The sequence below is a fragment of the Rhinatrema bivittatum genome, chromosome 19 (assembly GCF_901001135.1).
Source record: "Rhinatrema bivittatum chromosome 19, aRhiBiv1.1, whole genome shotgun sequence".
In the NCBI taxonomy this organism is placed as follows: domain Eukaryota; kingdom Metazoa; phylum Chordata; class Amphibia; order Gymnophiona; family Rhinatrematidae; genus Rhinatrema; species Rhinatrema bivittatum.
The window spans coordinates 35,587,122-35,730,879 of NC_042633.1; the positions used below are offsets into that span (position 1 = coordinate 35,587,122).

Below are 143,758 nucleotides of genomic sequence, written 5' to 3' on the forward strand. Positions count from 1 at the left end.
CGATCGAGGACACGATTCACATCTCTAATGTTCATAGCAAAGCTTATGGGGACAGACTTACAGATCTAGCCTAGAGGACACATGACAGAGACATTTAAATACCTCAGAAATATCAGTGCACAGGAGGCAGCCTCTTTGAATAGAAAGGAGGCTCTGGAACGCGGGGGTCGTAGGATTAGGGTGACACAGGAAAAATGCGAGGAAATATTTCTTTATAGAGAGGGTGGTGGAAGCCTAGAAAAGCCTCCCTGGGAGGTGCTGGAGACAAAGACAGCATCAAAGTAATCTTGCAGGGGTTTTTTTTTATCAGAATAGGAAGAAAATTGCCGTGACATTTTGCAGGTAGATTTTGTAAGGAAAACAATGTGAGTACAATCAGTGCATGTTATATTCCTGTCATGACCTTGACACGCCCCTGAGAATGCCTTCCCTCCCCATACAGCCAAAGATCCACGCATCATGGAGGTGCGCACATGGCTTAAGCTGGACTGAGGGAGCCCCCTTCTCATATATTCACTCTTTATCCATATCTGAGGCTTTGAACATTTTCCTCCCCGTGTACCTCGGGGCTTTTGGTGACCTTGTAACCTGTTTCTCCCAGAGATGTAACATCTTGGGGACCTTCAGCGGGTTTTCAGGAGTTTTTTTTATTGTTTTTTTCTGTCTCTTGGAACTTTGCAGACAAGCAGAGCAAGTGATGAGGTCACAAGGGAGCTGTGAGACATGGCGTAACCTCAGGATACAAAGAGCTCGCGGGGTTGAGAGTCGGATTAAGGAGCAGGTGGTGTTGCGCGTCCTGTTCGCACTCAGCCCACGCACGGGCCTGCTCACCTTCCCAATTGCTCGGCAGGTCCCGGGTCGGCCTCTCCCATGGTTGCAGCTAGCTCGAGGCCACGGCGGTCGCCGGGCCTTCCTCAACGCACCAGGCCTCATGCTGGAGCTTGGCATCCTCCGTGGCGTCGGCCCCGCCCCTAGGCACGTGGACCGTCCAGCTCCTTAAAGGGCTAGGGGCAGGATCAGGCTCCGCGGCGCACCCTGATTGAGCACAGTATATCAGGAAGTTCCTGCCTGCACTTCCTTGCCTTGGCAATTGGGTCGACACCATGTGTGTACTAGTTTGCCTCAGGGTCTCATTGCTTGTTCCAGTCTTGTTCCAGCGTCTGTCTGTTCCAGCATTCCCTCAGGTAGTACCTCTTGGACTGACTCTCTGGTACTGACCTCTGCCTGTTCCTTGACCATGCTGATCACTGCCCGGATACTGACCTCTGCCTGTTCCTTGACTACGCTGATCGCTGTCCGGATTCTGACCTTGCCTGCATCCTTGACCTCGCCTGACTTCTGGAACCTGACCCCTGCTTTGGCTGACTACTCTCGGACTGACCTTTGGAACTTGACCCTTGCTATCACTGATCACACCTCATTGGGCCTGTCCCTGCTCCTAGCCTTGTCATCGCAGACACTGTTCTGGCTTTCCTTGATTCCTCTAGCCTCCAGTCTTGAAATCGACCGCGTCCCCTTGATCCTGGAGGGCACACCTCTTCACTTTCTTGCCGGGAGACCCTGCGAAGACCCCCTAAGTCCAAGCGGCCCGGGTCCCCAAGGGCTCCACCCGTGGGGTCTCTGGCTTCCAGTGGTGAAACGCCGCTAGCTTCTGTCTCCTCCTGTGCTCCGCCTCCTGGTGGCAGGTGCTTCCTGGGCCCGACCAGGGAGCCATTCTCCACTGCCTTAGGCCAAGAGGCCACCTCCAGGCGCAACAGCAGGTGGCGAGTTACTGAGCTGTGCGAATTTATTCCCTGACGTTTCTGCCCTGTTATTGGTTTATTTCCTCTTTTATTTTCTTCTTTTTTCTTATAGTTCATTTTTGTTGCTTTCTTTGCTTATTTTGTTCTTTTTTCTTTTATTTTTTGAAAATAATTTATATATATATATTTGTATTATATTTTCTAAATGTTTTGTACATATTGTAAATAAATATATTTATTTTTATTATATTTGTACATAATTTTTTGTATATATTTTATAAATATTTTTTCTTTGTATTATATTTTGTAGATTTTTATATATATAATTGCATATAAATATATATTTTATTTTGTACATATTTTCTATATTTTTTCTTTTTATTTGATTTTTTAATACATATTTTTTCTTTGTTCTTTTATTTTTATATATAGTATTTTATTTTTTTACATACATATTATTTGCGGACAGGTTTCCCTTTCCCACTGCTAGACAGTGGGAAAAGTGGTGGTGTATCACCAATAAAGATCAAGAACCTGCACAGCTCAGCGGTAAGTACATAATCAGGAAAGATGTCATCGAGAGGGGAAGGAAGGAGGGAGAAGAGAGATGAGGAAAGAAAAGGAGGGATGTGTGTGAAAGGAGCAGAAAAAGGATGAGGGCTTGTGCTAGATGAGGGGGGTATCTGTGTGAAAGATGAGAGTGCATAAGAGCGATTAAAGAAGGGGAGAGGGAGAATGGAAGAATATAGCAGTGGGATTCCAAAATGGTATTGGAGGGACAGGACGCTGCTTGCTGAGCTCTCACACCCACACCCGACTGACATTTTCCTCTTCTTATTTCCCTTCACCTTTAGATGGGCAAGAAAAATAAAATAGCCCCGCTCCCTCCAGGAGCCCCTCCTCTACCTCCTTTAGCCCCTCCCTGACTGGCCTGCGTGGAAGGTAAGTCTATTTTTATATCTCCCTGACAATTATTTGGGAAATAAGCGTTGGGTGGAGGCAGAGCCACAGCAGGAAATGTCTCTCTCTTCCTCACTCCCCTCACAAACACTGAATTGTGGGGGAGAGGAGGAGATGCGGCTTCCCCTCACAGACATTTAAGTAATTGTGAAGGGTGGTGGGCGGGAAGCAGCCCTTCCCCACTCCTGCTGTGGACATTGCATGTGGTGGGGGGGGGGGGAGGTTTGGAGAAGGAACAAGAGACCTGGCAGGGAGAGAGCAAGAGTTTACCACCACAAACAGCTGTTTTAGGACTTTTGTTGTAGCCCGGCTAGAACTGAGCTAAGCGTTTTATGTGGCCTGAGGGATGGACGTTCCCGGGCCTTGGCCTAGATCAGGGGTAGGCAGCGTCAGTTCTGGAGAGCCACAACCGGATCTGGTTTTCAGGATATCCACAATAAATATGCATGAGGTATACTTGCATGCACTGCCTCCATTGTATGCAAATATTCCTTATGCTTATTCATTGTGGCACTCCAGGCCCTGAGCTGCCTAACCCTGGCCCAGATACTAAATAATAAAACTGGAGAGAGTATCTGTAATGTCTGGGTAGGTACCCACCTGAGCAGCGGCGAGCAGACAGTACGTTTTGATAGAAAGGCAGAGAGAAGTCACTTAAAGATCAAAGCCCTGGATTTCAACAATACTGACTTTGGTAAATGGGGAAGTACCTTGAAGCAGAGCTGGAAGGCTAGGAGAAGAAGAAGACAGGAGAAGAGGAAGGAGCTATGAGAAAAGCAACAAATCTCTGTGCAAGAAAAGGAAATAAAAGTAAGAGGAAAAGGAAACCGATCTGTTTCTCCAAGGAGGTGGCTGAAACAATAACGGCAAAAGATCAGCATTCAAACAGTAAAAAGAGGAAGTCAGGGAAGAAAATCTGGTGAAGCTGAAAGGGTCGAGGAAAGAAATCAGGATAGCGAAAGCTCGGGTGGAAGAAAAGATCTCCAAAGAGGTAAAGTGAGGTGACAGAACATTGTTCAGATATATTGGAGAGAGGGGGAAGGCCAGAGGTGGTATTGTAATACTGAGAGGAGATAAGGAGCAATGTGTGGAGGAAGATGAAGGAAAAAGCAGAACTTTTAATCAAATACTTGTTTGGTGTTCCCTAAAGAAGATTCTGGAGGAGGAACGTTGATGGATGAGAGGGAGATATTTATTCATTATTTATTTCTTTAAAATCTTTTAGATTCTGTCCATATTGAAACTTCATGCTGAGTAGATAGCTGCCCATTTACAGAAGAGAGTGTTTGGGTGGAAACAGAGGTGCTGGCGGGTCCACTGTTCGCTAGATCCTTAGAGAAGTGAGTGGTGCTGTAAGTTTGGGGAAGGGTGGTCGTGGTCGTGGTCCTGCTTCACAAAAAAGTGGTAGCAGAGAGCAGGCTGGAAACTGCAGGCCGGTTAGCCTTACCTCGATCAGGGGACAATTAATGGAGACTCTGATGAAGGAAAGGATGATGAGCTCTCTACAGTCCAGTGGGTTGCAGGATCCAAGGCAACGTGGTTTTACCACAGGAAGGCTGGTAAAATGAATCTGACTGATATTTTTGATTGGGTGACAGAGAATAATAAGGTCAAGGGCAAGTACTTGATGTGATTTCCTTGGATTTCAGCAAAGCTTTTGATACGGTCCCACATAGGAGGCTCCTGAATCAAATGAGCAGCTTGGGAGTGGGTCCCAAGATGGAGGAATGGGTTAGAAATTGCTTCCCTGACAGACGGCAATAAGTAATGTTGGAGAGAATGGTGACTTATGGAGTACCTCAGGGATCGGTTCTGGGCCTGGTTCTGTTCAGTTTCTTTGTGAGCAACATTGCAGTGGGGTTAGAAAGAAAGGTTTGTCTTTTTGCAGATGATACTCAGAGCTGCAACAGAGTGGACACCCCCTGAAGGAGTAAAGAGAATGAGAATTGATCTAAGAAAGCTTGAGAAGAGAGCAAAGGCCTGGCAGCTGGGATTCAGTGCGAGGAAGCACAGTCATACATTTGGGCTGCGGTAATCCAAAGGAGCTGCACAATTGGGGGTGAAAGATTGGTGTGCACGGACTGGGAGAGAAATCTTGGGGTGCTCATATTTGATCTAAAGGTTGCTAAGACCAGAAGGATACTGGGCTGTATAGAAAGAGGTATAATCAGCAGGAAAAAGGTGGCGATTATGCAGGACATTCGTGAGGCCTCACTTAAAGTCCTGTGTTCAGTTTTGGAGACCATATCTAACGAGGGTATGAATAGATTATTTTGATGTATTTATTTATTGCCATTTGATATATCGCTTTTTACCATGAACGGCCTCAAAGTGGAATAGAATAAATTTACAGTAGGTTACAATAGTTTTAAATCAACAATCTTGGTTGAGGATCTGTAGAAATAGGGATACTTCTATGGTTGCTGGACAGGAAGTCTCAGTTGGGAATGCTTTCTTCCTGAAGGTGAGGTAGCTGCAGGGGCAGATTGGCCTATTGGGGGATCGGGCATCCCCTGGTGGGCCGGTCGCTCTGGTCACGTGGTCTGCCGAGCATGGCCGCGACAGAGCCGCGCTCGACAGACCAAGGGGTATTTCCTGGGCCGGCCTAGCAGAAAATCCCTGGGCCAATCTTTAGCCCGAATCTGCCCCTGGGTAGCTGGGCTGTTTACAACACTACCTGGGCGAAAGTGCACCCCTTGACCTTGATGACCCATGCACATTCTCTTACCCATGTAGAGAGTAAGCAATAATCAAACTGCCAACTTTAGTGGATAAAACAGACTTTTACTCAAGGAAATGGCTTGCAATGTTGGCCTCCCTGTGTATATTTATGATTTGCTTTCTATTTTACACATTTTAGTGTCTGAACCTTGCTTTAACAGGTCAGACCAGAGAAGTTCAGCCAGCAAGGGAGCGGAGAAACACCTCCACCCCACCCCTTTCCCTCCCTCCTCTGCCCCATCCCCCTCCTATATCCCATCCTCCTTCCACCCAACACTTCCACAAAATAACCCATGCCCCTTCTAAAACTCTACCCCCCATTGTCCCTCACCCCCTTTCCAAATCCAAGGTTTTCCCCAATCTCACCCCATTCCCCTAGCTGCCCCTCCCCATTCATTTTTTCCTGCCCACTCACCCAGCCCTGATCCACCCCCAAAACCTTCCTTCCTGTGTCAACCACCCTACCCCCTCCATGAACCCTATCCCCCAGGCTCCAAAAATAGCCCAACCCCTCTCCCCAATAAATCCCATTCTTCCCCTTACCCCTGCAGTTCAAATTGTTTTAAAATGTCCACCCCCTAAGTCCCTATTTCCTCTTCTTCCATCTCCTCCCCCTCCATCTCCTTCCACACTTTTCACCCCATTCATCATTACCTCCCCTGGCCCCCATTATTCTTGTCTCTCCTTGTTCTCCTCCCTTCCCATCACCATCTCCCTCCCTAATGTCATCCTCTACCCCAGTTCCTTCTTCCGGTCCAACCTCCCCTTCAACAGATAATTCCCAATCCTCAAGAAAACTCTCTTCCTCCTGAGCACCTTGTCCCCTCCCTTTCTTACCCCTTTCACCCACCAGCATCCCCTCCAGCATCCACTCCCAAGGTGAGCTGAAAGAGACCTTATCTGTAAATATCTCTATCTGGATTGTGCTAATGTGTGTTATTTACCTAGCACCAATGGCAGAAAGAGAATAATCAGTCTTATTCCATTTATTTTTAGATTTCTCAGAATATTTAGACCCTTGCTGGCTTGCTGGCGGCACCAAAAAAACTAAAGGTAAAGTTTTTTACACTTTATAAGCGAGGCTCATCACTCATCTGCATTGAAGCCCGATTGACGGTGGTGGTGGGGGTTGCATAGTCCCCATGGGCTGGCAGGCAGACGTGCAGGCAGGAATGGTGCGATTGCTGCAAGGAATGGAATTGCTTGCCGGGAGATGCAAGATAGAGAAAGGGGAGGGGGCTTGATAGCCAGCGGGGTGTGATTGCTGCAGGGAAGGGCTATGTGTTCTAAGATCAGGGCTTTGAGAGGAAGAGGGGTATAACCCTAAACCTACCTCCAGCCTCGGGCCTTTGCTCCTGGAAGGGCACCCAGTCAGTCACGTTTCCAGCTCCAGCAATGTCTTCTGCTACTTGTGATGGTTCTGGCATTGCCTCTGGCAGTGGCTGCTTGTTTGCTTTCTGCAGTGCTCAAGACTCTCCTCACGTCCTGGTTTCATAGGCCCAGAATCCTGGTCTTCCTGTGACACAATCCCTGATGATGTCACCACTCTTCCAGTATAAAGGTTTTCTCACTCAGCTGGGCAATACTTGAGCAACATTTTCTGTCTCTGTGTGTCTTGAGTCTTGGATGCATGCTTTTGTTCTTGACCTAGTCTTTTCTTTATCTCACCTTCTCTCCCACCCGCCTAGACCTAATGTTTGTATATCAGTACCTTGGACCGTAAAAGTTAGGGTCCAGCATTGTTAAAGTGATGTTGTATCAAAAGCATCAAGGCTAATTGATTAAGTTTAGTAATGCCCATGCCTTCTGTTAAGAGCCTTGGCTTCTACTCCAATGCACTCTTTTTTTCTTTTCCAACCTCTAGCATTTAGGGATCCACAATGTTTATCCCATGCTTTTTTGAATTTGTTTTCATCCTCACCACCTCTTCTGGGAGGGCATTCCAGGCATCCACCATTCTCTCCATGAAGAAACATTTCCTGATGTTGGTTCTCAGTTGTTCTCCCTTGAGTTTCATTTCATGACCCCCTAGCTCTACCTTTTCCTTTCCAATGTAAAAAATTCAAAGTCTGTGCATCATTAAACCTTTCAGGTATCTGAAGGTCTGTATCCTATCTCCCCTGCATCTCCTATCTTCCAGGGTATACATATTTAGATCCTTCAGCCTCTCCTCATAAGTCTTCTAATACAGACCCACACATTTTGGTTGAAGAGCCTCTAACCTGTCTCTATCCTTTTTGAGATACGGACTCCAGAACTGAACCCATTACTCCAGGTAAGGTGTCACCAAAGTCCTGTACAAAGGGATTATCACCTCCTTTTTCTTACTGATTATTCCTCTCTCTATGCAACTCAACATTCGTCTGGCTTTAGCTAGTGCCTTGTCACATTGCTTCATTTCCCTCAGATCACCAGATACTGTGGAGAGGGGTGAGATGTTAGTGTACTTACAGCTATACAGTACACTGTTATATAAAATGGTTTCAGTTGTACAATATAGCAGCTATAACATAGTGTTGTATAGCACAGTTACAGCTATACAGTACAGGGTTACAGTTGTATCTTTACACTATTATATAGCATGGTTACAGCTGAGTATGCATTGTTATATACAGCTGTATAGTGCAATATTACAAAGTATCATTGTACTGTTAGATATCATAGTTACAACTATACAGTACAATGTTATACTTTATCATTACATTGTTAGTTAGCATGGTTACAGCTGTGCAGTATTACAGTGGATCATTGCACTGATATATACACTATTACACTGTACTGTACAACAATAACTATGCTATATAACTGTGTAATATATACTATTACACTACTGTACAGTGGTAACTGTGCTGTATAACTATGTTATGATACACTGTAACACTGTACTGTACAGCTGTAACCATTTTATATAACAGGGCAATGATCCACTGTAATACTGCCCAGCTGTGTAAGCATGCTATCTAACAATGTAATGATAAAGTACAACACTGGATGTACAGCTGTAACCATACTATATATCAGTGCAATGATCCACTGTAATACTGCACAGCTGTAACCATGCTAACTAACAATGTAATGATAAAGAATAACACTGTACTGTATAGTTTTAACTAAGATATCTAACAGTACAGTGATACTTTGTAATATTGCACTGTACAGCTGTAACATAGTTATACAGCACAGTTACCCCTGTACAATAGTGTAATAGTGTATATTACACAGTTATATAGCACAGTTATTGTTGTACAGTACAGTGTGATAGTGTATCATTACAGTTATATACTAGTTACTGCTGTACAGTAGTGTAGTAGTATATCATTACCCAGTTATATAGCACAGTTACTGCCATACAGTAGCATAATAGTGTATTATTGTACAATTATATAGTATAGAATATATTTATACAGTTATATAGCACAGTTATTGCTGTACAGTAGTGTAACAGTGTATCATTACAGCTATATAGCAGTTACTGCTGTACAGTAGTGTAATAGTGTATCATTGTACAGTGTAATAGTATATCATTACACAGTTATATAAGTTACCACTGTACAGTACAGTGTAATAGTGTATCGTTACATAGTTATATAGCGCAGTTACTGCTGTACAGTAGTGTAATAGTGTATTATTACATAGTTATATACTTCAGTGTAATAGTGCATCATTACACACTGTACAGTAGTATAATAGTGTATCTTTGTACAGTGTAATAGTGCATCATTAGTTATAAAGCACAGTTACTGCAGTATATCATTACAGTTATATAACAATTTCCACTGTACAGTACAGTGTTGCAGCTGTAAGATAGCATGGTTACAGATATGTGTAGCGTGTTACAGCTGTATAATTACACTTTAAAATAAGCACAATCACAGCTGACTTTACAAAGTTATTCAGCTTACTTACAACTGTAGAGTGCAATGTGACATGGTGTGTATACTTTTACCTCCATTGAAAGGGGTACATTTTCAGACAGCCCCATCTAGCCATGTTAAACCATTTTAATGCAACTGGAACCATTTGAAACTCAATGAGACTCCCGGCCAGCATGACCCTGGAGAGCGTAAGGAAGGGATTTTGAGGAGGAGATAATAAAGCAGGAGGAGTGATGATTCTGGGGGTCACACTCTGATGTGGTGGGGGCCATGGGATCTGCTCTTTTATTGGTTATTTTGAGGGGGTGGGGGCTCGCTCTGTACTGGGTCACTCTCTCGCTTCACGTTCTCTGGTCCAAGGAATGAATTTGTATCTGGGTGGTGGACTCCTCTCCTTTCCCTGCTCCCGCACCCTTCTTCCATACTTGGGACTTTCCTGCTTGTGCAAGTGTGAAATTACCTGGTAGGGAGGGAGGATTTTGACATGTGGAAAATAATTGTTTAGCTCTTGACTCTTCTTATAGAGAACACGTTTTTAGTTTATGGATTCCAGGTGACAGGTTGGAATCTGTGCCCAGGCTTGGTTGAGTGGCTCTGCCAATGGCTGCTTCCTCATATCCACACCTATTGCTCTTATTGGATAATTGCCCCTTTGATTCCCCAGTCCAAGTAGCAGGAGTGCTTCTGCCAAACCAGCCTGTGGTTTCGGATAGAGCTGCAGCTAGCACCCGGTGTTGGCACAGGGGTTTCCGTAGTGCCTGCTGCAGCAGGTGTCAGTGATCGGACAAGGGACACCTGCCCCAGGATGCATCTGCTGCCACTGCCGCTGCTTCTGGGCAGCCTATGTGCTCAGGGAGTTTTGTCTGGTGAGTACCAGGGAAAGGAGATTCCTGCTGTAAAATGTCAGTGCCAGCTTTTCTCATGAAAGAACAAGAACAGGCGTGTATAGGAAAAAAGTCCAAGTCAGATTGGAAAAAAATCACTTTAAATCTGTTGGTGAGTAAATTCACAGGACAGGCTTCATATCATTGGATATGAACTGATGAGAGACTGGAGTGGGAGGGGAGGAGGAAGCTGGGTTCAGTGCCCATCTCACTCTATATAAGGTCCAGGGATAAAAAGGTCACAGCTGAAGATGGTATCTGTGTAGTCTCAAAAGCTCACATATGGCATCCTTGCTATATAAATGGGGGAGAGGGTAAAAGACAGGGAAACTGGGGTAAGACAGGTGGGAGCAGGAGGCCTGGGGAGGAGATGGGGAGTAGGGAGATGGGAGATGGGCTGGGAAAATGATGAGTGAGAAGTGGAAAGCCAGTAGGTAGGCATGTGGTGAAAGGAGGGAGATTAAGGACAGAGGGAAGGGCAATAGGGATGAAAGATGGAGAGGTGAGATGGTATGAGGGAGATGGAGATGGAGAGTTAAGACAATAAAAGATGCGGAGTGATGCAAAGTAGGGAGAGGTAAAGAGATGATGGCAGATGGGAGTGTGAAGGGGATGATTGGGAGGAGAGTGAAAGGGGACGGTTGGGGAGGGAGAATCAGTATGGGGATGATTGGAGGTATGAATGGATACAGAGGTGGAGATAAAGAGATAGAGAAGAGAAAAATAGAGCAAAATGAGATGAAAAGGGAAAGATCAATGTCAGAGATAGTGATCGGTAGGAAGTGAATAAGACAAAAGGTGGGAGAAGAAACAGAAAATGGACAGAAGACCTTGGAAATGGAGTTAAGACCAAGAAGAAAACAGAAAAAGAGACTAGGACCAACCCGATTAGAAAAATAAAATGTTGAGACAATAGAGGTAGAAGAAAGTATTTCATTTTCACTTTAACGATTGTAATATGTCATTGCTACCTTTTCATAGGAAGGGCTGTAGCCGTTTTGTGTCCTGGGAGTGAGTTCTGCTTTAGTTTGGCAGGTTTGCTATATAGATGCTTGTGTATATTTCACAGAGCGCCTGGCAGAGGAGGAGGCTTGTGTTGCTGTTATTGAGATGCTTTTTTCATGAGGAGAAACATCCTAGTCCTGGTCTGCACCCATTCTTGGGTGTGTGGAGGGAGTTTCTATGGATGCAGAGTGCTTGTTTATAGTCCTAGAGGTGCAGGGTTTATACTGGAGTTTTGTTCCATGCTGTACTGATCCCAGACTTTACTCCCATTTAGGAGAATTGGTTGAATGATGCTACTGAATAATTTTAATGGTAGTTTTGCAGGGATGTTTGAAACTGGCCAAGGGTTTCTTTATTGCATAGAAGGTCCTTAGGACTTTTTCTTGTAGTGTCTTTATAGTCCATTCAGGGGTAGACAGGTCCTGGAAGCCTGATCACCCAGGTGGCTAACGTTTCATGCCTGGTGCCTGCAAGGACTGCCAGGGGAGGAAATGCTGCTGCAGCCCCAGCCGTGCTGCTGGACGAGAAGGGAGATGCTGGTGCGGCCTGACTCAGGGAGTAGGACGTTCTTCTGTACTGCCAGAGATAGAGATGCCAGCTGGTTAGGTGGAGAAAGAAAATCATATAGATACTCCCCCGGTCCTAAAAATGAGCAAAATAAACCAAAACCCACAAAAATAGTCAAGAAAAATAAAAAGGGATTCTTCTCTTTACAGTCTTCCTGGCTGCTGAAAGGCTTGGCCGGTGTTGCCTAACTTTTGAAATATTTTCCCACCCCTGAGCCTATTTAAAGCTCTCAGATGCATTCTGGGTCAGGTCTAGGGTGTGCTCTAGGTGTAAGTGGAATCCGCTCAGTACGGATGCACCGGTTTAAGCGGAATACGAGTTTTGTAAATAAATAAATACCAGAATTAATTCTGTTGCCTTTCTGTGCCCATCTTATCAATCTAACACATCAGCCCCTTCCTCTCTCCCCTTCCCAGTACCACTGTAATATCATCTACGATTCACTTGAATTGTTCAGCATTTGTCATCTTCTTGCTCTGACCTGTTTGGGCCTAAGGAAAAGAGCATTCACTCCAGAAAGGCAGGCAAGATAATGCAGTAAATTAGTCCAATACAAAGCTATAGATTTAAATTGTTGATCTTTATTACTTTCGCTGGCTGCAACCCCATGCTGCTGGGTTCTGCCCAGCGCCCAGTGATGTCACTGTGGATCTTTATGGCGATTGGCTGAATATTCCAGAAGTGGCAGATCCTGTAAATAAGAGGGGCAGTCCTGTCCATGTGCATTTCTGTCCATTTGCAAAGTCTGAGCATGGGAAGACGTAAACAATGCAGAACAGGTTTTCTATTATCACTTCTCTAAGGACAAGTAGGATGCGGTAACAGTGCGCTGAGGTCATTCTTCTTAGATTTACTAGAGAGGTTTTTCAATCGTTTTCCAGTTTTCTTAGTTTTTATCCTCAACTGCTGTAATGAGTGGCATGAGCCATTTTTTTTGTTTAAAATCAAATCGTTTAATTTTGCCTCATTAATTTTTTGGCTGATGTCCCAAAAAGAGAAGCGGGCCAATGGATTCAATAAGAGCCTTCAGTGCAGTTGCATCAGGTCTATTGCATATCTCCATGATGGAGGTGTGCTCTGCTTGGGGAGACGACCATGTTGTCGCAGAGGCTTCCGTGTGTAGGAAGATGACTCCCAGAGGTCCGAAGATCAGAAAAACGTTTTGGGAAAAGGCCGGCCTGTAGGCATTGGCAAAAGAGGCATCGACATTTTTATTCAGGGGATTCACGAGCTGCATCGACATTGAGGAAACGTGAATCTCACTCGACATCAAGCACACATGGAGGCCAGCAAGACGACAGATCATCATCTCGTTCCCCCATCCAATGAAAGTGAATGATTCCTTGTCATCAGTAGTAGCATCGAGGTCCTGCGACGGGAACTCTTTGTTTTACCTGTACAATTAAACGCTTATTTTTCACCACATACAGGGAAGGCCATTTTCCAACAGGTGACTTACATAGGCAAAATGCTTTTTACCCACGGAAATCCCTTTGAATGTTTCCCTTGCTGTATTCAGTACGCCAAACCTGTCCCTGGTCACAACTAGTTTCACCTCTAATAAAAAAGAAACATACAATGATGAATTCTGAGAGGAGTTCAAGGTTCTGGACAGCAGTTTGAATTTAATGTGGTGGGATTCTGGAAGCCAGTGGACACTTTTAAGCACTGGGGTTCTGTGGTCTCTTATGGCGGTGCCTGTTAGCATTCTAGCAACCTTTAATAATCTGACAAATACCAACAAATCATTGGGGAAGGGAGGCTCGGGACAGAGACAGCGTGTGAGAAAGTACAAGACACGGACAGGTACATAAGTGTAATTTGTCTGCTTAGTTTGGGGGGAGGACAAGGGCTAGGAAGGTTATACTTAGGGGTGGGGGGGGGGGGAGTTCAAGGCCAGCAAGGGTCGGTGGCAGGTGGCAAGCAAGGGTTCTCAATGTCCAGGCAGGGCTCAGATCCAGAAGTCAGTCTGAGGGAAAGACAGGAGCGAGGCAACAGGGACTGACAGGGGCAGAGCAGGCTGGAGAGACAGGGCAAGTGAGGCAAGGACGAGACAACGCTGAGGCAAAATGTACTGCAGGCAGCTACGCATGGCAGGAGACCTGTTGCTGAGGCGCTGGCTGGAAGCGCCACTGAGGTTTAAATGCCCAGCCAGCGCTGATATCTCCCAACGCCTCTCTTGCTTTCCTACTCTGGGGCCTTTATCAGCTGGAGCACTCCATGCGCGTAAGCCTAGGGGGACCAGCAGGAAGGAGACATGGCGGTTGTTAGGGGTGCATATGGCCGCTCATTGGGCTGCCCCATGGTTGGCCAAATGTAACAATAATAATGTGGTGATTAATTATAATATCAATATTATCATGTGATGATGTGTTTGTCTCTCTTCCTATCTTAGGGTCTCACTCTCTACAATATTTCTACTCGGAGGTGACGGAGCCTGGTCCCGGATCTCCAGAGTTCTATGTGGTCGGGTACGTGGATGACAGAGTGATCACTTGGTACGACAGCGTGAGCCAGGACTTCCAACCCCGAGCCCAGTGGATGGCAGAGAATGAGGGTCCGCAGTACTGGGAGGAAGAGACTCTGAAGCAGAAAGGCTGGCAGCAGTCCTTCAAAGTGAACATGAAGAATCTGATGAATCGCTATAACCAGAGCGGGGGTGAGTGACCGTCAGGAGCAACAGCAGCAGCAACGTAGCACGGATAACTGCCCTCTCTCATTTCAGTCTCTGCTCCTATCTCCCACTCTCTCAGGCCAATGCAGCAATCTGGAGTTAAAACACTGTGCGCTGGATTTCAGGGCACGGTTTTAACATTCAGATTCAAATGTTTTTTAACTCCTGCTACAGCAAGCTAAAGATATGCTAACGCATCGGAAGTTTTAAAAAAGCAGATTGCCTGTAAAATATATGTTTGTCACAGGTCGAACACGCATTTTAACTCGGGAAGGGGAGGGGGGCGCGCTCTGCGCTCTGCTCTGTCCCTGACAGGCAGATTGTGTGCCGGGTAAGCTGCTGCTACTTAGCTGGATAAATACTGATTTATCTGGCTATCCGCAAAATGTTTTTTTTATTTTTTATTTTTCTCTTTTTTATAGGTTTTGAGTGCCAGCACAGTAGCGCTGAAAACTGAACGCCATCTCTGACCTCGGAGTTAAGTTTTCAGTGCTAAGAAACTCCTGCTAGGCCAACCATCTCTCTGTATGGGGAGTACTGCTTAATGCCTTCATTTGCAGGGAAGTTCCATGCGAGGGTGCTAAGTATTACTCACAGTTTTTAACACATATTTTCAGCAGGAAAAACTCCTTCCTGCATTGGCAGTAAGATTTACTTGCACATAATGGGGTCGATGCAATAAATCAGTGCGGAAAACGGGCACTCAGTGTTGAGCGCCCGCGTTCCTAACGCACGCCCAGCACCTCTCCTGGGCCCGGGACTGAATATTTAAATGAGAGATCGTGCTGCCAAGCTAGGGAGAAATGTGCGTCCCTAACGCCTCCTTGGCAGCGGGCGCCCAGGAGAGGTGGCTGTTAGGGGGTTAGGAAAACGGATGCTCAATTTTACAACCACGGGTTAGGAAAACGGATGCTCGTAACCTGATGCCAGCGCACTTTTTTTTTTTTTTTTAAACCTTTTGGTTCCTCCGATTTAAAAGTAAGAGGATGTACAGAGAAGCAGTATTTTCTGCTTTTCTGTACCCTTTTTTGGGCTGCTCAGAAATTGTCTGTTCTGAGCAGGTGTTAATTTCTGAGCATAAAAATATGCAGGTCAGGTGCACATTTTTTTTTAAATCTGGGGAGAATAACTAATAGCCTCATCATCATGCGTTTTGCATGTGATGAGCGTTATTAATTTCATGGGGGTCGGCTAATCCCCTTATAGAATAATGCGCATCTAACCACAGGTTAACGGTGTTGCATCGGCCCTAATGTGCGTTGAAGCAAGGGTGAAACTGCTGAAGGGTCAGCGCACTTTATTCATCAGTCTGTCTGTTCCCTGTAAGCGCACAGCTTACAGACCTGCTTCATGCAGTATCCCTCACCCCATGTGCTTGCTTGACACAGTGAGGCATTGTGGGTGCCAGGGGTTTTTGCCTGAAGAGGGGACAGCAGTCAGTCAGTGTTTGCTTCTGCTTTTGTCTCCCCCGTGCTCCGACTACACCGGGAATACCGGTCCATGCCCCTAACCGAGTTCCTCCTCCAGCGGCTGCAGACTTTCCTTATATTCCTGTGCAGTTCACTGATTCGTTGTTTGACCCACACATGGCTCTATAGTGCAGAAGCCCCCGGGCACTTCAACCAGAGGATCAATGAACTACTGGACAGAAGAGGAAGGACTATGAGGCTGATGCACTAACCTTGGGATACAACTCTGCACTGAAACTCAGCACACACTTTCTTAAGGCCCAAGTTAAAAATGTTGTTAACTCCGGATGCAGGAAGCTAATGCTATGTGATGCATTGCCGTGCACACGGGCTAGCGCACTGGTAAACGTGCAATTGGACGCTTAACTCTCAATGCAATAACAGGATTAGTGAGTCCAAAAAAGCCCGTAGCTAATAGTGCTCATGACATGTAAAGGCCATGTAGATGAGGCTATTAGCTATTACCCTCTAATGCAGAAAATCACCATTCAGCTAACGCACCCTTTTTAAAGTGGCAAATTTAATGCCAGTCCTGGCATTTCTAACGTTGGTAGTCGCTTCCTTGCCTCTTCTTCACGCTGTTTGGCTTTCTGAGATTGGGGTCTCCCTTTCCTCAGCATGAGATCAGGCAGCAGCAGCAGCCTCAGAAGTGAGGTCAACCTGCTCTGCTTTTCAGTGGTTGCACTTTGGTTTCCTCCCATCTGACAGACCCCCTGTGATGCTCTCAAGGACTCCAAGGGGTCCACGTTTTAGTGTAAAGTGATTTCATGAGTGAAGGGGAGGCAACACGGTGCCACTGAGATCCTAAGCGAAGAGGAGCGCCCTGCTGGCACAGACTGAGGCGTTGGATGGTTACGTCTCATTCGCCTGCGTATGCGCTCCCCTTCACTCTGTGCCGGAACAGACTTATGCTTTGGCAGCTTCTCTACGGGCACAGGAGATGCATGTTCCATTCCTCCGTGTACATGCTTCCCTTCGCTCTCTGCCAAGACACACACCACATCCAGCCAAGTGCTTTATATAAATATACTAACTAGTAAAAACTGCCCGGCATTGCTCGGGTTGTCTGGTCTATAACAGATCTAAATTTTAAAATGAAAGAAAATTGAAAATGATAAATATTGTTTTATTTTATTAAGCAATTAACAGAAAGCATATAGAAACTTAGGCACCCTCTCTGTAAACAATGTTGCCAATATATTAGATGTCTCTCGTTGCCCAGTTCTAGAAAGCAGTAAATAGTGATTGTTCTAGAAGAAGATTAAAAAGCACTGGTTCCAGTACAGATGCCTGGGGCACTGCACTATTTATCATCCTCCATTGAGAGAACCAACCAGTTAGTCCTACACTCTGTTCTCTATCTTTTACCAGTTCACAATCCACAACATTAGTGTAGCCATAGGTGGGCCGTGGTCCACCCATTTAGGGCTCAGGCTCACACAAAAAGACCCCATCCTATGGTAGCCAAAGAAGGAGAGGACCGTCGGGGGATCCCATTTTGTGGTGGCTGAAGAAGAGGCACTCTGTGTGTGTCTGTGTGCAAATATGAGCCTGTGCATGTGAGTGTAAGTCTCTTGTGTGTATATGTGTGAGAGCATACGTGGATATGTGTGTGTGAGCCCGGCCCGGCTTTACAGACAGAACATATTAGCAAAAGGTATCTGGCACTTTTTCAAAACCAAACAAACGTGGAAAAGATAAATATTAGGAGAAAAGCCTGCATATATGTGTGTATGTGTGTGGATGGAGCCTGAGAGACCTGGCTTTGCAGACAGAACATATTGTCTTTGCAGAGGGCACTTTCCTCTATTAAGGGCACTGATTGTTGGCCACAGACAGACAGGAGATTGTGACCATCTGTGCACACAAGCCTTGTATACAGATCGATAGATAGAAGATATACAGTATATCAGGACAATCAGGTGATACCTTTTTATGAGACTAATATAATGCATTTCTTGGCTAGCTTTCCAGAACTAATACTCTCTTCTTCAGGTCAGAATTCAATTATTTATTTATTTATTTAAAGCTTTTTTTTATACTGAGGTTCAGGTAACAGGGTTACTAATCACTTCGGTTTACATTTCAAACATCAAACAGTTGACATGAGCTATGTCTTACAAAGAACAAGGTAAACAACAACTTGGAAAAACAATATAACAGGGTAGCAACATAAGATGTACATACCAAAGGTATCTTAACTTAGAGTACATAACAAGGTAGAATTAAGTGTAGAGGTTGGTCTAGTGTGGCCTAAAGCCAGCTGGAGTTGGGGAAGGCTAAGGGGATGAGATTATAGCTTTATTAAAATGGTAAAGGGTATTTAGGGGATGCAGTCCATGGGAGCTGATGAAGCTGAGTAATGTTAAGAGAAGGCCTGACAGAATAACCAGGTCTTGAGTCTTTTTTTGAACGAGATTGGGCATTGTTCCGGCCTGAGGTCCGGAGGGAGCGAGTTCCATTGTTTGGGACCAGCTGTGGAGAGAGCTCTTTTTCTTAATGTCGTTTTGATGGGTGGAGCCTGAAGAGTGCCTCTCTGTGCTATTCTCAGTGGACGGGAGGAGACATGAGGTTGTAGAGGAATTCTGAGGTCCAGAGGAGTGACGTTGTGCATGGCTTTGTGGATGATTGATAATGTTTTGTAGAGGATTCTGAATTTGATTGGGAGCCAGTGGAGATTCTTAAGTATGGGAGTAATATGGTCTCTTTTTTTGGATTTTGTTAGAATTCTTGCTGTTGAATTTTGAAGCATCTGAAGAGGTTTTAATGAGTTGTCTGGGAGTCTGAGTAGCAGAGAGTTACAATAATCGATTTTTGAAAAAATGATTGATTGTAAAACCGACCTAAAATCGTGGGAATGGAGGAGGGGTCTTAACCTTTTTAAGACCTGGAGTTTAAAGTAGCATCCTTTTACAGTGTTGTTGATAAAACCTCTGTAGTTCAATTGGTTATCCATGATTACCCCAAGGTTTCTGACCCAGGGGGATAAGGCTGGGAGCGTTGCTAGGAGTGAGTTATTTACCGGGAAGTTACCATCTTGTGAAATTAGTAGGAACTCTGTCTTGTCTGTGTTTAGAATCAGGTTGAGGTTAGAAAGTGGGTTATTGATGGAGTGAAGGCAGGAATTCCAAAAGAGTAGGGTCTTGTGCAGAGAGTCAGTAATCGGTATGAGGATTTGGACGTCATCTGCATATACGTAATGGGTTAGCTTTAGATTTGACAGGAGCAGACATAGTGGTAGCAGGTAGATGTTAAATAAAGTTGGGGATAGAGATGATCCTTGCGGGACTCCTCGGGAAGACATGAAAGGTGTAGATTCTATGCTGTTGATCTTGACTTTATAGTATCTGTTCTGGAGGAAGGATATGAACCAGCTTAAAGCTGTATTTTTTATGCTGATCTCGGTTAATTGCTGTATGAGAATCTCATGGTTCACTGTGTCAAATGCAGCCGTTAAGTCGAGGAGAATAATCAGACTGGGTTGTTTGTTTTCTAAGTTCAAGAGGATGTTATCTGACAGTGATAATAGCAGAGATTCTGTGTTTCGAGATTTACGGAATCCCTGTTGCGCCGGGGAGAGGATGTTGTTGTTGTCCAGGAACTCGGAAAGTTATTTATTAACTATTCTTTCCAGAATTTTGGCGATAATTGATAATTAAGGAAAGTATGACATTACCAGAAGAAAGAGCCAAGGATCTTACTTGCTATCAGGCTGCACTGAATTTTGGTGGGGGGAGGGAAGTGGTATGCTCTCTTATCCAGGTGATGCTGCGGCTGCATTGGAGCTCCCATGCCTCAGCTGTTTCCTCCCCTGGGGCAGTCTGACTTTCCTATGGCTGATCGATCTGGAAGCAGCTGATTGAGAATAAATCGGGTGCTGCCTCCCAATGATCGGATGGGAAGAAAGGGAGTCCCTAAAATCTTCTAATGTGAAATAGGCAGGAAGCAGCAGGTCACTGGGGGATGTTTGTGCATTTGGTATGACCTTTGATTAGGTATGTTCAACGCTTGGTGCCTGGTCTGATTTATGAATGTTTAGTGATTATTTAATGTGGCCTGTTCCAACCACTGGATATTCAATATTGGGAAAAGGGGACATTTTCAGTCTTTAAATAAAGTTTAAAATAAAATCTGTGCAAAGCAGCCCAAAGACTGAACATCTGAGCTCTGGGCCCTGCGTCTGGGAAAGCTGTAACTTGGCAGAGCATTCTTAGTTTGCAGTGTGAGGGTCTCACCTGTCACACAGAGCAGGGTCCTGTGTCACATTGCTGCCATGCTGTCTCTGTCACATGATCCCAAACCTGCCTTCCCCCTATCTGGTTCCAGAGGTTGTACCCAGCTTTCCTGTGCTGGTGCTGAGATGTGTCAGGGAGGGAGGAAGGGCCTCAGGGAAGTCTCAGGAAGTGGAGCAGTAACTCTCTCTTCCTCTCTCCCTCTCCCTCAGGTGTGCACACATGGCAGATGATGTGTGGCTGTGAGCTGGGGTCAGACGGCAGCACTCGGGGTTTTTTTCAGTTCGCGTACGACGGACACGACTTCATCAGGCTGGATAAGGACAGAGTGATCTGGGTAGCGGAGATGCAGGGAGCGGAGATCATGGAGCGGAAGTGGAACGCGGACAGGAGCATCGCTGAGCAGCAGAAGGCTTACCTGGAGCAGATATGCATCGAGTGGTTACAGAAGTACGTCCGGTACGGAGCGCAGGAGCTGGACAGGAAAGGTAACGACCCCCGGCCCTGCCATTACCCTCTACTACCAAGCTTGCCATGCTGACAGCACTGTACTGAACCAGCCCCGGGGCACCCAGAGCCTGAAAACTTGCCCCTCTCCCAGCATCCAGGTGGGAGGATAGAGAGGATCATAAAATGGCAAAATCTGATCTAGAGGAAAGAAAAGTGATTAGGTCAAAGGTCATAGCCTGTGCATCACCACAGTGGTGCCCTCCTCAGGGTCTGCTTCCAGTATTTAGAGATCCTATTCTACAGGTCTGTGACCCTCTCCCCAGGGAACAGGACTGTGTCTGTTGGTGTCAGGAGGGGAAGTGAGACCACCCTCACTCAGAGAGTGGTGACAGGTGAGCTCCTTGTCCTGCTTGCAGACCCGTGACTACTCTTCTTTCTTTCCTGCAGAGCGTCCCCAAGTGAAGCTCTGGGATAAGAAGTCTGAGGGGGGTCTGACCACCCTTCACTGCCTGGTCACCGGGCTATACCCTCGCGAGATTGAGGTGAAATGGGTGAGGAACGGGCAGGTCACCATGCAAGGAACAGTGACCACAGGTATTCTCCCCAACCATGATGGCACCTACCAGATCCAAGTGTCCGTTGACATCGATCCCCAGGAGGAGGCCACGTATGACTGCCACGTGGACCACAGCAGCCTGCTGGAGCCACTCCGTGTCCTCTGGGGTGAGCTGGGATTAAGTCATGTCAAGAGGATAGGGGAGATCAGCTAGTCTGACCCTCGACACAGACTTTGCCTAAAAACTGTCCATGTATAAGCAGCCCTCAAGAATCCAACTCCCTAAGTTCAATTAGGCTTAATAACTTTGGGGAGAGGCTGCCAAAGGAAGAAGCTGCTGTTAATGCCACTCGGAGCAGTCTCTGATGCTGGCACATTGAGAAGGGAAGAGGGGGAGAAATGAGGGGGGAGGGAAGATGTGAGGGGGAAGAAGTTAGAGCTAGGGAGGGCAGCTCCAGTCCTGGAGGGCCACAAACAGCTCTGGTTATCAGGACATCCACAATGAATAATGAAGCAGGGAATGCAAATCTCTCAGGCACATTCATTCTAGACATCCTGAAACCTGACCTATTTGGGGCATTTCAGGACCAGGGTTGTTTACCTCGAGTTAAAGGGAAATGAGTGGGGAGGACAGGGATAATGCATGGATGGGGAGGGGAGGGATAATGCATGGATGGGGAGGGGAGGGATGGTGCATGGATGGGGAGGGGAGGGATAACACATGGATGGGGAGGAGAGGGATAATGCATGGATGCTTGCACCTGCTACAGTTCAATCTCAGTTACTGCAGAGTAACTCTGGAGCACAAAGCTCAGGATGTGGGGTGTTTTTTTTACGTTTGTTAGATTCTGGATCTTGGAGATTTTATTATACCAATTTTATTATACCGCCTTCTTGAATGCAGTATAACAGGTGTAGTTTTTTCCTGGTTTAAGAGCTATCTCACTGACCGGAACCAAGTATTCAGGCTGAATCAACAATCTTCTGCCCCACAACAGTTAAAGCCGACCCTTGTGGGACCCCTGTTTTTATCGGCCACATTATTCAATGTATATCTTGCCCCTATCACAAAATTGTTGGCCATTATCATGGACGGATATAAACTGTACGCCGACGATATACAGTTCTATATCAAGGTGCAGAAGTCTTGGCAAGAAACTGTAGATCTGCTTCAACTATGTATTGATTCGATAAAGCATTGGTTAAAACAAAATAAATTATCCTTGAATACTAAGAAAACCGAAATATTGTTAATTCATTCTCCTCATGTTAAATCTGATCAAGAGTTTCATTGTGATTGACAATATTTCATTCTCTATTACTAAGCCCTTAAAGAGTGTGGGAATTTTGCTTGATGCGTCCTTGTCCTTTAAACCACAGGTTAGAGCTGTCATCAAAACTGGTTTTTTAAAGCTTCGTTTGATCGCTGGTTTAAGGCATCTTTTCTATGATCATGATTTTCTGACTGTAGTTTGTTCTATAATGTTTCCACATCTGGATTATTGTAACAGTCTGTTTATAGGGTTACCCAAGATCACGCTGCAACCTATGCAACTTTTACTAAATGCTGCTGCCCAGTTGGTTTCTCATACGAAAAGGACTGAACATATTTCACCAATCCTTTGTAAATTGAATTGGTTACCTGTGCGTGAATGCATTGAATTTAAAATTGTAATGATCATGTTTTAGCTTCTCAGTCTGGATGGTTCTCATTGGCAAATGCATTGCTGCGTATTTATAAACCAACTAGAGGTTTGAGATCTTCTCAACTAAACTTGCTTGATATTCCTTCTGTGCTGCAAGCTCGTCTTTCCTATAGGAGAGAGTCATTGTTTTCAATTGCTGTTCCATCTTTATGGAATTTCATTCCTTTTGAGCTGCGTTCTTTGGATAATGTAAAGAAATTCAAGAGGCTTTTGAAAGATTTTTTGCTCCATCGGGTCTTTAGCATCTACAATATAAATGGGCTCTGACCGACGGCCCGCAAATGTGCAATAGAGAGCAGCTCTACTGCGCATATGCAGACCAAAGAGCTCTGCGCGACGTGCTGGGTGTCACAGAGGGGAGGAGGAAAGGACAGACGAGCTGCTGCTCTGAGAAACAGCTCAGCCCATTCCTCCGCCGCCGGGGAAGGAGGGAGGGAGTTGGGACGGTGGGAGCAGAGCAAATGCAGTAGAGAGTGGCTGTGAAGAGATCACAAGCAGCTGCAGCCTGCAGCAGCCAAAGGGCAAAGAGCTGAACAGAGAACAGCTTGCCCCTCCTCCCCCGCCCCCTGCAGGGGGGGGGGGGGGGAGCAGTGCTGACAACCCGCCTGTGGGTCTCAGCCACCACGGGAAGATTTTACATGGGCATCGCTCCACCCCCACTCCCAGCAAAGCAGAGGACAAAAGTGAAAGCCAGAGCCGTGCTCCCTCTCAAGCCCCCGATCGGATTTCTTAAAGGCACAGGTCTCCCAGAAAGAGCAAAGCAAGCCAGGCAACATGTCCCAAATCTGTTACAGCTCCTGCCACCGCTGCCTGCAGGGGTGGGGGGGAGGGAGGAGCGGAATGTTTTCGTCACTCTCCCAGACACAACAGGCGTGGGAACTTTGCAAGCTCTTGCGAGAGCAGAGCAAAGACTTAGGTGGGGGGGGGGGGGGGGAACAAAAATCTCCCCCGTTTTACTGTGTGAGAGAGAAGTGTGGTAATGTGCGCTGAAGGCGAGTGTGAGTGCCAGAGATAGAGGGAGACTACATGAGGGATTGGGCATGCATGCGTGAGGGACAGAGGAAGAGTGTATGTGCAAGAGAGAGAGAGGAAGCCTATGTAGGGGCTGTATGAGAGAGAGATTCTTTTCTCCCCCAGCTCTCCACTTAGAGTTTAGAGTGGTAGGGTTTGAGTGTAGAGGGGAACGGGAGAGCTAATGGAGAGCAAAGGAGTTGGGGCCTGTAAGGATAGAGTGAAAAGGGTCTGATCCTGTCCCTCCGCCTCCGGGGAAGGGGGGAGGAAGTTGGGATGGCAGGACCATTACGCCTCGCGAGATCCCCCTCGGCCGCTGCTGCAGCTCCTACCACTGCCGCCGTCTCTGGCCCTTCATGGTGCTGGGGGGGGGGGGAGGAGGAGCAGAGCAAAGACGTAGGAGGAGAGGGGACAAAAATCTCGCCTGTTTTAACGGGCTTAACGGCTTGTTTTCTAGAATCTATGATTGTGACAGATTTTTATACCTTTTTTAGGTATGATTTAGGATTTATCTTTGTCTGAATACAATTGTATTATGTGCTTACATAATATGATTGAGACTGTGATTTCTATGAAACTTGATGTGTTGTGGGTTGGTTTTTTTTTTTTTGTCATGTTGTTGTTTTAATGATATTATTTACGTATTTATTTTTAACTTTTATATACCGATGTTCCTGCATAGGATATATATTGCACCGGTTTACATAGAACTTAACGGTCGCCGAAACGGCGGATACAATGAAACATGTGGTACAATGAACAAGTGGAACAGTGAACAAGGCGCAATGGACAAGCGGAAGCAATAAACATGTGGAACATTAGAAGTCTACTATAAAATTAATGGAAAACATAGGGCAATACTTGATGAAACTTCCAAATAATCTTTAGGATAGCCGGGTGAACTAATTTGACCTGCAGGAAGAGATTCACAAAAAAGTGCATTAAGAAAGATTCACTTAAAAGGATTCATAGAGGGACTAAGTGATTTCTAGCTGTGTGTAGATCCACGGCTAAGTTAAGGCATTAATGTAGTCTTTGTCTCGCGGAGTAGTTAACGATTTGAGGGATATGTGGAGTGCCGGTAAGGAAAAGGGTGCTTGGAATTGCAAATCAGGGGGAGCCTCGATGCAAGGACTTATCAATCCGAAAAGGCAAGAGCCAGGTTTTCAATTTCTTTTTGAAAACCAAAGGGCAGGGTTCTTGGCGAAGGTCCGGTGGGAGCGAGTTCCAAAGGGAAAGGCCCAGCTGTGTGTGTATGTATGTATGTATGTTGTAAATCGCCTAGACCTTTTTGTGTTAGGCGTTTAATAAATTTTAAGAAATGGAAATGGAAATCTTCGCTTTTCTGCTCTCAGGCTCATTTATGAAGCAGGGAGTTGGTGTTTGATCCTGCGTTCATTGCCAAGAGGCAGAATTATGACCACAGACAGGTTGCTTCTAGAGGTTTGTCTACCACATAACCTCTGTCACTTTATTGAAATATCCAAAACTGACATAGAAACACAGTAAGTGACAGCAGAAGAAAACGTAAGTGGTCTGCCCAGCAGTAATAATAATAACTGCCACTCCATACTTGTTACCCCCATTAACATTGGTTTCCATCCTTTGGCCACTAGGGATCCATTTCCCCTTTTGAATTAAAAATGCGTCGCTAAACTACACTGTGTGAACAACGGAGACTTAAAAGAAAATACAAAAGCGTAAAGCGTTGTGATCTTGATATGGAATGACGGTGTACAGAGCATCTAAATAAACAAAATGAATAAATAAACGTGGATGCCTTGCCAGGAGTCCTCTACCTCATTCTTGCCTCCAAACTTTAGATCCCCACCCCACAGCTAATCCATAACAATCTCCATGTGGAAGGTTCCCAGGAATGCTGTGAACATTACTAAACAGGTCTGGCACACACAGGGGTAGATAAGAAGCCCTTTGTCCTGTCACTAAATGCCCGCTGTCCTGGAGTATCATGTGGCTGCTCAGCGACCTCCCCTGTGGGCAGGACTGTCTGAAAGGGAGGGCAGGCTGAGTGCCTGCCTGGGGTACCAGAGCACCATACTTTAATACACCCCCCCCCCCCCAACCCTGGCCAGTCGCAACATGAGAAAAAGATCCTTCCGCCAACCTCCCAGGGCACTGTTTATCCCGGCAATAGTCCTGGTCGTTCCTACCACTAGCAGTAAGACCTCTGGGGTCCCTTTCGACTCTTTTAGGGAGAGTATTTCTCGGGCATGTGATGTATGAGACATTGGGACACATCACATGGACCCCTGCAATGGGCTCCTATTGCAAATGATTACGGAAGGACTTCTCAGACTGCAGAGGGACTCGGAGACCACCCTTGCCTCTTTTGTCCTTCTCTAAAGATTTGTTGGTGCTGGCCCTGAGTCTGGCACTGCTCGGGAACTGGAAATCCATACATTCAAAGAAAAGGTTGTTGGGTGCATCAGACAGAGCAGTTTGGATGTCCTGGAAATGGGCCCCTTCCTCCCAGTGATTAGGTTCAGGGGCTGAGTGCTGGGCACAAACTTCTGCCAGGAATTACAGCAAGGTCTAGGGGAAGGACAGCACGTGCCTGGAATGAGTAAAGTCATCCTGGGCTAGTAGGGGTTTGCTTTGGCCACAGCCATTGGCTGTTCCAGGTCTCTTGTTGTGGGTCTGTTGTTTCTAGATGATGTGAAAATCTGGGGATCTTGTTTGTACTGTCTGGATCCTTTCTCTTATAACATAGTAACACAGCAATGATGGCAGAAAAGGACCAGATGGCCCATCCAGTCTGTTCTTCAAGCTTCTTATGGTAGTAACGTCTGCTCTGTGCAGGATACCCCTACGTTTTTCTCCGGGGTGGTAACTGCCACTCCGTGCATTTACCCCCAAGCCTTATGATAAGGATAGTAATATTTACATTCAATCTAAACCAAGCAAATGTCAAACCCATAAATTACTGCTAGCAACACTTTTACTGGGTAGGTAACCATCTTAATTCAGACAATGTTGCTTGACATTCTTTGTTTTGGGACGTGGTCATAGAAGCAGTCCTGTGCTTATTCCCTTATGTGTGCCTGGCAGTACTCCAGAGCGTAAACGTCAGTGCCAATGTGGGTTGTTGTCTGTATCCAGTTCTCCCCCCTTGCTGTCGAAGCGGGGAGGGTGTGTGTATGTGGGGTAGGGGGAATACCTATCAGAATGATGTGTTGCAATTTATTCATTAAAACGTACTTTTCCATTTGTTTTTATTCCAGTTGCTATTATATTCAATAATCCTTTCATTGAAATAACACAGTTTGTTCAGTCTATCATCACATTCATATTTCTCTTTAAATATTTCAGGCTAGATCAGGTTTCTCAAGAACACTTTCTCCTCATTCGGTAATCTGCCTCGATGATCCTCCTCTCCAATGAACGTTTTCAGATTTAACTTATGATCTTGACTCATCAACGTGACATAGAACTGACCCTATGCAAATGCTACTTCAGGCAAAAATATTCCCCCTTTCCTCCCACATGATCAAAGCAGCAATGATAGGAAACCATCTTCAGCCACATTCGTTTCACTTGGTGCCTGTTCGGTCTGTTGCCAAGTCTCGTTTTCAATTCGGTTTGAAATCGGTGCATGCTCTAATTGACTTTTTTCAAAAGCTTCTTGCTGACCTTCCTTTCTTTGCCACCTTCGTTTTTCATTCTTCATCTCAAAACGTTTTAATATTGATTCTGGGACAGCATACTTGTTCACTAAACTTTCATTTAACTTTCGTCACAGTTGAAAAAAGATCTTGAAATTCTTGTGTAGAAAACTGACACTTTGAAAAATATTTATATCAAAGATGGCTTTTAATTATCGGGGTATCCAAACTAAATACCAAATTAAAAAAAAATCTTGTACATTTGGTGTGGCGGAGAGCCATTCTCTCCTACCTCTTGTACAGTAAGAGGTACTCAGCACGCACCATCAGAGCGTATTATAAAGCATTTAGAAATCTCTCATCAGTAGGTGAAGGTTCCCCAGCACACGGTGGCTTCATACTAGAAGAAACAAGAGGTTCGTCAGGCAGTCCGGCAATCTTATAATTGATGATAAGATTAACTCCTCCACCTTCTTATACTCTTTCTCTGCAATTTCAGAATCCTCATAGAAGTAGGAAAATGCTTCCCGGGAGGGCCCGGTTATAAAAAGCGTCTCTCCCGGGGATTCAGAGATCTCGGGGGAGGTTGGTGCTTTAGGTCTGTAGAATGAGGTGTCAGAGGAAAGGGATCAATGGTTTGGGAGATGGGTGGGTGGGCTCAGTGCTATGGATTTGTGACACGCTCTCTCATTTCTCCTTCTCTATTAAGAGCCAAAAGCTTCGCCACCAGTTGGCATCATCATAGGAGTGATTGTTGCAGTGCTGCTGGTGATGGCTGGGGTGCTTGGAGTTGTCACTTGGAAAAAGAAACAGAAAGGTAAGAGGCTGAGGGGAGCAGCTGGAGAGGGAACTGAGTCTTCTCTTGCCTCCTTTCTCTGGGGGTGTCTGAGGTATCTCTCACCTTGCTGTCTGGAGTGGGCAGGTGTCGCTCATTGCCTCCTCCTCACACACCCAGGGGCTACAGCAGAGATGTCTGCATATCCAAGGTCCCCTATTCACCCTCCCCTGGTGCAGCTTGTGGAAGAAATGCTTCTCCAGGGTTTTCTCAGTAACTCCAGAGGCATTTATAATGTGTTTATTGTGCATTAAAACTTTCACACAGGGTTCAGGTATTTACTAATTAATTTATGGCTTATATTCATTTATCGCCTATCTGAAAACACACATACCTCCCCTCCCCTCCTGACCTATGTCAACAAGCAGTAGGTGAGGAAAAATAGGAGGGGAGGGTCTGAAGCAGATATAGTTCAGTCTGCAGCTGTCTGTAATCCCAGGACTCTGGACTCAGCTGAGGGAAGAGTGGGGCAGGGTGAAGGCCCCACATAAGTCAGACAGCAATGAATGATTTATGGGGAGGGTGAATATCTGGAAAGCTATCAGCACAGATACTTACAGTCTGGGTAATAAAATTCAGAGTTGGAAGCAGATCCATGTTGCCGCTTGTTCTATAGGAGGTATGAGAGGAGGGGGGCTAGGGTAGGGAGAAACAAAGGGATGCAGTGCATAAGATCCATAGGGGAGTGGGGTACATGTGTGCAAATATGGGGCACAAGACCTGGAGTGGGCATGTGAGAGAGAGCTGGAGGGGGAGGGTATATGTGAAAGGGGGGGAGAGGGAGAGAGCTGGCAGACAACACAAAGGCTTTTCCTTTAGAAATCCCCAGCTGTGCTTTCCAGAGCTGACTGTAAACAAGTAATAAAGCAGGCCCACATAGAAGTGCCAGGAACACCGGCTGATACCAAAGTTTCAATGTGCTTGCAGGTCTGTGGATGCAGACAACGTTCTGAGTTTACATATTACCCCCTATAAATTACATTCATGTACTGTGGTTTACAGGAGAAAGGAAATGAGTGTGATTGTTGAGTTGATTATCAAAATCTCAGGGTCAAGGGGCAGAGTGGGGGCGTATGGACACGAGCCCTGAGTCTCTTAAATACCTGGCAATGCCTCTGCCTGCAGCTTTTGAAAACTGTAACATTGTGTTTTCTTTCTTCCAGCATCCGATCGAAAGGACGAATCTTTCAGCTCATCTGGAGACAGTTCCATGTGTGAGTCTGTGCTCAGGGTCTGATCGTAATGGGTGTGAGTCAGGTGCCAAGTCCCTCATATTTCTGGGTGATTCTGCACCTGCTCCATCAGTTTAGAAGCATTTACTCTCAGAAAGGGAGCAAACTTTCCCCTTGCACACACACATCACTGATCCCGTGTAATATATTACCAGGTTAGGTGTGTCATTGCTGCACATACACATCACTGCTCCCGTGTAATATATTACCAGGTTAGGTGTGTCATTGCTGCACATACACATCACTGCTCCCGTGTAATATATTACCAGGTTAGGTGTGTCATTGCTGCACATACACATCACTGCTCCCGTGTAATATATTGCCAGGTTAGGTGTGTCATTGCTGCACATACACATCAGTGCTCCCATGTAATCTATTACCAGGTTAGGTGTGTCATTGCTGCACATACACATCACTGCTCCCGTGTAATATATTACCAGGTAAGGTGTGTCATTGCTGCACATACACATCACTGCTCCCGTGTAATATATTACCAGGTTAGGTGTGTCATTGCTGCACATACACATCACTGCTCCCGTGTAATATATTACCAGGTTAGGTGTGTCATTGCTGCACATACACATCACTGCTCCCGTGTAATATATTACCAGGTTAGGTGTGTCATTGCTGCACATACACATCACTGCTCCCGTGTAATATATTACCAGGTTAGGTGTGTCATTGCTGCACATACACATCACTGCTCCCGTGTAATATATTGCCAGGTTAGGTGTGTCATTGCTGCACATACACATCAGTGCTCCCGTGTAATCTATTACCAGGTTAGGTGTGTCATTGCTGCACATACACATCACTGCTCCCGTGTAATATATTACCAGGTTAGGTGTGTCGCTGCTGCACATACACATCACTGCTCCCATGTAATCTATTACCAGGTTAGGTGTGTCATTGCTGCACATACACATCACTGCTCCTGTGTAATATATTGCCAGGTTAGACATGTCACAGTTGCAAACACACATCACTAGTCCCGTGTGATATGTTGCTAGGCTAGGCATGTTGCTGCTTAGATGTGAGGAGCCCCAGAAATACGCTGCTCCTGGGTGTGGAACATGACCCGGCATCTCTGCGGGTTCTCAGCCACGCTGGAGTTCAATTACATGAGTTGTGACCACAGTTTCGTTTGGTGTCAGAGGAAGGGGGTGAATGCACAGTAAAAGAGGCAATTTACAAAGGGATTCTCCGGGGTAAACAGTACCCGTGGAGAAGGGCCCTTAGAAATGGCCTTTCCCCTTCTGTGAGCTCAGGTACATGCAGGTGATATTATTTTGAAGTCCTCGTGTATTATTCACACCTGCAGGGTAAAGATTTCCAAGGGCAGTCCCCCTTTTATGCCTCACTCCCTCTCCTTCCCTTACTCCTCCAGTGGATGAATTAAATGGGAAGGGGAATAAGAGCACAAGCATGGGTTCAGGACATGGAATAGTGTGTAACTCTTGGCCTCTCTCTCTCTCCTTACAGCGATCTAGGACGCCTCCTGGCCCTGGACGAGCTTACTGCTGCTAACTTCCTCCTTTGTGGTAGAAACGGCTTGGGCTGAGGGATGTTTTCCTGGAGCCCTCTCTGCACCCTCGCTCCATGCCAGGCTTAAAGATTCTTGTAAGAAGCTGTGCTGAGTGGGGGGGGGGAGGGGTATATTACAGTGCTCTACCCTCTGTTATGTTGCTGCTCCATCCTTTATTTCTCTCCCTGCAGCTTGTGAATATCTGACTGTTTAAGTGATAAGCTTGTTTGTTATCAGGAAGTATTTCTTCACAGAGAGGGTGGTGGATTCCTGGAATGCCCTTCCGGAGGAAGTGGAGAAGAGTAAAACTGTGAAGGATTTCAAAGGGGCAGGGGATAAACACTGTGGATCCATAAAGGCTAGAGGATGGGAATGAAGAGAAGAGCCATGGGGGTGGATTACTGGAGTGCAGGCTAGTTCCTGGCGATCACTACCCTTACTCAATAAGCCTTCACACGGTTAATGGAAATCCAACATTGCTCTCTGCTTCAACGGAAAGGGGAAATGTGGAAAAGAGGATTTGTATTCAGACAACTACCAACAAGGACTGAACTACACAGTCTGGGTAAACAAATAAGCGTGGGGCTAGCTTGCTTATTGCGGCGGTTACTACCCGAAACCAATTAAGCCTGATACATCACTTTGAATGCATATACAGTGTTGCTCTCTGCTTCAAGGGCAGGAATAAATGTGGAAAAGAGAATTTGCATTCAGACAACATCCAACAAGGCATTGATCTGTGCAGTCTGGGCAAACAAGCATCGGGGTAACTTGCTGGATGTGGCGGTTACTACCCTTAACCATTAAGCCTTATGATTCACCTTTGATGCAGCTCCAACATTACTCTCTGCATCAATGACAGGGGTGGCAGGAAATTTGAATCAAACAGTTAACAACAAGGGCCCTGAACTTGGTGGTCGGTGAAACAGCTAAGTATGGGAAAACAAGTGTGGGAGCTTGCTGGGCAGACTGGCTGGGCCGATTGGTCTTTTTCTATGTTTCTATCTGATGAAGAATAACAAAAAATAATAAAAAGATTCCAATAAACAGAAATGGCTCTTAACCCTCAGGAGGATGTAACTAAATTCGGTTTGCAGAGTTCATTTCCCTTTCAGGGTAATTTTTCAACTGTGCGCATCCTTTTGAAAATTCAAAATTGTGTACATAAATGCAAACATTTCCCCACCCCCATCCCTAGGACTGCAGATGAAAGTGTGCACAGATGCCCTGTGCACGTCTGTTTGCATGCACATAGGGCCATCCAGTCCGTACTCTGATAGCCCTCTTCTGCTCTCCCAATGGACATTACTCTAGAAATTCCCCTCCCTGTGGACTGATTGTAAAATTAAATACCCGGGGATGTGGGTTTCAAAGAACTTATCCTGCTAACTTAACTCATCCCAGGAATGTCCCCGGAACGCCCTTAAGTTACGTTAAGCACCAGTAAGCAATACAGGTACCCTTGGGAGGTACAGAGTCGCAGCATTTCTCTGGCAAAATGCTCAGGAGAAGCACTGCTCTCTGTCTCAGTTTGTACATTAGTTACCTCTTCTTTTCATAGATGAAAGTAAATAAGTCCCTGAATTGCATGAACCTAAGGGAGTATCATGTGCACAGTTTCTCATGTCGTAAAAGAGGCACATAAAACTTATGTTACCCTGATCCCTTTCCCAAAGTTTCCCAAATTGGGGCCTAAATACCTGGTGGTCACATTAATCTTCCATTAGTCCTTTGTCCTGTCATTTTTTTAAAATTATTTATTTATACATCTTTTACAGATATTTTTAGATAACAATATATTTTGCCAATGAAAAAGGTCAACATTTAAGTACATAATCATCTTATTCAAAAATAAATAAGGAAATCATATTGTCATAAGCATCAATCACCTTATCAAAATTATTATCTTCACCAGAAAAGGAAAATTTGGTGGAATTACATCCTCTAGAACACAAAGAAGTAAATAAAATATAACATTTAGAAAGAAAAAAAAGGAAGATGAACATTTAACTTAATATTTTTTATTCCCTTTAACTACACTGAGCTTAAGCACACAATTTCCTAAGTACTATTTGCGTTCAGAAAGGATTTTAGTTGAATGGGGTCAAAGAAAAGATATCTATTATTTTTAAACCTTACCACGCATTTACAGTTATCGTTGCCCCTATATTTCTCACTTCTTGACTCAGTGAAAGAAACATCTTTCAACGGACCTGAGTTTCTCTTGTGATATCTGGATATATTGTCCTGTCATTTTTCCATTCTCAGAGAGATCTTCATGCTTGCTTATTGTGACCCTCTGACCCTCCATCACAAGTTTTGGACAGCTCCAGCTGCTGTCCAGATGTCTCCTGTAATTTCTCTGGGCCAGGCTCTAGTGCAGAGGATTCTGGGTAAATCACAGTCTCCATGTTGGTCTCAGACTCAGACTCGGTTATCTGGCTATAGTTTAGCTGGATAAGTGCCCAAAATATTAAAAAATCAGCATTTAGCCTTCTGAATATGGACATTATTTTTAACAGAACAAATGAAAATATATAAAATTTCATTTGTTATTCTGTTTCATTTTAAAAACAAATTGGTATGAAATTGGGAGTTTTATTAAAGTTTCTCATTTTATTTCAAATGAATGCACATCACTAATACAGATAGGGAGTGGGATTGGGTTTGGTAAAGAATTGTGAAAGGAAATTTAATTACTGCAAAAAGAAACAAGAAGGTGAATAACAAAATTCATTTTGGATGGTGCTAAACTCCGCCCCCCCCCCCCCCCCGAGGTTATGTAAAGTGGTAGCAGTGAGATCTTGCAGATGTGAGAGGGGGAGGGTACTTTACTTCACCTATGCTGGTCTTGTCCTAAAATTCAAGTTTACTGAAGCAAAGAGCACATTTCAAACACCCGTTGGTGCTAATTTTGAGTAAATCCCAGTTAACGCAGCTCTGAGCTGCTGCAAGAAATGTTGTAGGAGATTGGAACAAAACTGCATAACCATCAATAGAAAGAAAGAAACCTGGTTTAATCTTATCTGGATGACTCTAGCAATGGAGAGAGAGAATTCCCTCAGTTACAGAAAGGCAGGATTTTGCTGCGAAATATTATCCATGTTCTCAAAAACTTGAATGTCTGTTTTCTTTTCCAGTACATTAAGAGGGTTTAAAGGGAAAAGACTGATTTCTTTCTAACAGGGTTAAAAGGGAAGGGTGTGATGCTTTCCTTGCCTGGGCTGGATTCGTTTTCTATCTGTAACTTCTAAATACCTCTTGCTGGGATATAATGCAAGTTTATTTTGTTAAATGTATTGATGTGTATTGACATTTATGTTTGTTACAAATATGGAGGAGCTTGTAAGATTGTTCACAAATAAAACTTTGTACTCTTTTTCTATAAGGACTCTTGCACTGCATAATTATTTTATAATAAATAGAAATAAACAGAAATGTAAAGTGTTTGATCCTGGGGGATGGGGAGGGGAACAAGAATTGCCCTGCTCAATGGGGCTGGGAGTTTCAATTTAATGTAAGAGATAAATATTCCATGTTTTACAAAAAAAACTGGAACAAAGTGGATTACAGCAGCATCAGATAAATTAAAACAATGACAAAAGACAAAAGCGAGTTTCACCCTGAAGGATACAGGATCTGCTCAAGGTGTGAGCGTGAGTAGTGGGGGTTTGAGAAGATGAGGCAGGGGGACCTGGGGGCCTAAGAGAGTAGGCAATGGAGGCTGAGGCTGAGGCTGGGACTTGTAGATGAAAGCACAAATACAAGGCTTTCCATATTCACACTGGGGACCCTCCAACATTATCCAGAAGTTCAAGAGCTGGGGACAAGGATGGATTGCAGCTTTGGATGCCTCTTGTTACCGTCTCCCCTCCCCGGACCTCAGATCCTATTCCTTAGTTTCCATTTCCCCCTCTTGGCAGACCTCCAATTCCATTCTCTTCTACCCCTCTTGTGCCTGCAATTTTATTCTCCCCCTACCCCATGTACTTCCAATCTCAGTCTCTCTCCCCCCTCATTGTATCTAAAATTCCATTTTCCCCTGCCCCAGTACCCCCTCCCATACCAGTCTCTCCCTTCCTGCATACCTCCAGTGCCAGTTTGCTCCCCTTCCCTCCACCTTTCATGTTAGTTTCTCCCTTCTCCTTCTCTCCCTTACCACCACTGACCATTTCCCTGCAGCCCAGGACCGTGGCTGTAATGACCCGACTGAATATGCTGGGAGAGGCGGAAAATAAAGCAAAAACTCCCCGGGGAATTGTGAACAAATGTTAGAAAAGCAAGAAAAGGAAATAAAAGAGGAAAAGGAAACCAATCTGATTCTCCAAGGAGGTGGCTGAAACAATAACGGCAAAAGATCAGCATTCAAACAGTAAAAAGAGGAAGACAGGGGGAAGAATATTTATTTATTTATTTATTTATTTATTTATTTATTTAACATTTTTCTATACCGAACTTCATGACAAGCTTCATATCAGGCTGGTTTACATCAAACTTAGGGGTTAACTTAACAAAACCATATAACAGGAAGGCCGAAGCGCAGATACATGTGTATCTGCGCTTCGGATACAGAATATGTGGCGAAGCTGAAAGAGATGAGGGAAGAGACCAGGATAGAAAAGGATCTCCAAAGAGGTAAAGCGAGGTGATAGAACATTGTTCAGATATATCAGAGAAAGGGGGGAGCCCAGAGATTGGATTGTAATATTGAAAGGAGATAAGGAGCATTGTATGGAGAAAGATGAAGAAAAAACCAAATACTTCAGTTTGATGTTCACTAAAGAAGATTCTGGAGGAGGAGAACATTGCTGGATGGCAAAAATACCGTTGGATGAGAGGGAGATGTTTATTCATTATTTATTTATTTAAAATCTTTTAGATTCTGCCCATATTGAAACTTCATGCTGAGCAGATAGCAGCCCATTTACAGAAGAGAGTGTTTGGGTGGAAACAGAGGTGCTGGCGGGTCCTTAGAGAATGGGAGTGGTGCTGTAAGTTTGGGGAAGGGCGGTCGTGGTCCTGCTTCACAAAAAAGTGGTAGCAGAGAGCAGGCTGGAAACTGCAGGCCGGTTAGCCTTACCTCGATCAGGGGACAATTAATGGAGACACTGCTGAAGGAAAGGATGATGAGCTCTCTACAGTCCAGTGGGTAGCAGGATCCAAGGCAACGTGGTTTTACCGGAGGAAAGCTGTGTCAAATGAACCTGACTGATATTTTTGATTGGGTGACAGAGAATAATAAGGTCAAGGACAAGCACTTGATGTGATTTCCTTGGATTTCAGCAAAGCTTTTGATACCGTCCCACATAGGAGGCTCCTGAATCAAATGAGCAGCTTGGGAGTGGGTCCCAAGATGGAGGAATGGGTTAGAAATTGCTTCCCTGACAGACGGCAATAAGTAATGTTGGAGAGAATGGTGACTTATGGAGTACCTCAGGGATCGGTTCAGGGCCTGGTTCTGTTCAGTTTCGAGCAACATTACAGTTATATAGCAGTTACTGCTTTACAGTAGGGTAATAGTGTATCATTGTACAGTGTAATAGTGTATCATTACACAGTTATATAGCACAGTACAGTGTATCATAACAGTTATATAAGTTACCACTGTACAGTACAGTGTAAGAGTGTATCATTACACAGTTATATAGCACAGTTACTGCTGTACAGTAGTGTAGTGTATCATTACACAGTTATATAGCACAGTTACTGCTTTACAGTAGTGTAATAATGTATCATTGTACAGTGTAATCGTGTATCATTACACAGTTATATAGCACAGTACAGTGTATCATAACAGTTGTATACATTACCACTGTAAAGTACAGTGTGATAGTGTATCGTTACACAGTTATATAGCATAGTTACTGCTGTACAGTAGTGTAATAGTATATTATTACATAGTTATATAGTACAGTGTAATAGTGTATCATTACACAGTTATATAGCACAGTACAGTGTATCATTACACAGTTATATAAGTTACCACTGTACAGTACAGTGTAAGAGTGTATTGTTACACAGTTATATATCACAATTACTGCTGTACAGTAGAGTAATAGTGTATCATTACACAGTTATATAGCACAGTACAGTGTATCATTACACAGTTATATAAGTTACCACAGTACAGTGTAAGAGTGTATCGTTACACAGTTATATAGCACAGTTACTGCTGCACAGTAGTATAATAGTGTATCATTACACAGTTATATAGCACAGTACAGTGTATCATAACAGTTATATACGTTACCACTGTAAAGTACAGTGTGATAGTGTATCATTACACACTTATATAGCAGGTACTGCTGTACAGTAGTGTAGTAGTGTATCAGTAGTTATATAGCACAGTACAGTGTATCATTACACAGTTATATGTTACCACTGTACAGTACTGTGTAAGAGTGTATCGTTACACAGTTATATAGTACAGTTACTGCTGTATAGTAGTGTAATAGTGTATTATTACATAGTTATATAGTACAGTGTAATAGTGTATCATTAAACAGTTATATAGCACAGTACAGTGTATCATTACACAGTTATATAAGTTACCACTGTACAGTACAGTGTAAGAGTGTATCATTACACAGTTATAAGCTCTATTACACTTGATACTCTCCACAGGCCAATTGTTACGCATGTTACAAAGTTTCAATGTAAAATGTTAAAAAATTCAATGTAAAAATGTGTCAAAATTATAAAGTTCAATGTAAAATGTCACAAAGTTTCAATGTAAAATAAGAAGTCTACGTTAATAGACTCCTCTGTTACACTGTAAACCGGTGTGTTATGTCCAATGAACATCGGTATAGAAAAACAAACAAATAAATATATAGCACAGTTACTGCTGAACAGTAGTGTAATAGTGTATTATTATATAGTACAGTGTAATAGTGTATCATTACACAACTATACAGAGGTTACCACTGTACAGTAGTGTAATAGCGTATCATTGTACAGTGTAATAGTGCATCATTACAGTTATATAGCACAGTTACTGCAGTATATCATTACAGTTATATAACAATTACCACTGTACAGTATAGTGTTGCAGCTGTAAGATAGCATGGTTACAGATGTGTGTAGAATGTTACAGCTATATAATTACATTCTAAAATAAGCACAATTACAGCTGTATCTTTACAAAGTTATTCAGCTTGCTTACAACTGTAGAGTGCAATGTGACACGGTGTGTATACTTTTACCTCCACTGAATGGGGTAAATTTTCAGACAGCCCCATCTAGCCATGTTAAACAATTTTAATGCAACTGGAACCATTTGAAAAGTGTTCTTCCTGTAATGGAGACTCAATGAGATTCCCGGCCAGCATGACCCTGGAGAGCACAAGGAAGGGATTTTGAGGAGGAGGTAATAAAGCAGGAGGAGTGATGATTCTGGGGGTCACAATCTGATGTGGTGGGGACCATGGGATCTGTTCTCTTATTAGTTGCTGGTGTTGCAGGTTATTTTGAGGGGGTGGGGGCTCCCTCTGTACTTGGTCACTCTCTTGCTTCACGTTTTCTGGTCCAAGGAATGTATTTGTATCTGGGTGGTGGACTCCTCTCCTTTCTCTGCTCCCCCACCCTTCTTCCATACTTGGGACTTTCCTTCTTGTGCAAGTGTGAAATTACCTGGTAGGGAAGGAGGATTTTGACATGTGGAAAATAATTGTTTATCTCTTGACTCTTCTTATAGAGAACACGTTTTTAGTTTAGGGATTCCAGGTGACAGGTTGGAATCTGTTCCCAGGCTTGGTTGAGTGGCTCTGCCAATGGCTGCTTCCTCATATCCACACCCATTGCTCTTATTGGCTAATTGCCCCTTTGATTCCCCAGTCAAGCAGCAGAAGTGCTTCTGCCAGACCAGCCTGTAGTTTCTGATAGAGCTGCAGCAGATGCCCAGTGCTGGTACAGGGGTTTCTGTAGTGCTTGCTGCATCAAGTGCCAGTAATCGGAGAGGGGACACCTGCCCCAGGATGCATCCACTATCGTTGCCACTCCTTCTGGGCAGCCTCTGTGCTCAGGGAGTTTTGACTGGTGAGTACCCAGGGAGAGGAGATTCTTGCTGTAAAATGTCAGTGCCCTGTGCCAGCTCGTTCTATTCTCATAAAAGGACAAGAACAGGCGTGTATAGTAAAAAAAAAAAAAGGCCAAGTCAGATAGGAAAAAAATCACTTTAAATACCGTATGTTGGTGAGTAAATTCACAGGGCAGGCTTCATACCAGTGGATATGAACTGATGAAAGATTGGGGTGGGAGGGGAGGAAGAGGCTGGGGTCAGTATCCATCTCACTCTTTAACACTGTCCCAACTAAGATTGGAACCCTCCACCCAATCATTCAAAAAACCCCTGAAAACCTGGCTATTCCAAAAAGCCTACCAAAACACAGATTCCACCCGTCTCCCACAGCAGATATAAGTACTCTATCCACCCAGTAACCAACGACACCAACTTACATGTTTTCAATGGGGATAAGAGATGGAACAGTGGAATGGAATGGGGAGATGGAGGAGTAAAACAAAAGATGGGAAGGGGAAGTAAAGAGATTGTGGTAGCAGATGGGGATGATTGGGAGGAAAGTGGATAGAGAAGTGGAGATAAAGAGGCAGAGATGAAACGGGAAAGATTAATGTCAGAGACAAAGGTAGGGTAGGAAGTGAAGTTGACAGAAGGAGGGAGACGAAACAGAAAATGGATAGGAGTCCTTGGAAAAGGAATGAAGATAAACCAGAAGAAAACAGAAAAAGTGACTAGGAAGTAGACAAAATACTTTTCGCTTTAGGTTGTAATATGTCAGCTTTGAGATTGTAATATGTCAGCTTTGAGATTGTGTCACTCTGATATCTTTGTATTTTGCACAGTACAGGAGAACATTTCTCTTTATACTTTATTTATTTATCGTGTTTTGTATATCGTCATTTGGTTTCGCCATCAGAACAGTTTACAGAATCATGGAGCAGTTTGTATAAACATCATCACAGCATCTTATCATGTAGTGTAAGTTGATTATATATAATAGTTATTAATTGTAAGGGTCATATGCAGTAAAGATCTTACATACAGTAAAGATATTACATATATACTGTTGTTACATATAGGCTTGGGTTAATAAGTGAGGGAGAGGGGAAGGTGTATAGGTTGGGTGAGATATACATTTGGATCTGTAACAGCAGGAGGTTTGACAATTCAAAGTGTCTTTCTGATGAAGTAATATATACTATATGAGGTTGGCTGGGTAATCCATTGTTAAGCCTTCTTTGGTAGATCTAGGGATGTAGCATTTTTCTTGTTGTTGGGTTGCGTGTGTACTTGGTGGTCTGGTTGATTGAGTGAATCTGAGTAGGCTCTGGTAAACAGCCAGGTTTTCAGGTCTTTTTTGAACATTTTGATGCTTGATTGAGTTCTTATTCCAATTGGTATTGAGTTCCATAGTGTAGGGCTGGCGATGGATATGGCTCTCTCACGTGTTGTGTTCAGTTGAGTGGTACTTCTCAGCATTGCACTGCTTGCAGTCTGTTCAGTCGCGTGGTACTTCTCAGTGTTGCACTGCTTGCAGTCTGTCTTTATGGGGTTTCCGGTTCAAACTTTGCACGTTTCAAATTTACGGTCCCTTATTCTGGTCATGTTCTCTGTGTGCGATTTAGGTGAGGGATTCTGCTAGTGTGTAGTTTCTGTGTAGGGCTCTGTAAACAATCTGACATACCCGGTTTCCCCTATAGGAGGTGTATTAGTGTTCAAGGGCTTGGTGTAATATTGTCATTGCTACCTTTTCATTGGAAGGGCTGTAGTTGTTTTATGTCCTGGGAGTGAGTTCTGTTAGGGTATGGCAGGTCACAGAATGCCTGGCAGAGGAAGAGGTTTGGGTTGCTGTTATTGAGAACACCAGAATTTGAATACTTTTTTGAATGAGGAGTTCTAAGGGGAAACGTCCTAGTTCTGCGCTGCCCCATTATTGGGTGGGAGTAAAGAGTTTTTATGGATGCAGAAAGTTTGTTCAGACCTGGAGGTGCAGGGTTTATACTGGGGTTTTGTTCCATCCAGTATTGACCTCAGATTGTACTCCCATTTAAGAGAATCGGTTGAATGATGCTATTGAATAATTTTACTGGGTGGTTGAAACTGACCAAGGGTTTCTTTATTGCATAGAAGGTCCTTAGGACTTTTTCTTGTATCGTCTTTATAGCCCATTCCTGGTGGAAAACTCCTGAGAGCCCCATCATCCAGGTGGCTAAAATGTCATGCCTGGTGCTTGGAAGGACTGCCAGGGGAGGAAATGCTGCTGCAGCCCCAGCCGTGCTACTGGAAGAGAGAAGAGATGTCAGTGCGGATTGGGTCCAGAGAGGAGGAAGTTCTTCTATGCTGCCAGATACAGAAATGCCAGCCCGTTAGGTAGAAAGGAAGAAATTGGGAATGGAAAGTAGATAAAGCCGAAAGAAAATCATGCAGATACACCCTCCCCCCCCCCCCATCCTAAAAATGAGCAAAATAAACCAAAAACCACCAAAATAGTCAAGAAAAATAAAAAGGGAGTCTTCTCTTTACAGTCTTCCTGGAGGCTGAAAGGCTTGGCCGGTGTTGCCTAACTTTTTAAATATTTTCCCACCCTTGAGCCTATTTAAAGCTCCCAGATGCATTCTGGGTCAGGTCTAGGGTGTGCTCTAGGTGTAAGTGGAATCCGCTCAGTACGGTTGCACCGGTTTAAGCAGAATATGAGGTTTGTTTGTACATAAATGAATACCAAAAGTAATTCTGTTTCCTCTCTGTGCCCGTCTTATCAGAGTAACACATCAGCCCCTTCCCAGTACCACTGTAATGTAATCTATGATTCGCTTGTATTTTCCAGCAATTGTCAGGCCTGAGGAAACGAGCATTCACCCCAGAAAGCTGGTCAGGATACTACTTTAGTACTTTTGCTAGCTGCAAGCCCTGCTGCTGGGATCTGCCCAGCGCCCGGTGATGTCACTGTGGATCTTTATTGCGATTGGCTGAATATTCCAGCTGCGGCGTTTCCTATATATAAGAGGGGCGGTCCTCTCCGTCTGCATTCTCTCAATGTTGCCAATCTGGTTGATTTACCGCGAGTTTGGACTTGGTTTTTTCAGGAATTGCTTTTTTTTTTTTTTTTTTGGAGCTCAAGGGTAGCCTATTTTTGGGCTTCTTTTTCCTGATGGGTTAGATGGCAAGTTATTACAAGGTTTTAAAGGATTCTTTTGTGGAGGACTTGCGAGCTGTGTTTGAGACCATGGCCAATAATGTTTCCTTGCCCAATTCCATTTGAAATGTGGTGATGCAGTCAGGGACCCAACATTAAATAGTTCATATAGGCCGATATCACTTTTGAATTTGGATATTAAAATCTATGCTTGCTTACTCACAATCTTTCTTCACCAAAATATTGAATATTCTTTTATCTTATTCCCATTTACCTATTGTCTTGGGGGGAGATTTTAATTTGGTGTTTAATAAATGCAACTGATAAGCAACCTCCTAGACCTCCTTCTCGGGCTGATTTCACCCGGGGCCTTCCTTTTTTATGTGATAACCTTAACTTAGTAGATGTCTGGAGAGTCCTTCATCCCTTAGCGGAAGATTACGGCCCACGTATCCCAGGCCTATGGGATTATCTTTTAGTAATTAAGGATTCTTTTTTCTAAGGTGGTTGGCTCTGAGATTGGCCCCCATGGCTATTTCGGATCATGCTCCTGTGTGGTGTGATTTTGATGGGATTTCCCCTATAGTGGCCAATCAGAGGTAGAGCTTGCCTTCACATTTATATTATGAGATCAACTTTCACAACTATTTGAGAGATAAATGGCGGGAGTGTGCTCATTTTAATGAGGAGCACCAGACCCAGCCTATCCTATATTGGGAAGCAGTGAAAGCGGTCTTACGCTGAGAGATTATAGCCTAGTAGACACTCGATATCATTCTTTATAAAGTCTTGGCCATCAAATTTAATACTTGGTCTTTGGATGTTCCTTGGGCTAAATGGCAACAGGAATTGCAGACTCAATTTCCATTATCAGTTTTTATCTCTAGTTTTACTGCAGTTTGATCTATTATGTGCAATGTTCAAATGAGAGAAACCCAATATAAAATTCTATATCGATTGTATTTCTCACAACACCAGACCTGTTTAGCTAAATTTACTGATGGTGCTATATGTTTAAAATGCAATAAGGGTATAGCTCATTTGGGTCACTCTTTGTGGGGACATGATCCTATTCAGCTCTTTTGGAAGAAAGTTTTTCGTTATGTTGGCTCCATACTCGATATTCGCATACCTCATCTCCTTCAGACGGCTTTATTTGGAATATTCCCTACCACATTCCTAGGAACTGCGAAACATAAAACGTGGATAAATGAAGTTTCTATTCTAGCAGTGACTGCTATTCTTCATGCCTGGAGACAATCAGATATTCCTTCCATGGTCCAGTGGCGTAAGAGTATTCATGCTCTGATGACCATGGAACTGCTCTCGTGCAAGTTTTCCCCATCCTTTAGGAATAAAAAGACTACCCTAGATGTTTGGATGCCCTAGATAATATCTTTACCACACAGATCTCGGAGCATAATTTTGAATGATATTGATCATTTAACTTTGGTTGGGTATTTCTTCTTCTTGTCTTCTCAGCAGCAGGGGAGGGGGTGGATATATATTAGGGGGGGGTGGAGTTGGGGGACCGGTGGGATAAGTTTGGCTATTGTTAAATGATGTTACATTAGATCATGATATGATCATGTGGTATGTATCAGATCAAAATATGTACCATGTGTTTTGAGTATAAAGTGTTTTTGTCATTTATACTTAATAAACAGATTTCAACATAAAATCTATGCCTCAGTATTTGATAATTAACTGAAATATATTTTGCATTCCTTAGTTAATAAGGGCCAAGCTGGTTTTGTACATGGCAGGAAATCGAGTTATGAATGTACACATATTATTAATGAATAGTGCCATAAGGGTGCGATTCAGGATCCCCTTTTGGTAGGATTTGATGCTGAAAAAGCTTTTGATAGGCTCTCTTGGTCTTTTTTTAAGCAAACCCTACAAACTATGCGCTTATCTGGTTGTATATGTGACTGTATTTTTACTTTATATTCTAATTTCATTGTACAAATATTGGTAAATGTGGTCTTGTCTGAGCAGTTTAACTTGAAGAGGGGAACAAGACAGGGGAGTCCATTGTATTGATGTTGGAACCTCTGGTTTACCATTTACTCCATCACCCTACAATCACTGGCATAGAAAAGGGTTTGGCTTGTCTAAAACGTCTGCTATTTGCTGATGATATATTGATGTGTCTTCCCAATTCACGTGTCTCTCTGCCAGAAGTGTTAACAATATTTGAAGTTTATGAATCTTTTTCCTGGCTAAAACTTAATTTAGACAAATTAGAGGCATTGGATTTGTTGGGCACCTTGCATGTTGATTGGCCTAATTTACCTCTTAAGTTGAAGCTTCATTATCTCAAATATTTGGGTATTCAGATATACTGAGACCCTTCTCAATGGTTATTATATAAATATCAAACCCATGTTAGAAACCTTGGCTGGTTAAATCTCCCATTCTCCATGCAGGGCTGCATAGTATTAATTTAAATGGTACTATATATTACATAAACGTCTTAATAGAATTTTCTCCCAATTTGTGTGGAAAGGGAAGAAGCCCAGGATATCTTTTGCTAACTTGATGCTTCCCAAGGAAGAGGGGGGATTGAATTTCCCTAATTCCAAATTCTATAACATGGCATCTTTGTTGGGGTCCTTGGGGGATTGGCGCCTGCATACTAATTTATATACAGAAAAGGAATCTGAGGCACATATGCTGACACCTCTTAATTTCTTCTTGTCTTTACACCTCAGGGTGTGCGTTTTCGGGATCTTCCATCTCCCTCATAGTCTCTTCAATGCAGAGAGAGTGGAGGTTTGTGTGAGAGGAACTGCAACGTTCTCCTTGTATGTAGGTGGGTAATATCAATTTCCCCCTGGCTACATGCATGCTAGATATCAAGATTTCCATTTGCAGGGATTGCAAACTATTCCGCATTTTCTCAGTGCAGATGGCCTGTAAATGAAAGATGGCCCTAAGTAATTTGGATCGCTTTCTTTATTTACAAATTCAACATTATGTATCTTCTTTACTGAAAAAGGTTTCAGCTCCTTTACCACCAAAGATTTTCTTTAGTTATATAAGAGGGAGCATTTATCTTTATCTATGGTATATCGGCATCTTTATGCTATTTCTAAGTAATAGCAATTGAAAGTTTTAGCTGGGAGTTGGCGGAATGACCTTGGTTGTGATATTGATTCATACTAAAGATATTAGAGATAGTTTAATAATGATATCCAGATGTTCCATAAATGTCATAATTAGAGAAACTCAATTTCATATTATTCAAAGAATAATTGTAACTCCAATCCAGACTTATAAGGCAGGATATACAGATTCTGCAACCTGTAGGAAATGTTCTCAGGAGCAAGCTACTTTTTTTCATCGTCTGTGGGACTGTCCAACAATTGCCCAGTTTTGGCATTCAGTTATTGGGGCACTGATGAGCATGACGAAGTATCCTGTGCCCCTATCAGGAAAGGCTAAAAAGGCTAAGGCCATCAGCTTGGGGAAGAGATGGCTGAGGGGGGATGTAATAGAGGTGTATAAAACCATGAGTGCAGTGAAAAAGGTAAATGTGAATCGGTTGTTTTCTTTTTGAAAAAATACAAAGACTAGGGGATACTCTATGACGTTACTAAGTAGCACATTTAAAACAAATGGGAGAAGATATTTATTTCATTCAACACATAATTACATTCTCGAATTTATTGTCAGAGGATGTGGTAAAGCAGTTAGAGTAGCTGGGTTTAAAAGGTTTGGACACGTTCTTAGAGGAAAAGTCCATAAACCATTATGAACCAGGTAGACCTGGAGAAAGAGCTTGATGGATCGTCATTCTCACTCAGTATGACACTTCTTTTGTTAGCCTGTAATGAAAGCTGCTGCCAGAACAATAAACAGGAGTAGGATACAGGAATAGGATTACTCCTTTGCTAATAGAATTCCATTGGCTCCCCAATGGAGTATTGACAAGGTCGGTGCAAGGCTATTAGGCGCCCTAGATGAACCTACAGTCTTAAGAACCTCCCCCAAGACGTACCTATTGATGGCAGCTCCAGTTTAATACTCCCTTCTTTGGTGACATTGGCCCTGAGCTTCTCCGCCAGTGGGATGAGCTCTGTCAGCAGTGCTGGGCCTTTCTCTCTTTTTCTGCCAATGGCAGGATGGGCTTGGCCAGTGCTGGTGGGATTTTCCTGGCATGCTAAGCAACCACCTAGTTCGCCCACTGGAAGTACCGGGCCTGAGTATCAAATTAAATTTAAGATCCTTAAGTTAGTGCACAGATCTGTGTACCCTGAGGTTATGGATCTGCTGGAAGCGTATTCCCCATCCAGGCAATTATGTTCAACAACCCAAAATGTAAAGACTATAAGATGCAGGAATCTAGGGATAGATTAATTCTCCTAGTCAGGTCCCTCTATGTGGAGGGCAGTACCAAGCAAGTTGAGGGGAGAAACAAACCATTTGAAATTTAGGAACGAATTGAAAGCAATGCTATGTCAACAGGCCTATGGGAGGGAATAGAAATTTAAAAAAAAAATAAAGATGTATGTATTGTATATGTATTGTAATGTTCATTTTATCAATTATGAATGTAAATGTGATGGATTGCTTTAGTCCATTTGTAACCTCACTCAGGCACATAAAATCACAAGAAGATCTGACATTGTTTTGTACTAGGAGTCAACCTCTCTTTTTTTTTGGGTTAAGCAAATGATGAAGTGGACCTGGGCAAGAGGCAATGGGTAGGTGAGTCATCTTGAACCGGTCAGGAAGCCCTCTTCATGAATCTCCCCTTTCTGAGCCCTATCCCTCTTAGACTCCTATTTTGCTGCTAGCTGACTCCACAAACTCACACCACTCCAAGGTATAATCAAACACTTAACTTTTATTTCCCGGGGTTACCAGCCAGCAACCACGGATATAATTCAGAGGGTAGAACGATAATGCTGAATAAATCCAAGGCCACAGGATACTCAGTCCAGACACAGGATATAAATGAGATTAACAAGCACCCCATGTTTGAAAGTTCCATCTGCCACAACTCCCCCTTGTTCCCCAATACTCACAATGTATTTCATCCATCAATTTCTTAGGGGAATGTGTGGCTCACTTCCCAGAACCAATTACACAGTGCACCACTATCCAACATACCAGTTCACACCTTCTCAAAGGGACATGTGAATCACATCCCTAAATTTCCTCTACCTCCTCCACACAAATTCCTATGTGGCACATGGGGCTCCTATCATTCTTAGGGCCACTCACCCCCCCCCCCCCCAGTTCCATTCCCCCATCTTCTGTTTACAGATCCCCAGGTGCCTCTCCTCACAGGCCCTGGGTCCATCCTTCCAGCAGTGTGCAGGCTTCCCCAGCCTCCTCCACACTCTAGTCTTCCTTGGGGCATTCCTCCTATTGGAAAACCCCCTTCTCTCCAGCTCCTGGCCATTTCCTCTGGGGAAGGGAACCCCACTTCTCCAGTTCTTCAGTCTCGGACCTTTCCCTTTGAGGGGAAGAACCCCCTGCAGGGCCCACTTCATATTGGAGAGGACCCGGGGCCTACCAGGCTCCTGGAGGTCCTAGCACTACAATCAAGAGGGAGCAATACCCACCAAATAGACCCGGGTTTTATACTGTCCTAGGCCCTCCCTCAAAGGATCATTTCAGATCTCTCCTAAAGGGAAACCCACACCAGAACCCCTTGTTAACTTCAGGGTGAAACATTTCAATAAAACACAATAAAACCCACAGCTCAGCACTGTTCTTGATGCCACGCAGAGGCCATTTAAACATTTCTCTTCCTACGAGTCCAGATCAAGCAGACCCCCAGCTTTCCCCCAGCCAAAGCTCCCAAATATTAACTCATGAACGGGGACACAATTGGAGTTCCCATCTCAAATTTGTAGGAGATAAATAAATAAGAGGGGAGTCACTTCTAAGGGCAGATGCACTTTAAATCTTTTCAAATCTTTTCATTTGTGCTGTATCCAGCAGTCAGTCAGTCCCTGAGGTCTTAGGTTAGAGCTTTGTTAATATTCCGCATTTGGGTCAGGTCTGTCAGAATTTGGGTCTGGCATTACATTGAAGGAGACTTTCCTCAGCAAACAGTGGGGCAAAATTCAGCAGCTGTTGCTGCCACTAGGAGGAGGGGGGGGGGGGTGTTTCACGTTTGGGAGGAACAGCGGTGGCCATCAGGGCAGGTGGAGCAGCGACAGCCACCAGATGCTCCGGGGAGAAAGGATGGAGGGGAGAGGGAAAGGGGGCTTCTCCTGGGGGAGGAAATCTGCAGTGAGGGTAGGGACCTACAGAGGGGGTAGGAAGTAGGGGCTTCCCCTGGTGGTAGGGACCTGCAGTGGGGGTCAGAGGAAGGGGTTTAGACTACAGTGTGGGCAGGAAGTAGGACTTTTCTCTTGGGGGCAAGGCAGGGGTGCATTGCAACAATTAGAGACAGACACTGTGTAATGGTTTGCGTGTGCCTGGGGTGGTCATGAGGATGTGCTGGACTTTAGCTTCCTGAGGTGGAGGGAGCTGGATCTGGCACTGCCCTAAGACTGAAAAAGGATTAAATGTAATAAAGAGGTAATTAATGATAAGAAGATGATAATGGGACTGTGTGTCTCTGTCTCAGGGTCTCACTCTATGAGGTATTTTAAAACAAGGACGTCGGAGCCCATAGCTGGTGCCCCGGAGTTTTATATTGTTGGATATGTGGATGAGAGCCCGATCGGCGCCTATGACAACCTGAGCCGGGAGTACCTGCCCCGAGCCCAGTGGATGGCAGAGAACTTCGGTCCGCAGTTCTGGGAGAGAGAGACCCAGATTGCGAAAGGCTGGCAGGAAAACTTCAAAGTGAGCATGAAGATACTGATGGATCGCTACAACCAGAGCAGGGGTGAGTGTGACGCATCCCCTCTCTCAGCTCCTGTCCCCTGCCCACAGTTCACTGCAACCTGCGCATACATATAGCTTCACTTTCCCTGTGCACTTGCTTGACACTGTGGTGTATTGATGAAGGGGGCAGGGTCCAGGGGTCCCCAGATGCTTGCCTGAAGAGGGCAATGATTTGGGGGTCACCATCAATGCCACCAGCCATTTATCTCAGTGCATGCTCCTGCTCTTGCCCCCCACTCTGTGCCCGGACTGCACCAGGAGTGGTGGTCCATGCCCCTATCTAAAACCCTCCTCCAGCTGCTAAAGTCTTTCCTCTTACACAGATGCAGTTCAGTGATTGGTTGTTTGTCCCTCACTACTGTACAGGGCACTCAGCAAACTAGCCTGAGAGTGAGAGGTTATGTATTTGAGCCTGAGAGAATGAGAGGCTGTATGTGTGTGTGTGTGTGTGGGAGCCTGAGAGAGTGAGAGCCTGTGTGTGTGTGTTAGAGGGAGAGCCTGTATGTGTGTGTGTGGGAGCCTGAGAGAGTGAGAGCCTGTGTGTGTGTGTGTGTGTGTGTGGGAGCCTGAGAGAGTGAGAGCCTGTGTGTGTGTGTGTGTGTGTGTGGGAGCCTGAGAGAGTGAGAGCCTGTGTGTGTGTGTGTGGGGGGGGGGGGGGGTGCCTAAGAAAGTGAGAGCCTGAGAAACAGGGCTTTGCAGACAGAACATATTGTCTTTGAGCAGTGCACCTTCCATAGTTCAGAGCACCACTTGGTGATCACAGATAGACACAACAGAAAGACCGGCAGACAGATACAAGCCTTTTCTTCTAAGACTGGTGTCTGGTGTGATGTTGTAGTGGGTATAAAGAATGGCAGTTTTTGCCTTGTAATCTGGTTCCACAAACACCTGGCCAAAATTCATGTGAAAGTAAGAAAAGCTATATTTTCTGCATAATATATGCAAAAAACAGTTCTTATGACATCTGACAAATAAACAAAACACAGGTTATATTCTAAATCCTTATATTCAGTTAAGGTATCAAAGGTTATATGCATAAAAGGCAGTAGCAGCAGCAAAAGATATTTACAGTGACCTTTCCATGACAAGTTCCCAGGTGCAAAACAGAATCACGAACACAGGGAACTCAGTACTGGAGATTGAGTCTCAGGTCTTTGGATGGCAAATGGAGCTCTTCTTACTGAGTCTGATCTTCATCCTGATTCTCTCAGCTTTTATGCTATAATTTGGGTTTCCTGCCTAACTATTTCTTGTGATGCTGCAGTTGCTCTGTTCCTAACCTAATCTTTGTTATGTGGGAGAGTTTTGCTTCTAACCTAATCTTAGTTCTGCAGGGAGCAAACTTGTACCTGGTCTGTGAGTTGAGTTCTGCTCGTTCCAGCTGCTCCCACCTTTCGCATACATTTGTGTCTTCACAGTTGTTGCGAGCGTGGAGGCGCAGTCGCTTGCTCAGAGAGATGTGAGCCCTTGGGCCATGGTGCCGCTCAGGGAGGAGCCCCAGTCACACACCATGTGAGGTGAGAGCGTTCAGGTACGGGCTGGAGCTGGAACAAGACGGGACCAGGATCAAGGCGAGGAACATCAGGAACTGGAACAAGGCAGGCTCAGCCCTCCGCATGCCTGCATGCACCGGGGAGACCCAGCAATGCAATGCTGGTCTCAAGAGTAGCCCTCTGGCCACTCGCTAGCCCTTCCGGACCCGCTGCTTGGGAACGACGAGTGCATGAGGCCAGACAGAGGCTGAAAGCAGGAACAAGACAAGACGAACTCAGGAACTTGGAAGACTCAGACGAGGTTTCGTGGATCAAGGATACTTGGAAGACTCAGGCGCGAATTCAGGGTTCAGGCACTAGTACAAGGTGAGTACTGCACCGCAACACGCCGAAGGCGAAGCAGACTCCAGATGAGAAAGTGAAGATTTGGAACTGGAAACATGTTGAAGATTCAGGAGAGGTCACAGAACATGCTGAAGTGGAACAGGTTCTGGCTTGAGTCTTGGGCATGGACGGAAGCAAGCCAAGGTACTCCGAAAACCAGGAACAGGATTCAAGACTCAGAATTCAAGTCTCAGGATTTAAGACTCAGGATTCAAGACTTCGGAACTAGGATTCAGGAACAGACCTCGGAATTAAAAACAAGGAGCCTTCCGGAGACTTGTGCTGCAGACATGAAGACAGGCCTTCTGCCATGAGGCACCCTACACAGCATCCCATGGGCTGGTCACGGACCACGATGGTGGCACGCCAGGAAAGGTGGACAAGCAGGAAACCTGGAAGCAGGACGCACCGGAGATGAGGACATCAGGACCAGGACTGGAACATCAGGAACTTCTGACATGGAACATCGGAACTTCAGGATAAGGAACATCAGGACACCGAGGAGACAATGAAGGAGCTCCAACGAGGAACAGGACCAGGAACATCAAACAAGAAGCCATCAAGACACGAGAAGGCCACGGAGAACCTAGACCGGAAGAAGAGCACAGGTAACTGTGAAGTCCAAATGAAGGCCCCAAGGAAGTGGAAGAGAGCCCTTTTATAGGGCTGGACTAAGGAGCAGGCTGATGATGTCATCGTTGGGGGCCGTGGAGCTTTTCCCGCCGCTGGCACTTCAAATACTGAAGTGCGGCGCGTGCCCGTGCTTATGCAGGGCCCAGGGAGGCAGGATCAAGCAGCAGCATCCCTGCTGAATAGGTGAAGAAAGAAGACAGCGACTTCCCTGCCACTTAGACAGTGTCGGCAACAGCACCCCCTGCCGCTCAGAGGACCGGACCAGCAACGGGAGCAGTAACAGTGGCACTTCCTAGCTGCGAAGAAGACACAGTTGGCAGCAGCTTCCTGCCGTGAACATGAGACGGTCGGCGGCCCCTCCTGCCGCGTATAGCGGCGTCGGACTGCGAAGCAGTGACAGCGGTGGTCCGGGGTGGCATAGGCCACGTCAACGGGGACCGGCAGCGTTAGAATGATGAGTGAGGGCCTGCTCGTGGGATGGGCTCCGTGAACAGGATTGTAACAATAGTCACTAATTAACTACCTGCAAAATTTCCACAAAGATGTTTTATAAATGCTTAGTGATTATGCAATATTGGCTGTTCCAACTTCTGGATGTTCAATATTGGGAAAATTAGAAATTTTCAGTCTTTAAATAAAGCTTAAAATAAAATCTGTGCATAGCAATCCAAAGACTAAGAGTGGGCTCTGGGCATTGTATCCTGCTTTTGGTGCCCCTGTGGCTTGGAGAGCTATAACCTGGCAGGGGGAATCTCTGTAACCCAACGTTATCTCGTTGTGCAGTGGGAGGGTATTAAGTGCTGTGTTCAGTATTTCATCTTTCAAGCCCAAACCCTTCCTGCTTCCATGCTGGAGATTGTACTCAGTTTCCCTCTGTTGTTACTGAGATGCATCAGGGAGGGAGGAGGAGCTGGGGAGGTCTCAGGAGCTGGAACAGTAATTCCCCCCTTCCTCTCTCTGTCTCTCAGGTTTGCACACGTTTCAGGTGATGTACGGCTGTGAGCTGGGGCCGGACGGCAGCACTCAGGGTTTTATGCAGTTTGGTTATGATGGACACGATTTCATCAGGCTGGATAAGGAGAGGCTGACCTGGGTGGGGGCGATGCGGGGAGCGGAGATCACGGAGCGGACGTGGAACGCAGACAGGAGCATCGCTGAGCACTATAAGGCTTACCTGGAGCAGGACTGTATTGATTTGCTACAGAAGTGCGTTGGGTACGGAGAGAAGGAGCTGGACAAGAAAGGTAACAATTCCCAACTCTATCATTACCCTGTAGTAACAAGCCAGCTAGGGAACCCCCGGCCCTGCTGCCTATACTGAACTGGGCCCGGGGCATCCATAGCCCGGAATCTTGCCCCTTTCCCAGCACCCAAGTAGGGGGATAGAGAGGATCAGAAAACAGGAAAGAGGGGAAAACCCCAATCTGCAGGAAAGAAAAGAGATTCGATCAGAGGTCACAGCCAGCTTATCATGTCCATCTCACAGAGGAATCTCTGGGGTCCTCATAGGTTGGGACTCTGCTGTTCTTCTCAGGGTCTGCTTCCAGTAGAGACCCTCTGCTATAGGACTGGGATCATCCTCAAGATGAGCACCGTATCCTGTCTGCAGACCCTTGTGACTCCTTTTCTCTCCTACCTACAGTCCGACCTGAACTGAAACTCTGGGATAAGTCTGATGGGGTATGGACCACCCTTCACAGCCAGGTGACCGGGTTTTACCCTCATGAGATTGAAGTGAAATGGGTGAAGAACGGGCAGGTCACCATGCAAGGAACAGTGACCACAGGTATTCTCCCCAACCATGATGGTACCTACCAGATCCAAGTGTCCGTTGACATCGACCCCCAGGAGGAGGCCACGTATGACTGCCATGTGGACCACAGCAGCCTGCAGGAGCCACTCCGTGTCCTCTGGGGTGAGTCTGGGATTAAGTCATGTCAAGAGGATAGGGGAGATCAGCTAGTCTGACCCTCGACCCAGACTTTTCCTGAAAACTCCCCATGTATGAGCAGCCCTCAAGAATACCACTCACTAAGTGCAAGTAACCTTAATAGCTTTGGGAAGGGGCTGCCAAAGGAGAAAAGCCACTGCTACTGTTAATGTGACTCAGAGGAGTCCCATGCTGCTGGCCCACTCAGGAACAGGAATCACTGGTGCTGATAGTCTTGGCCGCAAACCACACTGAAATGAAAGTCCTGTCATGAGGAAGGGGAAAGGATGAGGCTGAAGGGAGGGAAATATGCCACAAACAGGCCCTGTTATGAGGACATCCACGATGAATATGCATGAGATAGCTCTGCATACAATGGAGGCAGTGCACTATTTATTTGATCTGATCTATATTCCACTTTTCAAGCTCTTCAAAGCGGATCCCATTCAGGTACAGGAGGGATTTCCCTATCCCCAGAGGGCTCACAATAAGGGAGGGTAACCTTCAAACAAGCACGCACACGTGCCCACATACAGAATGTGGCTATACGGACACACGCACATACACGTGTGTTTCATATCATGTGCGCAAATGTGCACGCACTATATAAAGTACGCTTAAATCTACCCAACACAACCGGATAAGCTGAGCTGCCAGCCGGTTAAGTAGCCGTTCTTGAGACTTATCTGGCTAAGTGGCAGCAAAGCCACCACTTAACCCAGAGAAGTCAAAATGTACTTGGATAAGTGGCGCAAATTTCCTATACGTGAATATTTGTGCTCCTGATTTTAATCATTTATGTGAGAAAATGTAAGAACCTGCCATACTGGGTCAGACCAAGGGTCCATCAAGCCCAGCATCCTGTTTCCAACAGTGGCCAATCCAGGCCATAAGATCCTGGCAAGTACCCGAAACATTAAATAGATCCCATGCCATTAATGCCAGTGCCTATTCCCTAATAGGTACATTTGAAATGCCAAAGCCGGGAGGTACGTGTGTGTCTCGGGCTGGCATGTGCCAGGCGGATCTTAAGAAGTGCCGGAGTACGCGTGTATCACCCGCTACGTGCACAAATCAAAAAGTTAAAAGGGTGGGGGCGTGGGCATTCTGGGAAGGTCACTTGAAATGGGTGCGTAAGTAAGCAGGAGCCAGGGTCCCCTACGGCGTAACTTTACTTCTGCTGTGGATGGTGTGTACGTTTTAAAATTAAAAAACCGGGATTAGTCAGCGGGGTTTGAAGGGTTGGGGCTAATAGGGTAAAAGGGAGGAAGGTTAATTAGAGGGGTCAGGAAGTTGGGAGCCTTTACCTGGGTGAACTGGGAATGGACTGAGGAAACTGGTAATTGCGTTAGTGCTCGTATCTAATAAAATCCCCCCACTTATGAGGTAGAGCTGGCATTTGTGCGCACAAGCACGCGTCCATACAAAATTGCGTGCACATCTATGTGCATACAGACGATTTTATAATCATACACGCATATAAAATGGCTGCGTCCATTGGCACGAGCCAGCATACACATGTACATGTACGCCAACACCGTTGTTTAAAAGTTATTATCTAAGTCAGCTTGATTAATAGCAGTTTGTGGACTTCTCCTCCAGGAACTTAGCCAAACCTTTTTTAAACCCAGCTAAGCTAACTTCCCTAACCACATCCTCCGGCAATGAATTTCAGAGCTAAAGGTTATTCCCCCATTTATTTGTTAACGTAAGAACATAAGAAATTGCCATACTGGGTCAGACCAAGGGTCCATCAAGCCCAGCATCCTGTTTCCAACAGTGGCCAAACCAGGCCACAAGTACAAGTATGCAGTCTCTGCGTGGGAACTGAACCCTGGCTTCTTCTAGTTCAGTGTCCATTGCTCTGACCACTAGGCTACTTTGGGTTAAATATCAAAGAGGCAAGATGGGGGCTTAGGCTGGTGAGCTGATTGTTTATTTGTAGCCCCTGAGGCAGCGGCTAGAAAGCCGCGAAACTCGGCCAGAGTCGGGCAATTTATCTGGAACGTCTCTGCATTAATAAAGTACTTGAAAAAGATTACGGCATCTATTCCTTTTGTGTTCACCTGACGGTATCATAGATCGCCTACCTCTTTGTTTTCTTGGACCATCGTAGATAACTTATACGTTCCCCTTTTGTAAAGTAGTAATAAATTCTGAAACGCTTTGGACATCAGAGGGCCAGAATATTTAACCAGTAAGGATTTAATATAACTGGTAATTTGATGGTAGGCCAGAAATCCTAAATTCTGCTGGCAATGAGAAAGGGCATAGACTTCATTCGTTTGTAGGTTCAGAAAGAATTGGAACGTGCCATTCCCAGCTAACTCCCAAAAACATTTAAATTGTTGGCCCGGTATAGAATCTGGATTACCACATATTGGCATCCAGAGACGTACTCCCCAGGGAAGAGAGAGATTAAACCATAAAAACTGCCATAAGGCGTGCATAGCATGGATCAATATGTGTGATTGGACCATATTAGGGAGTTTCTCAATTGGCATATGTAGAACATACCTGAGATCCAAGGATTGGACTAATAAGCTTTCCATTTGAACATCAGAATACACATTTGATCCACAAAGCCAATCACCCAGTGACCTTAATAGACACCCCATATTATAAAGCTTAAAATCAGGAAACCCCCCAACCTCCCTCTGCTGTAGGAGCCGTCATTTTCATTAATCGCAATCAGTGCCCGTTTCCCTCGCCAAATAAACTGGGAGCACTCTTTAAAAATAAGGGCCAAATAACTTTTCTTAAGTGTAATAGGCACCATTTGTAGAACATATAGAAGCTTCGGTAAAAGCATCATTTTTATCAATGCTATTCTCCCCTGAATATTTATTTATTTATTTATTTATTTGCTTTTCTATACCGACATTCGATTTGGTATATCACATCGGTTTACATAAAACATGATGTCATAGGGCAAGCCGTATTATGACATAGCACATATTTAACAGAAGATGCATCCAATTCTGCAATTTGGATTTAAAAACCTTTATAATGGGGTCAACATTACATCTATACCAAGACTGAATGTCACTATGCATATAGATTCCCAGATATTTGAGTTGCTGACACACCCATTTTAGTGGAAAATCCAGCCAATTAGTTTGTAACTGGCCAGACAAATCAAGCGCCTCAGATTTGTCTTTGTTTATTTTGAAGCCAGAGAAACTTCCATATGAGTCGAAAATCTGCAGCATCCTCGTCAGATGCTTCTTAACGTCCGGTAAGAACTGCAACTAGTAGGGTTTTTTGGCTTTAGCCACTGGCCATTCCAGGCCTCTGGTTATAGATCTGTTGTTTCTAGATGATGTAAAAATCTGGGGATTTTGTCTCTATTGTCTGCTTCCTATCTCTTATATTTTACAAGTGTAAATACCCTCAGGAATGATGTGTTTCAATTTATTAAAATATACTTTTGCATTTTTTTATTCCAATTGTTATTATATTCAATAATCCAATTTCATGGAAATAACACAATTTCTTCACTCTATCATCACATTTATATTTATGGCTGTTTAATCAAGCCTTTCCAGGCCCCAACTGAATCTCAATTTAATGACAAACATAGTCAGACATTCCTAGAACATTGTAAATAATTGCTCTTTCTGTTAAATTCCTTTAGCCTTTCCTTCTTCACCCAGTTTTGAACATCCTTGTTTTATTGTAACTTCATAGTTTCTCTTCACCAGTTACTGTTTTGTTTTCATTTTACACCCCCTGTTAAATGTAAACCAGCATGATGTGATTCCTATCTTGAATGCCGGTATAGAAAAACACTAAATAAATAATATTTCTCTTCATGCTAGACCACCGTTCTCATTCAGAATCTGTCTCGATTCTCCTCCTCACCAACAAATGCTTTCAGATTTATCTTCTGATCTCGTTCTCATCAGTGCAACATAGAAATGACTTTGTGCGAATGCTACTTCAGGCAAAAATACTCCCTCACCCCCACATGATCAAAAGTTGACCTTGAGATTTATTCAGAGCAGCAAAGATAGGAAACCATCTTCAGCCACATTCGTTTCACTTGGTGCCTGTTCGGTCTGTTGCCAAGTCTCGTTTTCAATTCAGTTTGAAATCGGTACATGCTCTAATCATCCTTTTTCAAACATTTCTTGCCAGCCTCTTTCTTTGCCTTCTTCTATGTTTCATTCTCAGTCTCTAAACATTTTAATATTGAATCTGGGACTTAAATTCATAGCATAATGTTCACTAAACTTTCATTTAACTTTTGTCACAGTTGAAATAAGATCTTGAAATCCTTGTGTAGAAAACTGACACTTTGAAAAATGTTTACATCAAAGATACCTTTGAGCATTACAGACAAAAAGACCAAGAGATAGAAACTAGCTTTTAATTATCTGGAATGATATCCAAAACTAGATACAATATAAAAGAAATACATTCTGAATATTTGATGAGAGGAGCAGGTGAAGAGCCTTTCTAACCTCATATATAATAAAACTTACTCAGCACGCACCATCAGAGCGTATTATAAAGCACTTAGAAATCTCCCATCAGTATGTGAAGGTTCTCCAGAACATGGTGGCATCATATTAGAAGAAACAAGAGGCTCATCAGTAAGTTCAGAAATCTGATAATTGATAAGATTAACTCCTCCACCTTCCTCTATTCTATCTTTGTAATTTCAGAATCATCATAGAAGTAGGAAAATGCTTCACAGGAGGTCCAAGTTATAAAAGCATCTCTCCTGGGGGTTCAGAGATCTCAGGAGTGTTGGGGGAGGTTGGTGCTTTAGGTCTATAAGTTGACAGGTCGAAGGAAAGGGGTGATGGGTTGGGTGCAGTCAGAGCTATGGATCTGTGATGAACTTTCTCGTTTCTCCTCCTCTGTTAGAGCCAAAAGCTTCGCCACCAATTGGCATCATCATTGGAGCGATCGTTGCGGTGCTGCTGGTGATGGCAGGGGTGCTTGGAGTTGTCACCTGGAAGAAGAAACGGCAAGGTAAGAGGCTGAGGGGAGCAGCTGGACTCTGGGGCCTCACTTTCTGTGGGGGTATCTGAGATCTCTCTCGCCTTGCTCTCTCTATGGGAGGGATCCAAGGTATCTCTTACCTTGCTGTCTTGGGAGGGGGACAGGGACAGGTGTCCCTCCTTGTTCTGCCATCTCACATTGCCTCCTCCTCACACACATGGGGGCTACAGCAGAAATTTCTAATTCTCCGAGGTCCCCTATTCACCCTCTCCTGGTGCAGCTTGTGGAATAAATGCTTCTCCAAGGTTTTCTCAGTAACTCCAGAGCATTTTATAATGTGTTTATTGTGCATCAAAACCTGCACACACAGCTCATTTATTTATTAATTTATAGCTTACATTTCTTTATTGCGTATCTGAAAGCAATTCCAGGTGATGTATAGATTATACATTCCTGGTACAAATCGATATCCAATAAATAACAAACCAGAAAATAAAAACAACAAATATAAAAACCAAACGTGATCCAACTATTGGATACTACCTCGAATCTCAGGCAGCAGAAAACAGCCTTCTGCTTCCTGTTCCAGCCTCTCCCCTCCCTGGCACTGTAAAGGGAATGGAAAGGGCAGGACTAGAGAAAGGAGCAGAACAATTGTTTTCTGCTCTGCTGTGTCTGCTTCAGCCTCACCCCCTCCCCTCCTGACCCTGTGTCAACAAGCAGCAGGTAAAGAGAAATAGGAGGGGAGGGTCTGCAGCTGTCTGTAATCCCAGGACTGAGGGAAGAGTGGGGCAGAGTGAAGGCCCCACACAAGTCAGAAGCAATGAATGATTTATGGGGAGGGTGAATATCTGGAAAGCTATCAGCACAAATATTTACAGTCTGGGTAATACAATTCAGAGCTGGAAGCAGGTCCATGTTGCCACTCGTTCTATAGGAGGTATGAGAGGAGGGGGGCTAGGGTAGGGAGAAACAAAGGGATGCAGTGCATAAGATCCATAGGGGAGTGGGGTACATGTGTGCAAATATGGGGCACAAGACCTGGGGTGGGCATGTGAGAGAGAGCTGGAGGGGGAGGGTATATGTGAAAGGGGGGGAGAGGGAGAGAGCTGGCAGACAACACAAAGGCTTTTCCTTTAGAAATCCCCAGCTGTGCTTTCCAGAGCTGACTGTAAACAAGTAATAAAGCAGGCCCACATAGAAGTGCCAGGAACACCGGCTGATACCAAAGTTTCAATGTGCTTGCAGGTCTGTGGATGCAGACAACGTTCTGAGTTTACATATTACCCCCTATAAATTACATTCATGTGCTGTGGTTTACAGGAGAAAGGAAATGAGTGTGATTGTTGAGTTGATTATCAAAATCTCAGGGTCAAGGGGCAGAGTGGGGGCGTATGGACACGAGCCCTGAGTCTCTTAAATACCTGGCAATGCCTCTGCCTGCAGCTTTTGAAAACTGTAACATTGTGTTTTCTTTCTTCCAGCATCCGATCGAAAGGACGAATCTTTCAGCTCATCTGGAGACAGTTCCATGTGTGAGTCTGTGCTCAGGGTGTGATCGTAATGGGTGTGAGTCAGGTGTCAGGTCCCTCACATTTCTGGGTGATTCTGCACCTGCTCCACCAGCTTAGAAGCATTTACTCCCAGGGAGGGAGCAAGCTTTCCCCTTGTCACATACACATCACTGATCCCAGGCTAGGCGTGTCGCTGCTGCACATACACATCACTGCTCCCATGTAATATATTACCAGGTTAGGCGTGTCGCTGCTGCACATACACATCACTGCTCCCATGTAATATATTACCAGGTTAGGTGTGTCATTGCTGCACATACACATCACTGCTCCCGTGTAATATATTGCCAGGTTAGATATGTCGCTGCTGCACACACACGTCATTACTCCCATGTAATCTTTTGCCAGGTTAGACATGTCACAGTTGCAAACACACATCACTAGTCCCGTGTGATATGTTGCTAGGCTAGGCATGTTGCTGCTTAGATGTGAGGAGCCCCAGAAATACGCTGCTTCTGGGTGTGGAACATGACCCGGCATCTCTGCAGGTTCTCAGCCACGCTGGAGTTCAATTACATGAGCTGTGACCACAGGGTAGTTTGGTGTCAGAGGAAGAGGGCGAATGCACAGTAAAAGGGGCAATTTACAAAGGGATTCTCCGGAGGTAAACAGTGGGCCCTTAGAAATGGCCTTTCCCCTTCTGTGAGTTCAGGTACATGCAGGTGATATTATTTTGAAGTCCTCGTGTATTATTCACACCTGCAGGGTAAAGATTTCCAAGGGCAATCCCCCTTTTATGCCTCACTCCCTCTCCTTCCCTTACTCCTCCAGTGGATGACTTAAATGGGAAGGGGAATAAGAGCACAAGCATGGGTTCAGGACATGGAATAGTGTGTAACTCTTGGCCTCTCTCTCTCTCTCCTTATAGCAATTTAAGAAGCCTCCTGGCCCTGGACGAGCTTACTGCTGCTAACTTCCTCCTTTGTGGAAGAAATGGCTTGGGCTGAGGGATGTTTTCCTGGAGCCCTCTCTGCACCCTCGCTCCATGCCATGCTTAGAGATTCTTGTGAGAAGCTGTGCTGAATGGGGGGTGGGGGGGGGGGGTATATTACAGTGCTCTACCGTCTGTTATGTTGCTGCTCCATTCTTTATTTCTCTCCCTGCAGCTTGTGAATATCTGACTGTTTAAGTGATAAGCTTGTTTGTTATCTGATGAAGAATAATAAAATGATTTCCAATAAACAGAAATGGCCTTTAACCCTCAGGGGGATGAAGCTAAATTCAGTTTGCAGAGTTTGTTTCCCTTTCGGGGGTAATTTTGCAACTGTGCGCATCCTTTTAAAAATTCAAAATGATGTACATAAATGCAAACATTTCCCCACCCCCATCCCTAGGAATGCCTCTCACTACTGCAGGTGAAAGTGTGCGCAGACGAGCCCTGTGCACGTCTGTTTCCATGCACTTAGGGCCATCCAGTCCGTACTCTGATAGCTCTAGAAATTCCCCTCCCTGCGGACTGATTTTAAAGTTAAATTCCCAGGGATATGGGTTTCAAAGAACTTATCCTGCTAACTTAACTCATCCCAGAAATGTCCCCGGAACGCCCTTAAGTTATGTTAAGCGTCAAATGCGCTTAAGGCGCTTCTCCACGGACACAAGGATACCTACCAAAATTTTGTAGAAACAAATATCCATTTTGTATTGCATATCAGTAAGCAATACAGGTACCCTTGGGAGGTACAGAGTCGCAGCATTTCTCTGGCGAAATGCTCAGGAGAAGCACTGCTCTCTGTCTCAGTTTGTACATTAGTTACCTCTTCTTTTTATAGATGAAAGTAAATAAGTCCCTGAATTGCATGAACCTAAGGGAGTATCACGTGCACAGTTTCTCATGTCGTAAAAGAAGCACATAAGACTTATGTTACCCTGATCCCTTTCCCAAAGTTTCCCAAATTGGGGCCTAATTGCCTAGTGGTCACATTAATCTTCCATTAGTCATTTGTCCTCTTATTTTTTCATTCTCAGAGAGATCTTCATAGTTTAAGCAATTTTTTTCAAGTGCTCCTGGAACTGAAATTTAGCCTGAGGTTTGATCCTTTCCTTCTGCTTACTGTGACCCTCCAACCTTCCATCACAAGTTTTGGACAGCTCCGGCTGCTGTCCAGAAGTCTCCTGTAATTTCTTCAGGACAGGCTCAAGAAGGCGAATAACAAAATTAATTATGGATGGTGCTAAACTCCCCCCCCCCCCCCCCAGAGGTTATGTAAAGTGGTAACAGGGAGATCTTGCAGATGTGAGAGGGGGAGGGTACTTTACTTCACCTACAGTGGTCTTGTCCTAAAATTTGAGTTTACTGAAGTGAAGAGCACATTTCAAACACCCGTTGGTGCTTTTTTTAATAAATCCCAGTTAACGCAGCTCTGAGCTGCTGCAAGAAATGTTGTAGGAGATTGGAACAAAACTGCATAACCATCAATAGAAAGAAACCTGGTTGAATCTTATCTGGATGACTCTAGCAATGGAGAGAGAGAATTCCCTCAGTTACAGAAAGGCAGGATTTTGCTGCTAAATATTATCCATGTTCTCAAAAACTTGAATCTTTTCCAGTACATTAAGAGGGTTTAAAGGGAAAAGACCGATTTCTTTCTAGCAGGGTTAAAAGGGAAGGGTGTAATGCATTCCTTGCCTGGGCTGGATTCGTTTTATATCTGTAACCTCTTGCTGGGATATAAAGCAAGTTTATTTTGTTAAATGTATTGATGTGTATTGACATTTATGTTTGTTACAAATGTGGAGGAACTTGTAAGATTGTTCACAAATAAAACTTTGTACACTTTTTCTATAAGGACTCCTGCACTGCATAATTATTTTATAATAAATAGAAATAAACAGAAATGTAAAGTGTTTGATCCTGGGGGTGGGGAGGGGAACAAGAATTGCCCTGCTCTAGTGCCAGTTTGCTCCCCTTCCCTCCACCTTTCATGTTAGTTTCTCCCTTCTCCTTCTCTCCCTTACCTCCAATGACCATTACTCTGCAGCCCAGGACCGTGGCTTTAATGATCAGATTGAATATGCTGGGAGAGGGGGAAAATAAAGCAAAAAAAAAAATCCCTGGGTAATTGTGAAGAAAGGTTCATGATACCAGATCCCAGCCCTGGATCCAACTGAGCTGGAAGTAAAAAGCAGCAAGAGGAATCTGCCCGGGTGAAAACGTATAAATAATAATAAAAAACAATGACTAAGCTTTCCCCCTCCGTTTCGAAGTTTGCTTTCACCCAGCGTCCCTCTGTGAATCACCTGCACTGCCAATGAGTTTTGTAAAAGGAAAGCCACTTTGTACCCTACCAGCATGCAAGAGCTCATCTCGCCCCCTTTTCATTCTTTATAAGGCACGTGAGGCTCCTGCAGCAATATCATTGTGGCCTCAGGTTTTCTGAATATTTATCCAGCACTTTTCTCCTTCTATTGGAAGTTTTATCCCACGCTCGCCGATAGTCCCTTCCAGAATATTCTGCATGGCCGTTATTTATTGGGTCTGCACCACCGAGGCTCCTACAGTTAGGGGGATGAATGGCAGGAATGAGTCACTGAGAGCTTACACACATGCAGATCCTGGAAGTCCTCCTGATTAGTTATTTCTTTAACAACATTTATATTCCACATCCATGCAAAGGGTTTGGAAGTGAAGCGCAATTGAGAACAGACATAATCTTAAGAAGCAATAAAAGACAAAACAACTGACCCTGCTATACAGTAAAAAAAAGGGCTATCAGCTCGCCTCTTATGCCAAAACTCATTCATGAGAAATGATTCCTGACTGAAGGCTTGTGTAAATAAATATGTCTTTAAAGCGTTCATGCAGGGAACGGACCGGAGGTACTCCAGAAAGGAATTCCAGATTCCTGGGCCTGCCACCAAGAAAGCCTTCTGTCTGGTTAGATCTAGGTGGGCTGTTTTTGCAGGGCGTATAGCTAGCAAATCCTTATTTGATGACTGAAGTGATCTAGATGGCTTAATCCATAAATTAGACTCTTCATTGATGCACCAGGGATGCTATCTTGTATTGGATGCACCAGTGAAGTGAGGTGAGTACAGCAGTTATATGAGCCCGCAGCTTAGTCCCTGTAAGTATCTCTTCATGGTAAAATTCTGTATAATCTGCAGTGCGTGTATTGAATTTTCTGGTAGGCCTAGGTAAAGAGAATTACAATAATCTATGTCATTCATAACTAAGGATTGTAAAACAGAATAGAAATACTGAGAGACAGCGCAGTGGGGGCATGATACAGACCTTCAGATACATGAAAGATATAAATGATTCACAACTAAAAACAAACCTCTTTTACTTGAAGGATATAATGGGCCAGATATTCATACCTATGCACGGGGAGGAGAGGGGGTGGGGTGTGAGCCGGCCAATGGCCGTCCCGCGATCCCGGGCACAGCGGCAAATGGCCTGGAGGCTCCGGCCCCGCCCTACCCCTTCCCTCCCCTTTTTCAAAGCCCCGGGACATAGGCTCGGCGCGCACAGGAGCGGGTTTTCGGGGCTTACCCACCTAAGATAGATTGAAAAGTTTTCAAGGGTACAATTTTTATGAACTTCAGGTGCCATTTACAAGGTAACCCCTGAAGAAGGACGCCTTCCGAAACTTGTACAAGTCGGGTTGATTTATATATCTCAAACGAATATTGGAGAGGAAACATCGATACACACGGCAAAATTTTCAGTTAAGTATTTACACAATGGCAGTGTTTTGAACATTGGGACGTCGTTTATGACACGATATAAGCATGACAAGAAATAAGTGAGAGATTCGATATAGAAAAAGCAAATTTTATTGTTTGTGGCACTATTGCAATTATAACAAAAAGGTGGAGGTGGTGAGTTTATGATTATGGGGTAACCTGGGTGGTCCCTGCTTCAATATTATATGAAACCACCACATTTCACTTTAAAGAATTAAAAAAATTCTTTTCCAACACATCGTTACAATCTCAGCATGCTTCCAGCTGTACAGCAGTTTTATAATGTATCATTACTGCTAGTACAGTGTTACAGCTGTATCATTACACAGTTATATAACAGGTTTACAGCTGTAGAGTACAATTTAACTCCGTGTGTATACTGTTACCCCTTTGCGACAGGTCCATCTCGTAGTGTTAATCAGTTTTAATGCAGGTGGAACCATTTGAAAATGATTCTTTCTGTAATGGGGACTCAGATCCCTGGCCAGCATGGCCCTGGAGATCTTAAGGAAGGGATTACGGGGATGAGGTAATAAAGAAGGAGGGGTGAGGATTCTATGGGTCACATTTGGCACGGCAAGGTCAAAGGGATCTGCTCCCTGATTGGTTGTTGGAGGTGTAGCTTCTTTTGAGGGGGTGGGGGAATGCCTCTGTACTGGGTCACAGTCTTGCTTCATGTTCTCTGGGCGGTGGACTCCTCTCCTGTCCCTGCTCCCCCACCCTCCTTCATACTTGGGACTTTCTTGCTTGTGCAAGTGTGAAATGACCTGGATCAGCTCCACCCACTGGATACGTGGAAAAATAATTATCTTTTGATTCTTTTTATAGAGGACACGTTTGTAGTTTATGGATTCCAGGTGACAGGTTGGAATCTGAGCCCAGGCTTCGGTGAGCGCCTCTGCCAATGGCTGCTTCTACATACCCACACATGCTCTCATTATTGGATAATTGCCGCTTTGATTTCCCAGTCCCAGTAGCAGGAGTGCATCTGCCACACGTCTGTAGTTTGGGATAGAGCTGCTGCTGGGGCCTGGTGCTAGCACAGGGGTTTAGTGCCAGCTGCAGCCGGTGTCAGTGATCGGAGAAGGGACACCTGCCCCAGGATGCATCTGCTGCTATTGCCGCTGCTTCTGGGCAGCCTCTGTGCTCGAGGAGTTTTGTCTGGTGAGTACCAGGGAGATGAGAGTTTCGCTTTAAAATGTCAGTGCCCTGCGCCCACTTGTTCTATTCCTGTGAAAGGACAAGAACAGGCGAGTTTAGGAAAAAAGGAGGTCAGGAAAAAAATCTCTTGGTGAGTAAATTCACAGGGCAGATTTGAATTATCAGGCCCCTTGTATTTCTGCCTTGAAAGGATGCATATGATATTTGATATTATTACAGCCCTGAGTATACGATATTTATATATTTGAAATAATCCAGTCCCTGAGTACATGTTTTATTATAATCCTGAATTAAGACTAGATACTATTTAGCGTTGATTTAGCCATGTCTCTGGCTCTTCCTCCTCCCAGTTAATGTACCCCTGTTTTATTGTAACTTTCGTTCACTTGTTCTCTTTGCCTATTGTTCATGTTGATGTTAATGTTTTTTTTCACCATCCCACCACCATTCCTGCCCCCATGTGCCACCCCTGCTACTACTACTTCACCATGGCACACATCCCCTGCACACCATCCCTTTGCACTACTACCCCATGTGCCACAATACAATCCTTCCACATCTCTGCCTCCAGCCTCTTCCCCTTCTCTGTTTGTGGTCTGGAGGCAGAGGTAGAGGGTATGGGCAGGGCTGTTAAAGTCAGCTCCTGGCACTGCACTGCCACTAAGAGGAGGAGCCATGTCTAGGAGGAAAAGCGATGGCCACCAGGGCCATAGATTAGAGTAGCAATGTCAGGGGCAGGGAGGAATTGGGGGAGAAAGACCGGAGAGGAAAAGAAGAGCTTAAAATGTGAAAAACTAAATCTAAAAATAAGAATTTGTTTAAAAGCTAAAAGAATTTCCCTTCCAGCTCTGAAACAAATCTGGCTGTGCTTGAGTTTTTTTAAATATTTGTACCACTGGATATCGGGACTTTCCTGGGGACAAGGGGCTGGGTGGTAGGGGGTTTATTCTAGGGGGCAGAAGAATGTAGGGGATAGAGACTTCTCCTGGGGATAGGGACTGCAGTGGGGGTAGGAGGTAGGGGATTTATTCTGGGGGCAGGGCAAGGTGTGGATGAAACAATTAGGGACTAACACTGTGTAATGGTTTGTGTGTATCTGGGGAGGTTCCGAGGATCCGGTTCTGTGAGGAACTGTTGGATTTTAGCTTCCTGCAGTGGAGAGGGCTGGAACTGGGACTGGCCTAAGACTGATGAGAAGACGATTAAATATAATAACGAGGTGATTACTAACAAGGCTATAATGTGATGTTGTGTCCCTGTCTCAGGGTCTCACTCTCTGCGCTATTTCTACTCGGAGGTGTCGGCGCCTGGTCCCAGATCTCCAGAGTTCTATGTGATCGGGTACGTGGATGACAGAGTGATCATTTGGTACGACAGCGTGAGCCTGGCGTGCGAGCCCCGAGCCCAGTGGATGGCAGAGAATGAAGGTCCGCAGTACTGGGAGAAAGCTACCCAGACTCTGAGAAGCTCGCAGCAGGGGTTCAAAATGAGTTTGCTGGCACGGATGGATTACTTCAACCAGAGCGGGGGTAAGTGACTGTCAGCAGCAGCAGTGGTGCGCCTCGTCACCTCTCCTTCCTCTTATATATTTAAAAAATCTTATATTCTGTTATCTCCAAAATCTTGTCTGGAGCGGATAACAATAAAATAATATACATAATCAATAGTAAACACAAAGACAAGACAACCATATTATATAAAATACTCAGCAAAATAAAATTCCAAATATGTTAACATGTTAAATCAGTCAAAACAATGAGCAAAAAGCTTCATTAAAATGAAAAACCTTCAGGTCATGCTCAGTCCTAACATCTATTCTACAGGATGTCAGGCCTTCCTTGGACTGTCCTTTCCCTACACATAACAACCTGTTTTTATACTCTGTAAGCAGGCCTGAAAATGGAGAATTGGAAAAGAACCATTTCTATCGCAGGAGATATATAGCTGGATATCATCATCACAAATAAAATACAGCACCCCTAATGACTTTCACAAAGCCCCTAGGCCAGAGCTTTCCAAACTGTGTGTCGGGACACGTTAGTGTGTCGCCTGCAGTGTGCAGGTGTGTCGCGCAAGCCCGGTCAACTCTGATGCGAGTTTGGGCTTTTTTTTTTCTAGAGATTCACTTTTTTTTTTCAGTTTATGGGTTGCTTATTATTGGGTGATTTTTGCTGTCAATCGCGTTTTTTTTGGGGGGCTTGGTGGGTGGAACGAGCCCAGCCATCCTTGCATTGGCTGCTGCTGCCGATGAGGCCTGGCCATGAGGAGTACTGACTGCAAGCAGCAGTGTCTGGTGATCATGGAAGGGAGTGAAGCACTTAACTGGCAACAATCAAAAAGATGAGGTACATGAGTGTGGGGGCCAGACATGTGCTGGGGGGGAGAGAAATGAGTGTGTGGGGGTCAGACATGTGCTTGAGGGGGAGAGATATGAGTGTGTGGGGGCCAGACATGTGCTGGGGGGAGGAGAGAGATGAGTGTGTGGGGGACAGACAATTTGTTTTATTGTTTCTCATAAATTATAACAATAACATGAATCTTGGAATATATATTTTTAATATAAATTTAAGGTTTTCATGAGATAGGTTGTGTCGTGAAACATTTTATTTATGTATATATTTAAGGAAACATACATAAATTGTCGAAATATGTTTCGTTCGTTTAACCTTTAACCTCTGGTTTACTAGTAGACTGAATTACCGTGTCGTGAAATTATGTTTGTCTAAAAAGTGTGTCACCAACATGAAAAGTTTGGAAAGCTCTGCCCTAGGCAGTGCATATAAATGTTAAACAGTACAGAGGACAGAGTGGATCTCTGTGGCACACCCCAAATCAGGCTCACCATGTAAAAGTGAAAATTTCCAGGCAGATGCACTGCCTTCTGATCTGCAAAAAAGAAACAAACCATGCTAAATGCTCCAGAGATGCCAGTACTAGGAAGACCCTTTATCATAATATCATGACTGATGGTATCAAAGGAGGCACAAGAATACCTGACTCCCCAAGTGTCCAATAATGATACGAGCAGAGCCTTCTGCCCCTACCTCCCACCCGCTGTTCTCTGTAACCTGCACACAGTTTACAGACCTGGCCAGGCCTAGATATGGGCGTAGACAACCACCTAGGGCATCAAATATCCAGAACAAAGAGGAGCCTGCTTCCACTTGCTTTGGGGCAGTGGCCTGGCACAGTTTCAAAGGGGTGGCCGCCACAGTACTCAGCCAAAGGACCCCAAAAAGTGGAGTGGAGGAGTAGCCTAGTGGTTAAAGCTGTGAACCTGGGAAGGCAAGGTTCAGATACCGTTGATGCTCCTTGTGACCTTCGGCAAGTCACTTTACCCTCCATTGCCTCAGGTACAGACTTAGACTGTGAGCCCACTGGGCACAGGGAAATACACAGAGTATCTGCATGTGATCTGCTTTGAAATGCCTGAAAAGCAGAATATAAGTAAAATAAACCCAGCCCTGGACTTGCCACATACAGCCTCTCTCTAATGAGGAAAGGTCGATAGCGCCAATCCCTACTCAAGTGACAAGATGGAGGGAATGAACTTCTAGAGCCAGGTAGAAATCCAGATTTAGAAAAACGTTCCTAGAAATTACATTTCCCAAGTTTCCTGGGGCTAGAAAGGAGCTCTGGGAGGCTCCAGGAGCGGGACTGACAAAGAATAGGACTAGCCCCATAAAATCAGCAATAATCGGGGTGGAGGGAGGTTGGTGCCCTGGACAGGCAGCCACAGACTCAGGAGGCATGGAATCCATGGAGGTGGAGGAAATAGAGGACTGGGAGGATTCCTCAGCGTGACAAGGCAGAAGGTAAAAGGACTTTTGTGAAATCCTAGGCACTAATTTGTGCCACGCTTCTGGGAGTTACTGCAGAGCCACTGCAGCTACCAGACAGCTGCTAATTCTTTATCAATTGAAACATTTTTGTCTTTATCCAATAGCACTGGATATTGCTACTATAGTAGGCTAGAAGATATTAATTAGTTGTTTGCCATGAGGAACTCTGTGTCTTATTTTGTATTACTAAAGACTAGCTGCAACTACCAGTTGATTATTAATAAATTGTTTGCCAAGGAAAAGGTTTGTGGGTAGTGCACTAGTGCGTTACTCCAAGTAAGCGGCCTACTTTAGCTGCTGTATATTGTCCAGGGTAGCGTGCAGGGAGAGGCCTTTCAGGAGATGTATTTGTGAGTGTTGGGTAGGAGCAGAAGCATGTTTGTGGAGTATGTGTGGGAGCTCTTCTTATTGCACTCTCCACTTTTATCCCCCTTCCCCTCCCTCTGCTTCCTTGACCATGGTGACCTGCAGTTTTCCCTGAGGCACCAGCTTCAGTTTGGTTTGCAGGCTCTTCATTTCGGGCTGCCCCATAGAGGGTGTTTTTTTTTGTTTTCCAGCTCCTTGTGTAACTCTTGGTGCCTGCTCTCCCCGCCCACCCACTGCAGCAGTCCCTCGTTTCATACAGTTTCTGGGGCTTTACGCATGTTTCTGCTGCTGGGGCCTGCCCTCCCATATTTGGTGCTGGGTCCGTGCATTCAGTGATGCGTGCGCATGTGCTGTCATGCTGAAGTGATCACCCAGAGCCCCTAACGTCTTTATAATATAGAGAAATTATTTGATTTATAGTCTGCCTTTCAAGCACTTTACATTGATTACATTCAAGGACTGTAAGCGTTTCCCTATTCCCAATCTCTAAGCTGCATTAGGCTATTTGATATGAAGTTTAACTACAACTCAAGAGTTGTAACTTAACTTCCCCTGCGAGCACTGGGACACTAATGCATATCCTGATGCTCCAGGAGCTCTCAAGTCATCCTCCTAAAGTAATGAAAAAACCCCAGGGGTCTTCATAGAGCCCCTGTCCCATCTACTCACTCCCCTGCCGCCCTTTGAGGTGGCCGTAATACAAAAAAAATTTTTTAATCATTTGAAAAGTCCATCACAGGCCCTGCCCCCAATCCCCAACCTCATCAATGCAAAACTCTAGTCTCCTGAAGCCAGGACACTCCCCTTATAAACCCCTTCCCCTTATTCATTATTTTGTCCTTTGGTGATCCAGTGGGGGGGGGGGGGGAGGGGGAGACCTGGAGCAATTCCTACATCCCAGGCCCTGTGGCAGCCATTGTTCAAAATGACACCAGCCGCCCCATCACAAGATAGGATTAAGGGACCACTGCTAAAGGGCCCGCAAAGCCTAGGGGGCGGTGGTGGGCCCATGCACCTGGGGCTGCCAGCACACATTCCCTAGGGGCATTCACCGCCAGGTTATTTTTACCCGCTTTCTTTTACTGCTGCTTTGTGACTCCCTCTATGAATACCATGGCGTGGTGAATGACCCTCCCTAACTTTGTACCTGAGGCAATGGAGGGTGAAGTGACTTGCCCAAGGTCACAAAGAGCTGCAGCGGGATTTGAAGCCTGGCTCTCCTCATTCGCAGCCTTCTGCTCTTAACCGCTAGGCTGCTCCTCCACTCTTTAAATAAAGTTCAAAATAAAATCTGTGTGAAGCATCCCAAAGACCTGCAAGAAGGAGCCCCGAGCTCCGTGGCATGATGTCGGTATCTATGTGGCTGGGAGAAAGGCTGCCGCACAGTGCCCTCTAGCTGTGTGGTGTGAGGGGGATTAAGTGCTCTGTTTGGTGTATCTCACCTGTAACGACAGGGCAGGGTGCTGTGTCACGTGCCTGTCACTCGCCACCGCTCCAAGCGCATGCCTCCTCACCCGTGTCCAGCTTTCCTGTGCTGATTCAGAGAGGTCTCAGGAGGTGAAGCAGTAACTCTCTTTCCCTCCCTGTCTCTCAGGTGTGCACACTTTTCAGCTGGTGTGTGGCTGTGAACTGGAGTCGGATGGCAGCACTCAGGATTTTTGGCATTATGGTTACGACGGACACAACTTTGTCAGCCTGGATAAAGAGAGAGTGGCCTGGGTAGCGGACGTACCGGAAGGGGAGAACGCAGCTCAGAAGTGGAACAGGGACCCGAGTTTTGCTGCAAGGCAGAAGCTTTACCTGGAGCAGACGTGCATCGAGTGGTTACAGAAGTACATTGGGTACGGAGAGCAGGAGCTGGACAGGAAAGGTAATGACCCCCAAGCCAGCCCTGAGGCATCTGGAGCCTGGAATCTTTCCCCTTCTCCAGCACCCAAGTGGGGGATAGATTGGATCATAGAAAAGAAGGAAAAACACGAAGTGCAGGAAGGAAAAGAGATTAGGTCAGAGGTCACCGTCTGTGTATCACCAGCCCCCCTCCCAAAGGTCTGGTACTTCCCTCTCACAGGGGCTCTGCTGTCCTTCTCAGGGTCTGCTTCCAGTATTCAGAGACCCTCTGCTCCAGATCTATGACCTCTACCCTGACTGCAGGACTGTGTGTGAGAGGGTGTTAGGAGGGGAGCTGGGATTATGTTTTACAGAGAGAGGGTGACAGGATGGACTCATTATCCTAACTGTAGACCCGTATGATTCCTTTTCTTTCCTTCCTGCAGACCGTCCCCAAGTGAAGCTCTGGGATAAGAAATCTGAGGGGGTGTGGACCACCCTTTACTGCCTGGTCACCGGGTTTTACCCTCGCGAAATTGAGGTGAAATGGGTGAAGAACGGGCAGGTCACCATGCAAGGAACCGTGACCACAGGTATTCTCCCCAACCATGATGGTACCTACCAGATCCAAGTGTCCGTTGACATCGACCCCCAGGAGGAGGCCACGTATGACTGCCACGTGGACCACAGCAGCCTGCAGGAGCCTCTCCGTGTCCTCTGGGGTGAGTCTGGGATTGTCAGGTCAGGGGATGGGAGAGGCCAGCTGTTCTGACGCTCCCCATGTATAAAGAAGCCACAGAGTTCCCAGGGCTATAGTGTGGGATGTCCCTGGTCACCCACTAGATGACCTTAGATCCCTACCTTAGGAATTATACAGCTAGAGAGAGATACCATCCTATCAGCACCTCTCCCCGAGGATGTTTGAGATGGCTGGACCCCTTCTTAGAAGTGGGGGCTAGGAGTAAGTGAGGTATGGCATTTTGGTTCAGCTTTGAGAAGCGAGGAAATCTTTTGGTTTGCCCTTTCCATGTGAGGCCCATTCCCCTCACTGGATGGTTTTCTATAAGAGGAGGTTCCTTCAAAGCACTTTCTGCCTTCGATGGTCTGCCTGTTTTTTAAGTAGAGACTTTGGTTGTTTGACTGATGTGGAAGCTGGGCTCCTCCTGGATCTGGAGGCCTGGGCACTGAAGACCTGCAGGCTCCCTTCTAGATCAGAGAAAGAGCCATAGTGACAGTAATATTCCCAGAAGGACTGCTGGACGTTTTAAGTGAACTTTTTTCTCTTGCGTTCAGTGAGGAGGTTTCTGCCACCCCTCCTCACCTTTGGAGGCTGGATAGTTTGGTCTTAAGTCGGCTATAAACCTTCCCCTCAAGAAAGCCAAATCCGAAGGCCAAGAAAAAGAACTGGACACCCACCACTGGATCTCCCCCTCAGGGACAAGGGCACAGTCTGGGTGCAGGAGAGCAAACCTTGAACTCAGGTAGGATTTTTCTATGTTAAAGGGAATCCTCCTGCTGGTAGGATTTCCCTAGGCATCTGGGACAATTAAGCACTCAGTTCAAGAGAGGTAAGAATACAGCCTAGGGAATCTGAGCTCATGGCCACCTTCATAGAACTAGACAGCCAACAGCTGTAATCTCATCTTATTGATGATTGGACATTGATTTAACCTTTGCAGAAATCGGAACACTTTCATTTGAACACCCAGTACTATGTACTGCCTGTCTGTCCCTGCAGTACAGTATCACTGAACATTAACCAAGTGATGGAAACACCCACACAGCTAAGAAGAAATCACACCATCGCCTGGGCCATGAAGGTCTGCCTTCACGCCCACAGAAAGGACCTACATGTTGAGGACAAGCAGGAGGGGACTGTTGATAGTGAAGTCATTCCCGAGTATAAATGATTTTTCTGTGCCCTTTGGAACCTATCGAATCCATGAAAGAAGTTAACGTACCTCTGATTCTTTCTGTCATCTCACTCACGAGGTAGTAGGGAGAAGGTATGAATTTCTGGCAATCTCAGTGTAGTGGTGGGGATTCAGGAGACAGTCACCCTCAAACACCCTCTCAATCACAGTTCAGTGGATACTCATTTAAGAAGATCTCAGTAAACTGGATACACAAGGAGAAACCCAACCAGCAGTGGTGTTCAACAAAAAGCTGGTTTACTTCAACTTAAAAAACAGGATCCATGCCAGAAAGGACAAAAATCATGAACATAAAAAGAAGAACCACCACAACAAGGGCTGCAGTTTCCTTATCCATGGTGTACTTCCTCTTAGCTTTCCTCCTCTGATCTGAATCAATGTCCAGTATGCCCTCCCTGTGCAGACTGGGAAAATTCTCCTCTTCAGTAAACATAGAAAAAGCCCGCCTTACCTCAAAACTGGGAAACAAAACATCCTCAAATCCAACTGATCGCAGGGGTAAGGTAACTGGAAATCCAGCCCTTCCAGAAAGGGAGAAATGTAACCTGCTGTTTGGAACTGGTCAAGATCATAAAAATCCCAAACTGTCCCTGCTGGAGGAAACTTCTCAACTTGGTGAGCCATGAAACGTACCAGGAACACCTCCTTCAAAACTCCACAACACCTCTGACAAGATGGAACGCCAACTCAAGCTCATGAAGCATGCTCATCCCAACATATAAAGAGGCTGGGCCCATCCCAGAAAGGGGATGGTCAAAAGATGGGCCTGAAAAATAAAATAAAAATCCCTCCCTAAGATGAAAAAAAAGGGGAAAAGTTAACTAAAGGAGCAAAGTCCCCATTCAGACAATGAATGGTTTCGAGAGGAGCTGTCAAAGGAAAGAACCACTGCACCTGTTAATGTAGCTTGGAGCAGGCCCCTGCTTCTGGCTCACCCAAGAACAGGAGCCGCTGGTGCTGATAGTCCCGCACAGAGCAGTCCCTGGCCACCAGCCACCAGGGAGGGAAGGAGATAATGGGGGAGGAGGAAAAGCAAGAAGGAGGGAGGGGGACAGAAAAAGACCAAAAAAAATAGAAAAGATGGGGGAGGGCAGGGATAATGCATGGGTACTTGCACCTACTGCTAGTAAAGCCTGAGCTTTTGCTCGCAGATTTTAGTGGAGATCTTGAGGGATTTGTATAAAAGAAAACCCTTCAGGTGCTGCCAGTGTGTGTGTAGCGGTCTCCATGGTATAGTAAGGGTCTCTGGTGTCCAGGGGCTAATATATTTGTGTTGCTTACTGGACACACCTCTCCCGTCCCATCAGCACCATCATCTTCTAATCTTGTTTTCACCCTGTGCAAATGCTGCTTCTGGCAAAAATATTCCCCACCCCCACCCCACCCCCGCCCTCACACACATGCTCAAAAGTGGGGCCTTGATATTTATTTATTTGAGGCAGCAACGATAGGAAACCATCTTCAGCCACATTTGTTTCACTTGGTGCCTGTTCAATCTGTTGCCAAGTCTTGTTTTCAATTCGGTTTGAAATCGGTGCATGCTCTAATCATCCTTTTTCAAACGTTTCTTGCCATCCTTCCTTTCCTTGCCTTTTTCCATGTCTCTCTGCATCTAATCTTCTAATTACGTTTTCTGTTTGCCGCGCTCCGAACCTTTGTTGTCTCTCTTGATTTTGACGATATTTATTTATTTATTTATTTTTGGTTTTTATATACCGGAAGTTCCTGTATACAATACATATCACTCCGGTTCACAGGTAACAGAGATAACTATCGCCGGGATGGCGGTTTACATGGAACGATATCTTTGCTCTTCTCGCGTTTCATTCTCCATTTTAAAACGTTGTTTTTATATTAACTCCAAGGCTTAGATTCATAGCAGATCTGTTCACTAAACTTAGTTTCACTTTTGTCACAGTTGAAAGAAAAAAAGAAAATCTTGTGTAGAAAACTGACACTTTGAAAAATGTTTATACCAACGATATCGTTGAATGTTTCAGACAAAAAGACAGAGATATAGACACTGATTTTTAAATGGATATCCAAAACTAAATAAAAAATCTTGCACATTTGGTGAGAGGAGCAGGAGGAGAGCCATTCTCTCTGACCTCTTTCACAGTAAGAGGTACTCGGCACACACCATAGGCGCATATTTATAAAGCACTTAGAAATCTCCCATCCGTACACGAGGGGTCCCCAGTGCACGGCAGCACTGTACTAGAGGAAATGAAAGGTGTGTCAGGCTGACACGTCACCTGGAGCGTTACAAATATAATCGATAACATTTCCTCCCCCACCATTTCCTGTACACTTTCTGTGCAATTTCAGAATCCTCATGGAAGCAGGAAAATGCTCCAGGCAGGGCCCGGTTATAAGCGTCTCTCCTGAGGGTTCAGAGATCTCATGAATGTTGGGGGGGGGGGTTGGTGCTTTGGGGTGATGGATCAGATGGGGGTCAGTGCTATGGATCTGTGATGAGCTCCCTCATTTCTCCTCCTCTGTTAGAGCCAAAAGCTTCACCGATTGGCATCATCGTTGGAGCAATTGTTGTCGTGCTACTGGTGATGGCAGGGGTGCTTGGAGTTGTCACCTGGAAGAAGAAACGGCAAGGTAAGAGGCTGAGGGGAGCAGCTGGAGAGGGGACTCTGGGCCTCTCTCACCTCACTTTCTGTGGGGGTCTCTTGGGTCTCTCTTGTCTTATTCTCTGTGGGAGAGATCCAAGGTCTCTCTGGCCTTATTCTCTGTGGGGGTATCTAAGGTCTCTCTCGCCTTGTTTTCTGTGGGAGGGATCCAAGGTTTCTCTTACTTAGCTGTCTGGGGTGAGCAGGTGTCTCTCATTGCCTCCTTCTCACACACATGAGGGCTACAGCAGAGATGTCTACATAATCATCTTTTAAATACCTGGCAATGCTTCTGTCTACAGCTTTTGAAAACTGTAACATTGTGTTTTCTTTCTTCCAGCATCCGATCGAAAGGACGAATCTTTCAGCTCATCTGGAGACAGTTCCATGTGTGAGTCTGTGCTCAGGGTGTGATCGTAATGGGTGTGAGTCAGGTGTCAGGTCCCTCACATTTCTGGGTGATTCTGCACCTGCTCCACCAGCTTAGAAGCATTTACTCTCAGAAAGGGAGCAAGCTTTCCCTTTGTCACACACACATCACTGATCCCAGGTTAGATGTGTTGTGCTGCACACGTCACTGCTCCCATGTAGTATGTTGCCAGGTTAGGCGTGCCACTGCTCCCATATAATAGGTTGCCAGGTTAGGCATGTTATTGATGCACACACATCACTGCTCCCATGTAATATGTTGCCAGGTTAGGCATGTCGCTGCTGCACATACATGTCATTGCTCCCACTTGATATGTTGCCAGGTTAGGCATGTTGTTGATGCACACACGTCGCTGCTCCCATGTAATATGTTGCCAGGTTAGGCATGTCACTGCTGCGCACACACACGTCACTGCTCCCATGTAATATGTTGCCAGGTTAGGCATGTCGCTGCTGCACATACATGTCATTGCTCCCACTTGATATGTTGCCAGGTTAGGCATGTTGTTGATGCCACACGTCGCTGCTCCCATGTAATATGTTGCCAGGTTAGGTGTGTCACTGCTGCACACACACACACGTCACTGCTCCCATGTAATATGTTGCCAGGTTAGGTGTGTCACTGCTGCACACACATGTTACTGCTCCCGTGTAGTTGTTGTCGATGCTGCACCATCACTGCTCCCATGTAATATGTTGCCAGGTTAGGCATGTCGCTGCTGCACATACATGTCATTGCTCCCACTTGATATGTTGCCAGGTTAGGCATGTTGTTGATGCACACACGTCACTGCTCCCATGTAATATGTTGCCAGGTTAGTTGTGTCACTGCTGTACACACACACACACACGTCACTGCTCCCATGTAATATGTTGCCAGGTTAGGTGTGTTGCTGCTGCACACATGTTGCTGCTCCCATGTAATATGTTGCCAGGTTAGGCATGTCACTGCTGCGCATACACACGTCACTGCTCCCATGTAATATGTTGCCAGGTTAGGTGTGTTGCTGCTGCACACAGTCCATTAAACATAAGGAGCCAAAGAGCCCCAGAGAGATGTGGTGGGTTATTTGGTGTCTGAGGGAAGTGGCAATCTCCAAGAGATTTTCCAGAAGTGGTTAGAGCAGCAGGTTACTACCATGGAAAACCAGGGTTCAAATCCCACTGTTGCTCCCTGTGACCTTTACCTTCCATTGTCTCAGGTACAAAATTAGACTGTAAGCCCTGTGGAGATAGGGAAATACCTATTACATTACTGTATGTAATCCACTTTGAAGTGCCAAAAAAGAGAATATAAGTAAAGGAGTTTACCCACAGAAAAGGTCCTTTTTCCCCTCTGTGGGAGAAGAGGTAGAGCTTGCGGTGGGGTCGGGCTGGCCAGCTCAGGTACATGCAGGCAAATTCATTTTGAAGTCCTCATGCATTATTTACACGTACGAGGTTAAGCGTCATAAGGCGCTGCGTGATTTGAAAGGGAAAATTAATGGAGTTTCCCTTTCAAAATCATCTTGCAGGTGCACGGATCTGCAGGCTGAACACAGCCCTCCCTGGAGATCCCCCTTACTGAGACACAAGCAAACACCCCTGGGGCCCCCCAGCTCTCCTTATCTGCTGTGTTAGTCAGGATGGTTGTCCATAGGCATACATTAGATCTCCGGTGGCAGTTCCCCTTTGGTGTGTCACCAAGTCTCACTCCCTCTCTCTGCCTTACTTCACTGGTTTTATTCAGTGGGAAGGGGGATCCCAGCTCAGCCCTGTGGCAGGACATGGAATAGTGTGTAACTCTTGGCCTCTCTCTCCTTTTAGCGATTTAAGAAGCCTCTTGGTCATGGACGAGCTTACTGCTGCTAACTTCCTCCTTTGGAGTGGAAACGGCTTGGGTTGAGGGATGTTTACCTGGAGACCTCTCTGCACCTGTTGCGTCCGTCGGGACTCAGACGGCTTCGTCCTACTTGCCTCACCTCTATCTTAGCCTGCTCCACCAGCCTTGGGAGAATGGCGTCTGTAGTGTCTCCTTGCCGCACCCTCCGGCGTCCCCGGAGCGGCTCTGGTGCAGCGTCCCGCCATGTTCATCCTGAGGGCCTCCAAGGGCGTGCCCGCGTGCACGTCCCCTGGCTATATGCTGACGTTGGCGCGAACCTCGAGGGCATCCCCAAGTGACGTCACTGCTTCCAACTTCATAAGGTTGCCCATTTGCTGAGTTTCGCTGAGTTAGCAACAGATTGGATTCGCTCCAGTCTAAGCTGCTCTGCCGCTTCTATCTCCGCTGGAAGCTACCTTCACCCTACTGGGTACCTGCTCCTCGGGGGCCCTTTGCTTATTTCCAGGTACCTTCCTATATCCGGGTACTTGCTCCTCGAGGGCCTGTGTCTATCCTGGTGCCTGCCACTAATTCTTCAACCTGCTGAAACTCAACCTACAGCTACCTGAGAGTGAGTAATATTTCTCAGTCTGCTTCATCTACAGCTCCTTGCTCTTATTCTGCATCGGGCCCAACACCACCATTATGGAATGAGTCTCCTCTGCTGGGGACCACAGACTGTCACTACCATCCACTCTCACTGCTTGTGAGGAACTCTCTCTGTATGCTACAAGGGAGTGAATTTAACTTCTCCAGTCTGTCTCCCATACAGCTCCTCACTGGATACCTACATCGGGGCCTTACACCACCATTGTGGGACAGGTCTCCACCCACCGAGGATCACAGACTGTTGCTATTTGAATCCACTCTCTACTGCCACCTCTGAGAAGCCTACAAGCTGCATAAAAAAGTTTATTCTCTGTGTTTTGTGCATCTGAGTCTAGCCTGGTGCTACAGCTCCCCACAGGGCTCCTCCCCGTGGGAGTCACTATCACTGTTGCCCCTAAGAATCCACCAAACACCTCGAATTCATAACAGCACCCTCGCTCCATGCCATGTTGTAAGGATCTGTGCTGTAAGGAGGGTAGAGGGGAAAGTTGTTATACTTCTCTTCCATCTTTTACAAAACTGCTCCATCCTTTTTCTCTTTCCCTGCATCTTGTGAATATCTGTTGAGCTGAGAATAGTTGATTACCTTGTATGTTATCTGATGAAGAAGAATACAAAGATTTGCAATACGCAGAAATGGCCCTAAACCCTCGGGAGCAGATGGAACTAAATTGAGTTTGTGAAGTCCATTTTCCTTTTAGGGGGTAAAGTTGTATCTGCCCACAATGGTGCAGCGTCTGTGGACACTTTTTACCAGTGGACTTTACAGTAATTTTGAAAGTGAAAGTGTGCGTGTAGTTTCCCTGTGGAAATAGTACCCCACCAGACATTCACGCCCGTTAATCTGTGCATAAGAACATGCCATGCTGGGTCAGACCAAGGGTCTGACCCAGCATCCTATTTCCAACAGTGGCCAATCCAGGCCATAAGAACCTGGCAAGTACCCAAAAACTAAGTCTATTCTATGTTACTGTTGCTAGTAATAGCAGTGGCTATTATCTAAGTCAACTTAATTAATAGCAGGTAATGGACTTCTCCTCCAAGAACTTATCCAATCCTTTTTTAAACCCAGCTATACTAACTGCACTAACCACATCCTCTGGCAACAAATTCCAGAGTTTAATTGTGCGTTGAGTAAAAAAGAACTTTCTCTGATTAGTTTTAAATGTGCCACATGCTAACTTCATGGAGTGCAAGCAGTTTATTCTTTCTGAGAGAAGTTACATGCATGCTTTTGAAATTCAAAATTGTGTGCATGAATGCCTCCCCTTTAGTGAAAGTTAAAGTGCACGCAGATGAGCCCTACACACGTCCATTTGCTTGCACATAGGGTGATGCCATTCTCTGAGAGCCCACTTCCATGGGTAGAGAACTGTTTTATAAATTAAATATCCGGGGATATGGGTTCAAAGAACTTAAACATTTTATAAGAGCAATTTTCCAAAGCCAATTTTTGCAGATAAAAAGGCTCTAATCCAGCCTAAATCGGCTTTTAAAAATGGCTCGCCCTCCCTGAGAATAAAGAGTCTGCTCGACGTGCATTTGGCAGAGGTGTTCTGGGGGTAGGGGCAGGGCAGAGAGTGCGATAACAAGCCTAGGTTTGGATTTTCAAAATTACGTGCATAATTTTTCAGGGAAAAAAAGTATCCGCAGAAAGAGCAGCTGTTGCCCGGAACAATTTTGAAAGAGAGAGGATGCTCAGTACCGCTCCCTTTGAGAATTGCTGCAAAGTCAAGCACCTGCGCAGTTTTGTAAATGACCCCAATGTGAGGTAACTTAACCACCTCTCATTTATGTGTAATGAGGAAATCTGTGGGCTTGGCATTGATTTTCCATTTTGCATCTGCAGAAATAATGAATCTTTTACCTAGACTTAGCTTTCTCTTTACAGTATCGGTTCATGTTCCATTTAAGGTATTGTTGCAAATAAGTAGGGACCTTAGTGCTGTTGCTAGATTAAGAATCACTCTTCAACCTCCACGACAAATTAGGAAACCTCCAGATTTCGTGGTTTTTTGTGTGGTTGCCTTCTGTGGTCCAGCCCTTTAGTTTGACTGGCCACTTCGATGGCTTCCGTGTTTTATTCTTAAATTTTTATTCACAATATTTTTTAGATAATTTTCTGCATTTCTGCTTTTTATACTGCTCAGTTCCCATGTAAGGGTTTGTGCATTATTTCCACGGTGCGCGGTGCGATCCGTTATGTTTATTCCACTTATCTTTAATTGTCCAATTGCCGCCGCTGTTTAGTATAGGACCGCTTCCGCTTGCCCGACACTGGCCATGTTTCGGCAGAAATCTGCCTGCTTCAGGGGCCTCGGGAAGGGATTTCTTAATCGCGGAGTCTCCGTCAAAAATGAACTTCTAAGTTCAGTAAACGATTTTAAGTTAATAGGTTGCTTTAATTCTAGTCAGGACGCCAGTGCATTTTTGACGGAGACTCCGCGATTAAGAAATCCCTTCCCGAGGCCCCTGAAGCAGGCAGATTACTGCCGAAACATGGCCAGTGTCGGGCAAGCGGAAGCGGTCCTATACTAAACAGCGGCGGCAATTGGACAATTAAAGATAAGTGGAAAAAACATAACGGATCGCACCGCGCACCGTGGAAATAATGCACAAACCCTTACATGGGAACTGAGCAGTATAAAAGCAGAATGCAGAAAATTATCTAAAAAATATTGTGAATAAAAATTTAAGAATAAAACACGGAAGCCATCGAAGTGGCCAGTCAAACTAAAGGGCTGGACCACAGAAGGCAACCACACAAAAAACCACGAAATCTGGAGGTTTCCTAATTTGTCGTGGAGGTTGAAGAATTATATATTTTAGGAAACGAGGTTGGTTAAGATTAAGAATCACAACAAACACATTAAGGAGAAGCAACGTGGATGGTGGGGTGGGCCTGTTGGCTTATATAACTGCAGATAGTGTATGCTAGTGGGTATGGACCATCCCAGTAAACACAGAATGAGGCTTAATTCATGAATGAAGGCAATTTTTGGATTTCCCTGAGAGCTGGCAGGAAGATGACTAACTTTTCTTTCCTTGTGGACCACATACTTAGGGTAGGGCAAAGAATTTACCAATAAACTTTCTGGGGTTGGTTTTCAAATTATGCGTTTTGGTGCAGAGTTCATATGTACTTCCCCCGGGTTCACAAAGGGAACGCATGCATTCCTTTCTTGGGATGGATTAGTATTGTATATGTGCCTTCCAAATACCTCATGGTGGGATAATAAGCAAGTTTATCATGTTAAATGTATTGATGTGCTTGGACAATTTATCTCTGTTACAAATGTGAAGGAACTTGTAAGATTGCTCATAAATAACATTTTGTTTACGTTATCCTGCAGTTTTCTATAATGACTCTTGCACTGCATAACTATTTGTTTAAAATATTTTGTAAAGAGCATGTCTGACCAGGAAAGTGAGCAGGGAGAGGTACAAAATTTGCCCGGTCTCTGGGGCTTGAGGTTACAATGTAATTAAAGTTATATTTTGCATTTTATAAAGAACAAAAACAAAGTTGATAACAAGCAGCATCAAATAAAGTTAAATAATTTTTAAAAATAATTCAAAGCCTTTCTCTCTCCAGGGGGATACAGGATTTGCCCAAGGTGGTAGGGTGGGCAATTGGAGCATGAAAGAATGAAGGAGTGAGCAGTGGGGGCAGGAGAGTGGGGCAAGAGGGAGCAATGAGGGCTGAGAGATGGGGCCTTGCAGATGGAACCACAATTTCAAGGATTTGCACTTTTATGTTGATGACCTTCTAAAAATGATCCATGTGGCTCAAGAGCTGGGGACAATGATGGATTTCAGCTTTTGATGCTTCTGGGCCACGTCATGGTTAAGCTGTGTCCTCTTCATCAGTTCCCCCCTTCCAGATCTCATATCAAATCCCTTAACCCCCGTTTTCCCCCCTCCTCTTTGTTTCTGCAATTTTATTCTTCCTCTGCCCCATGTACTTCCAATGTCAGTCTCCCTCCTCCCCTGGTGTATGTGGCCATATGTAGTTTTGCAACATGCACATATCAAATGTGAATATTATAAAATATGCATATGTTTACCAACGCGTGAAGGCGTACAATGCATTGAAACTGTGCACTTTACCCACCTATTTTAAGCGTGAAAGTAAACTTGGACTTGCATAAGTCCTGATTTTCATGTGTAAGTTGGCCAATTTTAAAACATGCATGTCAAGAATTAACCAGTTTACCAATTAGCCCACCTTTTTCAGATGATGGAGACCCTCCCGCTTATTTTCAGCTAGAACTCCCCCCACTCAGTCAGTGCTACACAATGAACACATTATCTCTTATGCCAGATAACTAGCAAGTGGCAAAATATGCAAGTAAATTGGAAAATGTGCAAGTGTGACTTTTAAAATAGCAACCTGCACGCGCAACTGTTGGCTCCTAGCCTGTGCCTTTACGTGTACTTTTACCCAAAAGTGAATATATGCATGCATTTTTGACATTATAAAATGTGGGGTATGCAAATAGCGGCTATGTATGTTTTTAACATGCATTATGTTTTGAAAATTCACTTTGTATTGCTGAGTGAGGGGGGTCATGATTTGTGTGTGCGCAAAGCTTAGAGGAACAGGGATCTCAGCACCAGTTCTGACTGAACTGGAAGTACAAAGGAACAGAAAGAAATTGCCAGACCAAAATAATAATAATATGACAGAGCTGTTACCTCTAATCTCTGTTTACTTTCTCCCAATGCCTTTCTGTATCTGTGCTTTGTGAATCAAGGATGCAGCCAATGAATTTTGTTAAAGGTCAACTACTTTGTTGTTTTGTCCAACAGCATGTGAGAATATGCAGTCTTAAATTAAAAGAAAGGGGGGGAATCAATTAAAGTCTTGATTGATGCATATTTTCTCAGATGTAGCTGTAAAGCCCTGACTGTGAAGGATGCGTGTGAAGTATCAAAAACAGCAGAGACAGGTAAATAAAATTATAGCCAGCAGATGGCACCATAAAATCTCCATGAATCAAAAGCAAGTGAAGCCCAAAAGCAAGAGACTGAACAGTTGCTGCTATAGAATCAAAACCTGCTTCTCTCCCTCCTTCCTGCATCCTCACCCCATATGCCTGAAGTCCATAATCCAAATCTGGGCTGCCTGAACATGCTTGGTGGAGTTTCCTCTGGGGGCAGGTACAAACTGGGTGGCAAGCTGCAAGGGATGGTACAAGTGCCTTCTGTGGCCAGGCCCAGATTTAATCATAGGCAACACAGGCACTTGCCTAGGGTGTCATATTTTGAAGGCACCAAATACCCTGGCCACAGAGGAGAGCAACTGTGCCTGCTCCAGTCCAATTCAAAGGAAGGCTGCTGTGGCACTCTGGGACTTTGGAAGGGGGCGGGGGGGGATGTCTACCACTTTCTCATCTCCAGGGTCTCCCCCGGTCCCACCAAATTCTTAAATCCAGTCCTGTCTGTAGCACTCTCTCCTCACTCCTGACCTGCTTCTGTAGCACCCCCTCTCCTCCCTTCCCCACTCTTTAGTAATGCCCTCCTCTATTTCTCACTGCCATCCTGGGCAACCAGGGATCAAGCTGTTAAACACCTACTCGCCCTTCTGGGACTATTTCCAAACTAAAGGAAAGACACATGACAACACTGCTGCAGGGACTGTGAGCACATGGCAGCTCAGAGTCTCCATGTAGCGCTAAAAAGACTGAATGGTTAAGCGAAGCCGATGGTAAGAGGATTTGCCTCACTGGTCACTTCTTTGCCACAGCTAATTACTGTAATGAATAATGTCCGGATGTGCCCACAGAGGGCCTAAAAACCATGAGTCCTGTCCACCAATGGAATTTATTTAAAAAAAAGAAAAACCCAAAGCTAATACACTGTTTTAATCTTTCACTGTTCTCATTTAACATTGACAAATAATGATTTGTTTCATAAGTGACCCCCCATGGTTCTATAAAGTCCATTCAGATATAGATTTATCCATCATATTTAGGAAAGCCGCAAAAGACCATAGATGAGGCAAGAATTGAGATTTTTTTTTCTCATCAGAGGTGATTTCTCACTGTGATAAAGAGTCCATCACCTATAAAGCAAGGATATGAATCATTTTCACAGGTAGGGCAACGTCCACAAACCCTTTACCTGGCTAAAAGTGCACATGGGGATTAATAAAGCACATGGATTTCATTTTCAAATCTACACATCATTTTGAAAGAAGCACCCACAGAAAAAGGAGCTGCAAATCTCTATTAGGGCTTCCTCCTTGGGGCAATGTTCAAAGGGGGAGCACATGTGTAAACTTCCCTTTGAAGACTGCTGTAAAACGTAGCCACATATTTTGCAATACGCTTCAAGAGGACACATGGACTCCACAGAACTCAGAGCCCAAACCAGATGAATATGCTGTGGGTCTACCCACTTTAGACTCAGGCCCATGTGGTTGGAAAGAAGTGAAAGCAGCAGCCATGAGGGCTGGAAGGCGGCACGGGGCACTGGGAGCACAGCTGGAAGGATGCGAAGGCAATGACTCGTGTGTGGGACCAGAGAACGAAGCCGGTGGCTGAATTGGCTTATGTGGGCTGGAAGAGGGAGGAAGCTACAACTGAAATGGGCCAAAGCCTCAAAGGTAGGAGGAGGACAAGGGGGAAGAGTGTAGGGTCAGGCTGGGGAAGGGAAAGATAGCTGGGGGTTGTGGAGGTATGAGAAAGAAGGAAAAAGTGTGAGAAAGTATGTGTAAAAGTTCTCTCTCTCCACAATCTGATCCACTCCATTCCCATTGTCAGTTTGTCATGGTGCCTCCACCTTGTTCCTATCCCACACATCTCTCAGAATCTTATGTTATAGGCCCATGTCATTATCTCACCCAGCTCCATAAATATTTCTGCATGCAGATCTTGTAACTCTCCCCCAAAGCTCTCTGGGATGCAGTATGACTGCCCTTCCTAGCTCTATGCTGCATCCTCATAGCACTCTCATTCTCCAATAACTCTCCTTCACATGCCTCTGGGGCCCTCTACATAATAATCCCCTCACAGCTTTCTGGTTTCTCTTTCCCTACATCCACCATGGGCCCCTGTAGCAGCTCCCTCAAATCTCTGGGGCTTTGTGTACCTGCTTTTGTGGGGCACTAGCCATGAATCTCTGTTTGCCTCTTTTCTCCATTTTATAAATAAACCTGAGCTGCAGGATTATCACTTCTTGCTTTTGATGGGTTTTATTGCTGTCATCTTTTCTTCATTATTCTCCCATAGTAATTTGACCCTAGCTTCAGTAATATTTGTTTAGGCACCAGTCACAAGTCTCTTTTTGAAGAGGTTCAATTTCGGGACCCCCCCCTGAAGTACGAAAGAGCAACTGAACATCTTCCGACTAATCATGCCAGCAGTGAAACGCACAGCCATCTTGAACATACTAATATTTGCAACGCAAATGATACGTAATGCGTAGTGACGCAGTTGGACGTACTAATTTTTAGCGTAACATAACGTAACTCCATTTTGAGAATAATACTTTGTATTGTATTAATACGAATGACAAATGTAAAATGTCTAACACGTCAATTAAATGACGAAACAATAGTTTGATCTATAGCTACACCTACTAGAGGACCACGCTAGCTAATGCTTGTTCAGCAATTTGTGAAATGTTTGTTCAGCAAAAAACCAGAACGCATGTGTGAAAGATAAGAGTTGTAAGAGTGCATAAAAGTTTGCTCGGAGGGGGGCGTGGCATGCAGTTGTACTGAGCCTTTGTCTTAGCTGCATCTTGCTGGCAATAAAAGTCTATCTTTACGGATCAGTTGTCTGGGACCTCCTTACGTGACTAAAAAGAGACGGTTACATTTTCACACCTTGCAATGAGGCTCATATTCAAAAAAAAGCTAAGACTCCCTTGATTTAGGGACTTAAAACTCCTACATTTAGACCTCTAATATTCACTCCACTAACTTTCGTTTCCTCACACTGACATAAATCAGGGCCGAGTTTCTACCTTTGCACCCTCCTCTGGCCTTGCTCAGATTTTAGGGACCTAAATTTGGCACATACCTAAGGAACATGTTTCCAATTTGCCAGCTCTAAGGTCCTTAAGCCCTTAAAACTGGACGCCTGGGTCTTCTGAATATGGCTTTGTCTGTGTATTTCTGTCTACAGAAGATACCGAGGTTTGCAGCTTGAATGGCCCCCATCTTCCCATTTCTCGGGGCTTCTCTGAGGTCAGCAAGTGCCACCTCCTTAATAACACGCTCTCTTCTCCTCACAGCGAGGGGGTCTTGCTTCATCCCTCCCCAAAAGGCTGTTTTCAAACTCTTTTTCTGAAATACAATTCAATTGAATTGGTCCCAGGTCTCGAGACACGTTCTCTCTCCCCACCTTCCCTGGGGGGGGTTTCATTTCTGCTGTTGTCTCTAGGTCCCTCAATTTGGAGCAGACAGACCCCATGGATTTATGTCAAAGAGCTTCTCTCCCTCCCCACACGTTTTACTTTAAGGATCAAATGCGGATGCCCCATTTTTCAGGGCATCATTTCCCTTTACCCCCAGCTAAGAGGGGTGCTCCGGGGGATATTCGTGTTCATGGCTCTCCCAGAAGTTCCTCCCCACCAACAACCCCAGGTCCCTCTCCCCGTCTGGCGCGCAAACGTTTTCCTTTCACGTCTTTAGGCCCTTCAAGCGCCCCCTCGCGAGCGTTATGGATTGCTACGAGGCTCCCGCAGCGCATGCGCGTGTGTGTGAGCGCGCTGCCTTTTCTCCCGCGCTCTCCAACCGTCACCTCCCAGGCGTTCCACGTGACCCAGCGAGGCTCCCGCAGTGCCTGTGTGTGTGTGTGTATATGCGCGCGCGCTGCCCCTCCCTCCCGCTCTCCAACCGTCACCTCGAGAACATTCCGCCTGACCCTCATTTATTCATTGCTTCTGCAGTAGGCGGGGGGATGTGCGAGAGAAGCGAGTTGTTCTTCTGGGGGAGGTTACCCACACATTTAAGTGACAAGCTGAAGACCCTGGAGGTCCCCCTAAACGCACATTTCCCCCTTGCTCCCCTCACCCATCTCTTCAGCGTCACTCCCACATTCAAATACGTCCATCCTCCGTTGCTCTTCAGCTTCTACCTCCATCTCTTACGTTTTTTTAAACTCAATATCTCGTTTTAAGTGTTAGGGACCACAGTCGACCTAAGAACTAGGAGGTTTGGCGGGAACAGGGAAATCTCCTGCAGCTCCAAACTCCCGAATCACAAGAAACTGCGATCAGGAGGAAGTCCATGAAACCTATTCATGAGACTGGCCAAGATTTTCTGAGGGCAATAATCGTCCTTTGTAACCGTCTCTATTTCGTGGATTACAAACTGGTTTAAAAGACAGGAAACAGTAGGATTAAATGGTCAATTTTCAAGTGGAGTGCCTCAGAGATATGTACTGGACCGGTGCTTATCAATATACTATAAATGATCTGGAAAGGAATATGACGAGTGAGGTTATCAAATTTGGGGATGATACAAAATTATTCAGAGTAGTTAAATCACCAAGCAGACTGTGATACATTACAGGAGGACCTTGCAAGACTGGAAGATTGGGCATCCAAATGGCAGATGAAATTTAATGTGGACAAGTGCAAGGTGATGCATATAGGGAAAAATAACCCTTGCTGTAGTTACACAACGTTAGGTTTCATATAGGTGCTACAACCCAAGAAAGAGATCTAGGCATCATAGTGGATAATACTTTAAAATCGTCGGCTCAGTGTGCTGCAGCAGTCAAAAAGCAAACAGAATGTAATAGGAATTATTAGGAGGGAATGGTGAATAAAACGGAAAATGTCATAATGGCCTCTGTATCGCTCCATGGTGAGACCACACCTTGAATACTGTGTACAATTCTGGTCGCCACATCTCAAAAAAAGATATAGGTGCAATGGAGAAGGTACAGAGAAGGGCAAACCAATATGATAAGGGGATGGAACAGTTCCCCTATGAGGAAAAGCTGACGTGGTTAGGACTGTTCAGCTTGAAGAGACGGCTGAGGGGGATATGATAGAGGTCTTTAAAATCATGAGAGGGTCTTGAACGAGTAGATGTAAAGCGGTTATTTACACTTTCAGATAAGAACATAAGAAAATGCCATACTGGGTCAGACAAGGGTCCATCAAGCCCAGCATCCTGTTTCCAACAGTGGCCAATCCAGGCCACAAGAACCTGGCAAGTACCCAACAACTAAGTCTATTCCATGTAACCAGTGCTAATGGCAGTGGCTATTCTCTAAGTGAACTTAATAGCAGGTAATGGACTTCTCCAAGAACTTATCCAATCCTTTTTTAACACAGCTATACTAACTGCACTAACCCACATCCTCTGGCAACAAATTCCAGAGTTTAATTGTGCGTTGAGTAAAAAAGAACTTTCTCCGATTAGTTTTAAATGTGCCACATGCTAACTTCATGGAGTGGTCCCCTAGTCTTTCTACTATCCGAAAGAGTAAATAACCGATTCACATCTACCTGTTTCTAGACCTCTCATGATTTTAAACACCTCTATCATATCCCCCCTCAGTCGTCTCTTCTCCAAGCTGAAAAGTCCTAACCTCTTCAGTCTTTCCTCATAGGGGAGTTGTTCCATTCCCCTCATCATTTTGGTAGCCCTTCTCTGTACCTTCTCCATCGCAATTATATCTTTTTTGAGATGCGGCGACCAGAATTGTACACAGTATTCAAGGTGCAGTCTCACCATGGAGCGTACAGAGGCATTATGACATTTTCCATTTTATTCACCATTCCCTTTCTAATAATTCCCAACATTCTGTTTGCTTTTTTGACTGCCGCAGCACACTGTACCGACGATTTCAATGTGTTATCCACTATGACACCTAGATCTCTTTCTTGGTTGTAGTACCTAATATGGAACCCAACATTGTGTAATTATAGCATGGGTTATTTTTACCTATATGCATCACCTTGCACTATCAACATTAAATTTCATCTGCATGCCCAATTTTCCAGTCTCACAAGGTCTTCCTGCATTTATCACAATCTGCTTGTGATTTAACTACTCTGAATAATTTTGTGTCATCTGCAAATTTGATTATCTCACTCGTCGTATTTCTTTCCAGATCATTTATAAATATATTGAAAAAGTAAGGGTCCCAATACAGATCCCTGAGGCACTCCACTGTCCACTCCTTCCACTGAGAAAATTGCCCATTTAATCCTACTCTCTGTTTCCTGTCTTTTAGCCAGTTTGCAATCCACGAAAGGACATCGCCACCTATCCCATGATTTTTTACTTTTCCTAGAAGCCTCTCATGAGGAACTTTGTCAAACGCCTTCTGAAAATCCAAGTATACTATATCTACCTGTTCACCTTTATCCACATGTTTATAACTCCTTCAAAAAGTGAAGCGGATTTGTGAGGCAAGACTTGCCCTGGGTAAAGCCATGCTGACTTTGTTCCATTAAACCATGTCTTTCTATATGTTTCTGTGATTTTGGTGTTTAGAAACACTTTCCACTATTTTTTCCTGGCACTGAAGTCAGGCTAACCGGTCTGTAGTTTCCTACCCCCTAGAAGGACTAGGGGTTATTCTATGAAGTTAGCAAGTAACACATTTAAGACTAATCGGAGAAAATTATTTTTCACTCAACGCAGAGTTAAGCTCTGGAATTTGTTGCCAGAGGATGTGGTTAGTGAAGTTAGTGTAGCTGGGTTCAAAAAAGGTTTGGATAAGTTCTTGGAGAAGTCCATTAACTGCTATTAATCAAGTTTACTTAGGGAATAGCCACTGCTATTAATTGCATCAGTAGCATGGGATCTCTTAGTGTTTGGGTACTTGCAGGTTCTTGTGGCCTGGTTTGGCCTCTGTTGGAAACAGGATACTGGGCTTGATGGACTCTTGGTCTGACCCAGCATGGCAATTTCTTATGTTCTTATGTTGACCCTTATGTTGTCTGTCATGAGTGTTTCTTTGTTCACTGCCTTGAACTGTGGATTAAGTATGGGATATAAATTAAAATAAATAGCGTGTTTGCTGGATCATGGAGAGGGGGGATAATACAGAAGAAGGGCTGTATATATCACACACAGCGTGTGTTCCCTGGGTCCCAGTGGTATGATACAGGAGGAGGGCTCTCTATATCGCACACATAGTGTGTTTGCTGGGCCTCTGGGGATGTGTTACAGGAGGAAGGCTCTCTATATCACACACAGACTGTTTGCTGAGCCTCTGGGGATGTGTTACAAGAGGAAGGTTCTATATATCACACACAGTGCAGTGTGTTTGCTGGGTCTCTGGGGATGTGTTACAGGAGGAAGACTCTATATATCACACACAGACTGTTTGCTGTGTCTCTGGGCATGTGTTACTGGAGGAAGGCTCTATATATCACACACAGTGTGTTTGCTGGGTCTCTGGGATGTGTTACAGGAGGAAGGCTCTATATATCACACATAGATTGTTTGCTGTGTCTCTGGGGATGTGTGACAGGAGGAAGGCTCTATATATCACACACTGTGTTTGCAGGGTCTCTGGGGATGTGTTACAGGAGGAAGACTCTATATATCACACACAGTGTGTTTGCTGGGTCTCTGGGGGTGTGTTACAGGAGGAAGGCTCTATGTATCACACACAGACTGTTTGCTGTGTTTCTGGGGATGTGTTACAGGAGGAAGGCTCTATATATCACACACAGTGTGTTTGCTGGGTCTCTGGGGGGGTGTTACAGGAGGAAGGCTCTATGTATCACACACAGACTGTTTGCTGTGTTTCTGGGGATGTGTTACAGGAGGAAGGCTCTATATATCACACACAGTGTGTTTGCTGGGTCTCTGGGATGTGTTACAGGAGGAAGGCTCTATGTATCACACACAGACTGTTTGCTGTGTTTCTGGGGATGTGTTACAGGAGGAAGGCTCTATATATCACACACAGTGTGTTTGCTGGGTCTCTGGGATGTGTTACAGGAGGAAGGCTCTATATATCACACACAGTGTGTTTGCTGGGTCTCTGAGGATGTGTTACAGGAGGAAGGCTCTATCACACACAGTGTGTTTGCTGTGTCTCTGGGGATGTGTTACAGGAGGAAGGCTCTATGTATCACACACAGACTGCTGTGTCTCTGGGGATGTGTTACAGGAGGAAGGCTCTATATATCACACACAGTGTGTTTGCTGGGTCTCTGGGATGTGTTACAGGAGGAAGGCTCTATGTATCACACACAGACTGTTTGCTGTATCTCTGGGGATGTGTTACAGGAGGAAGGCTCTATATATCACACACAGTGTGTTTGCTGGGTCTCTGGGATGTGTTACAGGAGGAAGGCTCTAGCACACGTAGTGTGTTTGCTGTGTCTCTGGGGATGTGTTACAGGAGAAGGGACCTGTATGAGTGCATTCCCAGAGTCTACCTGTGTACTAAGCACTCCGTGCTGGAATTGTTCCAGCCATGCTGAAGCAGTAACCAGTTCCCAGAAATCACGTGATAGAAAGGAAAAACTTCTTTCTCCAGACAGAGGGTGGCAGTGTGGCCTCAGCAGAAGTTTAATGTGATCTTAATCCAACATTATTCCATCTGAAATAAACTGTAAAAATAACCCGAGAAGGAAACCGAAACACAGACACTTACTATAAATAAAGTCTCATGATCTCATGTTTAATCTTGCTATAGCAAGCCGAGATCAGAGAAAGAAAGAACATGAGGAGAGGGGGAAGGGGTCAGGCTATTACAATGTTATAATGGGGTTTTACTGTATATACCGGATCAGGTGTCTTAAGCAATATAGTGGGTGCTGAAGATGTTGTGGAATAGTTTGCTAAAAACAATGAGACTAGGATGTACTATAAACCCGAGGCTTGGGAGTCATGGTGGTCTAGACCACATGTGGCTCTTTAGGACTGTCACTGTGTCACTTTGCACATCACAGAATTTAAAAAAAACAAAGGGAGGCAGAGAGTCTGCCACAGAGACAGAGGTTACACTAAGAAATTGAGGAAATCCCAACCCACTCCCTCATAACCAGCTACACACTCTCATTCAGCTTTAAAATCCTAAATAAATCAGGAAATAAAAAACCACACCTAGGAAACCACAAAAATGGGCACAACACACACACTGATATAAAGTAGTCTGGTTGCTGTGTTAGTTCACTTGAACACAAGGATATAAAGGTTAATTGATAATATCATTGGTTTGAGTATTATAAAATTCAGGGCAGGAAAATGCGCCGTGATATCATCCACTATGAGACAATTTGTCAGATTATTACATTGGGATAAATCAGCTTTAAACAGAGTACAGACATGAATCTGGCTCTGAGAGTCTCTGCCTCCTGTGTCAGTGACTTTAAGGAGTGGCAGTGGCTGAGCAATGCTGGTGGCATGATAGGCAGCTACTTAAATGGAGATTTCAGGTTCTGGAAGCCATTTTGTGGTTAGTACCCCTGGGATACATGAAATGGCCGCCCAAGGAAAGCTAATGCCACTGATAGGATCAAAGCCAGGAATCTGAAAGCGTGACAGGCTCTGAAGTCTGAGTTGGAACCGGTGATCTCGGGCTGAGACAGAAAAATCTCCGTCTTTCACCAGACACACTGCAGGGAGATGCCCCTGGATGGCTACGCCAAAAATGTACTTTTATTGTACTTAGAAGCAACTACCAAACATTAGAAAACACACTAGAGAGAGCATAGCTGATTTCTGGACATGAGAGGCAGGGTACAAAGACTCGTGTGTGTCAGAGTGAGTGTGTATGCATGTGTATGTAACTCTGTGTTTTTGTGTGGATATGTATCAGTGGGTATGTGTGTGTATCTGCATTAGTGTGAAAGCCTGTATGAGTATTTTTATTTATGTGTGGGTCAGGGTGTGTGTGCTTGTATGTATTTGTATCTGTGTATTTGGTGTCAGTGTGTGCATGACGCAACCGAGCTCTGCTGCTCAGGAAGCCTTCCAGCGGCTTCTGTTTACATCCAGAAACTGAAAGTCGTTTAGGGGACTTTCCCTAGGATCTCCCCTGGCTGCGAGGGTCTGCAGGAGTGGCCTCGTAGTTAGAACATCAGGCTGCGAACCGGGGAAGCCAGGGATCAATTTGTTTTATTTATCTATTTTAAATTTAGGCCACGCCAATCCCTTTTCTCCCATTGAGACTCCTTCTAACCTTGAGCACCCCCCATTGCCTCGTGTGCTGATTTAGATTGGAAGCTCTCTTGGGCAGGGACCTACCTACCTTGAGCACAGGTTTGGAAAAGTATGTAATTATATCCTCGGGTCCCTGCCTGCCAAGCTTTTAAATGAAAACTTAGAGACAGTGTTCAACTGGAAATCAAAAAGCAAATGATTGTGTTTAGCTTCAAACAGTTTGCAAGTCGTATCTCCAGCAAACTTAGAGGTTTCTAGTAGCTGAGCTTTAGAGATACTGGCGTGCCCTGCATCAGATGTGACTCTAGGAGTGAAGGCAGGAAGTATTTACATAGTAACACAGTAAATGTCTGCAGAAAAAGACCCAAGTGGTCCATCCAGTCTGCCCAGCAAGCTTTATTTTTTTTCTTATGTTATTCTTAGAGTAATTATTGCTCTGTGCAGGTTACTCCATCAACCCGGGTTTTCCTTTTCTTCGTCTGCATCATTTATTTACTAGGAATCCTCTGTGCTTATCCCATGCTCTTTTGAATTCCATTAGCGTCCTTGCCCTCGCTACATCTTCCAGGAGGGCTTTCCATTCATCCACCAACCATTTCCGTGAAGAAATACTTCCTGACGTTGGTCTGTCTCAACCTCCTTGGAGCTTCATATTATGACCCCCTTGTTCTACAGCTTTCTTTTCATCAAAAATGTTTGATTTCTGTGCATTATTAACATCTTACAGGTATTTAAAAGTCTGTATCACATCATCCCGTCTCTTCTGCAGTCTATACACATTTAGGCCCTTCAATTGGTGCAGATGCCACACCATTTTGGTCTCCCTTCTCTGTGATGCGTTTGGCCTGTCATGGGTTCGTCCCACAACCGGCCGATCTTACCTCCAGTCTTGGGTCGCAGGCTTCTATATGGACCCAGAGAAGGTCCGATATATCCAGGAATGGTCTCATCCTTCTGGCCTCCGTGCTTTGCAGAGGATTTTGGGTTTCACAAACTACTACCGGCACTTCATCCCCAATTATTCCAGGATCATGGCCCCACTCACGGCACTCACCAGAAAAGGAGCCAATGCCAAGGCCTGGCCTCCTGAAGCAGTCACGCCATTGCTAGAGTTGAAGAAGGCCTTTCTCCAGGAACCGTTCCTCCATCATCTGGATCCCACATATCCATTCATCTTGGAAGTCGACGCCTCCTCCTTGGGCAAAGGGGACGTATTGAGCCAACACTCCAGTATGGGATTCTCCACCCCTGCTCCTTCTTTTCACGAAAGTTCTCTTCCACTGAGCGGAATTATGAAATTGGAGACAGGGAGTTGCTAGCCATCAAGATGGCATTTTAGAAGTGGCGTTAGTGGTTGGAAGGTGCACAGCGGTGGATTACGATATATACTGACCACAAGAACTTGGAGCATCTTCACCACGCACAATGTCTGAACACTAGCCAAGCCCGATGGTCCCTGTTCTTCACGCGTTTTGATTTTGTAGTGAGATATTGGCCTGCATCCAAGAATGCCTGGGCAGATGCCCTCTCTTGATCCTTTGAGGCAGAAGACACGCCTGATCCTCCCAGGGACATTATTGATCCGGCTTGGATTCTCTTGGCTTCTTCTGTGACCGTCCCGCCAAGAAAATTGGTTATTCCACGCTGGCTCTGACAAAAGGTATTGGAATGGTCCCTCGACTCCTCTGTCGCAGGTCACGCTGGGTAGGCCCGGACTCTCGCGCTGCTCTAGCAGTATTACTGGTGGCCCCAGATGCAGAGAGATGTTAGGGCCTATGTGGATTCTTGACCTATATGTGCACAGCAAACACTGTTGGTGGGATGACCTTGGAAGCTGTTACAGCCGTTGCCAGCTCCCAAGGAACCCTGGACCCATTTGTCCACCGAATTTGTGGTGGATCTTCCCCTCTCTAATGGCTGCAACACTATTTGGATCATTATCGATTGATTCTCAAAAATGGCTCACTTTGTTTCCCTTCCTGACCTGGCTGTTTACCAACCACATTTTTCGCCTGCACAGTTTGCCCAGGCATATTGTCTCAAAATGATGTATTTATTTATTTATTTGATGGTTTTTATGTACCGTAGTTTGGAGCAAGCCTTCACCATGGTTTACAGATTTAACAACAGAATACCATAAACAGAGTATTTTAACTGATTAACTGATGCACCCAGTTTACTGCCAAATACTGGTGCTCTCTCTGCCGGAAATTCAACATCACATTGGATTATATTACTGCCTACCACCCTCAAGCCTACGGCCAGACAGGACCTTGAAAGCCTTCTTGAGGGCCTATATCAATAGTAACCAAGACAACTGGGCTGCCCTCCTTCCATGGGTAGAATTTTCCCACAATTCCCATATTATCACCATTTCAGATTGTGCACAGGAAATAGCCTTCCTCTCTGCTGCCAGTCCCATTGTCCATTCCTTCTCCAGCAGCCCAATTAACCACCCAAGAGCTCCAGGAACTATGGATTCATACAGAAGAGATACATCAGAAGGCGGCGCAAAAAGCTAACGGATGCTCACCGATGACCGGTGCTGCAATTTAGACCTGTGGCAAGGTCCGGTTGAGTATCTGCTGTAGCCATCTCAGAATACCTTCCATGAGGCTCGTACTTCGCTGCATCGGACCGTTCTTTGTTTCACGTCAGGTGGGGCCCATGACCTGCCAGCTGCACCTACTCACCTTTTTGGGAATCCATGATGTTTTCCACATCTCCCTCCTCAAGCCCTTAGTCCTCATGTGGCAATCCCAGAAGGTACCCAGACCCCAAGAGGTATCCACCGAAGAGAACCAGGCCTATCATATGAATGAGATACTGGATGTTCACCCGCGCAGGACGTCCCTAGGAGCGCGTGCAACTCAGGCACCTTTAAAGGGCCCATGGCAGGAAATCCTCTGTTGCAGCCCTGGATGTTTCCACAGGCCTCTTCCTGTCTAAGGCCTGCTCTGCCCTACCTCAGACGCCTCGGCAATAGGTCAAACTCCTCGGAGTAGCTGTTTTCCATGTCGATACTAGCTTCTGATCCTGCTTCTGTTCCAGTGCCTTGTCTTCATGTTCCTGATACCTTCCTGCTTCCTTGGAGTTCCTGTGTCCTTGTCTCATGGTCCCTTGTCTGTCTATGGTGTCTTCCTGCTGTTTCGCCTTGCCTTCCTTCCCCCTGGATTGACTCCTTGGCTTGGGCCTTTGGCTTCGCCTTCGGTTGGATTCCTGGCTTGACTTCGGACCTCTTCTTGACCACGATGGACTTCTGCCTGCTGTGTGACCTCTGCTTGTTTCTCATCTTGTTGAATACTGCCTGCCCTGACTTCGGCCTGCTCTTGTCTGTGCTATCTGCTGCTTGCCCTGCCCTTTGCTTGGATTGACTTCATTTTCTTTCCGATGGCCATCTGTCTCTACTGCAACAGATTCATCCCAGCACAGAGGCCTGTGCCTAAGTCCAGCTGAGCCCGGCATCCGAGGGCTCAACCTAAGGGGAACAAGGGCTGGTATTGGTAAAGTTCCTGTTGGGCTTCTGCTCCACCTACCTGTGGTGAGGACCTGCAGAGCTCCTCCCTGTGAGTAGCGACAACCATACCTCGATCCAAGGGTCCACTTCCTGCCTCCGTCCTGTCTCTATCCTTTTTGAGATATGGGCTCCAGAACTGACGTCACTATTCCAGGTGAGGCCTCACCAAAGACCTGTGCAAGAACATTATCACTTCCTTTTTCTTACTGGTTATTCCTCTCTTTATGCAGCATTCATTAATTGAGCATACCGTTTCCTAACCTGACCGCCGGCACACTTTTTTTTTTTTTTTTTTGGGACCTTTCTAATTTTTAATTTCTCCGACTTAATATCGCCATGATATTAAGTTGGAGGAAGTTCAGAAAAGCAGTATTTTCTGCTTTTCTGTACACTTTTTGGGCTCGGGGCAGGCGTTAATTTTGGAGAGTAAAAATGTGTGCATCGTAAATTCATGTTGATGAGGCTATTAACTATGCATGCATTTTGGATGCGCTAACCCCCGTTTTGCATCGGGGTTATGGATACACATCCAAAACATGCGTCCAATTGCACAGTATTGCATCGGCCTGTTATAGCTATGCTGGTGTCAGATGTTATTTGATGGTTGAAACGTGGTTATTTTCTAGAGTTCTGGTGTCAGACGTCTGCTGGCATCGTACAGTTGATTAGGCTTGTGCATGACATGGACAAAACCTTGTTTGCACCTCTTCACCCTACTGAGGTTCTCCCCCCAACTACTGACAGCATAAAATGTTTCACATATTCTAGTGAGCAATTGGCATCTTGGCTGCCAAGCGATATTCACAGAACCTTTCCCAGCCTGGGTGAGAGAGGCTTTTGACGGCATCCTTTCTTTGATTAAGGATTTCTCCAGTTGAGTGGACTCTGGGCTCTGTCCCCCTCCACTTCACTGCCCTGTTCTCCTCATCTCCTAAAATTCTCCTCGATATCACTCCTCACATTCTTCCACTCACCCCAGCACGCTCTCCTCTTCTCTCATCCCTCCTCTCAGCCTGCATCTACTAGATTCAGATTAGGGAAACTTTATTAGCTTGACAATCTGTACATGTGCTGCCAAAGTAATGGGTAGAATGGTAAAAATAAAATGAAATTTACTGCATATGTAATAATAATTAAAAGATTATAGGGTAAAGAAAGGACAGTAACACAGTTCCCAGGTCCTGGTACTGCTCAGTCTCTTCTTGGGTCAGATTGCAGTTTTGGCCCGGGGCAGGAGGTGACAGAGTTTGCTCCTCTGACTGCTGCCTCTCCTCTTTCCCCCAGGATCAGACCCAGTTTTTCCTGCTTGCTCTTTTGTGGGAAGTCTCTGTTTTTCTCTCAGTTATGGAAAACGTGTGTCTCTTCTCGTTGGATTTTGCACAGCCCAGGAGAAAAGGCATTTCTCTCTCTGGTGTTGCAATGCAGGCAGAGTCTGGCTTCTTGCGATTTCCAGTTCAGTTTTGGTTTGTACGATTCTGTTTCTAATTTGTGGTTCCTTGTTCTGTGTTCGATGAGGATCTGTCTGTGGTCTGCATGTGTGAGCGAGGTGAAGGATTGACCTCACTGACATGAAACAGAAAGAAACAAGCCTGTCAGTGAGACACAACATGACACGCACAACCCTCAAAAATACAAAAACTCGCCACCAACAATACACAACCACACAGCAACACCAACAGATCACACATTCAGAGATCACAAGATTTCACTACTAACCAATGCCCACCAGTCTCTCCTTCCCTTCGGCACTGGCAAAGTTCACCTGTAAAATGACGATATGTCCTTGTTCATGTTGTCTCATGCCCCTGACTGAAAAACCTGATTTCCATTTTTATGCTTATTTATTGCACGGCATGATCAGAGCTCCCAGTTTCCTGTGGCAGATTTTTCAAGATTCTGTGGCAAATTTGCATAATTTTGCATAAATTTGCAATGTATATATATATATTATTTTTTTTTTATTTTTTTTTTACTTTATACAAATAAAGTCCTTTTCTGTCATTTCTGTGTCCAGTTAATTTATTTGGTTCTTTATTAGAGGAACAGGGATCTTAGTGATTGGGGCTGGGGAGGAAGGAAAGAAAGGAATGGGTCTGGGAATAGGAAGACTGCAGAGGAGAGAAATGAACAGAAGAACATAAGAACAAGTTATATTGGGTCAGACCAAGGGTCCATCAAGCCCAGTATCCTGCTTCCGACAGTGGCCAAGCCAGGTCACAAGAACCCAAACATTAGATAGATCCCAAGCTACTACTACTTATTAATTACCGTCATAGCAGTTTATGGATTTATCCTCTAGGAATCTATCCAAACCTTTTTTAAACCCAGTTACACTAACTTCTGTAACCACATCCTCTGGCAATGAATTCCAGAGTTTAATTATGCACTGAGTGAAAAAGAATTTTCTCCGATTTGTTTTAAAGGAGCTACTTGCTAACTTCATGGAGTGCCCCCTGGTCCTTCTATTATCCGAAAGAGTAAATAACTGATTCACGTTTACCCATCCAAATCATTTCATTATTTTGTAGACCTCTACCTTACCACCTCAGGTGTCTCTTCTCCAAGCTGCAGCGATACAGAGGCATTATGACATCCACCATTTTATTCGCCATTTCCTTCTTAATAATTCAAAACTTTGGGCTAGATTTTAATAGCTAAGCGTGGGTGTAGATTTGTGCGCACAACCTGGCGTGCACAAATCTACGCCCGATTTTATAACCTGCGCGTGCATCTGTGTGCATGTTATAAAATCCAGGGTCAGCGCATGCAAGGGGGTGCACACTTGTGCACCTTGCGCGCGCCGAGCCCTAAGGGAGCCCCGATGGCTTTCCCCATTCCCTCCGAGGCCGCTCCGAAATCGGAGCGGCCTCGGAGGGAACTTTCCTTCCGCCCCCCCACCTTCCCCTCCCTTCCACTACCTAACCCGCCCCCCAGCCCTATCTAACCCCCCCCCCCTCCAACTTTATTTTATAAGTTGCGCCTGCCTCTGGGCAGGTGTAGGTTGCGTGCGCCGGCCAAGTGCTGGCGCATGATGCCCCGGCACGGCCACTGTGCCGGAGGCCTCGGTCCCACCCTTGCCCCACCCCTGGACCTCCCTGCCCACTCCCAGCCCCTTTTTTCAAGCCCCGGGACATACGCGCGTCCTGGGGCATGCGCGCGTCGCCGGGCCTATGCAAAATTGGCTCGGCGCGCGCAGGAGCGGGTTTTCGGGATTACGCGCGTAACCCTTTTAAAATCCGCCCCATTCTGTTTGCTTTGTTGACCGCCATAGCACACTGAGCAGATGATCTCAATATATTATCCACTATGACTCCTAGATCTTTTTCCTGGATGGTAGCTCCTAATATGGAACCCAACATCGTGTAATTATAGCATGGGTTATTTTTCCCTATATGCATCACCTTGCACTTGTCCACATTCAATTTCAACTGCCATTTGGAAACCCAATCTTCCAGTCTCACAAGGTCTTCCTGCAATTTCTCACAATCTGCTTGTGATTTAACTACCCTGAATAATTTTGTGTCATCTGCAAATTTAAGCACCTCACTCATCATGCCCCTTTCCAGATCAAATTAATGTTAATTCACCCTTGTGTCATGAAAGTCGGGATAGAAAAGAATTAAATAAATAAATAAATAAATAAATAAATAAATAAATATATTAAAAAACACCAGTCCTAGTACAGATCCCTGAGGCATTCCACTGTTTTCCTGTGTCCACTGTGAAAACTGACCATTTAATCCTACTCTCTGTTTCCTGTCTTTTAATCAGTTTGCAATCCACAAAAGGACATAGCCTCCTATTCCATGAATTTTTAGTTTTTGTAGACACTTCTCATGTGGGACTTATTGAACACCTTCTGAAAATCCAAATACACTACATCTACCGGTTCACCTTTATCCACATGTTTATTAACCCCTTTATAAAAATGTAGGAGATTTGTGAGGCAAGACTTCCTTTGGGTAAATCAATGCTGGCTGTGTCCCATTAAACCATTTCTATCTAAATGTTCTGTGATCTTATTCTATATAGCATTTTCATTTTCCATGATTTTTCCCGGCACCGAAGTCAGGCTCACCGGTCTATAGTTTCCCCTGGAGAACTTTTTAAATATTGGGGTTACATTGGCCACACTCCAGTCTTCAGGTACAATGGATGATTTTAATGGTAGGTTACACATTTTTACTAATAGGTCTGAAATTGCATTTTTTAGTTCTTTCAGAACCCTGGGGTGTATACCATCCGGTTCAGGCGATGAACTATTCTTCAGTTTGTCAATCAGGCCTACTACATCTTCCAGGTGCACCATAATTTGATTCAGTCCATCTGAACCCATGAAAACCTTCTCCAGGATGGGCATCTCCCCAACGTCCTCTTCAGTAAACACCGAAGCAAAGAAATCATTTAGTCTTTCCACAATGGCCTTATCTTCTCTAAGTGCCCCTTAACCCCTCGATCATCTAAAGGTCCAACCGACTCGCTCGCAGACTTTCTGCTTCGGATATATTTAAAAAAATGTTTACTGTCAGTTTTCGCCTCCATGGCCTTTAGAAATCAGAATGCAAAGAAACATCAAAACTTTCAGAAAAAGTTTAAAAACATGGCTATTTAAGCAAGCATAACACAAAGAGAATGGAGAGGAGAACTCAGGGAAATGTAGGATGCGGTCAGTAGAACTCCCACACACACACTTTTTTTTCTGTGTGTTTTCTCATTTTTTGCTTTTTTTCAACAACAAAGTACTAGAGTTAAGTATTAATCTTATAGCTAATACAGATAGAATTGGACATGACTTATAACACACACCAATTAATATTTATTATGAAACTATGTTACAGTATTTTGATGGCACCTGTTTAGTTAATATAATTTAAGGCATTTTATGCAAGATGAAGTTATGTGCCTTATTGTGAACCGTTGTGACGGCATCTAGCTTAATGACGGTATAGAAAAGATTTTAAATAAATAAAAAGAAATTTCTTTTCATATTCTCTCTTAGCCTGTCTTATCAATGTCTTACATTTAACTTGCCAACGTTTATGCTTTATCCTATTTTCTTCTGTTGTATCCTTCTTCCAATTTTTGAATGAAGATCTTTTGGCTAAAATAGCGTCTTTCACCTCCCCTTTTAACCATGCCGGTAATCGTTTTGCCTTCCTTCCACCTTTCTTAATGCATGGAATACATCTGGACTGTGCTTCTAGAATAGTATTTTTTAACAATGACCACGCCTCTTGCACACTTTTTACCTTTGTAGCTGCACCTTTCAGGTTTTTTTTTTAACTGTTTTCCTCATTTTGTCAGTATCTCTTTTAAAAGTTTAATGCTAGAGCCATGGATTTGCTTACTGTCCCCCTTCCTGTCATTAATTCAAATTTGATCATATTATGATCACTATTGCCAAGTGGCCCCACCACTGTTACCTCTCTCACCAAGTCCTGTGCTCCACTGAGGATTAGATCTAAAATTGCTCCCTCTCTCGTCGGTTCCTGAACCAATTGCTCCATAAAACTGTCATTTATTCCATCCAGGAACTTTCTCTCTCTAGTACAGATAATACCTAGAATGAAATATATTAAGTAATTATTGTCCCATTTCTAATGTGTCTTTTTTATCCAAACTTATTGAATCTCACTGAATATCTAAAAGATGCTCATATATTATTTCCCAATCACTATGGGTTTGGAAGAAATGGTAGTACTGAAACACTATTATTATCAGCATTAGATACCAATATGGCATGGTTTTTATCCAAACTTATTGAATCTCACTGAATATCTAAAAGATGCTCATATATTATTTCCCAATCACTATGGGTTTGGAAGAAATGGTAGTACTGAAACACTATTAATATCAGCATTAGATACATTTATGTCATGGTTTTGATGGTGGATAAGATTATCTTTTAATTCTTCTTGATGTTTCTGCTGCTTTTGACACCATAGATCAAAATACATTAATTGGCCGCTTAGAGAAACTAGGGCTGTCAGGTACAGTACTTAAATGGGTTCACTCTTACTGACATGAAAGAACATTTCAAGTGTGTATAAATGACAGCATCTCCTCCGTAAAGAAAATTAAAACCAGTTTACCACGTGGATCAGCCTTATCCGCCATGTTGTTAATCTATATCTAATTCCGTTATGCAGACTTTTAGCTGGATGAGGTCTTAATTTTTTTATTTACGCTGATGACATTCAGTTTTCTATGCCAATAAAAGATACTATAACTAATACTTTGCAATATGTTAAGATATATTTGAACGCCACTGATCAATGGATGTCTCATGACCGTTTGTCATTAAATATTCAGAAGACAGAAATTGTAATGTTATCAAGGTCAAAAAGTATACCAGAGCAGGTTAAATGTGAGCTTGGGAATCATTCCATATTCAAAGAAAACACAGCTTGTGACTTGGGAATTGTACTGGATGCTCACCTTTCCATGAAAAACCATAATAATACCTTAATACGTAATGGCTATATGAAATTACAGATGCTGGAACATTTAAAACCTCTTTTGCATATGGAAGATTTTAGGACAGTTTTACAAACATTGATCTTTTATTTATTTTATTTATTTAAAAGTTTTTTATATACCGCACATGGGATCACTTGCGTGTCCGTCTAAGCGGTTTACAATTTTACATACACAATAAAACAGAGTTTACATACTTAGTATAACCAAAATTTTTTCTGGAACAGATTATTGCAGTTCATTACTTTTAGGTATCTGCTCCTCAAGTTTGCGCTCTTTACAATTATTACAGAATTCGGCTGCTAGATTACTATCGGGTACAAAAAGGTACGATCGTACCACTCCTGTCCTTGCTGATTTACACTGGCTCCCAATCGGAGCAAGAATTAAATATGAATTCATAAACTGATAAATAATACAAACACTCCATGGGTAGGCTCCAGGTTACATTTTTATACTCCAGCAAGAACAGAGATCACAAAATAGGGGTCTGTTCGAAGTCCCATTAGTACGCGTAGCACATGTTGTAAGAGAATAGGCCTTTTCCATAGCAGGCCCAGTGCTCTAGAGTACACTACCTGAATATCTGAGAGCACAAAATGATGTGAAACCCTTTAAAAAAGGACTCGAGACCTGGTTATATAAAGAAGAGTTTGAAATGGAAGGTGCCATGTTACAATGAACAGTTCGCTATGGAAGGTGCTGGGCCAAATGAATAGCAATGCTGATACTTTATAAGAAATGTTTCATTTTTTTAATGCATCGTTAGCATTTTATGTTTTTCTCTGTAATGTCTGTTCATTACTGTGTATGGTTTTCTTGCAAACCGCTATGGTATCTATCGAATAGCGGTATTCAAAAATGGTTTAAATAAAAACCCTTCTGCTTTTCAGTTGTCAGGGCTAATTTGCAATCTTTTAGCTCTGGTGATTCTTTATTTATAGGCACATGGGCTGCTTTTCTTATTATTGGAACCTCACTGTCGGGATGGCCTAACCCTAACGCTTCATTAGTATCCTTCGAAGACACCCCCCTCCGAACCATGCGCTGCTGAGCGTGCAGTTGTAGGGGGGAGGTGCAGAGAGGTAAGGGATGGAGGGAGAGAGGGTGGGAGATTCAGAGAGGATAAGGAACGAGAGGAGGTTAGTGGGATCAGAGTGGGGAGAAGGAGAGCGGATCGGGGTTGGGGAGGTGGGAAAGGATGCGAGTGGAAGTTTGGGATGAAGAGGAGGAGGAAGGGATGGGGATGAGGGAGGGAAGCCCCCCTCACACCCTATCCCCTCTTTCCCTTATCCCGCCTTCAAAGCCCTTTCATCCCCTCACTATCCCTCTTTTACTTCCTCCCTCCCCCCACAAACCCTAGTTCTCCCTCCACCTCACTCACCCTGGTTCACTCCCTCCCCAAAACCCCTCACTCACCTGGTTGTCTCTCTCTCCCAACCCCACATCCCTCACTTATCCCAGTTCACTCCTCCCTTAAACCCCTCAGCCTGGTCCCCTCCCCATGAACCTGTCACTCCCCTGGTTTCCCCCCACGAACCCCTCACTGTGGTTCACTCCCTCCCTGCCCCCTCCATATCCCCTCACTCGCTGGTTATTATCTTCAAACAGGAGGATGACGTTAGCCTCGCACCTCCTCCGGCGCATCCTCCATCCTCCCCTTGAGCGTTGCACTTTGAACCACGTGGGTGAAAGTGCGCCATTCAGGCTCTAGCAGGGACAGAGGAAGGGAGTGCCGGCCGCTGGCATCCTCCTGTTTGAAAACCAGGAGGATGCCTGAAGACCCCCTGAAGCAGAACTCGCCATTAGAGATGTGAATCGTGTCCTCGATCGTCTTAACGATCGATTTCGGCTGGGAGGGGGAGGGAATCGTATTGTTGCCGTTTGGGGGGGTAAAATATCGTGATATATCGTTAAAATCGTTAAAACCCGCTAAAACCCACCCCCGACCCTTTAAATTAAATCCCCCACCCTCCCGAACCCCCCCCCCCCAATGACTTAAATTACCTGGTGGTCCAGCGGCGGTCCGGAACGGCAGCGGTCCGGAACGGGCTCCTGCTACTGAATCTTGTTGTCTTCGGCCGGCGCCATTTTCCAAAATGGCGCCGAAAAATGGCGGCGGCCATAGACCAACAGGATTCGACGGCAGGAGGTCCTTCCGGACCCCCGCTGGACTTTTGGCAAGTCTGGTGGGGGTCAGGAGGCCCCCCCCAAGCTGGCCAAAAGTTCCTGGAGGTCCAGCGGGGGTCAGGGAGCGATTTCCCGCCGCAAATCGTTTTCCGTACGGAAAATGGCGCCGGCAGGAGATCGACTGCAGGAGGTCGTTCAGTGAGGGTTCCGGCGCCTCGCTGAACGACCTCCTGCAGTCGATCTCCTGCCGGCGCCATTTTCCGTACGGAAACGATTCCCGGCGGGAAATCGCTCCCTGACCCCCGCTGGACCTCCAGGAACTTTTGGCCAGCTTGGGGGGGGCCTCCTGACCCCCACCAGACTTGCCAAAAGTCCAGCGGGGGTCCGGAAGGACCTCCTGCCGTCGAATCCTGTTGGTCTATGGCCGCCGCCATTTTTCGGCGCCATTTTGGAAAATGGCGCCGGCCGAAGACAACAAGATTCAGTAGCAGGAGCCCGTTCCGGACCCCCAGGTAATTTAAGTCATTTGGGGGGGGGGGTTCGGGAGGGTGGGGGATTGAAGGAGGTAGGATTTGGCAAGGAAATGTTTAAGTTATTTGGGGGGGGGGTTCGGGAGGGTGGGGGATTTAATTTAAAGGGTCGGGGGTGGGTTTTAGCGGGTTTTAGTGTGCCGGCTCACGATTCTAACGATTTATAACGATAAATCGTTAGAATCTCTATTGTATTGTGTTCCATAACGGTTTAAGACTATATTAAAATTATCGGACGATAATTTTAATCGTCCTAAAACGATTCACATCCCTACATGTCGGGGTGATGTACGGACTGGACATTTAAGTTAAGTGTTTGATATCTTTATGCTCTCTTTTCTTCATGAAGCAATAAGAAATGATCTATTTTGCCCTGGGGACTTTCCTGACTTTTTAAGTAAATAGATAAAAAAAAACCTTATAAAAAGTTGTTACTCCTAGTGAGTTCGAAAATAAAAATAATAAAGTTGAACCAGAGGTCTATCCAGTTTGTGACTATTTGCAAACTGAGGTCATGAAGGTCCTACAAACCTTACCTCTACAAAGCAAAACATTTTTCTACTGAGGTTAAGATTTGTGTGATTATTGAAAATAATAGGAACCAGTGCGGTGCTACGGGTAGGACAGGGGGACAATTGCATCGTCCACTACCACCAATGTTTTTCTTCTGGCGAGGACTGGTGGGAAGGCGCCATTCACGGCCACCAATGCTTATGAAGGGTCCATGATATCCCGCGGCAATTTGGCCAGGACTGGACAATTCCAGGGCTAGGGCCAAATTTTGCAGCCCTTATCGCAGCTGCACAATTGGGAGAGATTGGGGACCCTGGGTATGATGTGGTCTATTTATCACATGCTAACCGGGCTTGAATGAATATGTTTAGAGGATGTTGCTCCATAATAAATTCTTTGGGCTGAATTTTCAGAAGACAGTATGTGCATAAAACATGGTTTTATGTGAGTAAATGGGCTTTTGGAAATTGTGCAGATAAAAGTACACACAAAGGCAATTTTGTTCCTACCTTTATTTTCCGGGGAACATGGGGTTGGGGAAACCATTTCCATGCATACTTTGTTTCAGACTTCTGCATGTAAACGTGCGCGTATATGTCTACACGTATGCGCCTGTGCTGCGCTGGGCTGTGCAGACGTCCACTTTGAAAATTCAGACACAAACTGTGGGTGCTTTCTGACACAGGCTTCAGCCCTGTGTGGATCCAGCTGTTATATAATTCCCCTCCTTATGAACAGGGAGTTGACCTCAGCTTTTGACCCTGACTGGGTTTAGCGTAAGTCCAGACTGAGGGACAGACATCAATAGGCAATTGCCTAGGATGCCAAGCTTTGATTGTGCATCCTGAGCTTGGGTTTGCTCGTTTTAGGCCCGTGGGGCACTGCTGTGGCACCCCCACTCCACTCTCTGAGCTCTGTGCTCTCCGGTCCTGCCTCTGCTCTTAAATGTGGCCAAGCCTGAGCAAGATCCAGTGATCTGCCCAAAAGTTTCTCATCTTGTGGGTGTGTTGGGGTCGGCCTTGCGTGTGGATTTTGGGGGAATGGATAAAAGGCTGCTGGGGGTAACGAGTGCCCGCTCCTCTGTGCAGATATCGGGCAGTGTCTGTGCCACCCCATGATGCGGGCACTGTGACGATCGTTTCTCACCTGTCCTTACACAGGCTGCAGGCCTGGCACCGACTTCCTATGTGGGACAAGACCGGATCCGTGCAGAATACGCTGGGGGCGAGGAGGGCCGGGGCCGGGCGGCTCCAGAGCGAGTCACTCAGGCCGGAATTTAGTGCCCAAACAAGATCCCACTCTGCTACCCATAAAGCGCCCGCAGAGTGGGCGTGGGGATGCTCGCGGCAGAGGCTTCCTTCCTTGTCCGCCCCCCCCCGGGTGGAATTCACCCCACGGCCACGCGCTGCACTTTCCCTTTCACTTTCCCTTTCCCGTCCGCAACCTGCGCTGCTGGGATCTGCCCGGCGCCCGCTGACGTCACCGCCGCTCTTGCTCTTGATTGGCGGACTATTCCGGCAGGGGCCTCTGCTATAAATAAGAGGGGCGGCGCTGTCGCTGAGCATTCGTGCAAGCGTCCCTGACGGTGGGGACTGCGCTTTCCTACATTGGTGCCGATCGTTTCTGCGGAGGTCCTGACAGCACCAGCATGGGGACGGGGACGTTCCCCCTCCTGCTCCTTCTCCTGGGCGGTTACAGTCCGTGCCAGGCGTCCTCCGGTGAGTCCGGCAGGGATTTACTCACGGGGGGACGACGAGGTGACTCCTGAACCAGACTCCAGCGGAGGTGACAGGAGCCCAAGCCAGCTCGGGACAGCCAGAAGGGGGAAGATCACAGATGGAGACTGGGTGGGGTGGGGGAGACTTGTCTGCCAGCATCTTCTGTGTTTCTGTGCCAGAAGACTGATTGACGATCCTGGAGGGACTGGGCGGTCATTGGAGGTGTCCAGAAAGCTTTATAGGAAGCAGAGACCTGGGACTCGGGTGCTCGGGACAGAGGTTGCCATCGGCACCCACCCTACCCAGAGACATTTTACCCAACCCAGGAAGGGCCATCATCCCAGACCTCCCCCCACTGGCTTGGCACCACGGGCAGTGCCCACCTTGCCTGCCTGTGGCAATGGCCCTGCAGAGACCGCCACTTTCCTTTCCTGATGGGATGGGAGTTAGGAAGCAGCAGTGCCTCCTCTCTGTGCTGGGAGGGAGCAAACATTTAGAGCTATAGCCCCCCTGACATCCATGGTTGGGTCCCCACCACCACTCAAGCTGGCGTACATCCTATATACGTATTTATGTATATTCCATATAAGATACAACCCAATTTGAGTGAGGTGGGGGTCCTAACTAATTGCATGGATGGAGGGGGGGGGGCATGGCTCCCCTGATGTATAGGATGTGGGGCTTCCCAGGCAGCTATAGAGGGGCACTTTCTGAATCCTGCATGCGTATAACAGGCTGGAATAAGGGAGAGATGAGGGAGTGGGATTGGAGTATAGCAGAGGGGCTGGCGTGAGCTCTGGGCACAAGGCACCCTGGCCCTGCTGGTGAGGGAAGGAGTGAGATCTCAGGAGAGTCTGCTTACTCTCAGGGTGATGGACTAAGGGGGTCTGAGAGCTCCCATACCACCTCCTCCTGACCCCTGCTATCACTTTAATAGAGAGGGACAGAGGGAATCTCTTTATGGCACTCTTACTTTTCACTTAGGAGGGCAAGCAGTGTCCTCTCTGTTTAGAGCACTGACCTGTGAGTTAGAATTCCTCGGATACAAGTTCTAATCCCCGGCTCTGTCACTCTGTGTGAGTCCCATTAAGGGCAGTGTTCAAAGGGATTTAGGCCTCTATCCTTGGAGCAGGGCTCCTCGATTCCTGGTTATGAAAATTGCCTGGGCGGAGCAGTTACAGTGACAAGACCCCCCACTCCCCCCTCCAGACCCCCTCTCCCCAGGTGAGCTCTGGCTTGCCCCTCATTTCTTTACACCTAATGATCCTCTGGGCCTGAGCCAGGCTTTCTTGAATCCTGTTACTGTTTCTGCCTCCTCCACCTCCCAGGAGGCCGTTCCATGCACCATCCTTCCTGTGAAGAAAAGTCTCCTAATGTTACTCTGGAGTCTTCCCCCTCTGATCTTTATGTTATGACTAGAACTCCCCTGCCCCTGAAGAAGGTTTCCTGCTTCTGTATTATTTATACCTTAGAGGTATTTGAATGAATGTCTGTGTCCTCTCCTCTGGGGCTTACAGATCTAGCTTCTGATGCAGACCCTGCACCATTTTGGTAACCCTTCTCTGCACCACCTCCAATCCTGTCTATATCCTTTTGGATGTGAGGCCTCCAGATGAGATCTCGTTAACGTCCTGTTCAGGGCATCATCACCTCCTTTTCTCTACTGGTTATACCTCTGGCTTTGGTCACTGGCCTGTCACACTGTGCTGCTAGCTTGAGCTCCTTGCATATTATAACCCCGAGGTTGCCCTCTTGGTAATATCTCACATTGGGGGTGAGATATTAATGTGCTTCCTTGGATTTCTGCTTCCCGTATGTAGGACTCTGTACTTTTTTGCATTGAATCTTAGCTGCCAATCGCTAGACCACTCCTCATTCTGTCTACTCTTTCTGTGACATTGGCTCTGTTACTGATTTTAATATCATCTTCATTGTTATAAAGGAAGGTTCTTCTCCAAAAGGATATAGTGGAGTTATATCCGCACCTTCACAAGGATAAACTGTTACTATGTATATTATATGTTATGAATCTCTCCAGAGGGAGGCTACTAAAATGGCCAGTGGTCTTCATTCTAAAGCACGTGGGCATTGACTAAAGATGTAAATATGTTCACCCTGTAGGAAAAGATATGATAGACATTAAAATACCTCCAAGGTTTCCACGCACAGGAGCTGGACTTCTCTCAAAGGAAAGGAGGCTCTAGAACCAGGATCATGGGATGAGGGTGACTCGGGAGTAATCTCAGGAAATCTTTCTTTACAGAGAGGGTGGTGGATGCAGGGAACGTCCTCCCCATGGAGGTGGTGGAGACAAGAAAGCCTGGGATGAATGCAGGGGATCTCTGAGAGGATTGTAAGGCTGAATTAGCTGGGCAGCTGGATAGGCTGTGAGTTCTTTTCCTGCCATCACGTTTCTGATCCTAGAAGGATAACAGAAATGCTTAGTGTTGGAACAGCTTCCTTACAGGTCGATCCAGTAAAGTGTGCTCCTTCGGAGCGCACTGTCAGCCTGCTCTGGACGCGTGTTTTCCCTTACCCTTTATCCACAGCCCGATCCAGTAAAGTCCGTGGGAGAGCGGACTAACGCCCGCTCTCCCGGCGCGCGCACCGGCCCCTCGCCGGTGCGAGCGATCCAGTATTTAAATTAGGCGACGCGGTGCAAACGAGGAAAAGGAGGCGCTAGGGACACTAGCGCGTCCCTAGCGCCTCCTTTTGGCCTGGAGCGGCGGCTGTCAGCGGGTTTGACAGCCGACGCTCAATTTTGCCGGCATCGGTTCTCGAGCCCGCTGACAGCCACGGGCTCGGAAACCGGACGCCGGCAAAATAGAGCGTCCGGTTTTCGGCCCGACAGCTGCGGGCCGAATTCAAAAATTTTTATTTTTTTTTTTTACTTTTTTTTACTTTTGGGGACCTCCGACTTAATATCGCTATGATATTAAGTCGGAGGGTGCACAGAAAAGCAGTTTTTACTGCTTTTCTGTGCACTTCCCTGGCGCCGGAAGAAATTAGCGCCGACCTTTGGGTGGCGCTAATTTCTTAGAGTAAAATGTGCGGCTTGGCTGCACATTTTACTTACTGGATCGCTCGGGAATACCTAATAGGGCCCTCAACATGCATTTGCATGTTGAGGGCGCTATTAGGTGCCGCGGGTGGGCCGCGTGTTTTCCTCCCCTTACTGAATAAGGGGTAAGGGAAAACACGCGTCCAGAGCAGGGTGACAGTGCGCTCCGACGGAGCACACTTTACTGGATCGACCTGTCAGTAAGGGGAGGAAAACACGCGGCCCACCCGCGGCACCTAATAGCGCCCTCAACATGCAAATGCATGTTGAGGGCCCTATTAGGTATTCCCGAGCGATCCAGTAAGTAAAATGTGCAGCCAAGCCGCACATTTTACTCTAAGAAATTAGCGCCGCCCAAAGGTCGGCGCTAATTTCTTCCGGCGCCAGGAAAGTGCACAGAAAAGCAGTAAAAACTGCTTTTCTGTGCACCCTCCGACTTAATATCATAGCGATATTAAGTCGGAGGTCCCCAAAAGTAAAAAAAAGTAAAAAAAAAAAAAAAAAAAAAATTTTTGAATTCGGCCCGCAGCTGTCGGGCCGAAAACCGGACGCTCTATTTTGCCGGCGTCCGGTTTCCGAGCCCGTGGCTGTCAGCAGGCTCGAGAACCGATGCCGGCAAAATTGAGCGTCGGCTGTCAAACCCGCTGACAGCCGCCGCTCCAGGCCAAAAGGAGGCGCTAGGGACGCGCTAGTGTCCCTAGCGCCTCCTTTTCCTCGTTTGCACCGCGTCGCCTAATTTAAATACTGGATCGCGTGCACCGGCGAGGGGCCGGTGCGCGCGCCGGGAGAGCGGGCGTTCGTCCGCTCTCCCACGGACTTTACTGGATCGGGCTGTTAGGAAGAAAGTGATGACTGAGAAGAAGAGGTAAACAGGGAACTGTTATTTGGCTTTTCAAACAACAAGAGGATTAAGGGATGCTCCTTCTGTTCATTAACTGGATTGAAATATTTTTATTCTCTATAGGAATATGATTTTACTGTTGTGACTGATGTTTTATATCTTTTTATTTTATTATTTAACATTTTATGAATGGTGTTGCTTGTTGCAGGTTCCAGGTCAGTTCTTCTCAGCACATTTCTCTTTATCCTTTCTGATCGCTTCTGTATTTGGTCAGGGTCTGTCTGTGTTCTGCATATGTGAGGGGTGAGGGCGTCAGTTTGTAAAAATACAGATTGCAGGAGGGAGCTGGGCCGGGACAGAGACTGAATGAACAGGGCAGCACAGTAATTGTTTGCACAGGGCAGTAAAGAGCCTAGCACCGGCCTTGTTTGCTGGGGTCTGTGGCAGTGCCCAGTGGGTTAGGGGTGGAGAGTGCAGTTTGTTGTGCACCTCGTGGTCCTTTTTACTGTCAGTGTAAAACAGCAGCAGGACCAGCGTTGGGAGGCTGCAGTATTTCGTATCCTTAAATCACCCATCAGACTCCCATGAGCAGACGGAAGGAGAGAGGCCGTGGGTGGCCAGGTCGATGCCAGCAGGCTACAGCTCACTAGGAAACAGTGACATGAGGCGGGTGGCACCTCCTAGACGAACCTGTTTAGTGGGGCATCAGCTTTCCAGGACAGAGTTCACTTCCCCAGATATCCTCAAAGCCCCTGCTTCAATAAAGTGGTTTATCTATAAGGTGCCACCCGCCCCCTGTCCTTTCCCCTGCACCAGACTAACACGGCCACCCCTCTGAGTACCACATACCTGACCACTCTCATGTTCTGCACCGTGCCACGCCATGTGCCATGTCCTACTACCCCTCTGAGTACCACATACCTGACCACTCTCATGTGCTGCACCGTGCCACGCCATGTGCCATGTCCTACTACCCCTTTGAGTACCACATACCTGACCACTCTCATGTGCTGCACCGTGCCACGCCATGTGCCATGTCCTACTACCCCTCGGAGTACCACATACCTGACCACTCTCATGTGCTGCACCGTGCCACGCCATGTGCCATGTCCTACTACCCCTCGGAGTACCACATACCTGACCACTCTCATGTGCTGCACCGTGCCACGCCATGTCCTACTACCCCTCGGAGTACCACATACCTGACCACTCTCATGTGCTGCACCGTGCCACGCCATGTGCCATGTCCTACTACCCCTCGGAGTACCACATACCTGACCACTCTCATGTGCTGCACCGTGCCACGCCATGTGCCATGTCCTACTACCCCTCGGAGTACCACATACCTGACCACTCTCATGTGCTGCACCGTGCCACGCCATGTGCCATGTCCTACTACCCCTGTACCCGGCCCCAAACATCACCACCTCTCTCCATGTACTCATGGCACCCCCACCACTGTGGCAGCAGAGACCTCCACATGCCAGCCCTCTCCTCCCCCTCACCTCAGACATGGCAGGCTTTGCTGTCGTTTTTTCTTTGCTTCCCTTTCCTCCTCTTCTCCCCTCCTTCTCCTCTTTCAGCCCCTTCCTCCCTCCCCCATGCCCAGTGGCCTTCCTGTTACAGGTGGTCGGGCTGCAGGGGGGCCCTGGGCAGGATTGCAGGAGTCGGGGAATCTAAGATTTGCCCCTGTGGCCAGGAGTGGGGATGGAGGGGGCGGGAGGAAGATTAGGGAATGTAACAATAAAAGCAGAAAGAGAAACGAAATAAGAAGAGCGAGCGGTGGAAAAGGGCTGCACGCATTCCTGCCCCGGAGGCGGGGTTTCTGACTCTTTCTCCCCGGGTGGGGGCTCGTGTGGATCCGGCTCGGGTCCGGGGATCTGCTGGGCCGGCCCGAGACTCCTTAGAGTAAGGAGGAGGCGATGACTAATGGGAGGCTCTGTCTGTCCCTCTCTCTCTCTCTCTCTCGCAGGCTCTCACTCGCTGCGGTATTTTTTCACGGGGCTGACGGATCCCGGCCCCGGAGCCCCGGAGTTTTATACTGTGGGGTACGTGGATGAGATCCCGATCGATTGGTACGACAGCGTGAAGCAGCAGAATGAGCCCCGGGCCCCCTGGATGAGGAAGGTGGACGCGGAGGATCCGCAGTACTGGGAGGGTCAGACCCAGATTTCCAGAGGCGCGCAGCAGGTGTTCAAAGCGAACGTGAAGACTCTCATGGGTCGCTACAACCAGAGCGGGGGTGAGTGACCGGCGGCGGCCGCGGCGCATCCCCTCTCTCCTCTCTCCTCCCTCCCCCGCATCCCCTCTCCCCTTCCGCACTGCGAGTCCCTTCCTCCCCTCTCCCCTCCTCTCTGCACTCCGGGACTCCGCCCCTCCTCTCTGTCACTCTGAGACCCTCCCCCACATCCCCTCTCCCCTCCCGCACTCCGAGACCCTCCCTCCCCGCACCAGCCTGTTTCACCCGGGATCCCTCCTGACAAGGGGCTCATCCACGAGTAAACAAAGTGCTGGGAAAATGTGAGTTATCCCCGCGCATCTCTCTGCACTGGGAGGAAGGCGAGGCTGCGAAGCAGGACGCGCATCTTGAGAACATAAAACTCCTTCCTGCATCGCAGGCAGCCGAGCAAATGCACCTTACTGTATCGAAAGGACTCCTAGTCCGAGGTGGAGTACAGACTCCAGGGCTAATGCTCGTCTACAGCAGAAGCTGCAGCTCTGCTGCCACGATCTGTGCCCAAAACCTTTCTTGTCACATCAATCCCACTTTAAATCCGGAGTCCTAATTCTCCTTTTCACTGGTGCAGTTATAATGCAAGAGCCTGAGCACACTTAACTCCTGATAAGTTAGCTTTCTGCACTGGGAATCATAACATAAATTAGCTTGTGCATTAAGAAGGCTTGCACTGAATTCCAGAGGATAGTTTTACTGCTCTTTCTTACATGGGGCCCTCAGCCTGTAACCTCAGCAGCTCCTGTGAGCTTCCTTTTCCCCCAGGGACCTCCAGCTCCTGCAGTATACATGAGAGAGAGCGCTGTGTCCCCTGTCCCCTGGCCCCAGAGTGCGCACACTCAGTGGTACCCGTCCTGTATCGTGCTGCTCCCTGTCCCAGTGCAGGAGATCTGGATGGGAGGCTCCTGCCTGCCACCCGGGTGACACATTCAAGGCTTGGAAGCCACAGCTCCTTCTTTAACTGGACTGTGCCTGGCCCTGGGGCTCGGCATGGCAGGGGCGGGAGATCTGATGCACCTGGGGGGAGGGGCTGCACTCAGTAGTTGCCACCCCAGGGCTGAGTGTGCTCACCTCGGGCTTTAGTCCCTTCCGTCTTGGGCTAGCAGGGGGTGATGGGTGACACCTGGGCAGCCCTGCTAGGGGAGGAGAAAGAAAACAAATCCAAATTCACACTCTGGGCCCCTTATCAGCAGTGAGTAATGAAAGGTAACTAAACATTAGGAGGATAAATCCTGTTCCTAGCACAGGCCACATCAGGGGCACTGGGAGGAGGGAGAGACAGACCGACAGACGGATGCAGAAAGGTGCGTTGGGCTCATCTCACCCTTTTACCTGCAGTTGTGCACTCATTTCCTGCAGGTAAACCTCATGGCCAGTACAGTAAGGAGTTTTAACCTCCAAAAAATGGGGGTAAAGCTTGAACTACTGCTTAGCACCCTCGCATGGAAATCCCACGCAAATGAGGGCACTAAGTATTTGTATTTATTTATGTATAACGGTTTACAAACATTTCAGAACATATACAAATTCCAGTAAAATATATCTAAACAAATAAAATGTGTTAATAAAACAAGTAATGAATAATAAAATAAGTAATAAATAAAACTTAGATTGTAAGCCCTCTGGGGATAGAGAAATACTTACAGTACCTGAATGTAAACCGGTGTGATGTCTCAATTGAGATGAATGTCGGTATATAAAAATAATAAATAAATAAAATAAATAATGAAACATAAAAGCATAGGGCTGGATTTTCAAAAGGTTACGCGCGCTGGGCCCTATTTTAAAAAGGCCCAGCGATGCACATAAAGCCCTGGGATGCTTGTAAGTCCCAGGGCTTTACAAAAGGGGCGGGGAGGGGGCATGGCCAGAGGCCGCTGCTGGGCTGGGGATCACAAAAAAAAAAAGAAATCAACAAAGATAGGGTGGGGGATAGGAAACGGGGGAAGGCAGTGCGGCTCAGCGCGTGCAAGGTGCACAATTGTGCATCCCCTTGCGCGCACCGACCCTGGATTTTATAATATGCGCGCACATGTTATAAAATCAGGCGTACATGTGGCACGCCGGGTAGCGCCCCGCACTTGTACGCCCATGCGCTCCTTTTTAAAATCTATCCCATAATGTAAATCTCTTTAGCCATTTTATATCCCGTCATTCTAAATGAAGTCCACAGCGGTTTCCATCTTGACATAAATATCATAGGTACATTCACTTGATGTGTTTATATGTCCTACATGAACTAAGGCGGTCGGGGGAGGGGAGATGGGCAGGGATGAGGTAGCAATGTTTTTAGCAAAAGGTTCGGAGGGGTTGAGAGAAGACGTTTCAGATACATTTATTTGTGCTGGGTTGGAAAGAAAGTGATGATGAGATTAATAGACCATCAGTGTAGGAGCAAGTGGTGATTTCAGAGAGGTTAAGTAAGATTGTGATGTAGAGCTGACCAAACGCACTCTTTCTTAGCGCTGGAAACGTAGCTCTGGGGTCAGAGATGGACTTAAGTTTCCAGCGCTGCTGTGCCAGCACCTAAAATTTTAAAAAGTCTTCACCAGTTACCCAGATAAGTCTAAAATCTGACAGCTGCCACTGCTTAGCTGGATAAGTTTATACTGATCCAGGTAAGTGCAGCAGCAGTGGTTAACGTTACTGATCGTCCTGTCAGTGCAGCCCTAGCTCCCCTGTCTGAGTTAAAATGTGCCTCTGATTTGTGCCGCATGCACCCTGTACACAGAGCCTGCTTTTTGTTAATGCTCTTCCATGTCGTTAAACACCTAATCAAGGACCCATCCTCCTCTATTCCTGAGCTACAACTGCTTCTCCAAGAATGACTGTAATGAATACACCAATCATTAGTTAGACAAAATAACCAGACTAAAATCTCAATTCCCTGCCTGCCCACCAACCAGAGAACAAGAAGAAAAGCAAGAACCAAATAAATGGACCACTTTCAGCAGGGTCTCTAAACTACAAATCTCGCAAACCGTTTCTAAAATAAAACCCATAAATCACTCACCTGACCCCATTCCAGCCAACTCCTTAAAACAAATTCAGAGCACTAGCACATCCTTTATCAGTCAGTCTGTCGTGGAAGGTCTGGTCCCAGACAGGGCGAAAGAAGCAGTGATAAAACCTATCCTAAAAATAAATCCAGCAGCTCTGACAACTGGGAAAATTATCAACCCATGTCTAACCTGCCCTTTTATCTAAAATTCTTGGAAAAGCTGTTTTATCACAACTCGAAGACTTAGATGACCATCACATTCTACATCCAAACCAATTCAGATTCAGAAAAAATTGCTCGAAAGAGACCTAACTTATATCCTTAATGGACCCCATATTATGGGGATTTAACAATGATGAATCTTATTTCCTGGTGCTAATACCTAACAGCAGCCTTTGACACTGACCATACCCGTCTGTGCCATCAGCTGAGAAAAACCAGAATTGACAGCGATGTATTAAAATGATTCACCTCCTTCCTATCAAAAAGGATATTCTAAGTCAAACTGGGCAACCACATGTCTGACACCTTCCCGATCGAGGCAGGAGTCCCCCAGGGCTCAGCACTATCTGCAGCTCTATTCCTTATCTACATGCTTCCCCTATGTATCGAGGCAGGAGTCCCCCAGGGATCAGCACTATCCGCAGCTCTATTCCATATCTACACGCTTCCCCTATGTATTGAGGCAGGAGTCCCCCAGGGATCAGCACTATCCGCAGCTCTATTCCATATCTACACGCTTCCCCTATGTATTGAGGCAGGAGTCCCCCAGGGATCAGCACTATCTGCAGCTCTATTCCAGAAGGGACCATATAACCGAAACTCTAGCAGACTTACATTGGTTACCCATCGAATACAGGATAAAATACAAAGCCTTATGCACCATACACAAACTAATATATGATAAAGAAGCAGACTGGCTAAACACAGCCTTACGAGTACACGTTCCACAAAGAAACCTCCGCTCAGCAAACAAAGCACTACTAACAATCCCTTCAGTAAAGTTAGCAAAACTAACCCAAGTGAGAGAAAGGGATTTATCATTGGCTGGGCCCATACTATGGAACACGATGCCCCCCGAACTCATATTACAGAATAATCTCAAAACTTTTAAGAAAAATCTAAAACATGGCTCTTTAAAAAAGCCTTCACTAAAGAGTGTGGAGGGTAGAGAATGAAAGTACAAGGTAATGCAGATGAGAATGAATTTACTCAATCCTACATTTAAGAAGTAATATCTCAAAGAGATAGTAACTCAATAATGTACCTGGACTTGACCAACATTACTCAATGATTTTATTTATGAAATTGTAACTGAACTTTATTGGCACCTGTTAGAATGTACGATAACCTACATTTACTTACCTTAGTCTATGTGCCTATTTGTAAACCTTTGCGATGGTATATAACTTAGCGACGGTATAGAAAAGTTTTTAAATAAAATAATAAATAAAAATAAAATATCTACATGCTTCCCCTATGTATCGAGGCAGGAGTCCCCCAGGGCTCAGCACTATCTGCAGCTCTATTCCATATCTACACGCTTCCCCTATGTATCGAGGCAGGAGTCCCCCAGGGCTCAGCACTATCCGCAGCTCTATTCCATATCTACATGCTTCCCCTATGTATCGAGGCAGGAGTCCCCCAGGGATCAGCACTATCCACAGCTCTATTCCATATCTACATGCTTCCCCTATATATCGAGGCAGGTGTCACCCAGGGATCAGCACTATCCACAGCTCTATTCCATATCTACATGCTTCCCCTATGTATCGAGGCAGGAGTCCCCCAGGGATCAGCACTATCTGCAGCTCTATTCCATATCTACATGCTTCCCCTATATATCGAGGCAGGTGTCACCCAGGGATCAGCACTATCTGCAGCTCTATTCCATATCTACATGCTTCCCCTATGTATCGAGGCAGGAGTCCCCCAGGGATCAGCACTATCCACAGCTCTATTCCATATCTACATGCTTCCCCTATATATCGAGGCAGGTGTCACCCAGGGATCAGCACTATCCGCAGCTCTATTCCATATCTACATGCTTCCCCTATGTATCGAGGCAGGAGTCCCCCAGGGATCAGCACTATCCACAGCTCTATTCCATATCTACATGCTTCCCCTATATATCGAGGCAGGAGTCCCCCAGGGATCAGCACTATCCGCAGCTCTATTCCATATCTACACGCTTCCCCTATGTATCGAGGCAGGAGTCCCCCAGGGATCAGCACTATCCACAGCTCTATTCCATATCTACATGCTTCCCCTATGTATCGAGGCAGGAGTCCCCCAGGGATCAGCACTATCCGCAGCTCTATTCCATATCTACATGCTTCCCCTATGTATCGAGATAGGAGTCCCCCAGGGATCAGCACTATCCGCAGCTCTATTCCATATTTACATGCTTCCCCTATGTATCGAGGCAGGAGTCCCCCAGGGTTCAGCACTATCTGCAGCTCTATTCCATATCTACATGCTTCCCCTATGTATCGAGATAGGAGTCCCCCAGGGATCAGCACTGTCCGCAGCTCTATTCCATATCTACACGCTTCCCCTATGTATCGAGATAGGAGTCCCCCAGGGATCAGCACTGTCCGCAGCTCTATTCCATATCTACACGCTTCCCCTATGTATCGAGGCAGGAGTCCCCCAGGGATCAGCACTATCTGCAGCTCTATTCCATATCTACATGCTTCCCCTATGTATCGAGGCAGGAGTCCCCCAGGGATCAGCACTATCCACAGCTCTATTCCATATCTACATGCTTCCCCTATATATCGAGGCAGGTGTCACCCAGGGCTCAGCACTATCCGCAGCTCTATTCCATATCTACATGCTTCCCCTATGTATCGAGGCAGGAGTCCCCCAGGGATCAGCACTATCCGCAGCTCTATTCCATATCTACATGCTTCCCCTATGTATCGAGGCAGGAGTCCCCCAGGGATCAGCACTATCTGCAGCTCTATTCCATATCTACATGCTTCCCCTATGTATCGAGGCAGGAGTCCCCCAGGGATCAGCACTATCTGCAGCTCTATTCCATATCTACATGCTTCTCCTATATATCGAGATAGGAGTCCCCCAGGGATCAGCACTGTCCACAGCTCTATTCCATATCTACATGCTTCCCCTATGTATCGAGGCAGGAGTCCCCCAGGGATCAGCACTATCTGCAGCTCTATTCCATATCTACATGCTTCCCCTATGTATCGAGGCAGGAGTCCCCCAGGGATCAGCACTATCTGCAGCTCTATTCCATATCTACATGCTTCTCCTATATATCGAGATAGGAGTCCCCCAGGGATCAGCACTGTCCACAGCTCTATTCCATATCTACATGCTTCCCCTATGTATCGAGGCAGGAGTCCCCCAGGGATCAGCTCTATTCCATATCTACATGCTTCCCCTATGTATCTTGGCAGGTGTCCCCCCCCCCACCCAGGGTTCAGCACTATCCACAGCTCTATTCCATATCTACATGCTTCCCCTATGTAAATTGCTATCTGATCTAGGAATCACCTTCTACCTATTCGCCGATGACCCTCAGTTCTATATACCATGTACCTTCTCTGTTAAAAACACAATACTGACTCTTGCAACACACCTGAAGGCTTTACAATATGAGCTATTCAAGCTCAAACTAACTCTAACCACAAAAACCCCTGAAATCATTCTGTTAAGAAGAAACCCACCTATACTGACTCCGCAGACACTAGACCTGGGCAACTTCAATATTACACCCTCTGACTAAGTCCAGGACTTAGGAATACAGATTGATGAGAACCTATCAATGGAAAAGCACATAAATTAATCAAATCAGGCTATGCTAAACTAAGCATAGTACAACAGTACATAGACTGAAACCTTTGCTGACTCATGCAGACTTCCGCATGGTCCTGCAAACCCTCATTTTTTCAAACTTAGACTACTGCAACTCTCTTCTACTCGGAGTACCTAAGTGTCTTCTAAAAAATTACAACTATTATAAAATGCCGCAGCAAGACTCATAACAGGGTCCAGGAAATTTGATCACATCCTGCAATCACTGATAGCTCTTCATTGGCTACATGCGCAATCCCGAATCCATTGCAAGGTCCTAACATTAATACAACCAGCCCTCCACTCTAACAACCCTGGTCTGGCTGGGATAGCGTTACAACCATATGAGCCTCAAAACAAAGGATTACTAGCTGTGCCGTCATTACAGAATAGGCATCTATCAGAAATAAGAGACCCAGTGCTCTCCACTGCAGGCCTGAGACTATGGGAGTCTCTACCTGAGAGCCTACGACTGACTCCAGAACAAAAGACATTCAGACGGGTCCTAAAAACCTGTAACCCAGCTTAAAATCATCTGATCTCAGTACTTACTTACCCCTGCGTGGGTAAACTCATTAGGAACCTAACCAGTGAACTTTTCCATCCTCCCAAATAAATAAACCTGAAACTGAAAGCTTTTTCTTTCCCAGCTCATCCCTGCAGATCTTCTAACGCTGGCCAGCGTAGGGGCCCCTGAGACCTTTATTTATTTATTTTATTTATTTTTAATTTTTTTATACCAAAGTTCTTGTAGGGATTACAAATCAATCCGGTTTACATAAAACGATAAACTGCCCAACAGAGAGAGTAGCTTTACAAAGAACAGTGGAACAGATGTAACAATATAACTTTAGTCATCGTCTGTGTCTCTCTCTAAACTGTGTGTTATATGCACACATTAAGGGATTGCATTTGTCACTTCTTATTATGTATGTCATGATGTAAACCGTTGGGATCTTCCTTTGGAGCGACGATATATAAAATGGGCAAATAAAGAACTAACTTGCTGCATCCGGAGCTTAAAATATGTAATCTGGGCATTGAAATCCAGCGCGCAGTATCTTTCCCAGATTACTTCATCGGCCTTTGCGATAGGAAGGAACGGACTGTGGAGTTGTACAACTAGCAGAGACCACAACCATTTGTGTCTTTATATTGAGGCTGCTGCTGCTTTAGTCACAGGGTTTCCAGTTACTCTGTCACCACAGACTTTACCTGAATCAGAACTTCTAACTGGAGAAAGCTGCAGGAAGAGAAATACTAACTTTGTACCAACTCTGGCCTTGGGACTTCTTTAGCACCATAAAATAGTAAAATCGAATCGCTCCCCTCTCTCTCACATCATTAGTGCTCCCCCTCCCTCCTCCCCACCTCACCTCACCCCCTCTGCTTCTCTTGGCTTCATGTGACTCTCGCCTTTTCTGTGCCTCTATATTCCTTTCTCTCCTTCCCCCCCCCTCTCTGCCACTGTACTTCTCTGCTCTGTGATCCTTTCTCTTCTTCCCTAGTATCTTTCTCCCCTCTGTTTGCTCTTCTGCCTTCCCTCCCTTTATCCTTTTGATTTTCTTCCTGCCTTCTCTGAAATGGGGAAAAAATGTAGTAATGCTGCCACCTTGTGGACACCTTTGGTACTTCACCCTCTTACATTTTGAAACTACATTGTCTCTCTCTCTATTTAGAATTTTATCTTCCACTTTGAAGCAGATTACATTCAGGTACTGTAGGTATTTCCCTATCCCAGAGAGCTTACAATCTAAGTTTGAATCTGAGGCAATGGTGAGTAAAGTGACTTGCTAAAGGTCACAAGGAGCAACAGTGGGACTTGAACGCTGGTCTCCCCAGTTCAGAGCCTATTGCGCTAACCACTAGGCTACTCCTCCAATTAGGATTCCTAAGATTAATCATCTCAGCAGCTCTGTGCATGTGCAGGGATCAGAAACTAGTGTAGGAGGGTGGGTTCCAGCAGGAGAGCCCAGAGTGTGGGACCGGAGGTAACTGCATGCTTCAGTGTCTGGGACAGTGAAACAGAGGCAATCAAACTCCTACCAGGGCTTTACCGCCTCTCCAGTCCCTGATGGTATCGGCGGGGCAGCAGGCAGAAATCCTGTAAAACCAGCTGTTCACGAGATCGAGGAGGTCCAAATGCAGGATCGAGGGTGGGCATAGACAGATGGTAAGCAGAGCCATAGCCAGGCAATTAAGCCAAGTGAAAAAGTGCCCAACACAACATCGCGAGCTAGAAGACTCTTAATTGTTTGTTTAAACCATAACACTGTTCCCATTATAATCTATAAGTAGACATAGTGTGATCTTGGTCTCAGAAGTATGACCCTCGGGTCTGTAAGGATGTGATCCTTATCCTGTACAAAGACTGAGTCTTCATCCTTGTTAGGAGATATAAAAAACTGTAACATGAGAAAAACTAAAACTGAGAAACGTGAGGAATAAGTGGCAGCACGGAGAGGAGAGGATCACCTTGCTGCTGGCTGAAAGGAATCAGTTCTGCTTGGGAAATTGTTTAAAAGAATTGGGCAGAAGTAAACTATTAGGGTATATTAACTAGTGCGTTTGTTTTTTACAGCTTATAAACAGAAGTTAATGTTTATAAGCAGAAGTTAGTGTTTGTTTTTTCCCACCCACCCCTAGCTCATCCTTTAATGTATAGGCAGGTGCCACTTTCACAAAAACAAAAAAATCAGCCCGATAACTTCACTTCACGAATTCCCCACACCTTATCGAGAGTTTGATCATTCCCCGTAGGTCACTGCCAGATATATAGTGAATTCACTAATACATTTAAAGGACCCTAATTAGGCACATTCCTACTTCCATAGCAACCTAAAACTTAATTAGGAACTGAACAAACTTGAGATGAAGGCAGCCTCCCAGTCTGAGAACAATAGGCCCTGTACGTTGGAGAGCCTGGAAGAGAGGCCATTTAAGGGATCCGGACAGGTTTCCCTTCATTCAGTGAGAGACTTCGTGGAAGGAGACCAGGTTAAATGTGATTTATTGAAGGGAAAGACTATTTGACAGTACATGGGATAAATCCTGGAGATCCGAGGGTGGAATTACAGAAGTATGGGACGAGGCTCAATGGCATCCTTCTCTCTTCTAATACTGGGAAAAGTTCAGTTTCTTCTCTTATTGGGTTAAATGGATATAAATTGTTGGTATCTGACCCCAGAAAGATTGTGTAAGCTGTTGGTGAAACTGGAGTGAAGTTGGGACCTTTTTTCATACATGGTGGAGACGCCCAATGGTTCATCAATACTGGGATATGGTGATGGACCTCAATGTCTCTTCTAAAACAATGAAACTAATGTCGCAGATTGTGATAGCAGCACGACCTGAAATTTGCATCTGGTAGGAAGAAAACGTTTTTACCTAATCCGAGTGACAGCAGAGTATTCGGAGGACAGATTTAAACAAATTGACAGCGATAAAGATTAGTGTTGTACATTTCAGTGCCATTTGGGAACCCTTTCAGCAATAGTCTGATATTTCGATTTGATAAAAACTGGATAGTTAAAGGCTTCTTTTCTTTTTCTCTTACATTTATTATGATTATGTGGGTAGGGGATTGTTGTGGAGGAATCAGAATTGAGGACGGTTACAGGGATTTTGTGATCTTTGTTGTTTGTATTTCCCTGATGCTTTACTTAGCTCAAAATAAATTTAGTTTAAACAAACAAACATGTGAGGCTATGGTCCCCCTCCCTCCTTAAAGAACACCTAAGTGTCCTCCCACAGGGCCCCGAAGGGGTCTCCTCCTCCCGCCTTGGCTGAATCCTGGAGCTGATGGCTGTGGGCACTTACTATTCATTTATTCACTGCACTTAGTGAAGGAGCCAATCCCCATTCAGAACTCAGATTAGCGGCTTCTCGTACCCACTCAGCAGCTCTTTGAATATTGATGCACTAAGAACCGAAATCTGGATGAAAATCTCCTTACATTTAAGCCCCTAAACTTTAGCTGCAAAAACTAAACCCCAAACGTGAGAGAACACCTGTATTCAAACCCCAAACGTGAGAGAACACCTGTATTCAAACCCCAAACGTGAGAGGACACCTGTATTCAAACCCCAAACGTGAGAGGACACCTGTATTCAAACCCCAAACGTGAGGGGACACCTGTATTCAAACCCCAAACGTGAGAGAACCCCTGTATTCAAACCCCAAACGTGAGAGGACACCTGTATTCAAACCCCCAAACGTGAGAGGACACCTGTATTCAAACCCCAACGTGAGAGAACACCTGTATTCAAACCCCAAACGTGAGAGAACACCTGTATTCAAACCCCCAAACGTGAGAGAACACCTGTATTCAAACCCCAAACGTGAGAGGACACCTGTATTCAAACCCCCAAACGTGAGAGGACACCTGTATTCAAACCCCCAAACGTGAGAGAACACCTGTATTCAAACCCCAACGTGAGAGAACACCTGTATTCAAACCCCAAACGTGAGAGAACACCTGTATTCAAACCCCAACGTGAGAGAACACCTGTATTCAATCCCAACGTGAGAGAACACCTGTATTCAAACCCCAAACGTGAGAGGACACCTGTATTCAAACCCCCCAACGTGAGAGAACACCTGTATTCAAACCCCCAAACGTGAGAGGACACCTGTATTCAAACCCCAACGTGAGGGGACACCTGTATTCAAACCCCAAACGTGAGAGAACACCTGTATTCAAACCCCAAACGTGAGAGGACACCTGTATTCAAACCCCCCAACGTGAGAGAACACCTGTATTCAAACCCCAAACGTGAGAGGACACCTGTATTCAAACCCCCCAACGTGAGAGAACACCTGCATTCAAACCCCAAACGTGAGAGGACAGCTGCATTCAAACCCCAAACGTGAGGGGACACCTGTATTCAAACCCCAAACGTGAGGGGACACCTGTATTCAAACCCCAAACGTGAGAGAACACCTGTATTCAGACCCTTTATAGCTCTCACCTGATGGGATGCAGATGTGAGTACATGAGATTGTGATAGGCTGATCATGCCAGCTTGCAATTTTGCCCATATCAAGTACTTTTATATTTGGATAAGTGAGGGACCTCCTCTCACTTGTACCCTGAACACTTTAATCTCCTTTTATTAATGTGTATGCACGTAAAGATCATTTATATAATGTTAGACAAGACTTATCTTTAAAGCTGTCTTCAAACGCTGACAGAGATGTTCCCCAATGTTTGGATGTGAAACTCCCGACATTGCAATGTTTTGGAAGATAAAAGGCTCTTCCTTCCTCGGGGGAGAGATGAATCGTTATTGGAAATAATTTCAGCAGAATCCCATGTCTGTTGCAAACAGTTTGGAAACGTAGCCTCTCTGTGCAGCACAGTGGAGTCTCTTAAAAAGCTGTGCTTCTGTACCGCTGGAACGCCAGGGCGCCAACCTCTAGTATCAGTGAGGTCTGCTCCTTCCCTGCCCAACTTAAAACAAACACCTCAGATTCTGAAAACCAGGACCCATCGGGTTTCAAGGCTTTGATGGGACTCAGAATTTTATCATCGGAGATCTCTTCCCCTAGTTTCAGGCTCTGTTCTGGGGACAGCAGAATGCAGGAACCCCAATATCCTGCCATCAGGACCTGTGGGTGGTGACTGCTCAGTCAGCTAATGCCCACCGTGCGGGGTAACAGCAGGGCCTCCTGCCCCTTCGGTTCTGCCCCATCTCCTTAAGTGCTATAAAAACTAAAGTTTTCTCTGCCTCGTTCCTCTTCCATAGAATTGTACTCTAACTTCTCGTAGCTTACAGACCGTCTCATCCATTAAACGTGATTGAGCTTTCTCAGGAGAGCCCTGCATCCATTTCTCCTGTGCAAACCTTCCCCATCAGCCGCCTGGCCTTTCATTCCTGCAATTTCTGATTCCTTTTTTACACTGTTTGTATACATTTGCCTCCAGTACCTACTTTAAGCCCATCCCATCCCCAAACCAACCTCCCTGTTATATATATTCCCCGTTATATATATTCCAAACAGAATGAGAATGTCATCGCCTGAGTCCGAGCTTCCTGACCTGGGAGCGCCTTATTTCAGAGCTTAGGAACATTAAAAGCTTTTGCTTGCATACTTCAGGCTCATCCTTCTCTTGCGATACGCTCGCTCCTCTCATCGGTGGGATAAGTTTATAGCCAGGCTGCAGCGTGCAGAAGGTTTCCTGTCCTCTTGTCCTTCCGCCAGCTGCTCCCTGCCTTACTTCTGGAGAGGAGAAGGGGAGAGGGTGACCCAGGACTGAGACTTTGGAGCTCAGAGTTACCATTCAGGCTTTCTCTTTGTTGATTTTACTGCTCTTGTTGGGATTTTATTTTTATTTTATTGAACACCACTGGAAGTCTCTGCCTGCTCTTTTCCACCTCAAGAAGCAGCTCGCTGAACCGAGAGACCCCCTACGTGACCACAGATCAGAGAGCGACTGTACAAGGTACCCACCCCCAGGAGCTGAGGTCCCACAGGTTGAACCCCGGGCCCCTTGATGATTTACATAGAAACATAGAAATGACGGCAGAAGAAGACCAAACGGCCCATCCAGTCTGCCCAGCAAGCTTCACATTTTTTTCTCATACTTATCTGTTTCTCTTAGCTCTTTGTTCTATTTCCCTTCCACCCCCACCATTAATGTAGAGAGCAGTGATGGAGCTGCAACCAAGTGAAATATCAAGCTTGATTAGTTATGGGTAGTAGGGGAAGTAACCGCCGCAATAAGCAAGCTACACCCATGCTTATTTGTTTTACCCAGACTGTGTTATTCAGCCCTTATTGGTTGTTTTTCTTCTCCCCTGCTGTTGAAGCAGGGAGCTATGCTGGATATGCTTGTAGTATCAGTTTTTCTTCTCCCCTGCCGTTGAAGCAGGATATGCATTGAAAGTGAAGTATCAGGCTTATTTGGTTTGGGGTAGTAACCGCCGTAACAAGCCAGCTACTCCCCGCTTTGTGAGTGCGAATCCTTTTTCTTCTCCCCTGCTGTTGAAGCAGAGAGCTATGCTGGATATGCGTGAAGTATCAGTTTTTCTTCTCCCCTGCCGTTGAAGCAGAGAGCTATGCTGGATATGCGTGAAGTATCAGTTTTTCTTCTCCCCTGCCGTTGAAGCAGAGAGCTATGCTGGATATGCGTGAAGTATCAGTTTTTCTTCTCCCCTTCTGTTGAAGCAGGGAGCTATGCTGGATATGCGTGAAGTATCAGGTTTTCTTCTCCCCTGCCGTTGAAGCAGAGAGCTATGCTGGATATGCATTGAAAGTGAAGTATCAGGCTTATTTGGTTTGGGGTAGTAACCGCCGTAACAAGCCAGCTACTCCCCACTTTGTGAGTGCAAATCCTTTTTTTCCACATTTCCTCTTGCTGTTGTAGCTTAGAGCGATGTTGGAGTCACAGTAACCATGTGTATGTTTATTGAATAAGGGTATTGTCTCCAGGCAGTAGCCGTCATTCTGGCTAGCCACCCACTCTTTATTGACGGCCTCTTGATTTTATGGATCCACAGTGTTTATCCCACGCCCCTTTGAAGTCCTTCACAGTTCTGGTCTTCACCACTTCCTCTGGAAGGGCATTCCAGGCATCCACCACCCTCTCCGTGAAGAAATACTTCCTGACATTGGTTCTGAATCTTCCTCCCTGGAGCTTCAAATCGTGACCCCTGGTTCTGCTGATTTTTTTCCTATGGAAAAGGTTTGTCGTTGTCTTTGGATCATTAAAACCTTTCAAGTATCTGAAAGTCTGTATCATATCACCTCTGCTCCTCCTTTCCTCCAGGATGTACATATTTAGATTCTTCAATCTCTCCTCATAAGTCATTTGATGAAGACCTTCCACCTTTTTGGTCACCCTTCTCTGGACCGCCTCCATCTTGTCTCTGTCTCTTCGGAGATACGGTCTCCAGAACTGAACACAATACTCCAGGTGAGGTCTCACCAAGGACCTGTACAAGGGGATAATCACTTCCCTTTTCTTACTCGATATTCCTCTCTCTATGCAGCCCAGCATTCTTCTGGCTTTAGCTATTGCCTTGTCACATTGTTTCGCCGACTTCAGATCATTAGACACCATCACCCCAAGGTCTCTCTCCTGCTCCGTGCACATCAGCCTTTCTCCCCCCATCGAATACAGTTCATTCGGATTTCCATTCCCCATATGCATGACTTTGCACTTCTTGGCATTGAATGTCAGCTGCCATGTCTTCGTCCACTCTTCCATCTTCCTTAAATCCCGTCTCATTCTCTCCACTCCTTCCGGCGAGTCCACTCTGTTGCAGATCTTAGTGTCATCCGCAAAAAGACATACCTTACCTTCTATCCCTTCCGCAATGTCGCTCACAAAGATATTGAAAAGGACCGGTCCCAACACCGATCCCTGCGGTACACCGCTTAAAACCGCTCTCTCTTCAGAGAGAGTTCCATTTACCATCACACATTGTCTTCTGTCCGTCAACCAGTTTGCAATCCAGGCCACCACCTCGGCACTCACTCCTAAGCTTTTCATTTTATTCACCAGTCTCCTGTGCGGGACAGTGTCAAAAGCTTTGCTGAAATCCAAGTAGATGACATCGAGTGCTCTTCCTTGATCCAATTCCTTGGTTACCCAGTCAAAAAAGTCAATCAGATTTGTCTGACAGGATCTTCCAATGGTGAATCCATGCTGCCTCTGGTCCAGCAATTCTCCCGACTGTAGATAGTTCACTATTCTCTCTTTCAACAGTGACTCCATTACTTTTCCCACCACTGAAGTGAGGCTAACCGGTCTGTAGTTACCAGCCTCTTCTCTGTTCCCACTCTTGTGAAGCGGGACCACCACCGCTCTCCTCCAATCATTCGGCACCACTCCCGTTTCTAGGGATCTATTGAATAGGTCACACAGCGGACCCGCCAGCACATCTCTGAGCTCCCTCAGTATTCTGGGATGAACTTCATCAGGCCCCATGGCTTTGTCCACTTTCAGTTTCACCAGCTCTTCCCATACATTTTCTACTGTGAATGGAGTTACATCTACTCCATTCCCCTCCAGTTTCTTGTTAACTAGTGTCGGTCCTTCTCCAGGGTCCTCTTTAGTGAACACAGAACTGAAGTATTCATTTAATATTTCTGCCATTTCTTCGTCTATCTCCACACATTGATCCTTTCCACCTTTCAATTTCACTATACCACTTTGAACTTTTCTCTTTTCACTGATGTATCTGAAAAATGTTTTGTTACCACTCTTTACCTCTTTGGCAATCCTCTCTTCCGCTTGACTTTTTGCCATCTTGATTAATTTCTTCGTCTCCCTCAGTTCTACCAGATATTCTTCTTTGTGTTCCTCCTTTTGGGATCTTTTATATTTCTTGAACGCTGTTCTTTTAGCCTTTATTTTGTCAGCCACCTCCTTTGAGAACCAGATAGGTTTCTTTTTTCTTTTGCTTTTCTTTACTTTTCTAACATATAGATTAGTTGCCTTGGTGATTGCTCCTTTTAGATTGGTCCACTGTTGATCCACATCTCTCTCGTTTTCCCAGCCTTTTAGTTCTTCCTCCAGGTACTTCCCCATTTCATCAAAGTCTGTGTTTTTGAACATCAAAACTTGGGTTTTTGTGCTTCTTTTCCGTGTCCTTTTTGTGATATTAAACCATACCGTTTGATGATCACTGGTGCTGAGGTGGGCACCCACCTGGACGTCTGAGACATTATCTCCATTAGTGAGCACTAAGTCGAGTATATCTCCTTCTCTCGTGGGTTCCATTACCATTTGTTTGAACAAAGCTAATTGCAGGGCATCTACTATTTCTCTACTATTATTAGATTCTGCAGATGGGATTCTCCAGTCTACATCTGGCATATTAAAGTCTCCAACGATCACCACTTCTCCTTTCTTTGCTATCCTGTGGATGTCTTCAATCAGATCTCTGTCCAGCTCTTCCTTTTGGTTTGGAAGCCTGTAAACCACTCCAATAAAAATGGATGCCCCATCTTTTTTTAAGTCGGCCCATAGTGCTTCTTCTTTGCCCCATCTTCCTTGCAGCTCAGATGCTTGGATATTGTTTCTGACATATAGAGCCACTCCTCCCCCTTTCCTATCCTCTCTGTCCTTCCTTAACAAGTTATAGCCTGGTATTGCCGTATCCCAGTCATGATATTCTGTAAACCATGTTTCCGTGACAGCAACAACGTCCAAGTCTGCCTCCACCATTAGGGCTTGCAGCTCTGGGATTTTATTACCCAAACTACGAGCATTTGTGCTCATAGCTTTCCAGCTTTCTTTGCTCAGGTTACTGCTGTTCCTGGACTCCTTTTGTGACCTATTTAGTTGAGTTTTGTTACTGCAGGGTTGTGGACAGGGTGAGAGAAAGACAGGAGTAATCCAAGAGACAGTGGCCCCAGGGACCTCAGAACCAAGAGGGGAGCCCATCTGAATTCTGCTTCAAAACCAAACCTGGCAAAAAATGGAATATCAAACGTATGTAAATAAATAAATACAGTTACTGTTAAACGAGGCTAGAATTATTTCTTTATTTAGAACTTTTATAGACCGACGTTCATGACAATATTGCATCTCGCATCGGTTTACAGTGGAAGAAATGTTGCAGAAGAGGCATTACAAAGAACTGGGATCCAGGAGGATAAATGCAAGGGTTTACCGACAAGCTGCTAACTTATGATCCAAACATTTGGATCATCTTTACAATAAAAGGGGGGGGGGGGGGGTGTCTGATGTAGGAGCACACGGGCCCATAGCGCTGCTTGATGATATGGGCTGCCCCATCTTACCCCTCAGGACCAGACGGCTGTATGAAAGGCCGTCAGTCCAGGTTCTTTAACTTATTAATTACTGCTAAAGTCAGGGAAATGGCGGGTGTCGTTATCTTTAGATGCAAACAAGGCGTTTGACAGGACTCGGTGGCCTTAGTTGTTTGAAGTGCTTAGCAGATTTGGATTCCCAGTCGCTGGTTGTATTTTCGGCCTCAGGCCAGGTTGCCAGTGGCTCGTGGTACCAGGCCGGGATGCCCTCTCCCTTCTCTTTATAATTTGGCAATAGGACCCCCAGCTCACTTGATCAGGGGGAGTTTCCTAAAGGAGGTGGTTGAACACAAGATAACTCGGCCTAAGCTTGATACAGCTTTAGGGGATATGGGACGGTCTCTGGTTACCAAATTAATTTTAGGAAGTTTAGAATGCTGGTCTTGGCGGGCAAAGTATATCTCCCTAGATGTTTGTCACTCTTTCAAGGGGTGGAAGTGTCTCTTAGATTTGGGGTGCTATACAAGATAAACTCTTCCTGTCACAGATGAGATCTGAAGGAAGCTTACAGAGTGGATGGATGTTTATTTCATGGCAGGGCCGCATCAGCCTGATTAAGATGAGTTTTCTCCCTAGCCTGTTACATTTCTCTCGGCATGTTCCATGCAGTGTGCGTGGGGGATGTTTGTATCCCTTTGGGGAATGATGCGCAGTTTTATATGGCGAGGGGGGAGTGACGCCTATTTCATCGGACACCTTGTGTCAGCCTAAGCGGGCAGGGGCCATGGGACTAGCTGTTATAGGGGGGCTGGTGTGGCCTGCATCAGAGCCTGGTATAGCGTGGACATAAACACTGGGAGGCTGCACTTACAGCGGACGGAGCCTGCTGGCTTTGCTACTTAGGAGGCCGAGTACCTCTCTTCGAAGCCATCCGACTATCTCGCATACAGTTAAGGTAAAGACTGGGATGTTTGTAGGCGCCTTCGTGTACCAGTGGAGGTTTTATCTCCTGTTTCGCCGTTAGCTAACAATCCCAGGATATCTTATTCTTCCTTTTCCCCGGAGATGGGGCCCTGGCAGCTGCAGGGGTTGAGCTTTATCTGGCATCTTTCCAGGAACTGCGGGATAGTTTTCAGGAGGTGCGGGGATCTTACTCACTTTTTATGCAAATTAGGGATGGGTTAGTTTGGATTCAGGGTGCAGGATGGGAGCCATGGGTCCCGAGGGCAGTTTGAAAGGTTTCTTAAGGGGAAAGCATTGTCCTAGTTGTATAGGCAGTGGTAGGAAAAAGTCCTTACAGTCTTCTAGGTTTGCAGTCTTTTGTAATTTATTTCAAGAAATATGAACTATTGGTAAATTCTGTACATTCAGATAGGCCGGTGCTGGTAACAAAGCAGTGCTACAGTCTAAGCACAGGGGATCAATGTATCAGGAAAGCCCTGGTTCACAACATGGGAGGAAGGCGGGAAATACCACAGCCTAGAGGTTCTCCCTGCTTTGGGGGTTTGTGGGACTGCGTTTCCGCAGCGGCCTCGTCCTGTCCTGATCTGGCAGGAGAATCCTGGGCAGGGAGACAGGGGAGGGGAGATGGGGCAGGGAGACGGGGGAGGGGAGATGGGGTAGAGGAGAATCCTGGGCAGGGAGACAGGGGAGGGGAGATGGGGCAGGGAGACGGGGGAGGGAGATGGGGTAGAGGAGAATACTGGGCAGGGAGACAGGGGAGGGGAGATGGGGCAGGGAGACGGGGGAGGGAGATGGGGTAGAGGAGAATACTGGGCAGGGAGATGGGGGAGGGGAGATGGGGCAGGGAGACGGGGGAGGGGAGATGGGGTAGAGGAGAATCCTGGGCAGGGAGACAGGGGAGGGGAGATGGGGGAGGGAGATGGGGTAGAGGAGAATACTGGGCAGGGAGACGGGGGAGGGGGAGATGGGGCAGAGGAGAATCCTGGGCAGGGAGACGGGGGAGGGGAGATGGGGCAGAGGAGAATCCTGGGCAGGGAGACGGGGGAGGGGAGATGGGGCAGGGAGACGGGGGAGGGGAGATGGGGGAGGGGAGATGGGGCAGGGAGATGGGGGAGGGGAGATGGGGCAGAGGAGAATCCTGGGCAGGGGAGATGGGGGCGGGGAGATGGAGCAGGGAGATGGGGGAGGGGAGATGGGGCAGGGAGACGGGGGAGGGGAGATGGGGCAGGGAGACGGGGGAGGGGAGATGGGGGAGGGAGACGGGGGAGGGGAGATGGAGGAGGGGAGATGGGGCAGGGAGATGGGGGAGGGGAGATGGGGCAGAGGAGAATCCTGGGCAGGGAGATGGGGGAGGGGAGGGGAGAGGAGGATTATGGGAGGGGACATTGGAGGCTTAGGTAAGGGAGCCCTGCTTGCTAACGAGTCCTTTCCTGCTGTCACACCTCAGCATGGCTGAAGTTTGGCTTTAGTGGCCAGTAGTTGGTGTTCCACCTTCACGGAGGGCTGCCATCTCCAAAAACAAACAAACAAAGCAGGGGTGGGTAAGAGTATGGGGCAGGGGTGGGGCCTGCTTGTTGCGGCGGTTGCTACCCCTGATTCACCGGGATGCGGATACGGCGCTGCTCTCTGCATGGAGGAGGGGTGGAAGGGAGTTGGGGCCGGAGGGTGCTGGAAGCCAATAGTGATGGGTGGGAGGGAGAAAAAGGGTGGGGAAAAAAATGGATAAACTGCGTGGCTTGCTGGGCAGCCTGGATGGGCCGTTTGGTCTTCTTCTGCCGTCACTTCTGTGTTTCTATGGATGTCTCCCTCCTCTCTGGGTCTCCAGGTTCCACCTGCTGAGCAGTCCCTGGAGAGGTGAAAGGTCCTCAGGGCAGGTGTAAGGCTCGGCTCCTGTGTAGCAGTGCTAGGGGGATCTTGGCTCAGACATGAGTCAGGCAGTCCTGCTCTCGGCCTGCAGTTGTTACATCGATATCTGGCAGGACCTGAGCTGCAGACACCGATTATATTTGAGCAGAAATCCTCCCGCCTGCTTTCTGTGGTCTCTCGCACTCTTGCAAGGCTGCTTCAGTCCAGTTTATACTGCAGTCTCTCACATGACCCCAGGCAGAGACGTCTGGAAGGTGCACCGAGGGCTCTACCTGCATCAGACAGGGACGTCCACCTGTAAGACCCTGGACATCCCACCCCCTCACTCTGCCTTGTCTTTATTAGGGGCTGCACCCCTGCTCGCTGAGTCGCCAGTCCTGCCAGTGGGCTCCCCGCTCTCCATGTTCAGGCCTTGGTGCCTGCGTGGGGGCGTTTAGTGGGGAAGGCAGGGTAAAGGTGTGTGAAGGGGGTGCGGGGTGGGGTGGGATATTGATGGTGGGTGGGGTGTATGTATGTGGTGGGGGTGGTGGGGTGCACTCTTTCCCTTGCTCTCTCCAGTCTCTCCCTCCCCCTCTCCTCCCCGCCTGTGTGGGAATGGTGTGTGTGCTGTAGGTGTGAGTGGTGGATGTGTAGTGGTATCGGGAGGTGAGTGGGGTGTGTGTGGTGGGGGGAGGGAGTTGGTGTGTGTGTGTGTGTTGGTAGGGGAGTTGGTGGAGATGGGGGTGTATGTAATGTATGGCTGGGTATGCGTGTGGAGGGTATGGGGGACGTGAGGTGTGCATTGTGTGTGGGAGGGTGGTAGTGTCACGGGATTAAGGGATGATAGATGACTGACTGGATGGTGGTGGAAGTGGTGTGACAGGGTGAATGGGTGTGGAGGGATAAGAGAGTGTGCAGGGAGAGTGAGTGTTGTGACAGGATTTTTGTGCTGTGCACGCAGTGCATGGCTGTGGTGAGGGGTATGTGTAGGGGGCTAGAAGAGGCATTGTGTGGGTGTGAGGGAATGTTTCAGTGGTATGAAGGGGTCGGTTGCTGGGGGGGTTGAGTGCTGTGACTGGGTTTGCGGTGGAGGTGGGTGGTGCTGCTGTCAGTGGGGTGAGAGGTGACTGAGGGTATGGTGGGTGGCTGTGTGAGGTGCATGGAGGGTGGTGGTCTCAGCGGGGTGAGGGCTGAGAATCCCTTAGTGGGGCAGTGGGTGATAGGAGTGGCTGAGGAGGGAGGGCTGTGTGTGAGGCGGTGCCAGGGGCTGAGAAGGTGAATGTGTCTGATCAGGGTGGGGGGGAGAGCCTGGGACTGGACGTTTTCTCTTGCACTCTCTCATCCTCTCTTGTCTGTCTCTCCACTTTCTCACCCTCCCTCCCTCCGTCTTGGATCAGGTGACTGCTGCCGGCTCACTTGTCACAGGATTTCTGCCCGAAGGCTGTAAAGTCCTGGTAGGGGGCTGTTTTGTCGCCTCTGTTGCAGTGCCCCATGCAGCTCCCTCCCGTCCAGTACTCTCCGGTCTCCCGCTGGTGCCCTCCCCCCCCCCCCCCCCCCCCAGGCGCAGAGCTGCGGCTCGGATTACCCGGCGCCCCGGGACTCTTACAGTAGAGAGGGAGGGAGAGGTTTAGCCTGGGCTGGTGCGGGCAGTGGATGCTGCGTGTTAGGATAACGCTGGCTTAGAGGGGCTTCGCAGCCCGCAGTGTCACATGCAGCGGGGGGGGGGGGGGGGCTCTGGATGATCTCCCCTCTCCCTCCCCCTCCCTCAGGGGTGCACACTGTACAGGTGAGGGGGGGGAGCAGTCACCCCGCAGTTTCTCTGCAGCAGGGGGGGGGGGTCCTGAGTCTGTGGATAATCTCCCTCTCTCTCTCAGGTGTGCACACATGGCAGACGATGTACAGCTGTGAGCTGGGGCCGGACGGCAGCACTCGGGGTTTTTCCCAGTACGGTTACGACGGACACGACTTCATCAGCCTGGATACGGAGAGGCTGACCTGGGTGCCGGCGATGCGGGGAGCGGAGATCACGGAGCGGAAGTGGAACGCGGAGAGGAGCATCGCTGAGAGGTGGAAGGTTTACCTGGAGCAGGAGTGCATCGAGTGGGTACAGAAGTACGTCCGGTACGGAGCGCAGGAGCTGGACAGGAAAGGTAAGGACCTGCAGCGGGGGGAGGAGGAGGGAGATCAAACCCCCCAGCACTGGGAGAGGATCCGAGCCCCGAGCACCCCGAGGGGCTCCTGCCAGGAGGGGGGGATTCAGGGCTCCGATCTGGCGATCCCCCCAGAGAGAGATCCAGCCTTGCCATGGAGCGGGAGCTGTGCTGTAGGATTCCCAGCCCTTGGATGCTGTTTAATGTCTTCCCCCATGGGGTTCACCCTCCTGAGGCTTTTACTGCTGCTCCTCACCCTTAGGGGCCCCAGCTGATCTCGGACTCCCCCTCTGTGCTTGCCCCAGGCTCTCTGGAACTGCCCCTGCTCCTTCTCACCTGCTCTGGGAGCTTTTCCCCCATGCAAGGGAAGCTTTCCCGCTGTTTCTCCTCTGTCTGCCCCCTTGCAGCCTCATATTATGACCTCTGCTGCTCAAATGTCCTTATTCCAAAAAATGTTTGTTTTCAGCAGCCCAGGGGCCCAGCTGCTGTTTTTTTGTAACATTGTTTAGGCTTCCGATTAAATCGCGGCTGACGTTTATGTAAGGGGCACAGAATAAATGTATCCAGCACATGCTGAATATTGAGTAGCACAGACTGATTTGTATGATTGCAAGGGAGGATTGGACGCTAAACTGCAGCTGGAGGGCTGAAATCAGGACATTTTATCCCTCCCTCTTTTTCCCCCCCAGTACCCCAAAAATCTGTACAGTCCAGAAAAATCAGGACAGTTGTCAACCCCACTCTGGTCCCTCCTCGGGGTTTGCTTCAGCTCCCTCTGCATCAGATCTGTGATACCCTCCCCGGCATGGGAGCGCTAAACTCACAACAGATTGCCCCTCCCTGAACACGGTGAAGGAGTTTCCTTGACACTGGGGGTGCAGGAGCACCCAGAGCACCTGCAGAGCTGACTCCTGTGCTCCCCAGGCAGCAGGAGGGTCTGTGGGAGTCAGGAGGGGAGCTGAGACCACCCTCCCAGTGGTGACAGGTGAGCTGGGTGTCCTGCCTGCAGACCCCTGTGCTGACTCTTCCCTCCTTCCTGCAGAGCGTCCCCAAGTGAGTGTCTGGGATAAGAAGTCTGACGGGGGTCTGACCAACCTTCACTGCCTGGTGACCGGGTTTTACCCCCGCGAGATCGAGGTGAAATGGGTGAAGAACGGGCAGGTCACCATGCAAGGAATGGCAGCCAAAGAGATTCTCCCCAACCACGACGGCACCTACCAGATCCGGGCGTCCGTGGACATCGACCCCCAGGAAGAGGCCACGTATGCCTGCCACGTGGACCACAGCAGCCTGCAGGAGTCGCTCAGTGTCCTCTGGGGTGAGTCTGGGATTAATCTGTGTCCAGGAGAGGCTGAGGTTCTGCTTGTCTGACCTTCCCAATGAGCTGTGTGTAAAAATTCTCCAAACTGATCCCTTCAGGTGCTGCCAGCAGGGGTGGATAACAGGCAAAAGCTTTTATGATCCATGGAACAAACTTTTCCTTGGTGGGGAAAAAAAGCCTTGAGCACACACAAAATGTCCACAGGCTTTCTTTACACTGAGCCTGCGAGTGTGCGTGTGAGAGCGGATGGGGAGTGGGGCAGATATTTGCTCAGTCCCAGTCTTTCCTACCTCTCCTCTCCCCCACTTGACTCTACCGCCCTCGGTCATCCTGACCAGCAATCTCTCTCTGCCCTAGTCAGCCTCCCTCCACCCTCGTCTCAATGTCCCCTTCAGCTGCTCCCCCACGCATCATGGGGGACGTTGCAGGAGCGTTTGTGTGCCTGCGTTCACAGTCCTCTGCCTCTGTCTGCAGCACCTAGAAAACAAACCATCTCCTTTTTTACTGCTTATTTAACTTGTTTCTGGTGTCCTTTTGCTCCTGTTTTGAATGTCTCTTTATTTTCCTCTTCTCCGCCTTCAGCCGCTCTCATCTCAGCTCACTGTGGCAGGGGGTGGTCCTGGGAGGTTCCCTCTCTCCTGAGGGGGTGGTGAGGGCAGCCCTGGGCTTCAGTGTGGTGTGTCAGGCACTGACTTTGCTGTCCTGGTGCCCAGGATTTGTGAGCTGTAAAGGGCTCCGTGTGTAAATCAGCAGCCCCCAAACTGGAGTAAGTTTTACTAGACCACCAAGCTTCCCCCCTCCCCCCAAATGGTAGACAAAAGCAGAGCTGCCACGTTACCCAGGTCCAGGGGGAGATTTGAGGCCAGTCCTGGATTGCTGAGAGCCCCATTGTGATGCATTATGGGACTTGTAGTGCTGATTTCAGTGGAGAGAATGCATAGCAGTGAATGATGACATAGACTTAATTGGCATCTCAGAGACATGGTGGAAGGAGGATAACCAATGGGACAGTGCTATACCGGGGTACAAATTATATCGCAATGACAGAGAGGAGCACCCGGGAGGCGGTGTGGTGCTTTATGTCCAGGATGGCATAGAGTCCAACAGGATAAACATCCTGCATGAGACTAAATGCACAATCGAATCTTTATGGGTAGAAATCTCTTGTGTGTCAGGGAAGACTACAGTGATAGGGGTATACTACCGTCCACCTGGTCAAGATGGTGAGATGGACAGTGAAATGCTAAGAGAAATTAGGGAAGCTAACCAAATTGGTAGTGTGGTAATAATGGGAGACTTCAATTACCCCAGTATTGACTGGGTAAATGTATCATCGGGTCACGCTAGAGAGATAACGTTCCTGGATGGAATAAATGAGAGGGAACAATTTTAGATCTTTTTCTCAGTGGAGCACAGGATTTGGTAAGAGAGGTAACTGTGATGGGGCCGCTTGGCAATAGTGATCATATTTATTTATCTATCAAATGTTCTATACCGTCATTCAGACATGTCATCATAACGGATTACATATTTGAAAGAATAAAATACAGGGTTACAAACTAAAGTCAAGTTAATATTAAAACTAAGAAAAATAAAACACACAATTCTCAGGCTTAAAGTACTTAAATATAAATATAATACAATATAAAAGAGTTAAATATCAAATCTAGAGTAAAACACATCTAAAGTAAAATAAAATAATTGTGAAAATGTCAGCAGAGGTAAAGAGGATGAGTGTTTTTTTTAGGCTGGCCTCATTCACCTCCCTTATAAGCTATGCTACATAGCCATGTTTTTAAGTTTCTTTTAAAAATCTTAAAATCGGGTTGCAATCTTATATCAGTGGGTAACGCATTCCATAATTTTGGACCAGCTAGAGAAATGGCTCGCTCTCTAATATGATAAAATAGGAGCCAGAATTCAAGCTTGGGACAGACATTAACGGGGACTTCGATAGGGTTTGGTGGAGATCACAGATGGTGTAAGACTGTGGCAGCACACACAGGCAGACTGCTTAGACCACATGGGCTTTTTCTGCCAACATATTCTGTGTTTCCATGTAATGCGAGTCACTCAGCCTAGGTGTCTTGCAGGCAAAACCCCAACTCACAAAATTCCACCGATGTTACCCTCAGGCCTCCTAGGTTGTGAGATTCAGGTTAGCTGTATCAGATTTTACACAACTGTTTGTGTGGCCCTGAAGTATTTGGAAGGTGTCCCTTTCCTCACATGCACGGGTACTGCAGAGTGAGAGTGGAATACAAAGCTCAGGATGGTTTCTTTCCTAAGATGACTCATCCGCTCGCCGTGTCCTAGCTATGACGTGAGTAAGGTGAACTGAATAATCTGATTGGCTGAGAGTTCTTAATAGTGTGATTGGCTGAGAGAGTCTGTCATCTGATTTGTAAGGGGGAAACCCAAATGATCTGACTGTCCGTGAGCGCCAGAGTCATTGCTCAGGACTGAACATTGGGGTTTTCCCTTTCCCTGTACGTACCAGGATCAGTCCAGGACACCTGGGTTGTGACTCCGCACCAGTAGATGGAGACAGACTAAAAACTTGTGGGCGGAGCATATATGCCCCTGTGCCAGTCACAGCCCCTCAGTCTTACTCTGTCTCCAGTAGGTGGTGCAGGTCAGGTCACAGCTCCTTCCTGCCCTGGTTCTGGTACTCCGTCAGGGTCGGTTCTTTCTTTTCTTGGTTTTAGGCCAGTTTAGTGTTTTTAATTGGGATTTTGATTTTTGTTAAATTGTCCCTGAGGTCCCGTCCGCCCTGTCTCCCAGGGGGGTTGTGAGGTCCTGAGGGGACTACCCCCCCCTGGTTGAGGCCGCTGCTAGGGTCGAGGACCCGGCTTTCCCAGTAGCAGCGTCAGGGGTGACACCGGGGAGCCCGGTTCACTCACCCCTGCTGGACTAGGGCTCCAGGACCGTGGACAGCGACAAGCGTTGTTTGTAAAAAAAAAAAAAAAAAAATGTTTTACTTTTGTTTTCGGTTCTCTCTGGCTTCAGCTCTCTGCTGCTTTGCGTCGCCGCTCCGTGGGGTCTCCGGGGGGGGCGCCGCTGGCAGGGGGGAGGCCGGGGGGGGGCCGGTTTCGCTAAATTTAATTTTTCTCCCGTTGCGCTCTTCGCCGCGGCTCGTCGGCATGCCTCGTGGCTCGGCCTGTAGGGCCTGCGGCTCGGCGCGCGCGCAGCTTTAGCACGGTGCTCTGTGTGCGGCCTGCTTCCCGGGCAGAGAGGGGTCACCCGAGGCACCTCGGGGGGCTCGATCCCGCAGTGCACGATCGCCGCCGCGCAGGGGGGGGGCTCGGCAGAGCGGCCCCAAGACTTTTTCCCGCTGAGCGCGGGAGTGGCGGCCATTTTGGCCTCGGACCGTGAAATGGCGCGGGAAACGACAGGAGCCTCGGGCCTGCCTCCCGCGTTTTCTCCTCAGCGGATTGATACAGGGGGGGTCCCCTCGGGGGACCCTTGGTCCCCGGGGGTTTCAGAGAATGATTCTTCAGCCTCGGGGTCCTGTTCGGAGGATTTGGCGCTGTTGTTGCGCAAAGTCCTAAAGTGTAAGCGCAGTAAGCGCGGCCGGGGGGGACCCCGCAAGGGCCCCCCCCAGGGAAGACGTCATGCAATCCTAAGGGCGCTGCGGAGGGGTCCCAGGGCCCTTCCCAAAGTACGCGGCTTCCTCGTGGCGTCCCACAGGAAGCCGATTCCCCCCCTGGGGTGGACTCTGATTCCCCTGAGAAGCCCCTTAAAGGGGCCGACGGAGATGGGACGGACGAATCCGCTCAGCCAGGCGCCGGAAAGGGATCCCAAGCAGTGGAAGGTGAGGATCCCAAGGTGGTCCGGCTCTTCTGCAGGGAGGAACTGCCACCCTTAATTCCGGCCATTCTCCAGGAGCTGGGAATAGAAGCTCCTCCGGTGGTAGTCCGTCAGGAAGCAAACATGGATCCGGTCCTGTTAGGTCTCTCGGGTCCGGCAGTGGCTTTCCCGTTTCATTTCTCCTCGACGAATATTCTGTCCCGGGAATGGGACACCCCGGAGTTAGGTCTGAAGGTCAGTAAGGCCATGGACAAGCTGTACCCGCTTCCGGAGGATGCGCTGGACCTTCTCATATTCCCCAAGGTGGACTCAGCGGTCTCCGCGGTAACAAAGAGATCTACCATTCCGGTCACGGACGCGGCAGCTCTCAAGGACCTTCAGGACAGGAAGCTGGAAGTGCAGCTCAAGAAGATTTCGAGGTTTCCGCGCTGGGAGTGCAGGCCGCCATCTGCACGAATTTCGCTATGCGGGCCAGTCTGCGCTGGGCCCAGGTTCTTCAAGCCAATGCGATTTATCCGCAGACGAGGCAGCGCAGGCAGATCGTTTGGAAGCTGCAATAGCATATGGCGCGGATGCGCTGCACGATTTGCTGCTCACGTCGGCTAGGTCCATGGTAGCGG

The 143,758-nt window shown here is 46.3% G+C and overlaps 4 protein-coding genes and 1 long non-coding RNA gene across 5 annotated transcripts in view; all 5 read left to right on the forward strand.

The window, feature by feature from the left end:
- The first annotated feature begins 3,239 nt into the window (after positions 1–3,239).
- On the forward strand, positions 3,240–6,477 carry LOC115080501. Its single transcript, XR_003853582.1, has 3 exons — positions 3,240–3,693; positions 5,585–6,302; positions 6,420–6,477. It is a non-coding gene; the product is annotated as an uncharacterized LOC115080501 (long non-coding RNA).
- Positions 6,478–9,960: 3,483 nt separating this feature from the next.
- LOC115080500 (major histocompatibility complex class I-related gene protein-like) lies at positions 9,961–31,597 on the forward strand. Its single transcript, XM_029584699.1, has 7 exons — positions 9,961–10,164; positions 14,150–14,413; positions 20,342–20,617; positions 21,027–21,302; positions 28,185–28,292; positions 29,474–29,524; positions 31,025–31,597. Exons 1-7 carry the CDS (start codon positions 10,104–10,106, stop codon positions 31,030–31,032), a joined length of 1,044 nt encoding a protein of 347 aa, XP_029440559.1. The 5' UTR covers positions 9,961–10,103; the 3' UTR covers positions 31,033–31,597.
- Positions 31,598–38,922: 7,325 nt separating this feature from the next.
- Positions 38,923–62,825, forward strand: LOC115080502 (major histocompatibility complex class I-related gene protein-like). The gene is made up of 7 exons (XM_029584700.1): positions 38,923–39,104; positions 48,816–49,079; positions 52,557–52,832; positions 53,231–53,503; positions 58,394–58,501; positions 59,956–60,006; positions 60,914–62,825. Exons 1-7 carry the CDS (start codon positions 38,963–38,965, stop codon positions 60,919–60,921), a joined length of 1,122 nt encoding a protein of 373 aa, XP_029440560.1. The 5' UTR covers positions 38,923–38,962; the 3' UTR covers positions 60,922–62,825.
- Positions 62,826–67,166: 4,341 nt separating this feature from the next.
- LOC115080378 (major histocompatibility complex class I-related gene protein-like) lies at positions 67,167–79,099 on the forward strand. The gene is made up of 6 exons (XM_029584523.1): positions 67,167–67,421; positions 71,695–71,970; positions 72,374–72,649; positions 76,367–76,471; positions 76,823–76,873; positions 78,718–79,099. The coding sequence occupies exons 1-6, from the start codon at positions 67,304–67,306 to the stop codon at positions 78,723–78,725; spliced, it is 834 nt and encodes a 277-aa protein (XP_029440383.1). The 5' UTR covers positions 67,167–67,303; the 3' UTR covers positions 78,726–79,099.
- A 30,105-nt stretch (positions 79,100–109,204) lies between these two features.
- The window catches only part of LOC115080503 (major histocompatibility complex class I-related gene protein-like), a 45,848-nt gene continuing 11,294 nt past the window's right edge, over positions 109,205–143,758 (forward strand). The window contains exons 1-4 of the mRNA XM_029584701.1: positions 109,205–109,366; positions 115,241–115,510; positions 137,732–138,007; positions 139,050–139,325. Of these exons, the coding sequence (XP_029440561.1) occupies positions 109,297–109,366; positions 115,241–115,510; positions 137,732–138,007; positions 139,050–139,325 (892 nt within the window). The 5' untranslated portion in view covers positions 109,205–109,296. The remainder of the gene's footprint in view (positions 109,367–115,240; positions 115,511–137,731; positions 138,008–139,049; positions 139,326–143,758) is intronic.

Excerpts from the sequence above, each read along its gene's own strand:
- LOC115080500 (XM_029584699.1), top strand. The coding sequence starts at position 10,104 with ATGCATCTGCTGCCACTGCCGCTGCTTCTGGGCAGCCTATGTGCTCAG. Across the intron at positions 10,165-14,149 it reads TGCTCAGGGAGTTTTGTCTG|GGTCTCACTCTCTACAATAT; the intron begins GTGAGTACCAGG and ends TTCCTATCTTAG. Across the intron at positions 28,293-29,473 it reads TTGGAAAAAGAAACAGAAAG|CATCCGATCGAAAGGACGAA; the intron begins GTAAGAGGCTGA and ends TCTTTCTTCCAG.
- LOC115080502 (XM_029584700.1), top strand. The coding sequence starts at position 38,963 with ATGCCCAGTGCTGGTACAGGGGTTTCTGTAGTGCTTGCTGCATCAAGT. Across the intron at positions 49,080-52,556 it reads TCGCTACAACCAGAGCAGGG|GTTTGCACACGTTTCAGGTG; the intron begins GTGAGTGTGACG and ends TCTGTCTCTCAG. Across the intron at positions 52,833-53,230 it reads GAAGGAGCTGGACAAGAAAG|TCCGACCTGAACTGAAACTC; the intron begins GTAACAATTCCC and ends TCCTACCTACAG.
- LOC115080378 (XM_029584523.1), top strand. The coding sequence starts at position 67,304 with ATGGCAGAGAATGAAGGTCCGCAGTACTGGGAGAAAGCTACCCAGACT. Across the intron at positions 72,650-76,366 it reads GCCTCTCCGTGTCCTCTGGG|AGCCAAAAGCTTCACCGATT; the intron begins GTGAGTCTGGGA and ends CTCCTCTGTTAG. Across the intron at positions 76,472-76,822 it reads CTGGAAGAAGAAACGGCAAG|CATCCGATCGAAAGGACGAA; the intron begins GTAAGAGGCTGA and ends TCTTTCTTCCAG.